This window comes from Equus caballus, chromosome 6 (assembly GCF_041296265.1).
Source record: "Equus caballus isolate H_3958 breed thoroughbred chromosome 6, TB-T2T, whole genome shotgun sequence".
Classification (NCBI taxonomy): Eukaryota; Metazoa; Chordata; class Mammalia; order Perissodactyla; family Equidae; genus Equus; species Equus caballus.
The window spans coordinates 35,115,578-35,252,628 of record NC_091689.1 but is presented as its reverse complement, the minus strand read 5'-3'; positions in this window follow the sequence as shown (position 1 = coordinate 35,252,628).

The following is a 137,051-nucleotide window of genomic DNA, read 5'->3' as shown; positions in this document are numbered from 1 at the left end:
GTGTGTGCGGAGGGTGTTTTTGGCATGTCTCCCGGGGTTTTCTGGCATCTAAGGGGCATGATTCCTTTTTATGCGTCAGGTGAGTTGGTTCTCAACTTCCTAAAGAGACGGAAGAAAGATGGTCTGTGGCTTGTCGCCCCTAGAGGGGTGGAGCCAATGCATTGTGCATTCCAAGTCTAGAGCAATGGAGGGCAAAACTGAGAGGAAAGGGGCCTTTCTGACATAGGTGTTTTCTGACACTCTCTCCACCAGTGGTCAACTGAGGTTGGTGAAAAGCGTATTGTCTCTCTCCTGCTAAACACATGGTTGCACAATCATTTGGGACTCAGCCCAGTTGCTTAAGGGGAAGATGTAGGCATTTTGTCTGAGCTGGGTTGGCAAGGTGGAATTGCGGCAGAAGCAGAAGTTCTAAAGCTGCGAGTTAAGGGCTGGGAAGAAATGCCGTTTGAGCTGCCTTTGTATGAGAAGTTCCCGGTCTGCTGTAACAGGACTGTGGAAAGCGAGTTGTTTGTCAGCTTCCTAAAGAGCTGGAGGCAAGACAGTTGATGGCTTGTCTCCCATTGAAGGATGGAGGCAGTGCTTTGTGCCTTCCACCTGCAGAGCAATGGAGGGCACGGCTGAGAGCAAAGGGGGCTTTCCACCATAGGTGCTTTCTGATCCCCTTCAGGGGTGGTGCCAGTGCCTTGTGCCTCCTGCCTCTAGAGGAATGGAGGGCACGGCCGAGAGTGAAGGGCCTTTCTGACATTCGTGCTTTCTGACACTCCCCCAACCATTGCTCAAAGGCGGTTTGTTCAAAGCCTATTGTCTGTCTCCTCCTCAGCATGTGGAACCACAATCATTCGGGCCTCGTCCCCATTGCTTAAGGGGAAGTTGTAGGCATTTCGTCTGAGCCGGGTTGACAAGGTGGAAATGTGGCACATGCAGATGTTCCAGATCAGTGAGCCAAGTGCTGGAAGAGACGGCATTCAGCTGCCTTTGTATGAGATGTTCCCTGGACGCTCTAAGAGCACTATGGAATGCGAGCTCTTTCTCAGCGTCCTAAAGAGCTGGACGCAAGAAGGTGTGTGGTTCGTCTGCCATTGAGGGGTGGAACCAGAGGCAGTGCATTGTGCCTTCCTCCTCTAGAGCAATTCAGGGCATGGCTGAGATCAAAGGGACCTTTCTGACATAGGTGCTTTCTGACACTCTCTCCACCAGTGCACAATCGTGATTGTAAAAAGCCTGTCTCTCTCCTCTTAAGCATGTGGAAGCACAGTCATCTGGGCCTCGTCCCCGTTGCTGAAGGGGAAGATGTAGGCATTTCGTCGCAGCCCGGATGGCAAGGTGGTAATGTGGCAATAACAGAAGTTCCAAATCGGCAAGTTAAGGGCTGAAAAGAAACGGCGTTTCAGCTGCTTTTGTATGAGATGTTCCCTGGGCTCTGTAAGATCACTGTTGAAAGCGAGTTCCTTCTCAGTTTCCTAAAGAGATGGAAGCAAGGTGGTCTGTGGCTTGTCGCCCCTTGAGGGGGGGAGCCAGTGCATTGTGCATTCCACGTCTAGAGCAATGGAGGGCACGGCTGAGAGCAAAGGGGTCTTTCTGACATAGCTGCTTTCCGACACTCTCTCCAGCAGTGCACAATGGTGGTTGGAAAAAGGCCTGCAGTCTATGGCCTCCTAAGCACGTGGACGCTCAATCATTTGGGACTCAGCCCAGTTGCTTCAGGGGAAGATGTAGGCATTTCGTCTGAGCCGGGTTGGCAAGGTGCAATTGTGGCAGAAGCAGAAGTTCTAAAGTGGCGAGTTAAGGGCTGGCAAGAAAGGCCGTTTTACCTGCATTTCTATGACAGTTTCCCCAGAGGCGGTTCCCGGGAGTCGAGCAGGTGTTTCCAGAATGCTCAGCAGGTGGTTCCAGTCTTTCACGGAAGTGGTCTGGGGCGTCCAGCACCTGGTTCTGGCACATCTGAGGGGCGGTTCCGGGATGAATGGCAGGTTATTCCGGAGTGTCGGCAAGTGGTTCTGGCGTAGCCGGCAGGTGATTTTGGTGTATCCAGCAGATGGTTCCAGCGAGTCGAGCAGGTGGTTCCAGCGTGCTCGTAAGGTGGTTCAGGCATGTCCGAAAGGTGGTTCCGGTTAGTCCGGGAGTTGGTTCCGGCGTGTCCGGCACGTTTTTCAGGCACGTCTGAGGGGTGGTTCCGGCATGCACGGCAGGTGATTCCAGAGTGTCCGCCAAGTGGTTCCCGCGTAGCCAGCAGGTAGCTCAGGCGGGTCCAGCAGGTGGTTCTGGGGAGTGGATCAGGTGGTCTGGCATGTTCGGCAGGTGCTTCTTGCGTCTCCTGCACGTGGTTCTGGTACGTATGAGAGGTGGTTCCTGCACGCCAGGCAGGTGATTTTGGAGTGTCCGGCAAGTGGTTCTGGCATAGCCGGCAGCTGATTTTGGCATGTCCGGCAGGTGGCTCCAGCGAGTCGAGCAGGTTGTTCCGGCATGCTCAGCAGGTGGTTCCGGCGGGTCCGGCAGGTGGTTCCGGTCTGTCCAGTAGGTGGTTCTGGCGTGTCCGGCACGTGCTTCCGGCACGTCTGAGAGGTGGTTCTGGCATGCCCGACAGGTGATCCCGGAGTGTCCGGCAAGTGGTTCTGGCATAGCCAGCAGGTCATTTTGGCGTGTCCGGCAGGTGATTTTGGCGTGTCCAGCAGGTGGTTCTGTGGAGTGGATCAGGAACTTCCGGCATTCTCGACAGGTGCTTCCGCCGTCTCCGGCATGTGGTTGTGGCACCTCTGAGAGGTGGTTCCAGCATGCCCGGCAGGTGATTCCGGAGTGTCTGACAAGTGGTTGTGGCGTAGCCGGCAGGTGATTTTGTCGTGACCGCCAGGAGGTTCTGTGGAGTGGATCAGGAACTTCCGGCATTCTCGGCAGGTGCTTCCGCCGTCTCCGGCATGTGGTTGTGGCACCTCTGAGAGGTGGCTCCAGCATGCCCGGCAGGTGATTCCGGAGTGTCCGACAAGTGGTTGTGGCGTAGCTGGCAGGTGATTTTGGCATCACCAGCAGGTGGTACTGTGGAGAGGCACAGGTGGTTCTGGCATGCTCAGCACGTGCTTCCGGCGTCTCCGGTATGTGGTTCTTGCACGTTTGAGAGGTGGTTCCGGCATGACCGGCATGTGATTCTGGAGTATGTGCCAAGTGGTTCTGGCGCAGCCGGCAGTTGATTTTGGCATGTGTGGCAGGTGGTTCTGGGGAGTGGATCAGGTGGTTCCGGGGTGCTCTGCAGGTGGTTCAGACAGGTCTGGCAGGTGTTTGCAGTCTGTCCATGACGTGGTTCCAGCATGCTCGGAAGGTGATTCTGGAGTGTCCACCAAGTGGTTTTGGCGTAGCCGTCACGTGATTTTGGCGTGTCAGGCAGGTGGTTCCGGCGTGTCCAGCAGGTGGTTACGGCGAGATCAGCAGGTGCTTCTGGTCTCTCCGGCACGTGGTTGTGGCATGTCTGGCAGGTGGTTCCGGCACGTCTGAGATGTGGTTCTGGCATGCGCGGCAGGTGATTCCGGAGTCTCTGGTATGTGGTTCTTGCACGTTTGAAGGTGGTTCTGGCATGCGCGGCAGGTGATTCCGGCGTCTCTGGTATGTGGTTCTTGCACGTTTGAAGGTGGTTCCGCCATGCCCGACAGGTGATTCCGGAGTGTCCGCCAAGTGTTTCTGGCGTCCCCGGCAGGTGATTTTGGCATGTCCGACAGGTGTTTCTTGCGAGTCGAGCAGGTGGCTCAGGCATGCTCAACTGGTGCTTCCGGCATCTCTGGCACGTGGTTCTGCTGTGTCTGAGAGCTGGTTCTGGCATGTCCGGCAGATGATTCCGGAGTGTCCACCAAGTGGTTCTGGTATACCTGGCAGGTGATTTTGGAGTGTCAGGAAGGTGGTTCCGGCTAGTTGAGCAGGTGGATCGGACGTGCTCTCCAGGGGGTTCAGGCGGGTCTGTCAGGTGGTTTCGGTCTGTTCGGGGTGTGGTTCCGGCATCTCAGGCACATGGTTCTGGCACGTCTGAGAGGTGGTTCCGGCCGGCCCGACAGGTGTTTCCGGAGTGTCCGCCAAGTGGTTCTGGCGTAGCTGGCAGGTGATGTTGGCGTGACCGGCAGGTGGTTCCAGCAAGCCCGGCAGGTTATTCCGGAGTGTCTGCCGAGTGGTTCTGGCGTAGCCGGCAGGTGATTTTGGCGTGTCCAGCAGGTGGTTCCGGCGAGCTCGGCAGGTGGTACAGGCGTGTCCGGAACATGGTTCTGGCACGTCTGAGAGATGGTTCCGGCATGCCCGGCAGGTGATTCCGGAGTGTCCTGGATGTGGTTCTGGCACCTCTGAGAGGTGGTTCCGGCATGCCCGAAAGGTGATTCCGGAGTGTCCGCCGAGTGGTTTTGGCATACCTGGCAGGTGAGTTTGGCGTGTCCGGTAGGTGGTTCTGGCGAGTCGAGCAGGTGGTTCAGGTGTGCTCGGTAGGTGCTTCCGGTGTCATTGGCTCGTGGTTCTGGCATGTCTGAGAGGTGGTTCCAGCATGCCCGGCAGGTGATTCCGGAGTGTTCGCCAGTGGTTCTGGCGTAGCCGGCAGGTGATTTTGCATGTTTGGCAGGTGGGACCGGTGATTCAAGCGGGTGGTTCCGGCAAGTGTTTCCTGTCTTTCCGGTCTGTCTGGCAGATGGTTCCGGGCTGTCCGGGACGTGCTTCTGGCACTTCTGAGAGGTTCTGCTGGCCTGCCCTGCAGGTGATTCTGGAGTGTCCGCCAAGTGGTTCTGGCGTAGCCGGCATATGATTTTGTCCTGTCAGGCAGGTGGTTCCGGCATGTCCAGCATGTGGTTCTTGGGAGTGGATCAGGTGGTTCCGGCATACCCGGCAGGTGATTTTGGCGTTTCAGGTAGGTGGTTCCGGCGAGTCGAGCAGGTGGTTACGGCATGCTCGGCAGGTGGTTCAGGCGGGTCTGGCAGGTGGTTTCGGTCTGTTCGGGTTGTGGTTCCGGCATCTCATGCACGTGGTTCTGGCACGTCTGAGAGGTGGTTCCGGCCGGCCCGACAGCTGTTTCCGGAGTGTCCGCCAAGTGGTTCTGGTGTACCTGGCAAGTGATGTTGGCGTGACCGGCAGGTGGTTCCAGCAAGCTGGCAGGTGATTCCGAAGTGTTCACCAACTGGTTGTGGCGTAGCCGGCAGGTGATTTTGGCGTGTCCGGCAAGTGGCTGTTGTGAGTCGAGCAGGTGGTTCCGGCGTGCTCAGCAGGTGCTTCCGGTGTCATTGGCATGTGGTTCTGGCATGTCTGAGAGGTGGTTCCGGCATGCCTGGCAGGTGATTCCGGAATGTTCGCCAAATGGTTCTGGCGTAGCCGGCAGGTGATTTTGCATGTCCCGCGGTGGTTCCAGCGACTTGAGCCGGTGCTTGCGGCGTGTCCGGCAGGTGGTTCTGGTCTGTCCTGGAGGTGGTTCCGGGTTGTCTGCCGAGTGGTTCTGGCGTAGCTGGCAGGTGATTTTGGAGTTCCCAGCAGGTGGTTTAGGGGAGTGGATCAGGAGGTTCCGGCATACTCGGCAGGTTGTTCCGGCGTGTCCGGCACATGGCTCTGGCACGTCTGAGAGCTGGTTACCGCATGACCGGCAGGTGATCCCGGAGAGTCCTCCAAGTGGTTCTGGCATACCCCGCAGGTGTTTCTGGTGTGTCCGGCAGGTGGCTCTGGTGAGTCGAGCAGGTGGTTCCGGTGTGCTCGACAGGTGGTTCAGGCAGGTCTGGCAGGTGTTTGCAGTCTGTCCATGACGTGGTTCAGGCATGCCCGCAAGGTGATTCTGGAGTGTCAACAAGTGGTTTTGGCGTAGCCGGCATATGATTTTGGCCTGTGAGGCAGGTGGTTCCGGCATGGTCAGCAGGTGGTTCCGGCGAGCTCGGCATGTGCTTCCGTTCTCTGCTGCACATGGTTGTGGCATGTCTGAGAGATGGTTCCGGCATGCCCGGCAGGTGATTCCGGAGTCTCCGGCATGTGGTTCTGGCACCTCTGAGAGGTGGTTCCGCCATGCCCGGCAGGTGATTCCAGAATGTCTGCCGAGTGGTTCTGGCGTACCCTGCAGGTGACTTTGGCGTGCCCAGCAGGTGGTTCTGGGGAGTGGATAAGGTGGTTCCGGCATACTCGGCAGGTGGTATCGGCGTGTCCGGAATATGGTTCTGGCAAGTCTGAGAGGTGGTTCCGGCATGCCCGACAGGTTATTCTGGAGTGTCCGCCAAGTGGTGCTGTTGTACCCGGCAGGTGATTTTGGCGTTCCGGCACGTGTTTCTTGCGAGTCGAGCAGGTGGCTCAGGCATGCGCAACAGGTGATTCCAGTGTGTCCGGCACGTGGTTCTGGTGTGTCTGAGAGCTGCTTCTGTCATGTCCGGCAGATGATTCCAGAGTGTCCACCAAGTGGTTCTCGCATACCCGGCAGGTGATTTTGGCGTGTCAGGTAGGTGGTTCCGGCGATTCGAGGAGGTGGTTCCAGGGTGCTCGGCAGGTGGTTCAGGCGGGTGTGGCAGGTGGTTTCGGTCTGTTTGGGGTGTGGTTCCGGCATCTCAGGCACATGGTTCTGGCTCTTCTGAGAGTTGTTTCCGGTCGGCCTGACAGGAGTTTCCGGAGTGTCCGCCAAGTGGTTCTGGCGTAGCTGGAAGGTGATGTTGGCGTGACCGGCAGGTGGTTCCAGCAAGCCTGGCAGATGCTTCCGAACTATTCACCAACTTGTTGTGGCGTAGCCGGCAGGTGATTTTGTCGTGTCCAGCAGGTGGTTCTGGGGAGTGGATCAGGTGGTTCCGGCATACTTGGAAGGTGGTACCGGCGTGTCCGGAACATGGTTCTGGCAAGTCTGAGACGTGGTTCCGGCATGCGAGACAGGTGATTACGAAGTGTCCACCAAGTGGTTCTGGCGTAGCTCGCAGGTGATGTTGGCGTGACCGGCAGGTGGTTCCAGCAAGCCCGGCAGGTGATTACGAAGTGTTCACCAACTGTTTGTGGCAAAGCCGGCAGGTGATTTTGGCGTGTCTGGCAGGTGGTTCTGCCGAGTCAAGCAGGTGGTTCCAGCGTGCTCGGCAGGTGCTTCCGGTGTTATTGGCATGTGGTTCTGGCATGTATGAGAGGTGGTTCTGGCATGCCTGGCAGGTGATTCCGGAGTGTTCGCCAAATGGTTCTGGCGTAGCTGACAGGTGATTTTGTATGTCCGGCAGTGGTTCCGGTGCGTCGAGCCTGTGGTTCCGGCGAGTCGGGCAGATGGTTCCGGTATGTCCGGCAGGTGGTCTGGGGTGTCCGGCACGAGGTTCTGGCACGTCTGAGAGGTTGTGTCGGCATGCCCTTCACGTGATTCCGGCTTGTCCGCCAAGTGGTTCTGGTCTAGCGGGCAAGTGATTTTGGCATGTCCGGCAGGTGGCACAGGTGAGTCAAGCAGGTGGTTCCGGCATGTGTTTCCTGTCTTTCCGGTCTGTCCGGCAGATGGTTCCGGGCTGTCCGGCACGTGGTTCTGGCACTTCTGAGAGGTTCTGCTGGCCTGCCCTGCAGGTGATTCTGGAGTGTCCGCCAAGTGGTTCTGGCGTAGCCGGCATATGATTTTGTCCTGTCAGGCAGGTGGTTCCGGCATGTCCAGCTTGTGGTTCTTGGGAGTTGATCAGGTGATTCCGGCATACTCGGCAGGTGGTACCGGCGTTTCCGGAACATGGTTCCGGCAATTCTGAGAGGTGGTTCCGGCATGCCCGACAGGTGATTCCGGAGTGTTCGCCAAGTGGTTCTGGCGTAGCCGGCAGGTGATTTTGCATGTCCAGCGTTGGTTCCGGAGAGTCAAGCCAGTGGTTCCGGTGTGTCCAGCATGTGGTTCCGGTCTGTCCTAGAGGTGGTTGCGGAGTGTCTGACGAGTGATTCTGGCATAGCCAGCAGGTGATTTTGGTGTGTCCGGCAGGTGGGACCAGTGAGTCAAGCAGGTGGTTCCGGCGAGTGTTTCCCGTGGTTCCGGTCTGTCAGGGAGATGGTTCTGGCCTGTCCGGCACGTGCTTCTGGCACTTCTGAGAGGTTGTGCTGGCATGCCCGGCAGGTGATTCTGGAGTGTCCGCCAAGTGGTTCTGGCGTAGCCGGCAGGTGATTTTGGCATGTCCGGCAGGTGGTTCTGTGGATTGCATCAGGAACTTCAGGCATTCTCGGCAGGTGCTTCCGCCGTGTCCGGCATGTGGTTGTGGCACCTCTGAGAGGTGGTTCCAGCATGCCCGGCAGGTGATTCCGGAGTGTCCGCCAAGTGGTTCAGGCGTAGCTGGCATGTGATGTTGGCGTGACCGGCAGGGTGTTCCAGCAGCCTGGCAGGTGATTCCGAAGTGTTCACCAACTGGTTGTGTGGTAGCCGGCAGGTGATTTTCACGTGTCCTGCAGGTGGCTCTGGTTATTCCGGAGTGTCTGCCAAGTGGTTCTGGCGTAGCTGGCAGGTGATGTTGGCGTGACCGGCAGGTGGTTCCAGCAAGCCCGGCAGGTGATTCCGAAGTGTTCACCAACTGGTTGTGGCATAGCCGGCAGGTGATTTTGGCGTGTCAGGCAGGTGGCTGTGGCGAGTCGAGCAGGTGGTTCCGGCATGCCCGGCAGGTGACTCCGGAGTGTTCGGCAAATGGTTCTGGCGTAGCCGGCAGGTGATTTTGCATGTCCCTCGGTTGTTCCGGTGAGTCGAGCCGGTGGTTCCGGCGTGTCCGGCAGGTGGTTCCGGTCTGTCCGGCAGGTGGTTCTGGTGTTTACGGCACGAGGTTCTGGCACGTCTGAGAGGTTGTGTCGGCATTCCCTTGACGTGATTTAAGCTTGTCCGCCAAGTGGTTCTGGTGTGGCCGGCAGGTGATTTTGGCATGTCCGGCAGGTGGGACCGGTGAGTCAAGCAGGTGGTTCCTGCGAGTGTTTCCAGTGGTTCTGGTCTGTCAGGCAGGTGGTTCCGGTCTGTCCGGGAGATGGTTCCGGCCTGTCCGGCACGTGCTTCTGCCACTTCTGAGAGGTTGTGCTTGCATGCCCGGCAAGTGATTCCGGAGTGTCTGCCAAGTGGTTCTGGCGTAGCCGGCAGGTGATTTTGGCGTGTCCGGCTCTTGGTTCTGGCGAGTCAAGCAGGTGGTGCTGGCGTGTCCGGCAGGTGGTTCCGGTCTGTCCTGGAGGTGGTTCCGGAGTGTCTGCCGAATGGTTCTGGCATAGCCAGCAGGTGTTTCTCGTGTGTCCGGCAGGTGGCTCTGGTGAGTCGAGCAGGTGATTCCGGCGTGCTCGTCAGGTGCTTCCGGTGCCATTGACATGTGCTTCTGGCATGTCTGAGAGGTGGTTGCGGCATGCCCGGCAGGTGATTCCGGAGTGATCGCCAAGTGGTTCTGGCATAGCCGGCCGGTGATTTTGCATGTCAGGCAGTGGTTCCGGCGAGTCGAGCCGGTGGATCCGGCGTGTCCGGCAGGTGGTTCCGATCTGTCCTGAAGGTGTTTCCGGAGTGTCTGCCGAGTGGTTCTGGCGTAGCCGGCATATGATTTTGGCCTGTCAGGCAGGTGGTTCCGGCATGTCCAGCATGTGGTTCTTGGGAGTGGATCAGGTGGTTCTGGCATACTCGGCAGGTGGTACCGGCGTGTCCGGAACATGGTTCTGGCAAGTCTGAGAGGTGGTTCCGGCATGCCCAACAGGTGATTCCGGAGTGTCCGGGATGTGGTTCAGGCACCTCTGAGAGGTGGTTCCAGCATGCCCGACAGGTGATTCCGGAGTGTCCGCCGAGTGGTTCTGGCGTACCTGGCAGGTGATTTTGGCGTGTCCGGCAGGTGTTTCTTGCGAGTCGAGCAGGTGGCTCAGGCATGCGCAGCAGGTGCTTCCAGCATGTCCGGCACGTGTTTCTGGTGTGTCTGAGAGCTGGTTCTGTCATGTCCGGCAGATGATTCCAGAGTGTCCACCAAGTGGTTCTCGCATACCCGGCAGGTGATTTTGGCGTGTCAGGTAGGTGGTTCCGGCGAGTCGAGGAGGTGGTTCCGGCATGCTCGGCAGGTGGTTCAGGCGGGTGTGGCAGGTGGTTTCGGTCTGTTCGGGGTGTGGTTCCGGCATCTCAGGCACATGGTTCTGGCTCGTCTGAGACTTGTTTCCGGTCGGCCTGACAGGAGTTTCCGGAGTGTCCGCCAAGTGGTTCTGGGGTAGCTGGAAGGTGATGTTGGCCTGACCGGCAGGTGGTTCCAGCAAGCCCGGCAGATGCTTCCGAACTGTTCACCAACTGGTTGTGGCGTAGCCGGCAGGTGATTTTGTCGTGGCCAGCAGGTGGTTCTGGGGAGTGGATCAGGTGGTTCCGGCATACTTGGCAGGTGGTACCGGCGTGTCCGGAACATGGTTCTGGCAAGTCTGAGACGTGGTTCCGGCATGCGAGACAGGTGATTCCGAAGTGTCCACCAAGTGGTTCTGGCATACCCGGCAGGTGATTTTGGTGTGTCAGGTAGTTGGTTCTGGCGAGTCGAGCAGGTGGTACTGGCGTGCTCGGCATGTCCTTCTGGTGTCATTGGCATGTGGTTCTGGCATGTATGAGAGGTGGTTCCGGCATGCCTGGCAGGTGATTCTGGAGTGTTCGTCAAGTGGTTCCGGTATACCCGGAAGGTGATTTTGGCGTGTCCGCCAGGTGGGACTTGTGAGTCAAGCAGGTGGTTCCTGCGAGTGTTTCCAGTGGTTCCGGTCTGTCTGGCAGGTGGTTCCGGTCTGTCCGGGAGATGGTTCCGGCCTGTCCGGCACGTGCTTCTGGCACTTCTGAGAGGTTGTGCTGGCATGCCCAGCAGGTGATTCTGGAGTGTCCGCCAAGTGGTTCTGGCGTAGCCAGCAGGTGATTTTGGCGTGTCCGGTAGGTAGTTCTGTGGAGTGGATCAGGAACTTCCGGCATTCTCAGCAGGTGCTTCCGGCGTCTCCGGCATGTGGTTGTGGCACCTCTGAGAGGTGGTTCCAGCATGCCCGGCAGGTGATTCCGCAGTGTCTGACAAGTGGTTGTGGCGTAGCCGGCTGGTGATTCTGGCGTGTCCGGCAGGTGGTTCTGGCGAGTCAAGCAGGTGGTCAGGGCGTGTCCGGCAGGTGGTTCCGGTCTGTCCTGGAGGTGGTTCCGGAGTGTCTGCCGAGTGGTTCTGGCGTAGCCGGCAGGTGATTTTGGCGTGTCCAGCAGGTGGTTCTGGGGAGTGGAGCAGGTGGTTCCGGCATACTCGGCAGGTGGTTCCGGCGTTTCCGGCACGTCTGAGCGGTGGTTCCGCCATGCCCGGCAGGTGATTCCGGAGTGTTCACCAAGTGGTTCTGGCGTAGCTGGCAGGGGATGTTGGCGTGAACGGCAGGTGGTTCCAGCGAGCCCGGCAGGTGATTCCCGAGTGTCTGCCGAGTGGTTCTGGCGTAGCCGGCAGTTGATTTTGGCGTGTCCAGTAGGTGGTTCTGGGGAGTGGATCAGCTGGTTCCGGCATACTCGGCAGGTGGTACCGGCGTGTCCAGAACATGGTTCTGGCAAGTCTGAGAGGTGGTTCCGGCATGCCCGACAGGTGATTCCGGAGTGTCCGCCACGTGATTCTGGCGTAGCCGGCAGGTGATTTTCCATGTCCGGCGGATGTTCCGGAGCGTCGAACCGGCGGTTCCGGCGTGTCAATCAGGTGGTTCCGGTCTTTCCGTCAGGTGGTCTTGGGTGTCCGGCACGAGGTTGTGGCACGTCTGACAGCTTGTGTCTGCATGCCCTTCATGGGATTCCGGCTTGTCCACAAAGTGGTTTAGGCGTAGCCGGCATATGATTTTGGCCTGTGAGGCAGGTGGTTCCGGCATGTCCAGCAGACGGTTCCGGCGAGCTCGGCAGGTGCTTCCGGTCTCTCCGGCACGTGGTTGTGGCACGTCTGAGAGATTGTTCCGGCATGCCCGGCAGGTGATTCCGGAGTGTCCGGCATTGGTTCTGGCACCTCTGAGAGGTGGTTCCCGCATGCCCGGCAGGTGATTCCGAAGTGTTCATCAAATGGTTGTGGCGTAGCCGGCAGGTGGTTCTAGCGTGCTCGGCAGGTGCTTCCGGTGTCATTGGCATGTGGTTCCGGCATGTCTGAGAGGTGGTTCCGCCATGCCCGGCAGGTGATTCCGGAGTGTTCGCCAAGTGGTTCTGGCGTAGCCGTCAGGTGATTTTGCATGTCCGGCAATGGTTCCGGCGAGTCGAGCCGGTGGTTGTGGCGTGTCCGGCAGGTGGTTCCGGTCTGTCCGGCAGGTGGTTCTGGGGTGTCCGGCACGAGGTTCTGGCACATCTGAGAGGTTGTGTCGGCATGCACTTTACGTGATTCCGGCTTGTCCGCCAAGTGGTTCTGGTGTAGCGGGCAGGTGATTTTGGCGTCTCCGGCAGGTGGGACCGGAGAGTCAAGCAGGTTGTTCCGGCGAGTGTTTCCTGTTTCCGGTCTGTCCGGGAGATGGTTCCGACCTGTCCGGCACGTGCTTCTGGCACTTCTGAGAGTTGGTTCCGGCATGCCCGGCAGGTGATCCCGGAGAGTCCTCCAAGTGGTTCTGGCGTACCCCGCAGGTGTTTCTGGTGTGTCTGGCAGGTGGCTCTGGTGAGTCGAGCAGGTGGTTCCGGCAGGTCCGGCAGGTGTTTGCCGTCTGTCCATGACGTGGTTCCGGCATGCCCGCAAGGTGATTCTGGAGTGTCCACCAAGTGGTTTTGGCGTAGCCAGCATATGATTTTGGCCTGTGAGGCAGGTGGTTCCGGCATGTCCAGCAGGTGGTTCCGGCGAGCTCGGCAGGTGCTTCCGGTCTCTCCGGCACATGGTTGTGGCACGTCTGAGAGATGGTTCCGGCATGCCCGGCAGGTGATTCCGGAGTCTCCGGCATATGGTTCTGGCACCTCTGAGAGGTGGTTCCGGAATGCCTGGCATGTGATTCCAGAGTGTCTGCCGAGTGGTTCTGCTGTAGCCGGCGGTTGATTTTGGCGTGTCCAGTAGGTGGTTCTGGGGAGTGGATCAGCTGGTTCCGGCATACTCGGCATGTGGTACCGGCGTGTCCAGAACATGGTTCTGGCAAGTCAGAGAGGTGGTTCCGGCATGCCCGACAGGTGATTCCGGAGTGTCCACCAAGTGTTTCTGGCGTACCCAGCAGGTGATTTTGTCATGTCCGACAGGTGTTTCTTGCGAGTCGAGCAGGTGGCTCAGGCATGCTCAGCTGGTGCTTCCGTCGTCTCTGGCACGTGGTTCTGGTGTGTCTGAGAGCTGGTTCTGGCATGTCCGGGAGATGATTCCGGAGTGTCCACCAAGTGGTTCTGGTATACCCGGCAGGTGATTTTGGCGTGTCAGCAAGGTGGTTCCGGCTAGTGGAGCAGGTGGATCAGGCGTGCTCGCCACGGGGTTCAGGCGGGTCTGGCAGCTGGTTTCAGTCTGTTCGGGGTGTGGTTCCGGGGTCTCAGGCACATGGTTCTGGCACGTCTGATAGGTGGTTCCGGCCGGCCCCACAGGTGTTTCTGGAGTGTCCGCCAAGTGGTTCTGGCGTCGCTGGCAGGTGATGTTGGCGTTACCGGCAGGTGGATGAAGCCAGCCCGGCAGGTGATTCCGAAGTGTTGACCAAATGGTTGTGGCGTAGCCGGCAGGTGATTATGGCGTGCCCAGCAGGTGGTTCCGGCGAGCTCGGCAGGTGGTACCGGCGTGTCCGGAACATGGTTCTGGCACGTCTGAGAGATGGTTCCGGCATGCCCGGTAGGTGGTTCCGGAGTGTCCGGCAGGTGGTTCCAGCCAGCCCGGAAGGTGATTCCGAAGTGTTCACCAAATGGTTGTGGCGTAGCCGGCAGGTGATTTTGGCGTGTCCAGGAGGTGGTTTTGGCAAGTCGAGCAGGTGGTTCTCGCGTGCTCGGCAGGTGCTTCCGGTGTCATTGGCATGTGGTTCTGGCATGTCTGAGAGGTGGTTCTGCCATGCCCGGCAGGTGATTCCGGACTGTCCAACAAGTGGTTGTGGCATAGCCGGCTGGTGATTCTGGCGTGTACGGCAGGTGGTTCTGGCGAGTCAAGCAGGTGGTCCCGGCGTGTGAGGCAGGTGGTTCCGGTCTGTCCTGGAGGTGGTTCCAGAGTGTCTGCCGAGTGGTTGTGGCGTAGCCGGCAGGTGATTTTGGCGTGTCCAGCAGGTGGTTCTGGGGAGTGGAGCAGGTAGTTCCGGCATACTCGGCAGGTGGTTCTGGCGTGTCCGGCACATGATTCTGGCACGTCTGACAGGAGGTTCCGGCATGCCCGACAGGTGATCCTGGAGAGTCCTCCAAGTGGTTCTGGCGTACCCCGCAGGTGTTTCTGGTGTGTCCGGCAGGTGACTCTGGTGAGTTGAGCAGGTGGTTCTGGCGTGCTCGGCATGTGGTTCCGGCAGGTCCGGCAGGTGTTTGCCGTCTGTCCATGACGTGGTTCCGGCATGCCCGCAAGGTGATTCTGGAGTGTCCGCCAAGCGGTTTTGGCGTAGCCGGCATATGATTTTGGCCTATGAGGCAGGTGGCTCCGGCGAGCTCGGCAGGTGATTCCAGAGTCTCTGGCATGTGGTTCTGGCCCCTCTGAGAGGTGGTTCCTCCATTGCCTGCAGGTGATTCCTGAGTCTCCGGCATGTGTTTCTGTCACCTCTGAGAGGTGGTTCCTGCATGCCCGGCAGGTGGTTGCGGAGTGTCTGCCGAGTGGTTCTGGCGTAGCTGGCAGGTGATTCTGGCGTGTCCAGCAGGTGGTTCTGGGGAGTGGATCAGGTGGTTCAGGCATACTCGGCAGGTGGTACCGGCGTGTTCGGAACATGTTTCTGGCAAGTCTGAGAGGTGGTTCCGGCCGGCCCGACAGGTGTTTCCGGAGTGTGCGCCAAGTGGTTCTGGCGTAGCTGGCAGGTGATGTTGGCGTGACCGGCAGGTGGTTCCAGTAAGCCCGGCAGGCGATTCCGGAGCGTCTGCCGAGTGGTTCTGGCGCAGCCGGCAGGTGATTTTGGCGTGTCAGGTATGTGGCTCCGGCGAGTCGAGCAGGTGGTTCTGGGGTGCTCGCCCGGTGGTCCGGACGGGTCTGGCAGGTGGTTTCGGTGTGTTCGGGGTTTGTTTCCGGCATTTCAGGCACATGGTTCTGGTATGTCTGAGAGGTGGTTCCGGCATGGGTGGCAGGTGATTCCGGACTTTCCCCCAGGTGGTTGTGGCATAGCCGGCAGTTGATTTTGGCCTGTCCGGCAGTAGGTTCCTGCGAGTCGAGCAGCTGGCTCCGGCGTGCTCGGCATTTGGTTCCGGCATGTCACGCAGGTGGTTCCAGTCTGTGCAGTAGGTGTTTCCATCGTGTCCGGCACGTGCTTCTGCCACTTCTGAGAGGTTGTGCTTGCATGCCCGGCAAGTGATTCCGGAGTGTCCGCCAAGTGGTTCTGGCGTAGCCGGCAGGTGATTTTGGCATGTCCGGCTCTTGGTTCTGGCGAGTCAAGCAGGTGGTGCTGGCGTGTCCGGCAGGTGGTTCCGGTCTGTCCTGGAGGTGGTTCCGGAGTGTCTGCCGAATGGTTCTGGCATAGCCAGCAGGTGTTTCTCGTGTGTCCGGCAGGTGGCTCTGGTGAGTCGAGCAGGTGATTCCGGCGTGCTCGTCAGGTGCTTCCGGTGCCATTGACATGTGCTTCTGGCATGTCTGAGAGGTGGTTGCGGCATGCCCGGCAGGTGATTCCGGAGTGATCGCCAAGTGGTTCTGGCGTAGCCGGCCGGTGATTTTGCATGTCAGGCAGTGGTTCCGGCGAGTCGAGCCGGTGGATCCGGCGTGTCCGGCAGGTGGTTCCGGTCTGTCCTGAAGGTGTTTCCGGAGTGTCTGCCGAGTGGTTCTGGCGTAGCCGGCATATGATTTTGGCCTGTCAGGCAGGTGGTTCCGGCATGTCCAGCATGTGGTTCTTGGGAGTGGATCAGGTGGTTCTGGCATACTCGGCAGGTGGTACCGGCGTGTCCGGAACATGGTTCTGGCAACTCTGAGAGGTGGTTCCGGCATGCCCAACAGGTGATTCCGGAGTGTCCGGGATGTGGTTCAGGCACCTCTGAGAGGTGGTTCCAGCATGCCCGACAGGTGATTCCGGAGTGTCCGCCGAGTGGTTCTGGCGTACCTGGCAGGTGATTTTGGCGTGTCCGGCAGGTGTTTCTTGCGAGTCGAGCAGGTGGCTCAGGCATGCGCAGCAGGTGCTTCCAGCATGTCCGGCACGTGTTTCTGGTGTGTCTGAGAGCTGGTTCTGTCATGTCCGGCAGATGATTCCAGAGTGTCCACCAAGTGGTTCTCGCATACCCGGCAGGTGATTTTGGCGTGTCAGGTAGGTGGTTCTGGCGAGTCGAGGAGGTGGTTCCGGCATCTCAGGCACATGGTTCTGGCTCGTCTGAGAGTTGTTTCCGGTCGGCCTGACAGGAGTTTCCGGAGTGTCCGCCAAGTGGTTCTGGGGTAGCTGGAAGGTGATGTTGGCGTGACCGGCAGGTGGTTCCAGCAAGCCCGGCAGATGCTTCCAAACTGTTCACCAACTGGTTGTGGCGTAGCCGGCAGGTGATTTTGTCGTGTCCAGCAGGTGGTTCTGGGGAGTGGATCAGGTGGTTCCGGCATACTTGGCAGGTGGTACCGGCGTGTCCGGAACATGGTTCCGGCAAGTCTGAGAGGTGGTTCCGGCATGCCCGACAGGTGATTCCGGAGTGTCCACCAAGTGGTTCTGGCGTACCCGGCAGGTGATTTTGGTGTGCCCGGCAGGTGGTTCTGACGAGTCAAGCAGGTGGTTCCGGTGTGCTTGGCATGTGCTTACAGTGTCATTGGCATGTGGTTCTGGCATGTCTGGGAGGTGGTTCCGGCATGCCTGACAGGTGATTCCGGAGTGTTCGCCAGGTGGTTCTGGCATAGCCGGCGGGTGATTTTGCATGTCCAGCGTTGGTTCCGGAGAGTCAAGCCAGTGGTTCCGGTGTGTCCAGCATGTGGTTCCGGTCTGTCCTAGAGGTGGTTGCGGAGTGTCTGACGAGTGGTTCTGGCATAGCCAGCAGGTGATTTTGTTGTGTCCGGCAGGTGGGACCAGTGAGTCAAGCAGGTGGTTCCGGCAAGTGTTTCCCGTGGTTCCGGTCTGTCAGGGAGATGGTTCCGCCCTGTCCGGCACGTGCTTCTGGCACTTCTGAGAGGCTGTGCTGGCATGCCCAGCAGGTGATTCTGGAGTGTCCGCCAAGTGGTTCTGGCATAGCCGGCAGGTGATTTTGGCATGTCCGGCAGGTGGTTCTGTGGATTGCATCAGGAACTTCAGGCATTCTCGGCAGGTGCTTCAGCCGTGTCCGGCATGTGGTTGTGGCAAGCTCGGCAGGTGGTTCAGTCAGGTTCGGTAGGTGTTTGCAGTCTGTCCATGACGTGGTTCTGGCATGCCCGCAAGGTGATTCTGGAGTGTCCACCAAGTGGTTAGGGCGTAGCCGACATATGATTTTGGCCTGTCACGCAGGTGGTTCCGGCATGTCCAACAGGTGGTTCCGGCGAGTTCGGCAGGTGCTTCCGTTCTCTCCGGCACGTGGTTGTGGCACGTTTGAGAGATGCTTCCAGCATGCCCAGCAGGTGATCCCGGAGTCTCCGGCATGTGGTTCTGGCACCTCTGAGAGGTGGTTCCGGCATGCCCAAAAGGTGATTCCGGAGTGTCCGCCGAGTGGTTCTGGCGTAGCCAGCAGGTGATTTTGGCGTGTCCGGCTGGTGGGTCTGGCGAGTCAAGCAGGTGGTGCCGGCGTGTCCGGCAGGTGGTTCCGGTCTGTCCTGGAGGTGGTTCCGGAATGTCTGCCAAGTGGTTCTGGCGTAGCCATCAGGTGTTTCTCCTGTGTCCGGCAGGTGGCTCTGGTGAGTAGAGCAGGTGGTTCCGGCGTGCTCGGCAGGTGCTTCTGGTGCCATTGACATGTGGTTCTGGCATGTCTGAGAGGTGGTTCCGGCATGCCCGGCATGTGATTCCGGAGTGATCGCCAAGTGGTTCTGGCGTAGCCGGCAGGTGATTTTGCATGTCCGGCAGTGGTTCCGGCGAGTCGAGCCGGTGGATCCGGCGTGTCCGGCAGGTGGTTCCCGTCTTTCATGGAGGTGTTTCCGGAGTGTCTGCCAAGTGGTTCTGGCATAGCCGGCAGGTGATTTTGGCGTGTCAGGTAGGTGGTTCCGGCGAGTCGACCAGGTGGTTCCAGCGTGCTCGGCAGGTGGTTCAGGCGGGTCTGGCAGATGGTTTCGGTCAGTTCGGGGTGTGGTTCCGGCATCTCAGGCTCATGGTTCTGGCACATCTGAGAGGTGGTTCCGGCATGCCCAGCAGGTGATCCCGGAGAGTCCTCCAAGTGGTTCTGGCGTACCCCGCAGGTGTTTCTGGTGTGTCCCGCAGGTGGCTCCGGTGAGCCGAGCAGGTGGTTCCGGTGTGCTCGGCAGGTGGTTCCGGCAGGTCCGGCAGGTGTTTGCCGTCTGTCCATGACGTGGTTCCGGCATGCCCTCAAGGTGATTCTTTAGTGTCCACCAAGTGGTTTTGGCGTAGCCGGCATATGATTTTGGCCTGTGAGGCAGGTGGTTCCGGCTTGTCCAGCAGGTGGTTCCAGCGAGCTCGGCAGGTGCTTCCGGTCTCTCCGGCATGTTGTTGTGGCACGTCTGAGAGATGGTTCCAGCATGCCTGGCAGGTGATTCCGGAGTGTCCGGCATGTGGTTCTGGCACCTCTGAGAGGTGGTTCCGGCATGCCCGGCCGGTGATTCTGGAGTGTCCGGCATGTGGTTCTTGCACCTCTGAGAGGTGGTTCCGGCATGCCCGGCAGGTGGTTCCTGAGTGTCTGCCGAGTGGTTCTGGCGTAGCCGGCAGGTGATTCTGGCGTGTCCAGCAGGTGGTTCTGGGGAGTGGATCAGGTGGTTCTGGCATACTCGGCAGGTGTTACCGGCGTGTCCGGAAAATGGTTCTGGCAAGTCTGAGAGGTGGTTCCGGCATGCCCGGCAGGTGATTCTGGAGTGTTCGCCAAGTGGTTCTGGCGTAGCCGGCGGGTGATTTTGCATGTCCGGCGGTGGTTCCGGCGAGACGACCTGGTGGTTCCGGCGTGTCCGGCAGGTGGTTCCGGTCTGTCCGGCAGGTGGTTCTGGCGTGTCCGGCACGAGGTTCTGGCACGTCTGAGAGGTGGTTCCGGCATGCCCGACAGGTGATTCCGGAGTGTCCGCCACGTGGTTCTGGCGTACCCGGCAGGTGATTTTGGCGTGTCTGGCAGGTGTTTCTTGCAAGTCGAGCATGTGGCTCAGGCATGCTCAGCAGGTGCTTCCGGTGTGTCCGGCACGTGGTTCTTGTGTGTCTGAGACCTGGTTCTGGCATGTCCGGCAGATGATTCCGGAGTGTCCAGCAAGTGGTTCTGGTATACCTGGCAGGTGATTTTGGCATGTCAGGAAGGTGGTTCAGGCTAGTTGAGCAGGTGGATCTGACGTGCTCGCCAGGGGGTTCAGGCGGGTCTGGCAGGTGGTTTCGGTCTGTTCGGGGTGTGGTTCCGGCATCTCAGGCACATGGTTCTGGCACGTCTGAGAGGTGGTTCCGGCCGGCCCGACAGGTGTTTCCGGAGTGTGCGCCAAGTGGTTCTGGCGTAGCTGGCAGGTGATGTTGGCGTGACCGGCAGGTGGTTCCAGCAAGCCCGGCAGGTGATTCCGGAGCGTCTGCCGAGTGGTTCTGGCGCAGCCGGCAGGTGATTTTGGCGTGTCAGGTATGTGGCTCCGGCGAGTCGAGCAGGTGGTTCTGGGGTGCTCGCCCGGTGGTCCGGACGGGTCTGGCAGGTGGTTTCGGTGTGTTCGGGGTTTGTTTCCGGCATTTCAGGCACATGGTGCTGGTATGTCTGAGAGGTGGTTCCGGCATGGGTGGCAGGTGATTCCGGACTTTCCCCCAGGTGGTTGTGGCATAGCCGGCAGTTGATTTTGGCCTGTCCGGCAGGTGGTTCCTGCGAGTCGAGCAGCTGGCTCCGGCGTGCTCGGCATTTGGTTCCGGCATGTCACGCAGGTGGTTCCGGTCTGTGCAGTAGGTGTTTCCGTCGTGTCCGGCACGTGCTTCCGGCACGTCTGAGACGTGGTTCCGGCATGCGCGGTAGGTGATTCCGGAGTTTCCGGTAAGTGGTTCTGGTGTACCCCGCAGTTGATTTTGGTGTGTCCGGCAGGTGGGTCCTGCGAGTCAAGCAGGTGCTTCCGGCGTGCTCGGCATGTGGTCCAGGCGTGTCCGGCAGGTGGTTCTAGTCTGTCCAGGACGTGGTTTCAGCATGTCCGGCATGCAGTTCTGGTACGTCTGAGAGGAGGTTCCTGCATGCCCGGCAGGTGATTCGGGACTGTCCGCCAGGTGGTTCTCGCATAGCCGGCAGTTATTTTGGTGTGTCCAGCAGGTGGTTCTGGCAAGTCGAGCAGGTGGTTCCGACGTGCTTGGCAGGTGGTTCAGGCGTATCTGGCAGGTGGTTTCAGTCTGCTCGGGGTGTGGTTCCGGCATCTCAGGCAAATGGTCTGGCACGTCTGAGAGGTGTTTCCGGCCGGTCTGACTGGTGTTTCCGGAGTTTCCGCCAAGTGGTTCTGGCATAGCTGGCAGGTGATGTTGGCGTGACCGGCAGGTGGTTCCAGCAAGCCCGGCAGGTGATTCCGAAGTGTTCACCAAGTGGTTGTGGCGCAGCCGGCATGTGATTTTGGCTTGTCCGCTAGGTGGTTCTGGCAAGTCGAGCAGGTGGTTCCGGCATGCTCTGCAGGTGCATCCGGTGTCATTGGCATGTGGGTCTGGCATGTCTGAGAGGTGGTTCCGGCATGCCCGGCAGGAGATTGCAGAGTGTTCTCCAAGTGGTTCTGGTGTAGCCAGCAGGTGATTTTGCATGTCCGGCGGTGGTTCCGGTGAGTCGAGCCGCTTGTTCTGGCGTGTCCATCAGGTGGTTCCGGTCTGTCCGGCAGGTGGTTCTGGGGTGTCCAGCACGAGGTTCTGGCACGTCTGAGAGGTTGTGCCATCATGCCCAAAACATTATTCCGGCTTGTACTCAAAGTGGTTCTTGTGTAGCGAGCAGGTGATTTTGGCGTGTCCGGCAGGTGGTTCTGGCGTGCTCAGCAGGTGGTTCCAGTCTGTGCAGTACATGTTTCCAGCTTGTCCGGCAAGTGGTTCTGGTACGTCTGAGAGGTGGTTCCGGCTAGTCTTGCAGGTGGTTCCGGTCTGTCCCGGAGGTGTTTCTGGCATGTCCGGAACGTGGTTCTGGCACGTCTGCGAGGCGCTTCGGGCATGCCTGGCAGGTGATTCCTGGGTGTCCTCCAAGTGCTTCTGGCATCCCCAGCAGGTTATTTTGGCATGTCCAGCAGGTCTTTCCTGCTTTTTGGGCTCGTGGCTCTGGCTTGTAAGACAGGTGTTGGTGGCATTTCTGGCCCCCGGTTCTGACATTCTCCGCAGGTGGTTTCACTGTTTCTGGCACCTGTTTGCGGCATATCCATCAGGTGTTTCCAATGTGTCTGGCATGTCGTTGTGCTGCGTTTGGAATCTGGTTCCGTCGTGTCTGTTGTGTGCAGCTGGCATGTTGAAGAGATGGTTCTGCAGTGTCAGAATTGTTGTTCCACTGTGTTCAGCAGGTGGTTACAGGTGGTTCTGGCATGCAACGTGGGTGCTTCTTGTGTACCTGTTGGGTCGTTTTGCCATGAATGTGTGGTTCTTTGAGTGTGTGCGGAGGGTGTTTTTGGCATGTCTCCCGGGGTTTTCTGGCATCTAAGGGGCATGATTCCTTTTTATGCGTCAGGTGAGTTGGTTCTCAACTTCCTAAAGAGACGGAAGAAAGATGGTCTGTGGCTTGTCGCCCCTAGAGGGGTGGAGCCAATGCATTGTGCATTCCAAGTCTAGAGCAATGGAGGGCAAAACTGAGAGGAAAGGGGCCTTTCTGACATAGGTGTTTTCTGACACTCTCTCCACCAGTGGTCAACTGAGGTTGGTGAAAAGCGTATTGTCTCTCTCCTGCTAAACACATGGTTGCACAATCATTTGAGACTCAGCCCAGTTGCTTAAGGGGAAGATGTAGGCATTTTGTCTGAGCTGGGTTGGCAAGGTGGAATTGCGGCAGAAGCAGAAGTTCTAAAGCTGCGAGTTAAGGGCTGGGAAGAAATGCCGTTTGAGCTGCCTTTGTATGAGAAGTTCCCGGTCTGCTGTAACAGGACTGTGGAAAGCGAGTTGTTTGTCAGCTTCCTAAAGAGCTGGAGGCAAGACAGTTGATGGCTTGTCTCCCATTGAAGGATGGAGGCAGTGCTTTGTGCCTTCCACCTGCAGAGCAATGGAGGGCACGGCTGAGAGCAAAGGGGGCTTTCCACCATAGGTGCTTTCTGATCCCCTTCAGGGGTGGTGCCAGTGCCTTGTGCCTCCTGCCTCTAGAGGAATGGAGGGCACGGCCGAGAGTGAAGGGCCTTTCTGACATTCGTGCTTTCTGACACTCCCCCAACCATTGCTCAAAGGCGGTTTGTTCAAAGCCTATTGTCTGTCTCCTCCTCAGCATGTGGAACCACAATCATTCGGGCCTCGTCCCCATTGCTTAAGGGGAAGTTGTAGGCATTTCGTCTGAGCCGGGTTGACAAGGTGGAAATGTGGCACATGCAGATGTTCCAGATCAGTGAGCCAAGTGCTGGAAGAGACAGCATTCAGCTGCCTTTGTATGAGATGTTCCCTGGACGCTCTAAGAGCACTATGGAATGCGAGCTCTTTCTCAGCGTCCTAAAGAGCTGGACGCAAGAAGGTGTGTGGTTCGTCTGCCATTGAGGGGTGGAACCAGAGGCAGTGCATTGTGCCTTCCTCCTCTAGAGCAATTCAGGGCATGGCTGAGATCAAAGGGACCTTTCTGACATAGGTGCTTTCTGACACTCTCTCCACCAGTGCACAATCGTGATTGTAAAAAGCCTGTCTCTCTCCTCTTAAGCATGTGGAAGCACAGTCATCTGGGCCTCGTCCCCGTTGCTGAAGGGGAAGATGTAGGCATTTCGTCACAGCCCGGATGGCAAGGTGGTAATGTGGCAATAACAGAAGTTCCAAATCGGCAAGTTAAGGGCTGAAAAGAAACGGCGTTTCAGCTGCTTTTGTATGAGATGTTCCCTGGGCTCTGTAAGATCACTGTTGAAAGCGAGTTCCTTCTCAGTTTCCTAAAGAGATGGAAGCAAGGTGGTCTGTGGCTTGTCGCCCCTTGAGGGGGGGAGCCAGTGCATTGTGCATTCCACGTCTAGAGCAATGGAGGGCACGGCTGAGAGCAAAGGGGTCTTTCTGACATAGCTGCTTTCCGACACTCTCTCCAGCAGTGCACAATGGTGGTTGGAAAAAGGCCTGCAGTCTATGGCCTCCTAAGCACGTGGACGCTCAATCATTTGGGACTCAGCCCAGTTGCTTCAGGGGAAGATGTAGGCATTTCGTCTGAGCCGGGTTGGCAAGGTGCAATTGTGGCAGAAGCAGAAGTTCTAAAGTGGCGAGTTAAGGGCTGGCAAGAAAGGCCGTTTTACCTGCATTTCTATGACAGTTTCCCCAGAGGCGGTTCCCGGGAGTCGAGCAGGTGTTTCCAGAATGCTCAGCAGGTGGTTCCAGTCTTTCACGGAAGTGGTCTGGGGCGTCCAGCACCTGGTTCTGGCACATCTGAGGGGCGGTTCCGGGATGAATGGCAGGTTATTCCGGAGTGTCGGCAAGTGGTTCTGGCGTAGCCGGCAGGTGATTTTGGTGTATCCAGCAGATGGTTCCAGCGAGTCGAGCAGGTGGTTCCAGCGTGCTCGTAAGGTGGTTCAGGCATGTCCGAAAGGTGGTTCCGGTTAGTCCGGGAGTTGGTTCCGGCGTGTCCGGCACGTTTTTCAGGCACGTCTGAGGGGTGGTTCCGGCATGCACGGCAGGTGATTCCAGAGTGTCCGCCAAGTGGTTCCCGCGTAGCCAGCAGGTAGCTCAGGCGGGTCCAGCAGGTGGTTCTGGGGAGTGGATCAGGTGGTCTGGCATGTTCGGCAGGTGCTTCTTGCGTCTCCTGCACGTGGTTCTGGTACGTATGAGAGGTGGTTCCTGCACGCCAGGCAGGTGATTTTGGAGTGTCCGGCAAGTGGTTCTGGCATAGCCGGCAGCTGATTTTGGCATGTCCGGCAGGTGGCTCCAGCGAGTCGAGCAGGTTGTTCCGGCATGCTCAGCAGGTGGTTCCGGCGGGTCCGGCAGGTGGTTCCGGTCTGTCCAGTAGGTGGTTCTGGCGTGTCCGGCACGTGCTTCCGGCACGTCTGAGAGGTGGTTCTGGCATGCCCGACAGGTGATCCCGGAGTGTCCGGCAAGTGGTTCTGGCATAGCCAGCAGGTCATTTTGGCGTGTCCGGCAGGTGATTTTGGCGTGTCCAGCAGGTGGTTCTGTGGAGTGGATCAGGAACTTCCGGCATTCTCGACAGGTGCTTCCGCCGTCTCCGGCATGTGGTTGTGGCACCTCTGAGAGGTGGTTCCAGCATGCCCGGCAGGTGATTCCGGAGTGTCTGACAAGTGGTTGTGGCGTAGCCGGCAGGTGATTTTGTCGTGACCGCCAGGAGGTTCTGTGGAGTGGATCAGGAACTTCCGGCATTCTCGGCAGGTGCTTCCGCCGTCTCCGGCATGTGGTTGTGGCACCTCTGAGAGGTGGCTCCAGCATGCCCGGCAGGTGATTCCGGAGTGTCCGACAAGTGGTTGTGGCGTAGCTGGCAGGTGATTTTGGCATCACCAGCAGGTGGTACTGTGGAGAGGCACAGGTGGTTCTGGCATGCTCAGCACGTGCTTCCGGCGTCTCCGGTATGTGGTTCTTGCACGTTTGAGAGGTGGTTCCGGCATGACCGGCATGTGATTCTGGAGTATGTGCCAAGTGGTTCTGGCGCAGCCGGCAGTTGATTTTGGCATGTGTGGCAGGTGGTTCTGGGGAGTGGATCAGGTGGTTCCGGGGTGCTCTGCAGGTGGTTCAGACAGGTCTGGCAGGTGTTTGCAGTCTGTCCATGACGTGGTTCCAGCATGCTCGGAAGGTGATTCTGGAGTGTCCACCAAGTGGTTTTGGCGTAGCCGTCACGTGATTTTGGCGTGTCAGGCAGGTGGTTCCGGCGTGTCCAGCAGGTGGTTACGGCGAGATCAGCAGGTGCTTCTGGTCTCTCCGGCACGTGGTTGTGGCATGTCTGGCAGGTGGTTCCGGCACGTCTGAGATGTGGTTCTGGCATGCGCGGCAGGTGATTCCGGCGTCTCTGGTATGTGGTTCTTGCACGTTTGAAGGTGGTTCCGCCATGCCCGACAGGTGATTCCGGAGTGTCCGCCAAGTGTTTCTGGCGTCCCCGGCAGGTGATTTTGGCATGTCCGACAGGTGTTTCTTGCGAGTCGAGCAGGTGGCTCAGGCATGCTCAACTGGTGCTTCCGGCATCTCTGGCACGTGGTTCTGCTGTGTCTGAGAGCTGGTTCTGGCATGTCCGGCAGATGATTCCGGAGTGTCCACCAAGTGGTTCTGGTATACCTGGCAGGTGATTTTGGAGTGTCAGGAAGGTGGTTCCGGCTAGTTGAGCAGGTGGATCGGACGTGCTCTCCAGGGGGTTCAGGCGGGTCTGTCAGGTGGTTTCGGTCTGTTCGGGGTGTGGTTCCGGCATCTCAGGCACATGGTTCTGGCACGTCTGAGAGGTGGTTCCGGCCGGCCCGACAGGTGTTTCCGGAGTGTCCGCCAAGTGGTTCTGGCGTAGCTGGCAGGTGATGTTGGCGTGACCGGCAGGTGGTTCCAGCAAGCCCGGCAGGTTATTCCGGAGTGTCTGCCGAGTGGTTCTGGCGTAGCCGGCAGGTGATTTTGGCGTGTCCAGCAGGTGGTTCCGGCGAGCTCGGCAGGTGGTACAGGCGTGTCCGGAACATGGTTCTGGCACGTCTGAGAGATGGTTCCGGCATGCCCGGCAGGTGATTCCGGAGTGTCCTGGATGTGGTTCTGGCACCTCTGAGAGGTGGTTCCGGCATGCCCGAAAGGTGATTCCGGAGTGTCCGCCGAGTGGTTTTGGCATACCTGGCAGGTGAGTTTGGCGTGTCCGGTAGGTGGTTCTGGCGAGTCGAGCAGGTGGTTCAGGTGTGCTCGGTAGGTGCTTCCGGTGTCATTGGCTCGTGGTTCTGGCATGTCTGAGAGGTGGTTCCAGCATGCCCGGCAGGTGATTCCGGAGTGTTCGCCAGTGGTTCTGGCGTAGCCGGCAGGTGATTTTGCATGTTTGGCAGGTGGGACCGGTGATTCAAGCGGGTGGTTCCGGCAAGTGTTTCCTGTCTTTCCGGTCTGTCTGGCAGATGGTTCCGGGCTGTCCGGGACGTGCTTCTGGCACTTCTGAGAGGTTCTGCTGGCCTGCCCTGCAGGTGATTCTGGAGTGTCCGCCAAGTGGTTCTGGCGTAGCCGGCATATGATTTTGTCCTGTCAGGCAGGTGGTTCCGGCATGTCCAGCATGTGGTTCTTGGGAGTGGATCAGGTGGTTCCGGCATACCCGGCAGGTGATTTTGGCGTTTCAGGTAGGTGGTTCCGGCGAGTCGAGCAGGTGGTTACGGCATGCTCGGCAGGTGGTTCAGGCGGGTCTGGCAGGTGGTTTCGGTCTGTTCGGGTTGTGGTTCCGGCATCTCATGCACGTGGTTCTGGCACGTCTGAGAGGTGGTTCCGGCCGGCCCGACAGCTGTTTCCGGAGTGTCCGCCAAGTGGTTCTGGTGTACCTGGCAAGTGATGTTGGCGTGACCGGCAGGTGGTTCCAGCAAGCTGGCAGGTGATTCCGAAGTGTTCACCAACTGGTTGTGGCGTAGCCGGCAGGTGATTTTGGCATGTCCGGCAAGTGGCTGTTGTGAGTCGAGCAGGTGGTTCCGGCGTGCTCAGCAGGTGCTTCCGGTGTCATTGGCATGTGGTTCTGGCATGTCTGAGAGGTGGTTCCGGCATGCCTGGCAGGTGATTCCGGAATGTTCGCCAAATGGTTCTGGCGTAGCCGGCAGGTGATTTTGCATGTCCCGCGGTGGTTCCAGCGACTTGAGCCGGTGCTTGCGGCGTGTCCGGCAGGTGGTTCCGGTCTGTCCTGGAGGTGGTTCCGGGTTGTCTGCCGAGTGGTTCTGGCGTAGCTGGCAGGTGATTTTGGAGTTCCCAGCAGGTGGTTTAGGGGAGTGGATCAGGAGGTTCCGGCATACTCGGCAGGTTGTTCCGGCGTGTCCGGCACATGGCTCTGGCACGTCTGAGAGCTGGTTACCGCATGACCGGCAGGTGATCCCGGAGAGTCCTCCAAGTGGTTCTGGCATACCCCGCAGGTGTTTCTGGTGTGTCCGGCAGGTGGCTCTGGTGAGTCGAGCAGGTGGTTCCGGTGTGCTCGACAGGTGGTTCAGGCAGGTCTGGCAGGTGTTTGCAGTCTGTCCATGACGTGGTTCAGGCATGCCCGCAAGGTGATTCTGGAGTGTCAACAAGTGGTTTTGGCGTAGCCGGCATATGATTTTGGCCTGTGAGGCAGGTGGTTCCGGCATGGTCAGCAGGTGGTTCCGGCGAGCTCGGCATGTGCTTCCGTTCTCTGCTGCACATGGTTGTGGCATGTCTGAGAGATGGTTCCGGCATGCCCGGCAGGTGATTCCGGAGTCTCCGGCATGTGGTTCTGGCACCTCTGAGAGGTGGTTCCGCCATGCCCGGCAGGTGATTCCAGAATGTCTGCCGAGTGGTTCTGGCGTACCCTGCAGGTGACTTTGGCGTGCCCAGCAGGTGGTTCTGGGGAGTGGATAAGGTGGTTCCGGCATACTCGGCAGGTGGTATCGGCGTGTCCGGAATATGGTTCTGGCAAGTCTGAGAGGTGGTTCCGGCATGCCCGACAGGTTATTCTGGAGTGTCCGCCAAGTGGTGCTGTTGTACCCGGCAGGTGATTTTGGCGTTCCGGCACGTGTTTCTTGCGAGTCGAGCAGGTGGCTCAGGCATGCGCAACAGGTGATTCCAGTGTGTCCGGCACGTGGTTCTGGTGTGTCTGAGAGCTGCTTCTGTCATGTCCGGCAGATGATTCCAGAGTGTCCACCAAGTGGTTCTCGCATACCCGGCAGGTGATTTTGGCGTGTCAGGTAGGTGGTTCCGGCGATTCGAGGAGGTGGTTCCAGGGTGCTTGGCAGGTGGTTCAGGCGGGTGTGGCAGGTGGTTTCGGTCTGTTTGGGGTGTGGTTCCGGCATCTCAGGCACATGGTTCTGGCTCTTCTGAGAGTTGTTTCCGGTCGGCCTGACAGGAGTTTCCGGAGTGTCCGCCAAGTGGTTCTGGCGTAGCTGGAAGGTGATGTTGGCGTGACCGGCAGGTGGTTCCAGCAAGCCTGGCAGATGCTTCCGAACTATTCACCAACTTGTTGTGGCGTAGCCGGCAGGTGATTTTGTCGTGTCCAGCAGGTGGTTCTGGGGAGTGGATCAGGTGGTTCCGGCATACTTGGAAGGTGGTACCGGCGTGTCCGGAACATGGTTCTGGCAAGTCTGAGACGTGGTTCCGGCATGCGAGACAGGTGATTACGAAGTGTCCACCAAGTGGTTCTGGCGTAGCTCGCAGGTGATGTTGGCGTGACCGGCAGGTGGTTCCAGCAAGCCCGGCAGGTGATTACGAAGTGTTCACCAACTGTTTGCGGCAAAGCCGGCAGGTGATTTTGGCGTGTCTGGCAGGTGGTTCTGCCGAGTCAAGCAGGTGGTTCCAGCGTGCTCGGCAGGTGCTTCCGGTGTTATTGGCATGTGGTTCTGGCATGTATGAGAGGTGGTTCTGGCATGCCTGGCAGGTGATTCCGGAGTGTTCGCCAAATGGTTCTGGCGTAGCTGACAGGTGATTTTGTATGTCCGGCAGTGGTTCCGGTGCGTCGAGCCTGTGGTTCCGGCGAGTCGGGCAGATGGTTCCGGTATGTCCGGCAGGTGGTCTGGGGTGTCCGGCACGAGGTTCTGGCACGTCTGAGAGGTTGTGTCGGCATGCCCTTCATGTGATTCTGGCTTGTCCGCCAAGTGGTTCTGGTCTAGCGGGCAAGTGATTTTGGCATGTCCGGCAGGTGGCACAGGTGAGTCAAGCAGGTGGTTCCGGCATGTGTTTCCTGTCTTTCCGGTCTGTCCGGCAGATGGTTCCGGGCTGTCCGGCACGTGGTTCTGGCACTTCTGAGAGGTTCTGCTGGCCTGCCCTGCAGGTGATTCTGGAGTGTCCGCCAAGTGGTTCTGGCGTAGCCGGCATATGATTTTGTCCTGTCAGGCAGGTGGTTCCGGCATGTCCAGCTTGTGGTTCTTGGGAGTTGATCAGGTGATTCCGGCATACTCGGCAGGTGGTACCGGCGTTTCCGGAACATGGTTCCGGCAATTCTGAGAGGTGGTTCCGGCATGCCCGACAGGTGATTCCGGAGTGTTCGCCAAGTGGTTCTGGCGTAGCCGGCAGGTGATTTTGCATGTCCAGCGTTGGTTCCGGAGAGTCAAGCCAGTGGTTCCGGTGTGTCCAGCATGTGGTTCCGGTCTGTCCTAGAGGTGGTTGCGGAGTGTCTGACGAGTGATTCTGGCATAGCCAGCAGGTGATTTTGGTGTGTCCGGCAGGTGGGACCAGTGAGTCAAGCAGGTGGTTCCGGCGAGTGTTTCCCGTGGTTCCGGTCTGTCAGGGAGATGGTTCTGGCCTGTCCGGCACGTGCTTCTGGCACTTCTGAGAGGTTGTGCTGGCATGCCCGGCAGGTGATTCTGGAGTGTCCGCCAAGTGGTTCTGGCGTAGCCGGCAGGTGATTTTGGCATGTCCGGCAGGTGGTTCTGTGGATTGCATCAGGAACTTCAGGCATTCTCGGCAGGTGCTTCCGCCGTGTCCGGCATGTGGTTGTGGCACCTCTGAGAGGTGGTTCCAGCATGCCCGGCAGGTGATTCCGGAGTGTCCGCCAAGTGGTTCAGGCGTAGCTGGCATGTGATGTTGGCGTGACCGGCAGGGTGTTCCAGCAGCCTGGCAGGTGATTCCGAAGTGTTCACCAACTGGTTGTGTGGTAGCCGGCAGGTGATTTTCACGTGTCCTGCAGGTGGCTCTGGTTATTCCGGAGTGTCTGCCAAGTGGTTCTGGCGTAGCTGGCAGGTGATGTTGGCGTGACCGGCAGGTGGTTCCAGCAAGCCCGGCAGGTGATTCCGAAGTGTTCACCAACTGGTTGTGGCATAGCCGGCAGGTGATTTTGGCGTGTCAGGCAGGTGGCTGTGGCGAGTCGAGCAGGTGGTTCCGGCATGCCCGGCAGGTGACTCCGGAGTGTTCGGCAAATGGTTCTGGCGTAGCCGGCAGGTGATTTTGCATGTCCCTCGGTTGTTCCGGTGAGTCGAGCCGGTGGTTCCGGCGTGTCCGGCAGGTGGTTCCGGTCTGTCCGGCAGGTGGTTCTGGTGTTTACGGCACGAGGTTCTGGCACGTCTGAGAGGTTGTGTCGGCATTCCCTTGACGTGATTTAAGCTTGTCCGCCAAGTGGTTCTGGTGTGGCCGGCAGGTGATTTTGGCATGTCCGGCAGGTGGGACCGGTGAGTCAAGCAGGTGGTTCCTGCGAGTGTTTCCATTGGTTCTGGTCTGTCAGGCAGGTGGTTCCGGTCTGTCCGGGAGATGGTTCCGGCCTGTCCGGCACGTGCTTCTGCCACTTCTGAGAGGTTGTGCTTGCATGCCCGGCAAGTGATTCCGGAGTGTCTGCCAAGTGGTTCTGGCGTAGCCGGCAGGTGATTTTGGCGTGTCCGGCTCTTGGTTCTGGCGAGTCAAGCAGGTGGTGCTGGCGTGTCCGGCAGGTGGTTCCGGTCTGTCCTGGAGGTGGTTCCGGAGTGTCTGCCGAATGGTTCTGGCATAGCCAGCAGGTGTTTCTCGTGTGTCCGGCAGGTGGCTCTGGTGAGTCGAGCAGGTGATTCCGGCGTGCTCGTCAGGTGCTTCCGGTGCCATTGACATGTGCTTCTGGCATGTCTGAGAGGTGGTTGCGGCATGCCCGGCAGGTGATTCCGGAGTGATCGCCAAGTGGTTCTGGCATAGCCGGCCGGTGATTTTGCATGTCAGGCAGTGGTTCCGGCGAGTCGAGCCGGTGGATCCGGCGTGTCCGGCAGGTGGTTCCGATCTGTCCTGAAGGTGTTTCCGGAGTGTCTGCCGAGTGGTTCTGGCGTAGCCGGCATATGATTTTGGCCTGTCAGGCAGGTGGTTCCGGCATGTCCAGCATGTGGTTCTTGGGAGTGGATCAGGTGGTTCTGGCATACTCGGCAGGTGGTACCGGCGTGTCCGGAACATGGTTCTGGCAAGTCTGAGAGGTGGTTCCGGCATGCCCAACAGGTGATTCCGGAGTGTCCGGGATGTGGTTCAGGCACCTCTGAGAGGTGGTTCCAGCATGCCCGACAGGTGATTCCGGAGTGTCCGCCGAGTGGTTCTGGCGTACCTGGCAGGTGATTTTGGCGTGTCCGGCAGGTGTTTCTTGCGAGTCGAGCAGGTGGCTCAGGCATGCGCAGCAGGTGCTTCCAGCATGTCCGGCACGTGTTTCTGGTGTGTCTGAGAGCTGGTTCTGTCATGTCCGGCAGATGATTCCAGAGTGTCCACCAAGTGGTTCTCGCATACCCGGCAGGTGATTTTGGCGTGTCAGGTAGGTGGTTCCGGCGAGTCGAGGAGGTGGTTCCGGCATGCTCGGCAGGTGGTTCAGGCGGGTGTGGCAGGTGGTTTCGGTCTGTTCGGGGTGTGGTTCCGGCATCTCAGGCACATGGTTCTGGCTCGTCTGAGACTTGTTTCCGGTCGGCCTGACAGGAGTTTCCGGAGTGTCCGCCAAGTGGTTCTGGGGTAGCTGGAAGGTGATGTTGGCCTGACCGGCAGGTGGTTCCAGCAAGCCCGGCAGATGCTTCCGAACTGTTCACCAACTGGTTGTGGCGTAGCCGGCAGGTGATTTTGTCGTGGCCAGCAGGTGGTTCTGGGGAGTGGATCAGGTGGTTCCGGCATACTTGGCAGGTGGTACCGGCGTGTCCGGAACATGGTTCTGGCAAGTCTGAGACGTGGTTCCGGCATGCGAGACAGGTGATTCCGAAGTGTCCACCAAGTGGTTCTGGCATACCCGGCAGGTGATTTTGGTGTGTCAGGTAGTTGGTTCTGGCGAGTCGAGCAGGTGGTACTGGCGTGCTCGGCATGTCCTTCTGGTGTCATTGGCATGTGGTTCTGGCATGTATGAGAGGTGGTTCCGGCATGCCTGGCAGGTGATTCTGGAGTGTTCGTCAAGTGGTTCCGGTATACCCGGAAGGTGATTTTGGCGTGTCCGCCAGGTGGGACTTGTGAGTCAAGCAGGTGGTTCCTGCGAGTGTTTCCAGTGGTTCCGGTCTGTCTGGCAGGTGGTTCCGGTCTGTCCGGGAGATGGTTCCGGCCTGTCCGGCACGTGCTTCTGGCACTTCTGAGAGGTTGTGCTGGCATGCCCAGCAGGTGATTCTGGAGTGTCCGCCAAGTGGTTCTGGCGTAGCCAGCAGGTGATTTTGGCGTGTCCGGTAGGTAGTTCTGTGGAGTGGATCAGGAACTTCCGGCATTCTCGGCAGGTGCTTCCGGCGTCTCCGGCATGTGGTTGTGGCACCTCTGAGAGGTGGTTCCAGCATGCCCGGCAGGTGATTCCGCAGTGTCTGACAAGTGGTTGTGGCGTAGCCGGCTGGTGATTCTGGCGTGTCCGGCAGGTGGTTCTGGCGAGTCAAGCAGGTGGTCAGGGCGTGTCCGGCAGGTGGTTCCGGTCTGTCCTGGAGGTGGTTCCGGAGTGTCTGCCGAGTGGTTCTGGCGTAGCCGGCAGGTGATTTTGGCGTGTCCAGCAGGTGGTTCTGGGGAGTGGAGCAGGTGGTTCCGGCATACTCGGCAGGTGGTTCCGGCGTTTCCGGCACGTCTGAGCGGTGGTTCCGCCATGCCCGGCAGGTGATTCCGGAGTGTTCGCCAAGTGGTTCTGGCGTAGCTGGCAGGGGATGTTGGCGTGAACGGCAGGTGGTTCCAGCGAGCCCGGCAGGTGATTCCCGAGTGTCTGCCGAGTGGTTCTGGCGTAGCCGGCAGTTGATTTTGGCGTGTCCAGTAGGTGGTTCTGGGGAGTGGATCAGCTGGTTCCGGCATACTCGGCAGGTGGTACCGGCGTGTCCAGAACATGGTTCTGGCAAGTCTGAGAGGTGGTTCCGGCATGCCCGACAGGTGATTCCGGAGTGTCCGCCACGTGATTCTGGCGTAGCCGGCAGGTGATTTTCCATGTCCGGCGGATGTTCCGGAGCGTCGAACCGGCGGTTCCGGCGTGTCAATCAGGTGGTTCCGGTCTTTCCGTCAGGTGGTCTTGGGTGTCCGGCACGAGGTTGTGGCACGTCTGACAGCTTGTGTCTGCATGCCCTTCATGGGATTCCGGCTTGTCCACAAAGTGGTTTAGGCGTAGCCGGCATATGATTTTGGCCTGTGAGGCAGGTGGTTCCAGCATGTCCAGCAGACGGTTCCGGCGAGCTCGGCAGGTGCGTCCGGTCTCTCCGGCACGTGGTTGTGGCACGTCTGAGAGATTGTTCCGGCATGCCCGGCAGGTGATTCCGGAGTGTCCGGCATTGGTTCTGGCACCTCTGAGAGGTGGTTCCCGCATGCCCGGCAGGTGATTCCGAAGTGTTCATCAAATGGTTGTGGCGTAGCCGGCAGGTGGTTCTAGCGTGCTCGGCAGGTGCTTCCGGTGTCATTGGCATGTGGTTCCGGCATGTCTGAGAGGTGGTTCTGCCATGCCCGGCAGGTGATTCCGGAGTGTTCGCCAAGTGGTTCTGGCGTAGCCGTCAGGTGATTTTGCATGTCCGGCAATGGTTCCGGCGAGTCGAGCCGGTGGTTGTGGCGTGTCCGGCAGGTGGTTCCGGTCTGTCCGGCAGGTGGTTCTGGGGTGTCCGGCACGAGGTTCTGGCACATCTGAGAGGTTGTGTCGGCATGCACTTTACGTGATTCCGGCTTGTCCGCCAAGTGGTTCTGGTGTAGCGGGCAGGTGATTTTGGCGTCTCCGGCAGGTGGGACCGGAGAGTCAAGCAGGTTGTTCCGGCGAGTGTTTCCTGTTTCCGGTCTGTCCGGGAGATGGTTCCGACCTGTCCGGCACGTGCTTCTGGCACTTCTGAGAGTTGGTTCCGGCATGCCCGGCAGGTGATCCCGGAGAGTCCTCCAAGTGGTTCTGGCGTACCCCGCAGGTGTTTCTGGTGTGTCCGGCAGGTGGCTCTGGTGAGACGAGCAGGTGGTTCCGGCAGGTCCGGCAGGTGTTTGCCGTCTGTCCATGACGTGGTTCCGGCATGCCCGCAAGGTGATTCTGGAGTGTCCACCAAGTGGTTTTGGCGTAGCCAGCATATGATTTTGGCCTGTGAGGCAGGTGGTTCCGGCATGTCCAGCAGGTGGTTCCGGCGAGCTCGGCAGGTGCTTCCGGTCTCTCCGGCACATGGTTGTGGCACGTCTGAGAGATGGTTCCGGCATGCCCGGCAGGTGATTCCGGAGTCTCCGGCATATGGTTCTGGCACCTCTGAGAGGTGGTTCCGGAATGCCTGGCATGTGATTCCAGAGTGTCTGCCGAGTGGTTCTGCTGTAGCCGGCGGTTGATTTTGGCGTGTCCAGTAGGTGGTTCTGGGGAGTGGATCAGCTGGTTCCGGCATACTCGGCATGTGGTACCGGCGTGTCCAGAACATGGTTCTGGCAAGTCAGAGAGGTGGTTCCGGCATGCCCGACAGGTGATTCCGGAGTGTCCACCAAGTGTTTCTGGCGTACCCAGCAGGTGATTTTGTCATGTCCGACAGGTGTTTCTTGCGAGTCGAGCAGGTGGCTCAGGCATGCTCAGCTGGTGCTTCCGTCGTCTCTGGCACGTGGTTCTGGTGTGTCTGAGAGCTGGTTCTGGCATGTCCGGGAGATGATTCCGGAGTGTCCACCAAGTGGTTCTGGTATACCCGGCAGGTGATTTTGGCGTGTCAGCAAGGTGGTTCCGGCTAGTGGAGCAGGTGGATCAGGCGTGCTCGCCACGGGGTTCAGGCGGGTCTGGCAGCTGGTTTCAGTCTGTTCGGGGTGTGGTTCCGGGGTCTCAGGCACATGGTTCTGGCACGTCTGATAGGTGGTTCCGGCCGGCCCCACAGGTGTTTCTGGAGTGTCCGCCAAGTGGTTCTGGCGTCGCTGGCAGGTGATGTTGGCGTTACCGGCAGGTGGATGAAGCCAGCCCGGCAGGTGATTCCGAAGTGTTGACCAAATGGTTGTGGCGTAGCCGGCAGGTGATTATGGCGTGCCCAGCAGGTGGTTCCGGCGAGCTCGGCAGGTGGTACCGGCGTGTCCGGAACATGGTTCTGGCACGTCTGAGAGATGGTTCCGGCATGCCCGGTAGGTGGTTCCGGAGTGTCCGGCAGGTGGTTCCAGCCAGCCCGGAAGGTGATTCCGAAGTGTTCACCAAATGGTTGTGGCGTAGCCGGCAGGTGATTTTGGCGTGTCCAGGAGGTGGTTTTGGCAAGTCGAGCAGGTGGTTCTCGCGTGCTCGGCAGGTGCTTCCGGTGTCATTGGCATGTGGTTCTGGCATGTCTGAGAGGTGGTTCTGCCATGCCCGGCAGGTGATTCCGGACTGTCCAACAAGTGGTTGTGGCATAGCCGGCTGGTGATTCTGGCGTGTACGGCAGGTGGTTCTGGCGAGTCAAGCAGGTGGTCCCGGCGTGTGAGGCAGGTGGTTCCGGTCTGTCCTGGAGGTGGTTCCAGAGTGTCTGCCGAGTGGTTGTGGCGTAGCCGGCAGGTGATTTTGGTGTGTCCAGCAGGTGGTTCTGGGGAGTGGAGCAGGTAGTTCCGGCATACTCGGCAGGTGGTTCTGGCGTGTCCGGCACATGATTCTGGCACGTCTGACAGGAGGTTCCGGCATGCCCGACAGGTGATCCTGGAGAGTCCTCCAAGTGGTTCTGGCGTACCCCGCAGGTGTTTCTGGTGTGTCCGGCAGGTGACTCTGGTGAGTTGAGCAGGTGGTTCTGGCGTGCTCGGCATGTGGTTCCGGCAGGTCCGGCAGGTGTTTGCCGTCTGTCCATGACGTGGTTCCGGCATGCCCGCAAGGTGATTCTGGAGTGTCCGCCAAGCGGTTTTGGCGTAGCCGGCATATGATTTTGGCCTATGAGGCAGGTGGCTCCGGCGAGCTCGGCAGGTGATTCCAGAGTCTCTGGCATGTGGTTCTGGCCCCTCTGAGAGGTGGTTCCTCCATTGCCTGCAGGTGATTCCTGAGTCTCCGGCATGTGTTTCTGTCACCTCTGAGAGGTGGTTCCTGCATGCCCGGCAGGTGGTTGCGGAGTGTCTGCCGAGTGGTTCTGGCGTAGCTGGCAGGTGATTCTGGCGTGTCCAGCAGGTGGTTCTGGGGAGTGGATCAGGTGGTTCAGGCATACTCGGCAGGTGGTACCGGCGTGTTCGGAACATGTTTCTGGCAAGTCTGAGAGGTGGTTCCGGCCGGCCCGACAGGTGTTTCCGGAGTGTGCGCCAAGTGGTTCTGGCGTAGCTGGCAGGTGATGTTGGCGTGACCGGCAGGTGGTTCCAGTAAGCCCGGCAGGCGATTCCGGAGCGTCTGCCGAGTGGTTCTGGCGCAGCCGGCAGGTGATTTTGGCGTGTCAGGTATGTGGCTCCGGCGAGTCGAGCAGGTGGTTCTGGGGTGCTCGCCCGGTGGTCCGGACGGGTCTGGCAGGTGGTTTCGGTGTGTTCGGGGTTTGTTTCCGGCATTTCAGGCACATGGTTCTGGTATGTCTGAGAGGTGGTTCCGGCATGGGTGGCAGGTGATTCCGGACTTTCCCCCAGGTGGTTGTGGCATAGCCGGCAGTTGATTTTGGCCTGTCCGGCAGTAGGTTCCTGCGAGTCGAGCAGCTGGCTCCGGCGTGCTCGGCATTTGGTTCCGGCATGTCACGCAGGTGGTTCCAGTCTGTGCAGTAGGTGTTTCCATCGTGTCCGGCACGTGCTTCTGCCACTTCTGAGAGGTTGTGCTTGCATGCCCGGCAAGTGATTCCGGAGTGTCCGCCAAGTGGTTCTGGCGTAGCCGGCAGGTGATTTTGGCGTGTCCGGCTCTTGGTTCTGGCGAGTCAAGCAGGTGGTGCTGGCGTGTCCGGCAGGTGGTTCCGGTCTGTCCTGGAGGTGGTTCCGGAGTGTCTGCCGAATGGTTCTGGCATAGCCAGCAGGTGTTTCTCGTGTGTCCGGCAGGTGGCTCTGGTGAGTCGAGCAGGTGATTCCGGCGTGCTCGTCAGGTGCTTCCGGTGCCATTGACATGTGCTTCTGGCATGTCTGAGAGGTGGTTGCGGCATGCCCGGCAGGTGATTCCGGAGTGATCGCCAAGTGGTTCTGGCGTAGCCGGCCGGTGATTTTGCATGTCAGGCAGTGGTTCCGGCGAGTCGAGCCGGTGGATCCGGCGTGTCCGGCAGGTGGTTCCGGTCTGTCCTGAAGGTGTTTCCGGAGTGTCTGCCGAGTGGTTCTGGCGTAGCCGGCATAAGATTTTGGCCTGTCAGGCAGGTGGTTCCGGCATGTCCAGCATGTGGTTCTTGGGAGTGGATCAGGTGGTTCTGGCATACTCGGCAGGTGGTACCGGCGTGTCCGGAACATGGTTCTGGCAAGTCTGAGAGGTGGTTCCGGCATGCCCAACAGGTGATTCCGGAGTGTCCGGGATGTGGTTCAGGCACCTCTGAGAGGTGGTTCCAGCATGCCCGACAGGTGATTCCGGAGTGTCCGCCGAGTGGTTCTGGCGTACCTGGCAGGTGATTTTGGCGTGTTCGGCAGGTGTTTCTTGCGAGTCGAGCAGGTGGCTCAGGCATGCGCAGCAGGTGCTTCCAGCATGTCCGGCACGTGTTTCTGGTGTGTCTGAGAGCTGGTTCTGTCATGTCCGGCAGATGATTCCAGAGTGTCCACCAAGTGGTTCTCGCATACCCGGCAGGTGATTTTGGCGTGTCAGGTAGGTGGTTCTGGCGAGTCGAGGAGGTGGTTCCGGCATCTCAGGCACATGGTTCTGGCTCGTCTGAGAGTTGTTTCCGGTCGGCCTGACAGGAGTTTCCGGAGTGTCCGCCAAGTGGTTCTGGGGTAGCTGGAAGGTGATGTTGGCGTGACCGGCAGGTGGTTCCAGCAAGCCCGGCAGATGCTTCCAAACTGTTCACCAACTGGTTGTGGCGTAGCCGGCAGGTGATTTTGTCGTGTCCAGCAGGTGGTTCTGGGGAGTGGATCAGGTGGTTCCGGCATACTTGGCAGGTGGTACCGGCGTGTCCGGAACATGGTTCCGGCAAGTCTGAGAGGTGGTTCCGGCATGCCCGACAGGTGATTCCGGAGTGTCCACCAAGTGGTTCTGGCGTACCCGGCAGGTGATTTTGGTGTGCCCGGCAGGTGGTTCTGACGAGTCAAGCAGGTGGTTCCGGTGTGCTTGGCATGTGCTTACAGTGTCATTGGCATGTGGTTCTGGCATGTCTGGGAGGTGGTTCCGGCATGCCTGACAGGTGATTCCGGAGTGTTCGCCAGGTGGTTCTGGCATAGCCGGCGGGTGATTTTGCATGTCCAGCGTTGGTTCCGGAGAGTCAAGCCAGTGGTTCCGGTGTGTCCAGCATGTGGTTCCGGTCTGTCCTAGAGGTGGTTGCGGAGTGTCTGACGAGTGGTTCTGGCATAGCCAGCAGGTGATTTTGTTGTGTCCGGCAGGTGGGACCAGTGAGTCAAGCAGGTGGTTCCGGCAAGTGTTTCCCGTGGTTCCGGTCTGTCAGGGAGATGGTTCCGCCCTGTCCGGCACGTGCTTCTGGCACTTCTGAGAGGCTGTGCTGGCATGCCCAGCAGGTGATTCTGGAGTGTCCGCCAAGTGGTTCTGGCATAGCCGGCAGGTGATTTTGGCATGTCCGGCAGGTGGTTCTGTGGATTGCATCAGGAACTTCAGGCATTCTCGGCAGGTGCTTCAGCCGTGTCCGGCATGTGGTTGTGGCAAGCTCGGCAGGTGGTTCAGTCAGGTTCGGTAGGTGTTTGCAGTCTGTCCATGACGTGGTTCTGGCATGCCCGCAAGGTGATTCTGGAGTGTCCACCAAGTGGTTAGGGCGTAGCCGACATATGATTTTGGCCTGTCACGCAGGTGGTTCCGGCATGTCCAACAGGTGGTTCCGGCGAGTTCGGCAGGTGCTTCCGTTCTCTCCGGCACGTGGTTGTGGCACGTTTGAGAGATGCTTCCGGCATGCCCAGCAGGTGATCCCGGAGTCTCCGGCATGTGGTTCTGGCACCTCTGAGAGGTGGTTCCGGCATGCCCAAAAGGTGATTCCGGAGTGTCCGCCGAGTGGTTCTGGCGTAGCCAGCAGGTGATTTTGGCGTGTCCGGCTGGTGGGTCTGGCGAGTCAAGCAGGTGGTGCCGGCGTGTCCGGCAGGTGGTTCCGGTCTGTCCTGGAGGTGGTTCCGGAATGTCTGCCAAGTGGTTCTGGCGTAGCCATCAGGTGTTTCTCCTGTGTCCGGCAGGTGGCTCTGGTGAGTAGAGCAGGTGGTTCCGGCGTGCTCGGCAGGTGCTTCTGGTGCCATTGACATGTGGTTCTGGCATGTCTGAGAGGTGGTTCCGGCATGCCCGGCATGTGATTCCGGAGTGATCGCCAAGTGGTTCTGGCGTAGCCGGCAGGTGATTTTGCATGTCCGGCAGTGGTTCCGGCGAGTCGAGCCGGTGGATCCGGCGTGTCCGGCAGGTGGTTCCCGTCTTTCATGGAGGTGTTTCCGGAGTGTCTGCCAAGTGGTTCTGGCATAGCCGGCAGGTGATTTTGGCGTGTCAGGTAGGTGGTTCCGGCGAGTCGACCAGGTGGTTCCAGCGTGCTCGGCAGGTGGTTCAGGCGGGTCTGGCAGATGGTTTCGGTCAGTTCGGGGTGTGGTTCCGGCATCTCAGGCTCATGGTTCTGGCACATCTGAGAGGTGGTTCCGGCATGCCCAGCAGGTGATCCCGGAGAGTCCTCCAAGTGGTTCTGGCGTACCCCGCAGGTGTTTCTGGTGTGTCCCGCAGGTGGCTCCGGTGAGCCGAGCAGGTGGTTCCGGTGTGCTCGGCAGGTGGTTCCGGCAGGTCCGGCAGGTGTTTGCCGTCTGTCCATGACGTGGTTCCGGCATGCCCTCAAGGTGATTCTTTAGTGTCCACCAAGTGGTTTTGGCGTAGCCGGCATATGATTTTGGCCTGTGAGGCAGGTGGTTCCGGCTTGTCCAGCAGGTGGTTCCAGCGAGCTCGGCAGGTGCTTCCGGTCTCTCCGGCATGTTGTTGTGGCACGTCTGAGAGATGGTTCCAGCATGCCTGGCAGGTGATTCCGGAGTGTCCGGCATGTGGTTCTGGCACCTCTGAGAGGTGGTTCCGGCATGCCCGGCCGGTGATTCTGGAGTGTCCGGCATGTGGTTCTTGCACCTCTGAGAGGTGGTTCCGGCATGCCCGGCAGGTGGTTCCTGAGTGTCTGCCGAGTGGTTCTGGCGTAGCCGGCAGGTGATTCTGGCGTGTCCAGCAGGTGGTTCTGGGGAGTGGATCAGGTGGTTCTGGCATACTCGGCAGGTGTTACCGGCGTGTCCGGAAAATGGTTCTGGCAAGTCTGAGAGGTGGTTCCGGCATGCCCGGCAGGTGATTCTGGAGTGTTCGCCAAGTGGTTCTGGCGTAGCCGGCGGGTGATTTTGCATGTCCGGCGGTGGTTCCGGCGAGACGACCTGGTGGTTCCGGCGTGTCCGGCAGGTGGTTCCGGTCTGTCCGGCAGGTGGTTCTGGCGTGTCCGGCACGAGGTTCTGGCACGTCTGAGAGGTGGTTCCGGCATGCCCGACAGGTGATTCCGGAGTGTCCGCCACGTGGTTCTGGCGTACCCGGCAGGTGATTTTGGCGTGTCTGGCAGGTGTTTCTTGCAAGTCGAGCATGTGGCTCAGGCATGCTCAGCAGGTGCTTCCGGTGTGTCCGGCACGTGGTTCTTGTGTGTCTGAGACCTGGTTCTGGCATGTCCGGCAGATGATTCCAGAGTGTCCAGCAAGTGGTTCTGGTATACCTGGCAGGTGATTTTGGCATGTCAGGAAGGTGGTTCAGGCTAGTTGAGCAGGTGGATCTGACGTGCTCGCCAGGGGGTTCAGGCGGGTCTGGCAGGTGGTTTCGGTCTGTTCGGGGTGTGGTTCCGGCATCTCAGGCACATGGTTCTGGCACGTCTGAGAGGTGGTTCCGGCCGGCCCGACAGGTGTTTCCGGAGTGTGCGCCAAGTGGTTCTGGCGTAGCTGGCAGGTGATGTTGGCGTGACCGGCAGGTGGTTCCAGCAAGCCCGGCAGGTGATTCCGGAGCGTCTGCCGAGTGGTTCTGGCGCAGCCGGCAGGTGATTTTGGCGTGTCAGGTATGTGGCTCCGGCGAGTCGAGCAGGTGGTTCTGGGGTGCTCGCCCGGTGGTCCGGACGGGTCTGGCAGGTGGTTTCGGTGTGTTCGGGGTTTGTTTCCGGCATTTCAGGCACATGGTGCTGGTATGTCTGAGAGGTGGTTCCGGCATGGGTGGCAGGTGATTCCGGACTTTCCCCCAGGTGGTTGTGGCATAGCCGGCAGTTGATTTTGGCCTGTCCGGCAGGTGGTTCCTGCGAGTCGAGCAGCTGGCTCCGGCGTGCTCGGCATTTGGTTCCGGCATGTCACGCAGGTGGTTCCGGTCTGTGCAGTAGGTGTTTCCGTCGTGTCCGGCACGTGCTTCCGGCACGTCTGAGACGTGGTTCCGGCATGCGCGGTAGGTGATTCCGGAGTTTCCGGTAAGTGGTTCTGGTGTACCCCGCAGTTGATTTTGGTGTGTCCGGCAGGTGGGTCCTGCGAGTCAAGCAGGTGCTTCCGGCGTGCTCGGCATGTGGTCCAGGCGTGTCCGGCAGGTGGTTCTAGTCTGTCCAGGACGTGGTTTCAGCATGTCCGGCATGCAGTTCTGGTACGTCTGAGAGGAGGTTCCTGCATGCCCGGCAGGTGATTCGGGACTGTCCGCCAGGTGGTTCTCGCATAGCCGGCAGTTATTTTGGTGTGTCCAGCAGGTGGTTCTGGCAAGTCGAGCAGGTGGTTCCGACGTGCTTGGCAGGTGGTTCAGGCGTATCTGGCAGGTGGTTTCAGTCTGCTCGGGGTGTGGTTCCGGCATCTCAGGCAAATGGTCTGGCACGTCTGAGAGGTGTTTCCGGCCGGTCTGACTGGTGTTTCCGGAGTTTCCGCCAAGTGGTTCTGGCATAGCTGGCAGGTGATGTTGGCGTGACCGGCAGGTGGTTCCAGCAAGCCCGGCAGGTGATTCCGAAGTGTTCACCAAGTGGTTGTGGCGCAGCCGGCATGTGATTTTGGCTTGTCCGCTAGGTGGTTCTGGCAAGTCGAGCAGGTGGTTCCGGCATGCTCTGCAGGTGCATCCGGTGTCATTGGCATGTGGGTCTGGCATGTCTGAGAGGTGGTTCCGGCATGCCCGGCAGGAGATTGCAGAGTGTTCTCCAAGTGGTTCTGGTGTAGCCAGCAGGTGATTTTGCATGTCCGGCGGTGGTTCCGGTGAGTCGAGCCGCTTGTTCTGGCGTGTCCATCAGGTGGTTCCGGTCTGTCCGGCAGGTGGTTCTGGGGTGTCCAGCACGAGGTTCTGGCACGTCTGAGAGGTTGTGCCATCATGCCCAAAACATTATTCCGGCTTGTACTCAAAGTGGTTCTTGTGTAGCGAGCAGGTGATTTTGGCGTGTCCGGCAGGTGGTTCTGGCGTGCTCAGCAGGTGGTTCCAGTCTGTGCAGTACATGTTTCCAGCTTGTCCGGCAAGTGGTTCTGGTACGTCTGAGAGGTGGTTCCGGCTAGTCTTGCAGGTGGTTCCGGTCTGTCCCGGAGGTGTTTCTGGCATGTCCGGAACGTGGTTCTGGCACGTCTGCGAGGCGCTTCGGGCATGCCTGGCAGGTGATTCCTGGGTGTCCTCCAAGTGCTTCTGGCATCCCCAGCAGGTTATTTTGGCATGTCCAGCAGGTCTTTCCTGCTTTTTGGGCTCGTGGCTCTGGCTTGTAAGACAGGTGTTGGTGGCATTTCTGGCCCCCGGTTCTGACATTCTCCGCAGGTGGTTTCACTGTTTCTGGCACCTGTTTGCGGCATATCCATCAGGTGTTTCCAATGTGTCTGGCATGTCGTTGTGCTGCGTTTGGAATCTGGTTCCGTCGTGTCTGTTGTGTGCAGCTGGCATGTTGAAGAGATGGTTCTGCAGTGTCAGAATTGTTGTTCCACTGTGTTCAGCAGGTGGTTACAGGTGGTTCTGGCATGCAACGTGGGTGCTTCTTGTGTACCTGTTGGGTCGTTTTGCCATGAATGTGTGGTTCTTTGAGTGTGTGCGGAGGGTGTTTTTGGCATGTCTCCCGGGGTTTTCTGGCATCTAAGGGGCATGATTCCTTTTTATGCGTCAGGTGAGTTGGTTCTCAACTTCCTAAAGAGACGGAAGAAAGATGGTCTGTGGCTTGTCGCCCCTAGAGGGGTGGAGCCAATGCATTGTGCATTCCAAGTCTAGAGCAATGGAGGGCAAAACTGAGAGGAAAGGGGCCTTTCTGACATAGGTGTTTTCTGACACTCTCTCCACCAGTGGTCAACTGAGGTTGGTGAAAAGCGTATTGTCTCTCTCCTGCTAAACACATGGTTGCACAATCATTTGGGACTCAGCCCAGTTGCTTAAGGGGAAGATGTAGGCATTTTGTCTGAGCTGGGTTGGCAAGGTGGAATTGCGGCAGAAGCAGAAGTTCTAAAGCTGCGAGTTAAGGGCTGGGAAGAAATGCCGTTTGAGCTGCCTTTGTATGAGAAGTTCCCGGTCTGCTGTAACAGGACTGTGGAAAGCGAGTTGTTTGTCAGCTTCCTAAAGAGCTGGAGGCAAGACAGTTGATGGCTTGTCTCCCATTGAAGGATGGAGGCAGTGCTTTGTGCCTTCCACCTGCAGAGCAATGGAGGGCACGGCTGAGAGCAAAGGGGGCTTTCCACCATAGGTGCTTTCTGATCCCCTTCAGGGGTGGTGCCAGTGCCTTGTGCCTCCTGCCTCTAGAGGAATGGAGGGCACGGCCGAGAGTGAAGGGCCTTTCTGACATTCGTGCTTTCTGACACTCCCCCAACCATTGCTCAAAGGCGGTTTGTTCAAAGCCTATTGTCTGTCTCCTCCTCAGCATGTGGAACCACAATCATTCGGGCCTCGTCCCCATTGCTTAAGGGGAAGTTGTAGGCATTTCGTCTGAGCCGGGTTGACAAGGTGGAAATGTGGCACATGCAGATGTTCCAGATCAGTGAGCCAAGTGCTGGAAGAGACGGCATTCAGCTGCCTTTGTATGAGATGTTCCCTGGACGCTCTAAGAGCACTATGGAATGCGAGCTCTTTCTCAGCGTCCTAAAGAGCTGGACGCAAGAAGGTGTGTGGTTCGTCTGCCATTGAGGGGTGGAACCAGAGGCAGTGCATTGTGCCTTCCTCCTCTAGAGCAATTCAGGGCATGGCTGAGATCAAAGGGACCTTTCTGACATAGGTGCTTTCTGACACTCTCTCCACCAGTGCACAATCGTGATTGTAAAAAGCCTGTCTCTCTCCTCTTAAGCATGTGGAAGCACAGTCATCTGGGCCTCGTCCCCGTTGCTGAAGGGGAAGATGTAGGCATTTCGTCGCAGCCCGGATGGCAAGGTGGTAATGTGGCAATAACAGAAGTTCCAAATCGGCAAGTTAAGGGCTGAAAAGAAACGGCGTTTCAGCTGCTTTTGTATGAGATGTTCCCTGGGCTCTGTAAGATCACTGTTGAAAGCGAGTTCCTTCTCAGTTTCCTAAAGAGATGGAAGCAAGGTGGTCTGTGGCTTGTCGCCCCTTGAGGGGGGGAGCCAGTGCATTGTGCATTCCACGTCTAGAGCAATGGAGGGCACGGCTGAGAGCAAAGGGGTCTTTCTGACATAGCTGCTTTCCGACACTCTCTCCAGCAGTGCACAATGGTGGTTGGAAAAAGGCCTGCAGTCTATGGCCTCCTAAGCACGTGGACGCTCAATCATTTGGGACTCAGCCCAGTTGCTTCAGGGGAAGATGTAGGCATTTCGTCTGAGCCGGGTTGGCAAGGTGCAATTGTGGCAGAAGCAGAAGTTCTAAAGTGGCGAGTTAAGGGCTGGCAAGAAAGGCCGTTTTACCTGCATTTCTATGACAGTTTCCCCAGAGGCGGTTCCCGGGAGTCGAGCAGGTGTTTCCAGAATGCTCAGCAGGTGGTTCCAGTCTTTCACGGAAGTGGTCTGGGGCGTCCAGCACCTGGTTCTGGCACATCTGAGGGGCGGTTCCGGGATGAATGGCAGGTTATTCCGGAGTGTCGGCAAGTGGTTCTGGCGTAGCCGGCAGGTGATTTTGGTGTATCCAGCAGATGGTTCCAGCGAGTCGAGCAGGTGGTTCCAGCGTGCTCGTAAGGTGGTTCAGGCATGTCCGAAAGGTGGTTCCGGTTAGTCCGGGAGTTGGTTCCGGCGTGTCCGGCACGTTTTTCAGGCACGTCTGAGGGGTGGTTCCCGCATGCACGGCAGGTGATTCCAGAGTGTCCGCCAAGTGGTTCCCGCGTAGCCAGCAGGTAGCTCAGGCGGGTCCAGCAGGTGGTTCTGGGGAGTGGATCAGGTGGTCTGGCATGTTCGGCAGGTGCTTCTTGCGTCTCCTGCACGTGGTTCTGGTACGTATGAGAGGTGGTTCCTGCACGCCAGGCAGGTGATTTTGGAGTGTCCGGCAAGTGGTTCTGGCATAGCCGGCAGCTGATTTTGGCATGTCCGGCAGGTGGCTCCAGCGAGTCGAGCAGGTTGTTCCGGCATGCTCAGCAGGTGGTTCCGGCGGGTCCGGCAGGTGGTTCCGGTCTGTCCAGTAGGTGGTTCTGGCGTGTCCGGCACGTGCTTCCGGCACGTCTGAGAGGTGGTTCTGGCATGCCCGACAGGTGATCCCGGAGTGTCCGGGATGTGGTTCAGGCACCTCTGAGAGGTGGTTCCAGCATGCCCGACAGGTGATTCCGGAGTGTCCGCCGAGTGGTTCTGGCGTACCTGGCAGGTGATTTTGGCGTGTCCGGCAGGTGTTTCTTGCGAGTCGAGCAGGTGGCTCAGGCATGCGCAGCAGGTGCTTCCAGCATGTCCGGCACGTGTTTCTGGTGTGTCTGAGAGCTGGTTCTGTCATGTCCGGCAGATGATTCCAGAGTGTCCACCAAGTGGTTCTCGCATACCCGGCAGGTGATTTTGGCGTGTCAGGTAGGTGGTTCCGGCGAGTCGAGGAGGTGGTTCCGGCATGCTCGGCAGGTGGTTCAGGCGGGTGTGGCAGGTGGTTTCGGTCTGTTCGGGGTGTGGTTCCGGCATCTCAGGCACATGGTTCTGGCTCGTCTGAGACTTGTTTCCGGTCGGCCTGACAGGAGTTTCCGGAGTGTCCGCCAAGTGGTTCTGGGGTAGCTGGAAGGTGATGTTGGCCTGACCGGCAGGTGGTTCCAGCAAGCCCGGCAGATGCTTCCGAACTGTTCACCAACTGGTTGTGGCGTAGCCGGCAGGTGATTTTGTCGTGGCCAGCAGGTGGTTCTGGGGAGTGGATCAGGTGGTTCCGGCATACTTGGCAGGTGGTACCGGCGTGTCCGGAACATGGTTCTGGCAAGTCTGAGACGTGGTTCCGGCATGCGAGACAGGTGATTCCGAAGTGTCCACCAAGTGGTTCTGGCATACCCGGCAGGTGATTTTGGTGTGTCAGGTAGTTGGTTCTGGCGAGTCGAGCAGGTGGTACTGGCGTGCTCGGCATGTCCTTCTGGTGTCATTGGCATGTGGTTCTGGCATGTATGAGAGGTGGTTCCGGCATGCCTGGCAGGTGATTCTGGAGTGTTCGTCAAGTGGTTCCGGTATACCCGGAAGGTGATTTTGGCGTGTCCGCCAGGTGGGACTTGTGAGTCAAGCAGGTGGTTCCTGCGAGTGTTTCCAGTGGTTCCGGTCTGTCTGGCAGGTGGTTCCGGTCTGTCCGGGAGATGGTTCCGGCCTGTCCGGCACGTGCTTCTGGCACTTCTGAGAGGTTGTGCTGGCATGCCCAGCAGGTGATTCTGGAGTGTCCGCCAAGTGGTTCTGGCGTAGCCAGCAGGTGATTTTGGCGTGTCCGGTAGGTAGTTCTGTGGAGTGGATCAGGAACTTCCGGCATTCTCGGCAGGTGCTTCCGGCGTCTCCGGCATGTGGTTGTGGCACCTCTGAGAGGTGGTTCCAGCATGCCCGGCAGGTGATTCCGCAGTGTCTGACAAGTGGTTGTGGCGTAGCCGGCTGGTGATTCTGGCGTGTCCGGCAGGTGGTTCTGGCGAGTCAAGCAGGTGGTCAGGGCGTGTCCGGCAGGTGGTTCCGGTCTGTCCTGGAGGTGGTTCCGGAGTGTCTGCCGAGTGGTTCTGGCGTAGCCGGCAGGTGATTTTGGCGTGTCCAGCAGGTGGTTCTGGGGAGTGGAGCAGGTGGTTCCGGCATACTCGGCAGGTGGTTCCGGCGTTTCCGGCACGTCTGAGCGGTGGTTCCGCCATGCCCGGCAGGTGATTCCGGAGTGTTCGCCAAGTGGTTCTGGCGTAGCTGGCAGGGGATGTTGGCGTGAACGGCAGGTGGTTCCAGCGAGCCCGGCAGGTGATTCCCGAGTGTCTGCCGAGTGGTTCTGGCGTAGCCGGCAGTTGATTTTGGCGTGTCCAGTAGGTGGTTCTGGGGAGTGGATCAGCTGGTTCCGGCATACTCGGCAGGTGGTACCGGCGTGTCCAGAACATGGTTCTGGCAAGTCTGAGAGGTGGTTCCGGCATGCCCGACAGGTGATTCCGGAGTGTCCGCCACGTGATTCTGGCGTAGCCGGCAGGTGATTTTCCATGTCCGGCGGATGTTCCGGAGCGTCGAACCGGCGGTTCCGGCGTGTCAATCAGGTGGTTCCGGTCTTTCCGTCAGGTGGTCTTGGGTGTCCGGCACGAGGTTGTGGCACGTCTGACAGCTTGTGTCTGCATGCCCTTCATGGGATTCCGGCTTGTCCACAAAGTGGTTTAGGCGTAGCCGGCATATGATTTTGGCCTGTGAGGCAGGTGGTTCCAGCATGTCCAGCAGACGGTTCCGGCGAGCTCGGCAGGTGCTTCCGGTCTCTCCGGCACGTGGTTGTGGCACGTCTGAGAGATTGTTCCGGCATGCCCGGCAGGTGATTCCGGAGTGTCCGGCATTGGTTCTGGCACCTCTGAGAGGTGGTTCCCGCATGCCCGGCAGGTGATTCCGAAGTGTTCATCAAATGGTTGTGGCGTAGCCGGCAGGTGGTTCTAGCGTGCTCGGCAGGTGCTTCCGGTGTCATTGGCATGTGGTTCCGGCATGTCTGAGAGGTGGTTCTGCCATGCCCGGCAGGTGATTCCGGAGTGTTCGCCAAGTGGTTCTGGCGTAGCCGTCAGGTGATTTTGCATGTCCGGCAATGGTTCCGGCGAGTCGAGCCGGTGGTTGTGGCGTGTCCGGCAGGTGGTTCCGGTCTGTCCGGCAGGTGGTTCTGGGGTGTCCGGCACGAGGTTCTGGCACATCTGAGAGGTTGTGTCGGCATGCACTTTACGTGATTCCGGCTTGTCCGCCAAGTGGTTCTGGTGTAGCGGGCAGGTGATTTTGGCGTCTCCGGCAGGTGGGACCGGAGAGTCAAGCAGGTTGTTCCGGCGAGTGTTTCCTGTTTCCGGTCTGTCCGGGAGATGGTTCCGACCTGTCCGGCACGTGCTTCTGGCACTTCTGAGAGTTGGTTCCGGCATGCCCGGCAGGTGATCCCGGAGAGTCCTCCAAGTGGTTCTGGCGTACCCCGCAGGTGTTTCTGGTGTGTCCGGCAGGTGGCTCTGGTGAGACGAGCAGGTGGTTCCGGCAGGTCCGGCAGGTGTTTGCCGTCTGTCCATGACGTGGTTCCGGCATGCCCGCAAGGTGATTCTGGAGTGTCCACCAAGTGGTTTTGGCGTAGCCAGCATATGATTTTGGCCTGTGAGGCAGGTGGTTCCGGCATGTCCAGCAGGTGGTTCCGGCGAGCTCGGCAGGTGCTTCCGGTCTCTCCGGCACATGGTTGTGGCACGTCTGAGAGATGGTTCCGGCATGCCCGGCAGGTGATTCCGGAGTCTCCGGCATATGGTTCTGGCACCTCTGAGAGGTGGTTCCGGAATGCCTGGCATGTGATTCCAGAGTGTCTGCCGAGTGGTTCTGCTGTAGCCGGCGGTTGATTTTGGCGTGTCCAGTAGGTGGTTCTGGGGAGTGGATCAGCTGGTTCCGGCATACTCGGCATGTGGTACCGGCGTGTCCAGAACATGGTTCTGGCAAGTCAGAGAGGTGGTTCCGGCATGCCCGACAGGTGATTCCGGAGTGTCCACCAAGTGTTTCTGGCGTACCCAGCAGGTGATTTTGTCATGTCCGACAGGTGTTTCTTGCGAGTCGAGCAGGTGGCTCAGGCATGCTCAGCTGGTGCTTCCGTCGTCTCTGGCACGTGGTTCTGGTGTGTCTGAGAGCTGGTTCTGGCATGTCCGGGAGATGATTCCGGAGTGTCCACCAAGTGGTTCTGGTATACCCGGCAGGTGATTTTGGCGTGTCAGCAAGGTGGTTCCGGCTAGTGGAGCAGGTGGATCAGGCGTGCTCGCCACGGGGTTCAGGCGGGTCTGGCAGCTGGTTTCAGTCTGTTCGGGGTGTGGTTCCGGGGTCTCAGGCACATGGTTCTGGCACGTCTGATAGGTGGTTCCGGCCGGCCCCACAGGTGTTTCTGGAGTGTCCGCCAAGTGGTTCTGGCGTCGCTGGCAGGTGATGTTGGCGTTACCGGCAGGTGGATGAAGCCAGCCCGGCAGGTGATTCCGAAGTGTTGACCAAATGGTTGTGGCGTAGCCGGCAGGTGATTATGGCGTGCCCAGCAGGTGGTTCCGGCGAGCTCGGCAGGTGGTACCGGCGTGTCCGGAACATGGTTCTGGCACGTCTGAGAGATGGTTCCGGCATGCCCGGTAGGTGGTTCCGGAGTGTCCGGCAGGTGGTTCCAGCCAGCCCGGAAGGTGATTCCGAAGTGTTCACCAAATGGTTGTGGCGTAGCCGGCAGGTGATTTTGGCGTGTCCAGGAGGTGGTTTTGGCAAGTCGAGCAGGTGGTTCTGGCGTGCTCGGCAGGTGCTTCCGGTGTCATTGGCATGTGGTTCTGGCATGTCTGAGAGGTGGTTCTGCCATGCCCGGCAGGTGATTCCGGACTGTCCAACAAGTGGTTGTGGCATAGCCGGCTGGTGATTCTGGCGTGTACGGCAGGTGGTTCTGGCGAGTCAAGCAGGTGGTCCCGGCGTGTGAGGCAGGTGGTTCCGGTCTGTCCTGGAGGTGGTTCCAGAGTGTCTGCCGAGTGGTTGTGGCGTAGCCGGCAGGTGATTTTGGCGTGTCCAGCAGGTGGTTCTGGGGAGTGGAGCAGGTAGTTCCGGCATACTCGGCAGGTGGTTCTGGCGTGTCCGGCACATGATTCTGGCACGTCTGACAGGAGGTTCCGGCATGCCCGACAGGTGATCCTGGAGAGTCCTCCAAGTGGTTCTGGCGTACCCCGCAGGTGTTTCTGGTGTGTCCGGCAGGTGACTCTGGTGAGTTGAGCAGGTGGTTCTGGCGTGCTCGGCATGTGGTTCCGGCAGGTCCGGCAGGTGTTTGCCGTCTGTCCATGACGTGGTTCCGGCATGCCCGCAAGGTGATTCTGGAGTGTCCGCCAAGCGGTTTTGGCGTAGCCGGCATATGATTTTGGCCTATGAGGCAGGTGGCTCCGGCGAGCTCGGCAGGTGATTCCAGAGTCTCTGGCATGTGGTTCTGGCCCCTCTGAGAGGTGGTTCCTCCATTGCCTGCAGGTGATTCCTGAGTCTCCGGCATGTGTTTCTGTCACCTCTGAGAGGTGGTTCCTGCATGCCCGGCAGGTGGTTGCGGAGTGTCTGCCGAGTGGTTCTGGCGTAGCTGGCAGGTGATTCTGGCGTGTCCAGCAGGTGGTTCTGGGGAGTGGATCAGGTGGTTCAGGCATACTCGGCAGGTGGTACCGGCGTGTTCGGAACATGTTTCTGGCAAGTCTGAGAGGTGGTTCCGGCCGGCCCGACAGGTGTTTCCGGAGTGTGCGCCAAGTGGTTCTGGCGTAGCTGGCAGGTGATGTTGGCGTGACCGGCAGGTGGTTCCAGTAAGCCCGGCAGGCGATTCCGGAGCGTCTGCCGAGTGGTTCTGGCGCAGCCGGCAGGTGATTTTGGCGTGTCAGGTATGTGGCTCCGGCGAGTCGAGCAGGTGGTTCTGGGGTGCTCGCCCGGTGGTCCGGACGGGTCTGGCAGGTGGTTTCGGTGTGTTCGGGGTTTGTTTCCGGCATTTCAGGCACATGGTTCTGGTATGTCTGAGAGGTGGTTCCGGCATGGGTGGCAGGTGATTCCGGACTTTCCCCCAGGTGGTTGTGGCATAGCCGGCAGTTGATTTTGGCCTGTCCGGCAGTAGGTTCCTGCGAGTCGAGCAGCTGGCTCCGGCGTGCTCGGCATTTGGTTCCGGCATGTCACGCAGGTGGTTCCAGTCTGTGCAGTAGGTGTTTCCATCGTGTCCGGCACGTGCTTCTGCCACTTCTGAGAGGTTGTGCTTGCATGCCCGGCAAGTGATTCCGGAGTGTCCGCCAAGTGGTTCTGGCGTAGCCGGCAGGTGATTTTGGCGTGTCCGGCTCTTGGTTCTGGCGAGTCAAGCAGGTGGTGCTGGCGTGTCCGGCAGGTGGTTCCGGTCTGTCCTGGAGGTGGTTCCGGAGTGTCTGCCGAATGGTTCTGGCATAGCCAGCAGGTGTTTCTCGTGTGTCCGGCAGGTGGCTCTGGTGAGTCGAGCAGGTGATTCCGGCGTGCTCGTCAGGTGCTTCCGGTGCCATTGACATGTGCTTCTGGCATGTCTGAGAGGTGGTTGCGGCATGCCCGGCAGGTGATTCCGGAGTGATCGCCAAGTGGTTCTGGCGTAGCCGGCCGGTGATTTTGCATGTCAGGCAGTGGTTCCGGCGAGTCGAGCCGGTGGATCCGGCGTGTCCGGCAGGTGGTTCCGGTCTGTCCTGAAGGTGTTTCCGGAGTGTCTGCCGAGTGGTTCTGGCGTAGCCGGCATAAGATTTTGGCCTGTCAGGCAGGTGGTTCCGGCATGTCCAGCATGTGGTTCTTGGGAGTGGATCAGGTGGTTCTGGCATACTCGGCAGGTGGTACCGGCGTGTCCGGAACATGGTTCTGGCAAGTCTGAGAGGTGGTTCCGGCATGCCCAACAGGTGATTCCGGAGTGTCCGGGATGTGGTTCAGGCACCTCTGAGAGGTGGTTCCAGCATGCCCGACAGGTGATTCCGGAGTGTCCGCCGAGTGGTTCTGGCGTACCTGGCAGGTGATTTTGGCGTGTTCGGCAGGTGTTTCTTGCGAGTCGAGCAGGTGGCTCAGGCATGCGCAGCAGGTGCTTCCAGCATGTCCGGCACGTGTTTCTGGTGTGTCTGAGAGCTGGTTCTGTCATGTCCGGCAGATGATTCCAGAGTGTCCACCAAGTGGTTCTCGCATACCCGGCAGGTGATTTTGGCGTGTCAGGTAGGTGGTTCTGGCGAGTCGAGGAGGTGGTTCCGGCATCTCAGGCACATGGTTCTGGCTCGTCTGAGAGTTGTTTCCGGTCGGCCTGACAGGAGTTTCCGGAGTGTCCGCCAAGTGGTTCTGGGGTAGCTGGAAGGTGATGTTGGCGTGACCGGCAGGTGGTTCCAGCAAGCCCGGCAGATGCTTCCAAACTGTTCACCAACTGGTTGTGGCGTAGCCGGCAGGTGATTTTGTCGTGTCCAGCAGGTGGTTCTGGGGAGTGGATCAGGTGGTTCCGGCATACTTGGCAGGTGGTACCGGCGTGTCCGGAACATGGTTCCGGCAAGTCTGAGAGGTGGTTCCGGCATGCCCGACAGGTGATTCCGGAGTGTCCACCAAGTGGTTCTGGCGTACCCGGCAGGTGATTTTGGTGTGCCCGGCAGGTGGTTCTGACGAGTCAAGCAGGTGGTTCCGGTGTGCTTGGCATGTGCTTACAGTGTCATTGGCATGTGGTTCTGGCATGTCTGGGAGGTGGTTCCGGCATGCCTGACAGGTGATTCCGGAGTGTTCGCCAGGTGGTTCTGGCATAGCCGGCGGGTGATTTTGCATGTCCAGCGTTGGTTCCGGAGAGTCAAGCCAGTGGTTCCGGTGTGTCCAGCATGTGGTTCCGGTCTGTCCTAGAGGTGGTTGCGGAGTGTCTGACGAGTGGTTCTGGCATAGCCAGCAGGTGATTTTGTTGTGTCCGGCAGGTGGGACCAGTGAGTCAAGCAGGTGGTTCCGGCAAGTGTTTCCCGTGGTTCCGGTCTGTCAGGGAGATGGTTCCGCCCTGTCCGGCACGTGCTTCTGGCACTTCTGAGAGGCTGTGCTGGCATGCCCAGCAGGTGATTCTGGAGTGTCCGCCAAGTGGTTCTGGCATAGCCGGCAGGTGATTTTGGCATGTCCGGCAGGTGGTTCTGTGGATTGCATCAGGAACTTCAGGCATTCTCGGCAGGTGCTTCAGCCGTGTCCGGCATGTGGTTGTGGCAAGCTCGGCAGGTGGTTCAGTCAGGTTCGGTAGGTGTTTGCAGTCTGTCCATGACGTGGTTCTGGCATGCCCGCAAGGTGATTCTGGAGTGTCCACCAAGTGGTTAGGGCGTAGCCGACATATGATTTTGGCCTGTCACGCAGGTGGTTCCGGCATGTCCAACAGGTGGTTCCGGCGAGTTCGGCAGGTGCTTCCGTTCTCTCCGGCACGTGGTTGTGGCACGTTTGAGAGATGCTTCCGGCATGCCCAGCAGGTGATCCCGGAGTCTCCGGCATGTGGTTCTGGCACCTCTGAGAGGTGGTTCCGGCATGCCCAAAAGGTGATTCCGGAGTGTCCGCCGAGTGGTTCTGGCGTAGCCAGCAGGTGATTTTGGCGTGTCCGGCTGGTGGGTCTGGCGAGTCAAGCAGGTGGTGCCGGCGTGTCCGGCAGGTGGTTCCGGTCTGTCCTGGAGGTGGTTCCGGAATGTCTGCCAAGTGGTTCTGGCGTAGCCATCAGGTGTTTCTCCTGTGTCCGGCAGGTGGCTCTGGTGAGTAGAGCAGGTGGTTCCGGCGTGCTCGGCAGGTGCTTCTGGTGCCATTGACATGTGGTTCTGGCATGTCTGAGAGGTGGTTCCGGCATGCCCGGCATGTGATTCCGGAGTGATCGCCAAGTGGTTCTGGCGTAGCCGGCAGGTGATTTTGCATGTCCGGCAGTGGTTCCGGCGAGTCGAGCCGGTGGATCCGGCGTGTCCGGCAGGTGGTTCCCGTCTTTCATGGAGGTGTTTCCGGAGTGTCTGCCAAGTGGTTCTGGCATAGCCGGCAGGTGATTTTGGCGTGTCAGGTAGGTGGTTCCGGCGAGTCGACCAGGTGGTTCCAGCGTGCTCGGCAGGTGGTTCAGGCGGGTCTGGCAGATGGTTTCGGTCAGTTCGGGGTGTGGTTCCGGCATCTCAGGCTCATGGTTCTGGCACATCTGAGAGGTGGTTCCGGCATGCCCAGCAGGTGATCCCGGAGAGTCCTCCAAGTGGTTCTGGCGTACCCCGCAGGTGTTTCTGGTGTGTCCCGCAGGTGGCTCCGGTGAGCCGAGCAGGTGGTTCCGGTGTGCTCGGCAGGTGGTTCCGGCAGGTCCGGCAGGTGTTTGCCGTCTGTCCATGACGTGGTTCCGGCATGCCCTCAAGGTGATTCTTTAGTGTCCACCAAGTGGTTTTGGCGTAGCCGGCATATGATTTTGGCCTGTGAGGCAGGTGGTTCCGGCTTGTCCAGCAGGTGGTTCCAGCGAGCTCGGCAGGTGCTTCCGGTCTCTCCGGCATGTTGTTGTGGCACGTCTGAGAGATGGTTCCAGCATGCCTGGCAGGTGATTCCGGAGTGTCCGGCATGTGGTTCTGGCACCTCTGAGAGGTGGTTCCGGCATGCCCGGCCGGTGATTCTGGAGTGTCCGGCATGTGGTTCTTGCACCTCTGAGAGGTGGTTCCGGCATGCCCGGCAGGTGGTTCCTGAGTGTCTGCCGAGTGGTTCTGGCGTAGCCGGCAGGTGATTCTGGCGTGTCCAGCAGGTGGTTCTGGGGAGTGGATCAGGTGGTTCTGGCATACTCGGCAGGTGTTACCGGCGTGTCCGGAAAATGGTTCTGGCAAGTCTGAGAGGTGGTTCCGGCATGCCCGGCAGGTGATTCTGGAGTGTTCGCCAAGTGGTTCTGGCGTAGCCGGCGGGTGATTTTGCATGTCCGGCGGTGGTTCCGGCGAGACGACCTGGTGGTTCCGGCGTGTCCGGCAGGTGGTTCCGGTCTGTCCGGCAGGTGGTTCTGGCGTGTCCGGCACGAGGTTCTGGCACGTCTGAGAGGTGGTTCCGGCATGCCCGACAGGTGATTCCGGAGTGTCCGCCACGTGGTTCTGGCGTACCCGGCAGGTGATTTTGGCGTGTCTGGCAGGTGTTTCTTGCAAGTCGAGCATGTGGCTCAGGCATGCTCAGCAGGTGCTTCCGGTGTGTCCGGCACGTGGTTCTTGTGTGTCTGAGACCTGGTTCTGGCATGTCCGGCAGATGATTCCAGAGTGTCCAGCAAGTGGTTCTGGTATACCTGGCAGGTGATTTTGGCATGTCAGGAAGGTGGTTCAGGCTAGTTGAGCAGGTGGATCTGACGTGCTCGCCAGGGGGTTCAGGCGGGTCTGGCAGGTGGTTTCGGTCTGTTCGGGGTGTGGTTCCGGCATCTCAGGCACATGGTTCTGGCACGTCTGAGAGGTGGTTCCGGCCGGCCCGACAGGTGTTTCCGGAGTGTGCGCCAAGTGGTTCTGGCGTAGCTGGCAGGTGATGTTGGCGTGACCGGCAGGTGGTTCCAGCAAGCCCGGCAGGTGATTCCGGAGCGTCTGCCGAGTGGTTCTGGCGCAGCCGGCAGGTGATTTTGGCGTGTCAGGTATGTGGCTCCGGCGAGTCGAGCAGGTGGTTCTGGGGTGCTCGCCCGGTGGTCCGGACGGGTCTGGCAGGTGGTTTCGGTGTGTTCGGGGTTTGTTTCCGGCATTTCAGGCACATGGTGCTGGTATGTCTGAGAGGTGGTTCCGGCATGGGTGGCAGGTGATTCCGGACTTTCCCCCAGGTGGTTGTGGCATAGCCGGCAGTTGATTTTGGCCTGTCCGGCAGGTGGTTCCTGCGAGTCGAGCAGCTGGCTCCGGCGTGCTCGGCATTTGGTTCCGGCATGTCACGCAGGTGGTTCCGGTCTGTGCAGTAGGTGTTTCCGTCGTGTCCGGCACGTGCTTCCGGCACGTCTGAGACGTGGTTCCGGCATGCGCGGTAGGTGATTCCGGAGTTTCCAGTAAGTGGTTCTGGTGTACCCCGCAGTTGATTTTGGTGTGTCCGGCAGGTGGGTCCTGCGAGTCAAGCAGGTGCTTCCGGCGTGCTCGGCATGTGGTCCAGGCGTGTCCGGCAGGTGGTTCTAGTCTGTCCAGGACGTGGTTTCAGCATGTCCGGCATGCAGTTCTGGTACGTCTGAGAGGAGGTTCCTGCATGCCCGGCAGGTGATTCGGGACTGTCCGCCAGGTGGTTCTCGCATAGCCGGCAGTTATTTTGGTGTGTCCAGCAGGTGGTTCTGGCAAGTCGAGCAGGTGGTTCCGACGTGCTTGGCAGGTGGTTCAGGCGTATCTGGCAGGTGGTTTCAGTCTGCTCGGGGTGTGGTTCCGGCATCTCAGGCAAATGGTCTGGCACGTCTGAGAGGTGTTTCCGGCCGGTCTGACTGGTGTTTCCGGAGTTTCCGCCAAGTGGTTCTGGCATAGCTGGCAGGTGATGTTGGCGTGACCGGCAGGTGGTTCCAGCAAGCCCGGCAGGTGATTCCGAAGTGTTCACCAAGTGGTTGTGGCGCAGCCGGCATGTGATTTTGGCTTGTCCGCTAGGTGGTTCTGGCAAGTCGAGCAGGTGGTTCCGGCATGCTCTGCAGGTGCATCCGGTGTCATTGGCATGTGGGTCTGGCATGTCTGAGAGGTGGTTCCGGCATGCCCGGCAGGAGATTGCAGAGTGTTCTCCAAGTGGTTCTGGTGTAGCCAGCAGGTGATTTTGCATGTCCGGCGGTGGTTCCGGTGAGTCGAGCCGCTTGTTCTGGCGTGTCCATCAGGTGGTTCCGGTCTGTCCGGCAGGTGGTTCTGGGGTGTCCAGCACGAGGTTCTGGCACGTCTGAGAGGTTGTGCCATCATGCCCAAAACATTATTCCGGCTTGTACTCAAAGTGGTTCTTGTGTAGCGAGCAGGTGATTTTGGCGTGTCCGGCAGGTGGTTCTGGCGTGCTCAGCAGGTGGTTCCAGTCTGTGCAGTACATGTTTCCAGCTTGTCCGGCAAGTGGTTCTGGTACGTCTGAGAGGTGGTTCCGGCTAGTCTTGCAGGTGGTTCCGGTCTGTCCCGGAGGTGTTTCTGGCATGTCCGGAACGTGGTTCTGGCACGTCTGCGAGGCGCTTCGGGCATGCCTGGCAGGTGATTCCTGGGTGTCCTCCAAGTGCTTCTGGCATCCCCAGCAGGTTATTTTGGCATGTCCAGCAGGTCTTTCCTGCTTTTTGGGCTCGTGGCTCTGGCTTGTAAGACAGGTGTTGGTGGCATTTCTGGCCCCCGGTTCTGACATTCTCCGCAGGTGGTTTCACTGTTTCTGGCACCTGTTTGCGGCATATCCATCAGGTGTTTCCAATGTGTCTGGCATGTCGTTGTGCTGCGTTTGGAATCTGGTTCCGTCGTGTCTGTTGTGTGCAGCTGGCATGTTGAAGAGATGGTTCTGCAGTGTCAGAATTGTTGTTCCACTGTGTTCAGCAGGTGGTTACAGGTGGTTCTGGCATGCAACGTGGGTGCTTCTTGTGTACCTGTTGGGTCGTTTTGCCATGAATGTGTGGTTCTTTGAGTGTGTGCGGAGGGTGTTTTTGGCATGTCTCCCGGGGTTTTCTGGCATCTAAGGGGCATGATTCCTTTTTATGCGTCAGGTGAGTTGGTTCTCAACTTCCTAAAGAGACGGAAGAAAGATGGTCTGTGGCTTGTCGCCCCTAGAGGGGTGGAGCCAATGCATTGTGCATTCCAAGTCTAGAGCAATGGAGGGCAAAACTGAGAGGAAAGGGGCCTTTCTGACATAGGTGTTTTCTGACACTCTCTCCACCAGTGGTCAACTGAGGTTGGTGAAAAGCGTATTGTCTCTCTCCTGCTAAACACATGGTTGCACAATCATTTGGGACTCAGCCCAGTTGCTTAAGGGGAAGATGTAGGCATTTTGTCTGAGCTGGGTTGGCAAGGTGGAATTGCGGCAGAAGCAGAAGTTCTAAAGCTGCGAGTTAAGGGCTGGGAAGAAATGCCGTTTGAGCTGCCTTTGTATGAGAAGTTCCCGGTCTGCTGTAACAGGACTGTGGAAAGCGAGTTGTTTGTCAGCTTCCTAAAGAGCTGGAGGCAAGACAGTTGATGGCTTGTCTCCCATTGAAGGATGGAGGCAGTGCTTTGTGCCTTCCACCTGCAGAGCAATGGAGGGCACGGCTGAGAGCAAAGGGGGCTTTCCACCATAGGTGCTTTCTGATCCCCTTCAGGGGTGGTGCCAGTGCCTTGTGCCTCCTGCCTCTAGAGGAATGGAGGGCACGGCCGAGAGTGAAGGGCCTTTCTGACATTCGTGCTTTCTGACACTCCCCCAACCATTGCTCAAAGGCGGTTTGTTCAAAGCCTATTGTCTGTCTCCTCCTCAGCATGTGGAACCACAATCATTCGGGCCTCGTCCCCATTGCTTAAGGGGAAGTTGTAGGCATTTCGTCTGAGCCGGGTTGACAAGGTGGAAATGTGGCACATGCAGATGTTCCAGATCAGTGAGCCAAGTGCTGGAAGAGACGGCATTCAGCTGCCTTTGTATGAGATGTTCCCTGGACGCTCTAAGAGCACTATGGAATGCGAGCTCTTTCTCAGCGTCCTAAAGAGCTGGACGCAAGAAGGTGTGTGGTTCGTCTGCCATTGAGGGGTGGAACCAGAGGCAGTGCATTGTGCCTTCCTCCTCTAGAGCAATTCAGGGCATGGCTGAGATCAAAGGGACCTTTCTGACATAGGTGCTTTCTGACACTCTCTCCACCAGTGCACAATCGTGATTGTAAAAAGCCTGTCTCTCTCCTCTTAAGCATGTGGAAGCACAGTCATCTGGGCCTCGTCCCCGTTGCTGAAGGGGAAGATGTAGGCATTTCGTCGCAGCCCGGATGGCAAGGTGGTAATGTGGCAATAACAGAAGTTCCAAATCGGCAAGTTAAGGGCTGAAAAGAAACGGCGTTTCAGCTGCTTTTGTATGAGATGTTCCCTGGGCTCTGTAAGATCACTGTTGAAAGCGAGTTCCTTCTCAGTTTCCTAAAGAGATGGAAGCAAGGTGGTCTGTGGCTTGTCGCCCCTTGAGGGGGGGAGCCAGTGCATTGTGCATTCCACGTCTAGAGCAATGGAGGGCACGGCTGAGAGCAAAGGGGTCTTTCTGACATAGCTGCTTTCCGACACTCTCTCCAGCAGTGCACAATGGTGGTTGGAAAAAGGCCTGCAGTCTATGGCCTCCTAAGCACGTGGACGCTCAATCATTTGGGACTCAGCCCAGTTGCTTCAGGGGAAGATGTAGGCATTTCGTCTGAGCCGGGTTGGCAAGGTGCAATTGTGGCAGAAGCAGAAGTTCTAAAGTGGCGAGTTAAGGGCTGGCAAGAAAGGCCGTTTTACCTGCATTTCTATGACAGTTTCCCCAGAGGCGGTTCCCGGGAGTCGAGCAGGTGTTTCCAGAATGCTCAGCAGGTGGTTCCAGTCTTTCACGGAAGTGGTCTGGGGCGTCCAGCACCTGGTTCTGGCACATCTGAGGGGCGGTTCCGGGATGAATGGCAGGTTATTCCGGAGTGTCGGCAAGTGGTTCTGGCGTAGCCGGCAGGTGATTTTGGTGTATCCAGCAGATGGTTCCAGCGAGTCGAGCAGGTGGTTCCAGCGTGCTCGTAAGGTGGTTCAGGCATGTCCGAAAGGTGGTTCCGGTTAGTCCGGGAGTTGGTTCCGGCGTGTCCGGCACGTTTTTCAGGCACGTCTGAGGGGTGGTTCCCGCATGCACGGCAGGTGATTCCAGAGTGTCCGCCAAGTGGTTCCCGCGTAGCCAGCAGGTAGCTCAGGCGGGTCCAGCAGGTGGTTCTGGGGAGTGGATCAGGTGGTCTGGCATGTTCGGCAGGTGCTTCTTGCGTCTCCTGCACGTGGTTCTGGTACGTATGAGAGGTGGTTCCTGCACGCCAGGCAGGTGATTTTGGAGTGTCCGGCAAGTGGTTCTGGCATAGCCGGCAGCTGATTTTGGCATGTCCGGCAGGTGGCTCCAGCGAGTCGAGCAGGTTGTTCCGGCATGCTCAGCAGGTGGTTCCGGCGGGTCCGGCAGGTGGTTCCGGTCTGTCCAGTAGGTGGTTCTGGCGTGTCCGGCACGTGCTTCCGGCACGTCTGAGAGGTGGTTCTGGCATGCCCGACAGGTGATCCCGGAGTGTCCGGCAAGTGGTTCTGGCATAGCCAGCAGGTCATTTTGGCGTGTCCGGCAGGTGATTTTGGCGTGTCCAGCAGGTGGTTCTGTGGAGTGGATCAGGAACTTCCGGCATTCTCGACAGGTGCTTCCGCCGTCTCCGGCATGTGGTTGTGGCACCTCTGAGAGGTGGTTCCAGCATGCCCGGCAGGTGATTCCGGAGTGTCTGACAAGTGGTTGTGGCGTAGCCGGCAGGTGATTTTGTCGTGACCGCCAGGAGGTTCTGTGGAGTGGATCAGGAACTTCCGGCATTCTCGGCAGGTGCTTCCGCCGTCTCCGGCATGTGGTTGTGGCACCTCTGAGAGGTGGCTCCAGCATGCCCGGCAGGTGATTCCGGAGTGTCCGACAAGTGGTTGTGGCGTAGCTGGCAGGTGATTTTGGCATCACCAGCAGGTGGTACTGTGGAGAGGCACAGGTGGTTCTGGCATGCTCAGCACGTGCTTCCGGCGTCTCCGGTATGTGGTTCTTGCACGTTTGAGAGGTGGTTCCGGCATGACCGGCATGTGATTCTGGAGTATGTGCCAAGTGGTTCTGGCGCAGCCGGCAGTTGATTTTGGCATGTGTGGCAGGTGGTTCTGGGGAGTGGATCAGGTGGTTCCGGGGTGCTCTGCAGGTGGTTCAGACAGGTCTGGCAGGTGTTTGCAGTCTGTCCATGACGTGGTTCCAGCATGCTCGGAAGGTGATTCTGGAGTGTCCACCAAGTGGTTTTGGCGTAGCCGTCACGTGATTTTGGCGTGTCAGGCAGGTGGTTCCGGCGTGTCCAGCAGGTGGTTACGGCGAGATCAGCAGGTGCTTCTGGTCTCTCCGGCACGTGGTTGTGGCATGTCTGGCAGGTGGTTCCGGCACGTCTGAGATGTGGTTCTGGCATGCGCGGCAGGTGATTCCGGAGTCTCTGGTATGTGGTTCTTGCACGTTTGAAGGTGGTTCTGGCATGCGCGGCAGGTGATTCCGGCGTCTCTGGTATGTGGTTCTTGCACGTTTGAAGGTGGTTCCGCCATGCCCGACAGGTGATTCCGGAGTGTCCGCCAAGTGTTTCTGGCGTCCCCGGCAGGTGATTTTGGCATGTCCGACAGGTGTTTCTTGCGAGTCGAGCAGGTGGCTCAGGCATGCTCAACTGGTGCTTCCGGCATCTCTGGCACGTGGTTCTGCTGTGTCTGAGAGCTGGTTCTGGCATGTCCGGCAGATGATTCCGGAGTGTCCACCAAGTGGTTCTGGTATACCTGGCAGGTGATTTTGGAGTGTCAGGAAGGTGGTTCCGGCTAGTTGAGCAGGTGGATCGGACGTGCTCTCCAGGGGGTTCAGGCGGGTCTGTCAGGTGGTTTCGGTCTGTTCGGGGTGTGGTTCCGGCATCTCAGGCACATGGTTCTGGCACGTCTGAGAGGTGGTTCCGGCCGGCCCGACAGGTGTTTCCGGAGTGTCCGCCAAGTGGTTCTGGCGTAGCTGGCAGGTGATGTTGGCGTGACCGGCAGGTGGTTCCAGCAAGCCCGGCAGGTTATTCCGGAGTGTCTGCCGAGTGGTTCTGGCGTAGCCGGCAGGTGATTTTGGCGTGTCCAGCAGGTGGTTCCGGCGAGCTCGGCAGGTGGTACAGGCGTGTCCGGAACATGGTTCTGGCACGTCTGAGAGATGGTTCCGGCATGCCCGGCAGGTGATTCCGGAGTGTCCTGGATGTGGTTCTGGCACCTCTGAGAGGTGGTTCCGGCATGCCCGAAAGGTGATTCCGGAGTGTCCGCCGAGTGGTTTTGGCATACCTGGCAGGTGAGTTTGGCGTGTCCGGTAGGTGGTTCTGGCGAGTCGAGCAGGTGGTTCAGGTGTGCTCGGTAGGTGCCTCCGGTGTCATTGGCTCGTGGTTCTGGCATGTCTGAGAGGTGGTTCCAGCATGCCCGGCAGGTGATTCCGGAGTGTTCGCCAGTGGTTCTGGCGTAGCCGGCAGGTGATTTTGCATGTTTGGCAGGTGGGACCGGTGATTCAAGCGGGTGGTTCCGGCAAGTGTTTCCTGTCTTTCCGGTCTGTCTGGCAGATGGTTCCGGGCTGTCCGGGACGTGCTTCTGGCACTTCTGAGAGGTTCTGCTGGCCTGCCCTGCAGGTGATTCTGGAGTGTCCGCCAAGTGGTTCTGGCGTAGCCGGCATATGATTTTGTCCTGTCAGGCAGGTGGTTCCGGCATGTCCAGCATGTGGTTCTTGGGAGTGGATCAGGTGGTTCCGGCATACCCGGCAGGTGATTTTGGCGTTTCAGGTAGGTGGTTCCGGCGAGTCGAGCAGGTGGTTACGGCATGCTCGGCAGGTGGTTCAGGCGGGTCTGGCAGGTGGTTTCGGTCTGTTCGGGTTGTGGTTCCGGCATCTCATGCACGTGGTTCTGGCACGTCTGAGAGGTGGTTCCGGCCGGCCCGACAGCTGTTTCCGGAGTGTCCGCCAAGTGGTTCTGGCGTCGCTGGCAGGTGATGTTGGCGTTACCGGCAGGTGGATGAAGCCAACCCGGCAGGTGATTCCGAAGTGTTGACCAAATGGTTGTGGCGTAGCCGGCAGGTGATTATGGCGTGCCCAGCAGGTGGTTCCGGCGAGCTCGGCAGGTGGTACCGGCGTGTCCGGAACATGGTTCTGGCACGTCTGAGAGATGGTTCCGGCATGCCCGGTAGGTGGTTCCGGAGTGTCCGGCAGGTGGTTCCAGCCAGCCCGGAAGGTGATTCCGAAGTGTTCACCAAATGGTTGTGGCGTAGCCGGCAGGTGATTTTGGCGTGTCCAGGAGGTGGTTTTGGCAAGTCGAGCAGGTGGTTCTGGCGTGCTCGGCAGGTGCTTCCGGTGTCATTGGCATGTGGTTCTGGCATGTCTGAGAGGTGGTTCTGCCATGCCCGGCAGGTGATTCCGGACTGTCCAACAAGTGGTTGTGGCATAGCCGGCTGGTGATTCTGGCGTGTACGGCAGGTGGTTCTGGCGAGTCAAGCAGGTGGTCCCGGCGTGTGAGGCAGGTGGTTCCGGTCTGTCCTGGAGGTGGTTCCAGAGTGTCTGCCGAGTGGTTGTGGCGTAGCCGGCAGGTGATTTTGGCGTGTCCAGCAGGTGGTTCTGGGGAGTGGAGCAGGTAGTTCCGGCATACTCGGCAGGTGGTTCTGGCGTGTCCGGCACATGATTCTGGCACGTCTGACAGGAGGTTCCGGCATGCCCGACAGGTGATCCTGGAGAGTCCTCCAAGTGGTTCTGGCGTACCCCGCAGGTGTTTCTGGTGTGTCCGGCAGGTGACTCTGGTGAGTTGAGCAGGTGGTTCTGGCGTGCTCGGCATGTGGTTCCGGCAGGTCCGGCAGGTGTTTGCCGTCTGTCCATGACGTGGTTCCGGCATGCCCGCAAGGTGATTCTGGAGTGTCCGCCAAGCGGTTTTGGCGTAGCCGGCATATGATTTTGGCCTATGAGGCAGGTGGCTCCGGCGAGCTCGGCAGGTGATTCCAGAGTCTCTGGCATGTGGTTCTGGCCCCTCTGAGAGGTGGTTCCTCCATTGCCTGCAGGTGATTCCTGAGTCTCCGGCATGTGTTTCTGTCACCTCTGAGAGGTGGTTCCTGCATGCCCGGCAGGTGGTTGCGGAGTGTCTGCCGAGTGGTTCTGGCGTAGCTGGCAGGTGATTCTGGCGTGTCCAGCAGGTGGTTCTGGGGAGTGGATCAGGTGGTTCAGGCATACTCGGCAGGTGGTACCGGCGTGTTCGGAACATGTTTCTGGCAAGTCTGAGAGGTGGTTCCGGCCGGCCCGACAGGTGTTTCCGGAGTGTGCGCCAAGTGGTTCTGGCGTAGCTGGCAGGTGATGTTGGCGTGACCGGCAGGTGGTTCCAGTAAGCCCGGCAGGCGATTCCGGAGCGTCTGCCGAGTGGTTCTGGCGCAGCCGGCAGGTGATTTTGGCGTGTCAGGTATGTGGCTCCGGCGAGTCGAGCAGGTGGTTCTGGGGTGCTCGCCCGGTGGTCCGGACGGGTCTGGCAGGTGGTTTCGGTGTGTTCGGGGTTTGTTTCCGGCATTTCAGGCACATGGTTCTGGTATGTCTGAGAGGTGGTTCCGGCATGGGTGGCAGGTGATTCCGGACTTTCCCCCAGGTGGTTGTGGCATAGCCGGCAGTTGATTTTGGCCTGTCCGGCAGTAGGTTCCTGCGAGTCGAGCAGCTGGCTCCGGCGTGCTCGGCATTTGGTTCCGGCATGTCACGCAGGTGGTTCCAGTCTGTGCAGTAGGTGTTTCCATCGTGTCCGGCACGTGCTTCTGCCACTTCTGAGAGGTTGTGCTTGCATGCCCGGCAAGTGATTCCGGAGTGTCCGCCAAGTGGTTCTGGCGTAGCCGGCAGGTGATTTTGGCGTGTCCGGCTCTTGGTTCTGGCGAGTCAAGCAGGTGGTGCTGGCGTGTCCGGCAGGTGGTTCCGGTCTGTCCTGGAGGTGGTTCCGGAGTGTCTGCCGAATGGTTCTGGCATAGCCAGCAGGTGTTTCTCGTGTGTCCGGCAGGTGGCTCTGGTGAGTCGAGCAGGTGATTCCGGCGTGCTCGTCAGGTGCTTCCGGTGCCATTGACATGTGCTTCTGGCATGTCTGAGAGGTGGTTGCGGCATGCCCGGCAGGTGATTCCGGAGTGATCGCCAAGTGGTTCTGGCGTAGCCGGCCGGTGATTTTGCATGTCAGGCAGTGGTTCCGGCGAGTCGAGCCGGTGGATCCGGCGTGTCCGGCAGGTGGTTCCGGTCTGTCCTGAAGGTGTTTCCGGAGTGTCTGCCGAGTGGTTCTGGCGTAGCCGGCATATGATTTTGGCCTGTCAGACAGGTGGTTCCAGCATGTCCAGCATGTGGTTCTTGGGAGTGGATCAGGTGGTTCTGGCATACTCGGCAGGTGGTACCGGCGTGTCCGGAACATGGTTCTGGCAAGTCTGAGAGGTGGTTCCGGCATGCCCAACAGGTGATTCCGGAGTGTCCGGGATGTGGTTCAGGCACCTCTGAGAGGTGGTTCCAGCATGCCCGACAGGTGATTCCGGAGTGTCCGCCGAGTGGTTCTGGCGTACCTGGCAGGTGATTTTGGCGTGTCCGGCAGGTGTTTCTTGCGAGTCGAGCAGGTGGCTCAGGCATGCGCAGCAGGTGCTTCCAGCATGTCCGGCACGTGTTTCTGGTGTGTCTGAGAGCTGGTTCTGTCATGTCCGGCAGATGATTCCAGAGTGTCCACCAAGTGGTTCTCGCATACCCGGCAGGTGATTTTGGCGTGTCAGGTAGGTGGTTCTGGCGAGTCGAGGAGGTGGTTCCGGCATCTCAGGCACATGGTTCTGGCTCGTCTGAGAGTTGTTTCCGGTCGGCCTGACAGGAGTTTCCGGAGTGTCCGCCAAGTGGTTCTGGGGTAGCTGGAAGGTGATGTTGGCGTGACCGGCAGGTGGTTCCAGCAAGCCCGGCAGATGCTTCCAAACTGTTCACCAACTGGTTGTGGCGTAGCCGGCAGGTGATTTTGTCGTGTCCAGCAGGTGGTTCTGGGGAGTGGATCAGGTGGTTCCGGCATACTTGGCAGGTGGTACCGGCGTGTCCGGAACATGGTTCCGGCAAGTCTGAGAGGTGGTTCCGGCATGCCCGACAGGTGATTCCGGAGTGTCCACCAAGTGGTTCTGGCGTACCCGGCAGGTGATTTTGGTGTGCCCGGCAGGTGGTTCTGACGAGTCAAGCAGGTGGTTCCGGTGTGCTTGGCATGTGCTTACAGTGTCATTGGCATGTGGTTCTGGCATGTCTGGGAGGTGGTTCCGGCATGCCTGACAGGTGATTCCGGAGTGTTCGCCAGGTGGTTCTGGCATAGCCGGCGGGTGATTTTGCATGTCCAGCGTTGGTTCCGGAGAGTCAAGCCAGTGGTTCCGGTGTGTCCAGCATGTGGTTCCGGTCTGTCCTAGAGGTGGTTGCGGAGTGTCTGACGAGTGGTTCTGGCATAGCCAGCAGGTGATTTTGTTGTGTCCGGCAGGTGGGACCAGTGAGTCAAGCAGGTGGTTCCGGCAAGTGTTTCCCGTGGTTCCGGTCTGTCAGGGAGATGGTTCCGCCCTGTCCGGCACGTGCTTCTGGCACTTCTGAGAGGCTGTGCTGGCATGCCCAGCAGGTGATTCTGGAGTGTCCGCCAAGTGGTTCTGGCATAGCCGGCAGGTGATTTTGGCATGTCCGGCAGGTGGTTCTGTGGATTGCATCAGGAACTTCAGGCATTCTCGGCAGGTGCTTCAGCCGTGTCCGGCATGTGGTTGTGGCAAGCTCGGCAGGTGGTTCAGTCAGGTTCGGTAGGTGTTTGCAGTCTGTCCATGACGTGGTTCTGGCATGCCCGCAAGGTGATTCTGGAGTGTCCACCAAGTGGTTAGGGCGTAGCCGACATATGATTTTGGCCTGTCACGCAGGTGGTTCCGGCATGTCCAACAGGTGGTTCCGGCGAGTTCGGCAGGTGCTTCCGTTCTCTCCGGCACGTGGTTGTGGCACGTTTGAGAGATGCTTCCGGCATGCCCAGCAGGTGATCCCGGAGTCTCCGGCATGTGGTTCTGGCACCTCTGAGAGGTGGTTCCGGCATGCCCAAAAGGTGATTCCGGAGTGTCCGCCGAGTGGTTCTGGCGTAGCCAGCAGGTGATTTTGGCGTGTCCGGCTGGTGGGTCTGGCGAGTCAAGCAGGTGGTGCCGGCGTGTCCGGCAGGTGGTTCCGGTCTGTCCTGGAGGTGGTTCCGGAATGTCTGCCAAGTGGTTCTGGCGTAGCCATCAGGTGTTTCTCCTGTGTCCGGCAGGTGGCTCTGGTGAGTAGAGCAGGTGGTTCCGGCGTGCTCGGCAGGTGCTTCTGGTGCCATTGACATGTGGTTCTGGCATGTCTGAGAGGTGGTTCCGGCATGCCCGGCATGTGATTCCGGAGTGATCGCCAAGTGGTTCTGGCGTAGCCGGCAGGTGATTTTGCATGTCCGGCAGTGGTTCCGGCGAGTCGAGCCGGTGGATCCGGCGTGTCCGGCAGGTGGTTCCCGTCTTTCATGGAGGTGTTTCCGGAGTGTCTGCCAAGTGGTTCTGGCATAGCCGGCAGGTGATTTTGGCGTGTCAGGTAGGTGGTTCCGGCGAGTCGACCAGGTGGTTCCAGCGTGCTCGGCAGGTGGTTCAGGCGGGTCTGGCAGATGGTTTCGGTCAGTTCGGGGTGTGGTTCCGGCATCTCAGGCTCATGGTTCTGGCACATCTGAGAGGTGGTTCCGGCATGCCCAGCAGGTGATCCCGGAGAGTCCTCCAAGTGGTTCTGGCGTACCCCGCAGGTGTTTCTGGTGTGTCCCGCAGGTGGCTCCGGTGAGCTGAGCAGGTGGTTCCGGTGTGCTCGGCAGGTGGTTCCGGCAGGTCCGGCAGGTGTTTGCCGTCTGTCCATGACGTGGTTCCGGCATGCCCTCAAGGTGATTCTTTAGTGTCCACCAAGTGGTTTTGGCGTAGCCGGCATATGATTTTGGCCTGTGAGGCAGGTGGTTCCGGCTTGTCCAGCAGGTGGTTCCAGCGAGCTCGGCAGGTGCTTCCGGTCTCTCCGGCATGTTGTTGTGGCACGTCTGAGAGATGGTTCCAGCATGCCTGGCAGGTGATTCCGGAGTGTCCGGCATGTGGTTCTGGCACCTCTGAGAGGTGGTTCCGGCATGCCCGGCCGGTGATTCTGGAGTGTCCGGCATGTGGTTCTTGCACCTCTGAGAGGTGGTTCCGGCATGCCCGGCAGGTGGTTCCTGAGTGTCTGCCGAGTGGTTCTGGCGTAGCCGGCAGGTGATTCTGGCGTGTCCAGCAGGTGGTTCTGGGGAGTGGATCAGGTGGTTCTGGCATACTCGGCAGGTGTTACCGGCGTGTCCGGAAAATGGTTCTGGCAAGTCTGAGAGGTGGTTCCGGCATGCCCGGCAGGTGATTCTGGAGTGTTCGCCAAGTGGTTCTGGCGTAGCCGGCGGGTGATTTTGCATGTCCGGCGGTGGTTCCGGCGAGACGACCTGGTGGTTCCGGCGTGTCCGGCAGGTGGTTCCGGTCTGTCCGGCAGGTGGTTCTGGCGTGTCCGGCACGAGGTTCTGGCACGTCTGAGAGGTGGTTCCGGCATGCCCGACAGGTGATTCCGGAGTGTCCGCCACGTGGTTCTGGCGTACCCGGCAGGTGATTTTGGCGTGTCTGGCAGGTGTTTCTTGCAAGTCGAGCATGTGGCTCAGGCATGCTCAGCAGGTGCTTCCGGTGTGTCCGGCACGTGGTTCTTGTGTGTCTGAGACCTGGTTCTGGCATGTCCGGCAGATGATTCCAGAGTGTCCAGCAAGTGGTTCTGGTATACCTGGCAGGTGATTTTGGCATGTCAGGAAGGTGGTTCAGGCTAGTTGAGCAGGTGGATCTGACGTGCTCGCCAGGGGGTTCAGGCGGGTCTGGCAGGTGGTTTCGGTCTGTTCGGGGTGTGGTTCCGGCATCTCAGGCACATGGTTCTGGCACGTCTGAGAGGTGGTTCCGGCCGGCCCGACAGGTGTTTCCGGAGTGTGCGCCAAGTGGTTCTGGCGTAGCTGGCAGGTGATGTTGGCGTGACCGGCAGGTGGTTCCAGCAAGCCCGGCAGGTGATTCCGGAGCGTCTGCCGAGTGGTTCTGGCGCAGCCGGCAGGTGATTTTGGCGTGTCAGGTATGTGGCTCCGGCGAGTCGAGCAGGTGGTTCTGGGGTGCTCGCCCGGTGGTCCGGACGGGTCTGGCAGGTGGTTTCGGTGTGTTCGGGGTTTGTTTCCGGCATTTCAGGCACATGGTGCTGGTATGTCTGAGAGGTGGTTCCGGCATGGGTGGCAGGTGATTCCGGACTTTCCCCCAGGTGGTTGTGGCATAGCCGGCAGTTGATTTTGGCCTGTCCGGCAGGTGGTTCCTGCGAGTCGAGCAGCTGGCTCCGGCGTGCTCGGCATTTGGTTCCGGCATGTCACGCAGGTGGTTCCGGTCTGTGCAGTAGGTGTTTCCGTCGTGTCCGGCACGTGCTTCCGGCACGTCTGAGACGTGGTTCCGGCATGCGCGGTAGGTGATTCCGGAGTTTCCGGTAAGTGGTTCTGGTGTACCCCGCAGTTGATTTTGGTGTGTCCGGCAGGTGGGTCCTGCGAGTCAAGCAGGTGCTTCCGGCGTGCTCGGCATGTGGTCCAGGCGTGTCCGGCAGGTGGTTCTAGTCTGTCCAGGACGTGGTTTCAGCATGTCCGGCATGCAGTTCTGGTACGTCTGAGAGGAGGTTCCTGCATGCCCGGCAGGTGATTCGGGACTGTCCGCCAGGTGGTTCTCGCATAGCCGGCAGTTATTTTGGTGTGTCCAGCAGGTGGTTCTGGCAAGTCGAGCAGGTGGTTCCGACGTGCTTGGCAGGTGGTTCAGGCGTATCTGGCAGGTGGTTTCAGTCTGCTCGGGGTGTGGTTCCGGCATCTCAGGCAAATGGTCTGGCACGTCTGAGAGGTGTTTCCGGCCGGTCTGACTGGTGTTTCCGGAGTTTCCGCCAAGTGGTTCTGGCATAGCTGGCAGGTGATGTTGGCGTGACCGGCAGGTGGTTCCAGCAAGCCCGGCAGGTGATTCCGAAGTGTTCACCAAGTGGTTGTGGCGCAGCCGGCATGTGATTTTGGCTTGTCCGCTAGGTGGTTCTGGCAAGTCGAGCAGGTGGTTCCGGCATGCTCTGCAGGTGCATCCGGTGTCATTGGCATGTGGGTCTGGCATGTCTGAGAGGTGGTTCCGGCATGCCCGGCAGGAGATTGCAGAGTGTTCTCCAAGTGGTTCTGGTGTAGCCAGCAGGTGATTTTGCATGTCCGGCGGTGGTTCCGGTGAGTCGAGCCGCTTGTTCTGGCGTGTCCATCAGGTGGTTCCGGTCTGTCCGGCAGGTGGTTCTGGGGTGTCCAGCACGAGGTTCTGGCACGTCTGAGAGGTTGTGCCATCATGCCCAAAACATTATTCCGGCTTGTACTCAAAGTGGTTCTTGTGTAGCGAGCAGGTGATTTTGGCGTGTCCGGCAGGTGGTTCTGGCGTGCTCAGCAGGTGGTTCCAGTCTGTGCAGTACATGTTTCCAGCTTGTCCGGCAAGTGGTTCTGGTACGTCTGAGAGGTGGTTCCGGCTAGTCTTGCAGGTGGTTCCGGTCTGTCCCGGAGGTGTTTCTGGCATGTCCGGAACGTGGTTCTGGCACGTCTGCGAGGCGCTTCGGGCATGCCTGGCAGGTGATTCCTGGGTGTCCTCCAAGTGCTTCTGGCATCCCCAGCAGGTTATTTTGGCATGTCCAGCAGGTCTTTCCTGCTTTTTGGGCTCGTGGCTCTGGCTTGTAAGACAGGTGTTGGTGGCATTTCTGGCCCCCGGTTCTGACATTCTCCGCAGGTGGTTTCACTGTTTCTGGCACCTGTTTGCGGCATATCCATCAGGTGTTTCCAATGTGTCTGGCATGTCGTTGTGCTGCGTTTGGAATCTGGTTCCGTCGTGTCTGTTGTGTGCAGCTGGCATGTTGAAGAGATGGTTCTGCAGTGTCAGAATTGTTGTTCCACTGTGTTCAGCAGGTGGTTACAGGTGGTTCTGGCATGCAACGTGGGTGCTTCTTGTGTACCTGTTGGGTCGTTTTGCCATGAATGTGTGGTTCTTTGAGTGTGTGCGGAGGGTGTTTTTGGCATGTCTCCCGGGGTTTTCTGGCATCTAAGGGGCATGATTCCTTTTTATGCGTCAGGTGAGTTGGTTCTCAACTTCCTAAAGAGACGGAAGAAAGATGGTCTGTGGCTTGTCGCCCCTAGAGGGGTGGAGCCAATGCATTGTGCATTCCAAGTCTAGAGCAATGGAGGGCAAAACTGAGAGGAAAGGGGCCTTTCTGACATAGGTGTTTTCTGACACTCTCTCCACCAGTGGTCAACTGAGGTTGGTGAAAAGCGTATTGTCTCTCTCCTGCTAAACACATGGTTGCACAATCATTTGGGACTCAGCCCAGTTGCTTAAGGGGAAGATGTAGGCATTTTGTCTGAGCTGGGTTGGCAAGGTGGAATTGCGGCAGAAGCAGAAGTTCTAAAGCTGCGAGTTAAGGGCTGGGAAGAAATGCCGTTTGAGCTGCCTTTGTATGAGAAGTTCCCGGTCTGCTGTAACAGGACTGTGGAAAGCGAGTTGTTTGTCAGCTTCCTAAAGAGCTGGAGGCAAGACAGTTGATGGCTTGTCTCCCATTGAAGGATGGAGGCAGTGCTTTGTGCCTTCCACCTGCAGAGCAATGGAGGGCACGGCTGAGAGCAAAGGGGGCTTTCCACCATAGGTGCTTTCTGATCCCCTTCAGGGGTGGTGCCAGTGCCTTGTGCCTCCTGCCTCTAGAGGAATGGAGGGCACGGCCGAGAGTGAAGGGCCTTTCTGACATTCGTGCTTTCTGACACTCCCCCAACCATTGCTCAAAGGCGGTTTGTTCAAAGCCTATTGTCTGTCTCCTCCTCAGCATGTGGAACCACAATCATTCGGGCCTCGTCCCCATTGCTTAAGGGGAAGTTGTAGGCATTTCGTCTGAGCCGGGTTGACAAGGTGGAAATGTGGCACATGCAGATGTTCCAGATCAGTGAGCCAAGTGCTGGAAGAGACGGCATTCAGCTGCCTTTGTATGAGATGTTCCCTGGACGCTCTAAGAGCACTATGGAATGCGAGCTCTTTCTCAGCGTCCTAAAGAGCTGGACGCAAGAAGGTGTGTGGTTCGTCTGCCATTGAGGGGTGGAACCAGAGGCAGTGCATTGTGCCTTCCTCCTCTAGAGCAATTCAGGGCATGGCTGAGATCAAAGGGACCTTTCTGACATAGGTGCTTTCTGACACTCTCTCCACCAGTGCACAATCGTGATTGTAAAAAGCCTGTCTCTCTCCTCTTAAGCATGTGGAAGCACAGTCATCTGGGCCTCGTCCCCGTTGCTGAAGGGGAAGATGTAGGCATTTCGTCGCAGCCCGGATGGCAAGGTGGTAATGTGGCAATAACAGAAGTTCCAAATCGGCAAGTTAAGGGCTGAAAAGAAACGGCGTTTCAGCTGCTTTTGTATGAGATGTTCCCTGGGCTCTGTAAGATCACTGTTGAAAGCGAGTTCCTTCTCAGTTTCCTAAAGAGATGGAAGCAAGGTGGTCTGTGGCTTGTCGCCCCTTGAGGGGGGGAGCCAGTGCATTGTGCATTCCACGTCTAGAGCAATGGAGGGCACGGCTGAGAGCAAAGGGGTCTTTCTGACATAGCTGCTTTCCGACACTCTCTCCAGCAGTGCACAATGGTGGTTGGAAAAAGGCCTGCAGTCTATGGCCTCCTAAGCACGTGGACGCTCAATCATTTGGGACTCAGCCCAGTTGCTTCAGGGGAAGATGTAGGCATTTCGTCTGAGCCGGGTTGGCAAGGTGCAATTGTGGCAGAAGCAGAAGTTCTAAAGTGGCGAGTTAAGGGCTGGCAAGAAAGGCCGTTTTACCTGCATTTCTATGACAGTTTCCCCAGAGGCGGTTCCCGGGAGTCGAGCAGGTGTTTCCAGAATGCTCAGCAGGTGGTTCCAGTCTTTCACGGAAGTGGTCTGGGGCGTCCAGCACCTGGTTCTGGCACATCTGAGGGGCGGTTCCGGGATGAATGGCAGGTTATTCCGGAGTGTCGGCAAGTGGTTCTGGCGTAGCCGGCAGGTGATTTTGGTGTATCCAGCAGATGGTTCCAGCGAGTCGAGCAGGTGGTTCCAGCGTGCTCGTAAGGTGGTTCAGGCATGTCCGAAAGGTGGTTCCGGTTAGTCCGGGAGTTGGTTCCGGCGTGTCCGGCACGTTTTTCAGGCACGTCTGAGGGGTGGTTCCCGCATGCACGGCAGGTGATTCCAGAGTGTCCGCCAAGTGGTTCCCGCGTAGCCAGCAGGTAGCTCAGGCGGGTCCAGCAGGTGGTTCTGGGGAGTGGATCAGGTGGTCTGGCATGTTCGGCAGGTGCTTCTTGCGTCTCCTGCACGTGGTTCTGGTACGTATGAGAGGTGGTTCCTGCACGCCAGGCAGGTGATTTTGGAGTGTCCGGCAAGTGGTTCTGGCATAGCCGGCAGCTGATTTTGGCATGTCCGGCAGGTGGCTCCAGCGAGTCGAGCAGGTTGTTCCGGCATGCTCAGCAGGTGGTTCCGGCGGGTCCGGCAGGTGGTTCCGGTCTGTCCAGTAGGTGGTTCTGGCGTGTCCGGCACGTGCTTCCGGCACGTCTGAGAGGTGGTTCTGGCATGCCCGACAGGTGATCCCGGAGTGTCCGGCAAGTGGTTCTGGCATAGCCAGCAGGTCATTTTGGCGTGTCCGGCAGGTGATTTTGGCGTGTCCAGCAGGTGGTTCTGTGGAGTGGATCAGGAACTTCCGGCATTCTCGACAGGTGCTTCCGCCGTCTCCGGCATGTGGTTGTGGCACCTCTGAGAGGTGGTTCCAGCATGCCCGGCAGGTGATTCCGGAGTGTCTGACAAGTGGTTGTGGCGTAGCCGGCAGGTGATTTTGTCGTGACCGCCAGGAGGTTCTGTGGAGTGGATCAGGAACTTCCGGCATTCTCGGCAGGTGCTTCCGCCGTCTCCGGCATGTGGTTGTGGCACCTCTGAGAGGTGGCTCCAGCATGCCCGGCAGGTGATTCCGGAGTGTCCGACAAGTGGTTGTGGCGTAGCTGGCAGGTGATTTTGGCATCACCAGCAGGTGGTACTGTGGAGAGGCACAGGTGGTTCTGGCATGCTCAGCACGTGCTTCCGGCGTCTCCGGTATGTGGTTCTTGCACGTTTGAGAGGTGGTTCCGGCATGACCGGCATGTGATTCTGGAGTATGTGCCAAGTGGTTCTGGCGCAGCCGGCAGTTGATTTTGGCATGTGTGGCAGGTGGTTCTGGGGAGTGGATCAGGTGGTTCCGGGGTGCTCTGCAGGTGGTTCAGACAGGTCTGGCAGGTGTTTGCAGTCTGTCCATGACGTGGTTCCAGCATGCTCGGAAGGTGATTCTGGAGTGTCCACCAAGTGGTTTTGGCGTAGCCGTCACGTGATTTTGGCGTGTCAGGCAGGTGGTTCCGGCGTGTCCAGCAGGTGGTTACGGCGAGATCAGCAGGTGCTTCTGGTCTCTCCGGCACGTGGTTGTGGCATGTCTGGCAGGTGGTTCCGGCACGTCTGAGATGTGGTTCTGGCATGCGCGGCAGGTGATTCCGGAGTCTCTGGTATGTGGTTCTTGCACGTTTGAAGGTGGTTCTGGCATGCGCGGCAGGTGATTCCGGCGTCTCTGGTATGTGGTTCTTGCACGTTTGAAGGTGGTTCCGCCATGCCCGACAGGTGATTCCGGAGTGTCCGCCAAGTGTTTCTGGCGTCCCCGGCAGGTGATTTTGGCATGTCCGACAGGTGTTTCTTGCGAGTCGAGCAGGTGGCTCAGGCATGCTCAACTGGTGCTTCCGGCATCTCTGGCACGTGGTTCTGCTGTGTCTGAGAGCTGGTTCTGGCATGTCCGGCAGATGATTCCGGAGTGTCCACCAAGTGGTTCTGGTATACCTGGCAGGTGATTTTGGAGTGTCAGGAAGGTGGTTCCGGCTAGTTGAGCAGGTGGATCGGACGTGCTCTCCAGGGGGTTCAGGCGGGTCTGTCAGGTGGTTTCGGTCTGTTCGGGGTGTGGTTCCGGCATCTCAGGCACATGGTTCTGGCACGTCTGAGAGGTGGTTCCGGCCGGCCCGACAGGTGTTTCCGGAGTGTCCGCCAAGTGGTTCTGGCGTAGCTGGCAGGTGATGTTGGCGTGACCGGCAGGTGGTTCCAGCAAGCCCGGCAGGTTATTCCGGAGTGTCTGCCGAGTGGTTCTGGCGTAGCCGGCAGGTGATTTTGGCGTGTCCAGCAGGTGGTTCCGGCGAGCTCGGCAGGTGGTACAGGCGTGTCCGGAACATGGTTCTGGCACGTCTGAGAGATGGTTCCGGCATGCCCGGCAGGTGATTCCGGAGTGTCCTGGATGTGGTTCTGGCACCTCTGAGAGGTGGTTCCGGCATGCCCGAAAGGTGATTCCGGAGTGTCCGCCGAGTGGTTTTGGCATACCTGGCAGGTGAGTTTGGCGTGTCCGGTAGGTGGTTCTGGCGAGTCGAGCAGGTGGTTCAGGTGTGCTCGGTAGGTGCTTCCGGTGTCATTGGCTCGTGGTTCTGGCATGTCTGAGAGGTGGTTCCAGCATGCCCGGCAGGTGATTCCGGAGTGTTCGCCAGTGGTTCTGGCGTAGCCGGCAGGTGATTTTGCATGTTTGGCAGGTGGGACCGGTGATTCAAGCGGGTGGTTCCGGCAAGTGTTTCCTGTCTTTCCGGTCTGTCTGGCAGATGGTTCCGGGCTGTCCGGGACGTGCTTCTGGCACTTCTGAGAGGTTCTGCTGGCCTGCCCTGCAGGTGATTCTGGAGTGTCCGCCAAGTGGTTCTGGCGTAGCCGGCATATGATTTTGTCCTGTCAGGCAGGTGGTTCCGGCATGTCCAGCATGTGGTTCTTGGGAGTGGATCAGGTGGTTCCGGCATACCCGGCAGGTGATTTTGGCGTTTCAGGTAGGTGGTTCCGGCGAGTCGAGCAGGTGGTTACGGCATGCTCGGCAGGTGGTTCAGGCGGGTCTGGCAGGTGGTTTCGGTCTGTTCGGGTTGTGGTTCCGGCATCTCATGCACGTGGTTCTGGCACGTCTGAGAGGTGGTTCCGGCCGGCCCGACAGCTGTTTCCGGAGTGTCCGCCAAGTGGTTCTGGTGTACCTGGCAAGTGATGTTGGCGTGACCGGCAGGTGGTTCCAGCAAGCTGGCAGGTGATTCCGAAGTGTTCACCAACTGGTTGTGGCGTAGCCGGCAGGTGATTTTGGCGTGTCCGGCAAGTGGCTGTTGTGAGTCGAGCAGGTGGTTCCGGCGTGCTCAGCAGGTGCTTCCGGTGTCATTGGCATGTGGTTCTGGCATGTCTGAGAGGTGGTTCCGGCATGCCTGGCAGGTGATTCCGGAATGTTCGCCAAATGGTTCTGGCGTAGCCGGCAGGTGATTTTGCATGTCCCGCGGTGGTTCCAGCGACTTGAGCCGGTGCTTGCGGCGTGTCCGGCAGGTGGTTCTGGTCTGTCCTGGAGGTGGTTCCGGGTTGTCTGCCGAGTGGTTCTGGCGTAGCTGGCAGGTGATTTTGGAGTTCCCAGCAGGTGGTTTAGGGGAGTGGATCAGGAGGTTCCGGCATACTCGGCAGGTTGTTCCGGCGTGTCCGGCACATGGCTCTGGCACGTCTGAGAGCTGGTTACCGCATGACCGGCAGGTGATCCCGGAGAGTCCTCCAAGTGGTTCTGGCATACCCCGCAGGTGTTTCTGGTGTGTCCGGCAGGTGGCTCTGGTGAGTCGAGCAGGTGGTTCCGGTGTGCTCGACAGGTGGTTCAGGCAGGTCTGGCAGGTGTTTGCAGTCTGTCCATGACGTGGTTCAGGCATGCCCGCAAGGTGATTCTGGAGTGTCAACAAGTGGTTTTGGCGTAGCCGGCATATGATTTTGGCCTGTGAGGCAGGTGGTTCCGGCATGGTCAGCAGGTGGTTCCGGCGAGCTCGGCATGTGCTTCCGTTCTCTGCTGCACATGGTTGTGGCATGTCTGAGAGATGGTTCCGGCATGCCCGGCAGGTGATTCCGGAGTCTCCGGCATGTGGTTCTGGCACCTCTGAGAGGTGGTTCCGCCATGCCCGGCAGGTGATTCCAGAATGTCTGCCGAGTGGTTCTGGCGTACCCTGCAGGTGACTTTGGCGTGCCCAGCAGGTGGTTCTGGGGAGTGGATAAGGTGGTTCCGGCATACTCGGCAGGTGGTATCGGCGTGTCCGGAATATGGTTCTGGCAAGTCTGAGAGGTGGTTCCGGCATGCCCGACAGGTTATTCTGGAGTGTCCGCCAAGTGGTGCTGTTGTACCCGGCAGGTGATTTTGGCGTTCCGGCACGTGTTTCTTGCGAGTCGAGCAGGTGGCTCAGGCATGCGCAACAGGTGATTCCAGTGTGTCCGGCACGTGGTTCTGGTGTGTCTGAGAGCTGCTTCTGTCATGTCCGGCAGATGATTCCAGAGTGTCCACCAAGTGGTTCTCGCATACCCGGCAGGTGATTTTGGCGTGTCAGGTAGGTGGTTCCGGCGATTCGAGGAGGTGGTTCCAGGGTGCTCGGCAGGTGGTTCAGGCGGGTGTGGCAGGTGGTTTCGGTCTGTTTGGGGTGTGGTTCCGGCATCTCAGGCACATGGTTCTGGCTCGTCTGAGAGTTGTTTCCGGTCGGCCTGACAGGAGTTTCCGGAGTGTCCGCCAAGTGGTTCTGGCGTAGCTGGAAGGTGATGTTGGCGTGACCGGCAGGTGGTTCCAGCAAGCCTGGCAGATGCTTCCGAACTATTCACCAACTTGTTGTGGCGTAGCCGGCAGGTGATTTTGTCGTGTCCAGCAGGTGGTTCTGGGGAGTGGATCAGGTGGTTCCGGCATACTTGGAAGGTGGTACCGGCGTGTCCGGAACATGGTTCTGGCAAGTCTGAGACGTGGTTCCGGCATGCGAGACAGGTGATTACGAAGTGTCCACCAAGTGGTTCTGGCGTAGCTCGCAGGTGATGTTGGCGTGACCGGCAGGTGGTTCCAGCAAGCCCGGCAGGTGATTACGAAGTGTTCACCAACTGTTTGCGGCAAAGCCGGCAGGTGATTTTGGCGTGTCTGGCAGGTGGTTCTGCCGAGTCAAGCAGGTGGTTCCAGCGTGCTCGGCAGGTGCTTCCGGTGTTATTGGCATGTGGTTCTGGCATGTATGAGAGGTGGTTCTGGCATGCCTGGCAGGTGATTCCGGAGTGTTCGCCAAATGGTTCTGGCGTAGCTGACAGGTGATTTTGTATGTCCGGCAGTGGTTCCGGTGCGTCGAGCCTGTGGTTCCGGCGAGTCGGGCAGATGGTTCCGGTATGTCCGGCAGGTGGTCTGGGGTGTCCGGCACGAGGTTCTGGCACGTCTGAGAGGTTGTGTCGGCATGCCCTTCACGTGATTCCGGCTTGTCCGCCAAGTGGTTCTGGTCTAGCGGGCAAGTGATTTTGGCATGTCCGGCAGGTGGCACAGGTGAGTCAAGCAGGTGGTTCCGGCATGTGTTTCCTGTCTTTCCGGTCTGTCCGGCAGATGGTTCCGGGCTGTCCGGCACGTGGTTCTGGCACTTCTGAGAGGTTCTGCTGGCCTGCCCTGCAGGTGATTCTGGAGTGTCCGCCAAGTGGTTCTGGCGTAGCCGGCATATGATTTTGTCCTGTCAGGCAGGTGGTTCCGGCATGTCCAGCTTGTGGTTCTTGGGAGTTGATCAGGTGATTCCGGCATACTCGGCAGGTGGTACCGGCGTTTCCGGAACATGGTTCCGGCAATTCTGAGAGGTGGTTCCGGCATGCCCGACAGGTGATTCCGGAGTGTTCGCCAAGTGGTTCTGGCGTAGCCGGCAGGTGATTTTGCATGTCCAGCGTTGGTTCCGGAGAGTCAAGCCAGTGGTTCCGGTGTGTCCAGCATGTGGTTCCGGTCTGTCCTAGAGGTGGTTGCGGAGTGTCTGACGAGTGATTCTGGCATAGCCAGCAGGTGATTTTGGTGTGTCCGGCAGGTGGGACCAGTGAGTCAAGCAGGTGGTTCCGGCGAGTGTTTCCCGTGGTTCCGGTCTGTCAGGGAGATGGTTCTGGCCTGTCCGGCACGTGCTTCTGGCACTTCTGAGAGGTTGTGCTGGCATGCCCGGCAGGTGATTCTGGAGTGTCCGCCAAGTGGTTCTGGCGTAGCCGGCAGGTGATTTTGGCATGTCCGGCAGGTGGTTCTGTGGATTGCATCAGGAACTTCAGGCATTCTCGGCAGGTGCTTCCGCCGTGTCCGGCATGTGGTTGTGGCACCTCTGAGAGGTGGTTCCAGCATGCCCGGCAGGTGATTCCGGAGTGTCCGCCAAGTGGTTCAGGCGTAGCTGGCATGTGATGTTGGCGTGACCGGCAGGGTGTTCCAGCAGCCTGGCAGGTGATTCCGAAGTGTTCACCAACTGGTTGTGTGGTAGCCGGCAGGTGATTTTCACGTGTCCTGCAGGTGGCTCTGGTTATTCCGGAGTGTCTGCCAAGTGGTTCTGGCGTAGCTGGCAGGTGATGTTGGCGTGACCGGCAGGTGGTTCCAGCAAGCCCGGCAGGTGATTCCGAAGTGTTCACCAACTGGTTGTGGCATAGCCGGCAGGTGATTTTGGCGTGTCAGGCAGGTGGCTGTGGCGAGTCGAGCAGGTGGTTCCGGCATGCCCGGCAGGTGACTCCGGAGTGTTCGGCAAATGGTTCTGGCGTAGCCGGCAGGTGATTTTGCATGTCCCTCGGTTGTTCCGGTGAGTCGAGCCGGTGGTTCCGGCGTGTCCGGCAGGTGGTTCCGGTCTGTCCGGCAGGTGGTTCTGGTGTTTACGGCACGAGGTTCTGGCACGTCTGAGAGGTTGTGTCGGCATTCCCTTGACGTGATTTAAGCTTGTCCGCCAAGTGGTTCTGGTGTGGCCGGCAGGTGATTTTGGCATGTCCGGCAGGTGGGACCGGTGAGTCAAGCAGGTGGTTCCTGCGAGTGTTTCCAGTGGTTCTGGTCTGTCAGGCAGGTGGTTCCGGTCTGTCCGGGAGATGGTTCCGGCCTGTCCGGCACGTGCTTCTGCCACTTCTGAGAGGTTGTGCTTGCATGCCCGGCAAGTGATTCCGGAGTGTCTGCCAAGTGGTTCTGGCGTAGCCGGCAGGTGATTTTGGCGTGTCCGGCTCTTGGTTCTGGCGAGTCAAGCAGGTGGTGCTGGCGTGTCCGGCAGGTGGTTCCGGTCTGTCCTGGAGGTGGTTCCGGAGTGTCTGCCGAATGGTTCTGGCATAGCCAGCAGGTGTTTCTCGTGTGTCTGGCAGGTGGCTCTGGTGAGTCGAGCAGGTGATTCCGGCGTGCTCGTCAGGTGCTTCCGGTGCCATTGACATGTGCTTCTGGCATGTCTGAGAGGTGGTTGCGGCATGCCCGGCAGGTGATTCCGGAGTGATCGCCAATTGGTTCTGGCATAGTCGGCCGGTGATTTTGCATGTCAGGCAGTGGTTCCGGCGAGTCGAGCCGGTGGATCCGGCGTGTCCGGCAGGTGGTTCCGATCTGTCCTGAAGGTGTTTCCGGAGTGTCTGCCGAGTGGTTCTGGCGTAGCCGGCATATGATTTTGGCCTGTCAGGCAGGTGGTTCCGGCATGTCCAGCATGTGGTTCTTGGGAGTGGATCAGGTGGTTCTGGCATACTCGGCAGGTGGTACCGGCGTGTCCGGAACATGGTTCTGGCAAGTCTGAGAGGTGGTTCCGGCATGCCCAACAGGTGATTCCGGAGTGTCCGGGATGTGGTTCAGGCACCTCTGAGAGGTGGTTCCAGCATGCCCGACAGGTGATTCCGGAGTGTCCGCCGAGTGGTTCTGGCGTACCTGGCAGGTGATTTTGGCGTGTCCGGCAGGTGTTTCTTGCGAGTCGAGCAGGTGGCTCAGGCATGCGCAGCAGGTGCTTCCAGCATGTCCGGCACGTGTTTCTGGTGTGTCTGAGAGCTGGTTCTGTCATGTCCGGCAGATGATTCCAGAGTGTCCACCAAGTGGTTCTCGCATACCCGGCAGGTGATTTTGGCGTGTCAGGTAGGTGGTTCCGGCGAGTCGAGGAGGTGGTTCCGGCATGCTCGGCAGGTGGTTCAGGCGGGTGTGGCAGGTGGTTTCGGTCTGTTCGGGGTGTGGTTCCGGCATCTCAGGCACATGGTTCTGGCTCGTCTGAGACTTGTTTCCGGTCGGCCTGACAGGAGTTTCCGGAGTGTCCGCCAAGTGGTTCTGGGGTAGCTGGAAGGTGATGTTGGCCTGACCGGCAGGTGGTTCCAGCAAGCCCGGCAGATGCTTCCGAACTGTTCACCAACTGGTTGTGGCGTAGCCGGCAGGTGATTTTGTCGTGGCCAGCAGGTGGTTCTGGGGAGTGGATCAGGTGGTTCCGGCATACTTGGCAGGTGGTACCGGCGTGTCCGGAACATGGTTCTGGCAAGTCTGAGACGTGGTTCCGGCATGCGAGACAGGTGATTCCGAAGTGTCCACCAAGTGGTTCTGGCATACCCGGCAGGTGATTTTGGTGTGTCAGGTAGTTGGTTCTGGCGAGTCGAGCAGGTGGTACTGGCGTGCTCGGCATGTCCTTCTGGTGTCATTGGCATGTGGTTCTGGCATGTATGAGAGGTGGTTCCGGCATGCCTGGCAGGTGATTCTGGAGTGTTCGTCAAGTGGTTCCGGTATACCCGGAAGGTGATTTTGGCGTGTCCGCCAGGTGGGACTTGTGAGTCAAGCAGGTGGTTCCTGCGAGTGTTTCCAGTGGTTCCGGTCTGTCTGGCAGGTGGTTCCGGTCTGTCTGGGAGATGGTTCCGGCCTGTCCGGCACGTGCTTCTGGCACTTCTGAGAGGTTGTGCTGGCATGCCCAGCAGGTGATTCTGGAGTGTCCGCCAAGTGGTTCTGGCGTAGCCAGCAGGTGATTTTGGCGTGTCCGGTAGGTAGTTCTGTGGAGTGGATCAGGAACTTCCGGCATTCTCGGCAGGTGCTTCCGGCGTCTCCGGCATGTGGTTGTGGCACCTCTGAGAGGTGGTTCCAGCATGCCCGGCAGGTGATTCCGCAGTGTCTGACAAGTGGTTGTGGCGTAGCCGGCTGGTGATTCTGGCGTGTCCGGCAGGTGGTTCTGGCGAGTCAAGCAGGTGGTCAGGGCGTGTCCGGCAGGTGGTTCCGGTCTGTCCTGGAGGTGGTTCCGGAGTGTCTGCCGAGTGGTTCTGGCGTAGCCGGCAGGTGATTTTGGCGTGTCCAGCAGGTGGTTCTGGGGAGTGGAGCAGGTGGTTCCGGCATACTCGGCAGGTGGTTCCGGCGTTTCCGGCACGTCTGAGCGGTGGTTCCGCCATGCCCGGCAGGTGATTCCGGAGTGTTCGCCAAGTGGTTCTGGCGTAGCTGGCAGGGGATGTTGGCGTGAACGGCAGGTGGTTCCAGCGAGCCCGGCAGGTGATTCCCGAGTGTCTGCCGAGTGGTTCTGGCGTAGCCGGCAGTTGATTTTGGCGTGTCCAGTAGGTGGTTCTGGGGAGTGGATCAGCTGGTTCCGGCATACTCGGCAGGTGGTACCGGCGTGTCCAGAACATGGTTCTGGCAAGTCTGAGAGGTGGTTCCGGCATGCCCGACAGGTGATTCCGGAGTGTCCGCCACGTGATTCTGGCGTAGCCGGCAGGTGATTTTCCATGTCCGGCGGATGTTCCGGAGCGTCGAACCGGCGGTTCCGGCGTGTCAATCAGGTGGTTCCGGTCTTTCCGTCAGGTGGTCTTGGGTGTCCGGCACGAGGTTGTGGCACGTCTGACAGCTTGTGTCTGCATGCCCTTCATGGGATTCCGGCTTGTCCACAAAGTGGTTTAGGCGTAGCCGGCATATGATTTTGGCCTGTGAGGCAGGTGGTTCCGGCATGTCCAGCAGACGGTTCCGGCGAGCTCGGCAGGTGCTTCCGGTCTCTCCGGCACGTGGTTGTGGCACGTCTGAGAGATTGTTCCGGCATGCCCGGCAGGTGATTCCGGAGTGTCCGGCATTGGTTCTGGCACCTCTGAGAGGTGGTTCCCGCATGCCCGGCAGGTGATTCCGAAGTGTTCATCAAATGGTTGTGGCGTAGCCGGCAGGTGGTTCTAGCGTGCTCGGCAGGTGCTTCCGGTGTCATTGGCATGTGGTTCCGGCATGTCTGAGAGGTGGTTCCGCCATGCCCGGCAGGTGATTCCGGAGTGTTCGCCAAGTGGTTCTGGCGTAGCCGTCAGGTGATTTTGCATGTCCGGCAATGGTTCCGGCGAGTCGAGCCGGTGGTTGTGGCGTGTCCGGCAGGTGGTTCCGGTCTGTCCGGCAGGTGGTTCTGGGGTGTCCGGCACGAGGTTCTGGCACATCTGAGAGGTTGTGTCGGCATGCACTTTACGTGATTCCGGCTTGTCCGCCAAGTGGTTCTGGTGTAGCGGGCAGGTGATTTTGGCGTCTCCGGCAGGTGGGACCGGAGAGTCAAGCAGGTTGTTCCGGCGAGTGTTTCCTGTTTCCGGTCTGTCCGGGAGATGGTTCCGACCTGTCCGGCACGTGCTTCTGGCACTTCTGAGAGTTGGTTCCGGCATGCCCGGCAGGTGATCCCGGAGAGTCCTCCAAGTGGTTCTGGCGTACCCCGCAGGTGTTTCTGGTGTGTCCGGCAGGTGGCTCTGGTGAGTCGAGCAGGTGGTTCCGGCAGGTCCGGCAGGTGTTTGCCGTCTGTCCATGACGTGGTTCCGGCATGCCCGCAAGGTGATTCTGGAGTGTCCACCAAGTGGTTTTGGCGTAGCCAGCATATGATTTTGGCCTGTGAGGCAGGTGGTTCCGGCATGTCCAGCAGGTGGTTCCGGCGAGCTCGGCAGGTGCTTCCGGTCTCTCCGGCACATGGTTGTGGCACGTCTGAGAGATGGTTCCGGCATGCCCGGCAGGTGATTCCGGAGTCTCCGGCATATGGTTCTGGCACCTCTGAGAGGTGGTTCCGGAATGCCTGGCATGTGATTCCAGAGTGTCTGCCGAGTGGTTCTGCTGTAGCCGGCGGTTGATTTTGGCGTGTCCAGTAGGTGGTTCTGGGGAGTGGATCAGCTGGTTCCGGCATACTCGGCATGTGGTACCGGCGTGTCCAGAACATGGTTCTGGCAAGTCAGAGAGGTGGTTCCGGCATGCCCGACAGGTGATTCCGGAGTGTCCACCAAGTGTTTCTGGCGTACCCAGCAGGTGATTTTGTCATGTCCGACAGGTGTTTCTTGCGAGTCGAGCAGGTGGCTCAGGCATGCTCAGCTGGTGCTTCCGTCGTCTCTGGCACGTGGTTCTGGTGTGTCTGAGAGCTGGTTCTGGCATGTCCGGGAGATGATTCCGGAGTGTCCACCAAGTGGTTCTGGTATACCCGGCAGGTGATTTTGGCGTGTCAGCAAGGTGGTTCCGGCTAGTGGAGCAGGTGGATCAGGCGTGCTCGCCACGGGGTTCAGGCGGGTCTGGCAGCTGGTTTCAGTCTGTTCGGGGTGTGGTTCCGGGGTCTCAGGCACATGGTTCTGGCACGTCTGATAGGTGGTTCCGGCCGGCCCCACAGGTGTTTCTGGAGTGTCCGCCAAGTGGTTCTGGCGTCGCTGGCAGGTGATGTTGGCGTTACCGGCAGGTGGATGAAGCCAGCCCGGCAGGTGATTCCGAAGTGTTGACCAAATGGTTGTGGCGTAGCCGGCAGGTGATTATGGCGTGCCCAGCAGGTGGTTCCGGCGAGCTCGGCAGGTGGTACCGGCGTGTCCGGAACATGGTTCTGGCACGTCTGAGAGATGGTTCCGGCATGCCCGGTAGGTGGTTCCGGAGTGTCCGGCAGGTGGTTCCAGCCAGCCCGGAAGGTGATTCCGAAGTGTTCACCAAATGGTTGTGGCGTAGCCGGCAGGTGATTTTGGCGTGTCCAGGAGGTGGTTTTGGCAAGTCGAGCAGGTGGTTCTCGCGTGCTCGGCAGGTGCTTCCGGTGTCATTGGCATGTGGTTCTGGCATGTCTGAGAGGTGGTTCTGCCATGCCCGGCAGGTGATTCCGGACTGTCCAACAAGTGGTTGTGGCATAGCCGGCTGGTGATTCTGGCGTGTCCGGCAGTTGGTTCTGGCGAGTCAAGCAGGTGGTCCCGGCGTGTGCGGCAGGTGGTTCCGGTCTGTCCTGGAGGTGGTTCCAGAGTGTCTGCCGAGTGGTTGTGGCGTAGCCGGCAGGTGATTTTGGCGTGTCCAGCAGGTGGTTCTGGGGAGTGGAGCAGGTAGTTCCGGCATACTCGGCAGGTGGTTCTGGCGTGTCCGGCACATGATTCTGGCACGTCTGACAGGAGGTTCCGGCATGCCCGACAGGTGATCCTGGAGAGTCCTCCAAGTGGTTCTGGCGTACCCCGCAGGTGTTTCTGGTGTGTCCGGCAGGTGACTCTGGTGAGTTGAGCAGGTGGTTCTGGCGTGCTCGGCATGTGGTTCCGGCAGGTCCGGCAGGTGTTTGCCGTCTGTCCATGACGTGGTTCCGGCATGCCCGCAAGGTGATTCTGGAGTGTCCGCCAAGCGGTTTTGGCGTAGCCGGCATATGATTTTGGCCTATGAGGCAGGTGGTTCCGGCGAGCTCGGCAGGTGATTCCAGAGTCTCTGGCATGTGGTTCTGGCCCCTCTGAGAGGTGGTTCCTCCATTGCCTGCAGGTGATTCCTGAGTCTCCGGCATGTGTTTCTGTCACCTCTGAGAGGTGGTTCCTGCATGCCCGGCAGGTGGTTGCGGAGTGTCTGCCGAGTGGTTCTGGCGTAGCTGGCAGGTGATTCTGGCGTGTCCAGCAGGTGGTTCTGGGGAGTGGATCAGGTGGTTCAGGCATACTCGGCAGGTGGTACCGGCGTGTTCGGAACATGTTTCTGGCAAGTCTGAGAGGTGGTTCCGGCATGCCCGGCAGGTGATTCCGGAGTGTTCGCCAAGTGGTTCTGGCGTAGCCGGCAGGTGATTTTGCATGTCCGGCGGTGGTTCCGGCGAGTCGAGCAGGTCGTTCCGGCGTTTCCGGCAGGTGGTTCAGGCGTGTCCGGCACGAGGTTCTGACACGTCAGAGAGCTGGTTCCGGCATGCCCGACAGGTGATTCCGGAGTGTCCGCCACGTGGTTGTGGCGTTCCCGGCAGGTGATTTTGGCATTTCTGGCAGGTGTTTCTTGCAAGTCGAGCATGTGGCTCAGGCATGCTCAGCAGGTGCTTCCGGCCTGTCTGGCACGTGCTTCTGGCACTTCTGAGAGGTTGTGCTGGCCTGCCCTGCAGGTGATTCTAGAGTGTCTGCCAAGTGGTTCTGGCATAGCTGGCAGGTGATTTTGGCGTGTCCGGCAGCTGGTACTGGGGATTGGATCAGGAACTTCCAGCATTCTCGGCAGGTGCTTCCGCCGTCTCCGGCATGTGGTTGTGGCACCTCTGAGAGGTGGTTCCAGCATGCCCGGCAGGTGATTCCGGAGTGTCCGGCATGTGGTTCTGGTGTAGCGGGCAGGTGATTTTGGCGTCTCCTGCAGGTGGGACCGGTGAGTCAAGCAGGTGGTTCCGGCGAGTGTTTCCTGTGTTTCCGGTCTGTCCGGGAGATGGTTCCGGCCTGTCCGGCACGTGCTTCTGGCCCTTTTGAGAGGTTGTGCTGGCATGCCCGGCAGGTGATTCTGGAGTGTCCGCCAAGTGGTTCTGGCGTAGCCAGCAGGTGATTTTGGCATGTCTGGCTGGTGGTTCTGGGGAGTGGATCAGGAACTTCCGGCATTCTCAGCAGGTGCTTCCGGCGTCTCCGGCATGTGGTTGTGGCACCTCTGAGAGGTGGTTCCAGCATGCTCGGGAGGTGATTCCGCAGTGTCTGACAAGTGGTTGTGGTGTAGCCGGCTGGTGATTCTGGCGTGTCCGGCAGGTGGTTCTGGCGAGTCAAGCAGGTGGTCAGGGCGTGTCCGGCAGGTGGTTCCGGTCTGTCCTGGAGGTGGTTGCGGAGTGTCTGCCGAGTGGTTCTGGCGTAGCCGGCAGGTGATTTTGGCGTGTCCAGCAGGTGGTTCTGGGGAGTGGAGCAGGTGGTTCCGGCATACTCGGCAGGTGGTTCCGGCGTTTCCGGCACGTCTGAGCGGTGGTTCCGCCATGCCCGGCAGGTGATTCCGGAGTGTTCGCCAAGTGGTTCTGGCGTAGCTGGCAGGGGATGTTGGCGTGAACGGCAGGTGGTTCCAGCGAGCCCGGCAGGTGATTCCCGAGTGTCTGCCGAGTGGTTCTGGCGTAGCCGGCAGTTGATTTTGGCGTGTCCAGTAGGTGGTTCTGGGGAGTGGATCAGCTGGTTCCGGCATACTCGGCAGGTGGTACCGGCGTGTCCAGAACATGGTTCTGGCAAGTCTGAGAGGTGGTTCCGGCATGCCCGACAGGTGATTCCGGAGTGTCCGCCACGTGATTCTGGCGTAGCCGGCAGGTGATTTTCCATGTCCGGCGGATGTTCCGGAGCGTCGAACCGGCGGTTCCGGCGTGTCAATCAGGTGGTTCCGGTCTTTCCGTCAGGTGGTCTTGGGTGTCCGGCACGAGGTTGTGGCACGTCTGACAGCTTGTGTCTGCATGCCCTTCATGGGATTCCGGCTTGTCCACAAAGTGGTTTAGGCGTAGCCGGCATATGATTTTGGCCTGTGAGGCAGGTGGTTCCGGCATGTCCAGCAGACGGTTCCGGCGAGCTCGGCAGGTGCTTCCGGTCTCTCCGGCACGTGGTTGTGGCACGTCTGAGAGATTGTTCCGGCATGCCCGGCAGGTGATTCCGGAGTGTCCGGCATTGGTTCTGGCACCTCTGAGAGGTGGTTCCCGCATGCCCGGCAGGTGATTCCGAAGTGTTCATCAAATGGTTGTGGCGTAGCCGGCAGGTGGTTCTAGCGTGCTCGGCAGGTGCTTCCGGTGTCATTGGCATGTGGTTCCGGCATGTCTGAGAGGTGGTTCCGCCATGCCCGGCAGGTGATTCCGGAGTGTTCGCCAAGTGGTTCTGGCGTAGCCGTCAGGTGATTTTGCATGTCCGGCAATGGTTCCGGCGAGTCGAGCCGGTGGTTGTGGCGTGTCCGGCAGGTGGTTCCGGTCTGTCCGGCAGGTGGTTCTGGGGTGTCCGGCACGAGGTTCTGGCACATCTGAGAGGTTGTGTCGGCATGCACTTTACGTGATTCCGGCTTGTCCGCCAAGTGGTTCTGGTGTAGCGGGCAGGTGATTTTGGCGTCTCCGGCAGGTGGGACCGGAGAGTCAAGCAGGTTGTTCCGGCGAGTGTTTCCTGTTTCCGGTCTGTCCGGGAGATGGTTCCGACCTGTCCGGCACGTGCTTCTGGCACTTCTGAGAGTTGGTTCCGGCATGCCCGGCAGGTGATCCCGGAGAGTCCTCCAAGTGGTTCTGGCGTACCCCGCAGGTGTTTCTGGTGTGTCCGGCAGGTGGCTCTGGTGAGTCGAGCAGGTGGTTCCGGCAGGTCCGGCAGGTGTTTGCCGTCTGTCCATGACGTGGTTCCGGCATGCCCGCAAGGTGATTCTGGAGTGTCCACCAAGTGGTTTTGGCGTAGCCAGCATATGATTTTGGCCTGTGAGGCAGGTGGTTCCGGCATGTCCAGCAGGTGGTTCCGGCGAGCTCGGCAGGTGCTTCCGGTCTCTCCGGCACATGGTTGTGGCACGTCTGAGAGATGGTTCCGGCATGCCCGGCAGGTGATTCCGGAGTCTCCGGCATATGGTTCTGGCACCTCTGAGAGGTGGTTCCGGAATGCCTGGCATGTGATTCCAGAGTGTCTGCCGAGTGGTTCTGCTGTAGCCGGCGGTTGATTTTGGCGTGTCCAGTAGGTGGTTCTGGGGAGTGGATCAGCTGGTTCCGGCATACTCGGCATGTGGTACCGGCGTGTCCAGAACATGGTTCTGGCAAGTCAGAGAGGTGGTTCCGGCATGCCCGACAGGTGATTCCGGAGTGTCCACCAAGTGTTTCTGGCGTACCCAGCAGGTGATTTTGTCATGTCCGACAGGTGTTTCTTGCGAGTCGAGCAGGTGGCTCAGGCATGCTCAGCTGGTGCTTCCGTCGTCTCTGGCACGTGGTTCTGGTGTGTCTGAGAGCTGGTTCTGGCATGTCCGGGAGATGATTCCGGAGTGTCCACCAAGTGGTTCTGGTATACCCGGCAGGTGATTTTGGCGTGTCAGCAAGGTGGTTCCGGCTAGTGGAGCAGGTGGATCAGGCGTGCTCGCCACGGGGTTCAGGCGGGTCTGGCAGCTGGTTTCAGTCTGTTCGGGGTGTGGTTCCGGGGTCTCAGGCACATGGTTCTGGCACGTCTGATAGGTGGTTCCGGCCGGCCCCACAGGTGTTTCTGGAGTGTCCGCCAAGTGGTTCTGGCGTCGCTGGCAGGTGATGTTGGCGTTACCGGCAGGTGGATGAAGCCAGCCCGGCAGGTGATTCCGAAGTGTTGACCAAATGGTTGTGGCGTAGCCGGCAGGTGATTATGGCGTGCCCAGCAGGTGGTTCCGGCGAGCTCGGCAGGTGGTACCGGCGTGTCCGGAACATGGTTCTGGCACGTCTGAGAGATGGTTCCGGCATGCCCGGTAGGTGGTTCCGGAGTGTCCGGCAGGTGGTTCCAGCCAGCCCGGAAGGTGATTCCGAAGTGTTCACCAAATGGTTGTGGCGTAGCCGGCAGGTGATTTTGGCGTGTCCAGGAGGTGGTTTTGGCAAGTCGAGCAGGTGGTTCTCGCGTGCTCGGCAGGTGCTTCCGGTGTCATTGGCATGTGGTTCTGGCATGTCTGAGAGGTGGTTCTGCCATGCCCGGCAGGTGATTCCGGACTGTTCAACAAGTGGTTGTGGCATAGCCGGCTGGTGATTCTGGCGTGTCCGGCAGTTGGTTCTGGCGAGTCAAGCAGGTGGTCCCGGCGTGTGCGGCAGGTGGTTCCGGTCTGTCCTGGAGGTGGTTCCAGAGTGTCTGCCGAGTGGTTGTGGCGTAGCCGGCAGGTGATTTTGGCGTGTCCAGCAGGTGGTTCTGGGGAGTGGAGCAGGTAGTTCCGGCATACTCGGCAGGTGGTTCTGGCGTGTCCGGCACATGATTCTGGCACGTCTGACAGGAGGTTCCGGCATGCCCGACAGGTGATCCTGGAGAGTCCTCCAAGTGGTTCTGGCGTACCCCGCAGGTGTTTCTGGTGTGTCCGGCAGGTGACTCTGGTGAGTTGAGCAGGTGGTTCTGGCGTGCTCGGCATGTGGTTCCGGCAGGTCCGGCAGGTGTTTGCCGTCTGTCCATGACGTGGTTCCGGCATGCCCGCAAGGTGATTCTGGAGTGTCCGCCAAGCGGTTTTGGCGTAGCCGGCATATGATTTTGGCCTATGAGGCAGGTGGTTCCGGCGAGCTCGGCAGGTGATTCCAGAGTCTCTGGCATGTGGTTCTGGCCCCTCTGAGAGGTGGTTCCTCCATTGCCTGCAGGTGATTCCTGAGTCTCCGGCATGTGTTTCTGTCACCTCTGAGAGGTGGTTCCTGCATGCCCGGCAGGTGGTTGCGGAGTGTCTGCCGAGTGGTTCTGGCGTAGCTGGCAGGTGATTCTGGCGTGTCCAGCAGGTGGTTCTGGGGAGTGGATCAGGTGGTTCAGGCATACTCGGCAGGTGGTACCGGCGTGTTCGGAACATGTTTCTGGCAAGTCTGAGAGGTGGTTCCGGCATGCCCGGCAGGTGATTCCGGAGTGTTCGCCAAGTGGTTCTGGCGTAGCCGGCAGGTGATTTTGCATGTCCGGCGGTGGTTCCGGCGAGTCAAGCAGGTCGTTCCGGCGTTTCTGGCAGGTGGTTCAGGCGTGTCCGGCACGAGGTTCTGACACGTCAGAGAGCTGGTTCCGGCATGCCCGACAGGTGATTCCGGAGTGTCCGCCACGTGGTTGTGGCGTTCCCGGCAGGTGATTTTGGCATTTCTGGCAGGTGTTTCTTGCAAGTCGAGCATGTGGCTCAGGCATGCTCAGCAGGTGCTTCCGGCCTGTCTGGCACGTGCTTCTGGCACTTCTGAGAGGTTGTGCTGGCCTGCCCTGCAGGTGATTCTAGAGTGTCTGCCAAGTGGTTCTGGCATAGCTGGCAGGTGATTTTGGCGTGTCCGGCAGCTGGTACTGGGGATTGGATCAGGAACTTCCAGCATTCTCGGCAGGTGCTTCCGCCGTCTCCGGCATGTGGTTGTGGCACCTCTGAGAGGTGGTTCCAGCATGCCCGGCAGGTGATTCCGGAGTGTCCGGCATGTGGTTCTGGTGTAGCGGGCAGGTGATTTTGGCGTCTCCTGCAGGTGGGACCGGTGAGTCAAGCAGGTGGTTCCGGCGAGTGTTTCCTGTGTTTCCGGTCTGTCCGGGAGATGGTTCCGGCCTGTCCGGCACGTGCTTCTGGCCCTTTTGAGAGGTTGTGCTGGCATGCCCGGCAGGTGATTCTGGAGTGTCCGCCAAGTGGTTCTGGCGTAGCCAGCAGGTGATTTTGGCATGTCTGGCTGGTGGTTCTGGGGAGTGGATCAGGAACTTCCGGCATTCTCAGCAGGTGCTTCCGGCGTCTCCGGCATGTGGTTGTGGCACCTCTGAGAGGTGGTTCCAGCATGCTCGGGAGGTGATTCCGCAGTGTCTGACAAGTGGTTGTGGTGTAGCCGGCTGGTGATTCTGGCGTGTCCGGCAGGTGGTTCTGGCGAGTCAAGCAGGTGGTCAGGGCGTGTCCGGCAGGTGGTTCCGGTCTGTCCTGGAGGTGGTTGCGGAGTGTCTGCCGAGTGGTTCTGGCGTAGCCGGCAGGTGATTTTGGCGTGTCCAGTAGGTGGTTCTGGGGAGTGGATCAGCTGGTTCCGGCATACTCGGCAGGTGGTACCGGCGTGTCCAGAACATGGTTCTGGCAAGTCTGAGAGGTGGTTCCGGCATGCCCGACAGGTGATTCCGGAGTGTCCGCCACGTGATTCTGGCGTAGCCGGCAGGTGATTTTCCATGTCCGGCGGATGTTCCGGAGCGTCGAACCGGCGGTTCCGGCGTGTCAATCAGGTGGTTCCGGTCTTTCCGTCAGGTGGTCTTGGGTGTCCGGCACGAGGTTGTGGCACGTCTGACAGCTTGTGTCTGCATGCCCTTCATGGGATTCCGGCTTGTCCACAAAGCGGTTTAGGCGTAGCCGGCATATGATTTTGGCCTGTGAGGCAGGTGGTTCCGGCATGTCCAGCAGACGGTTCCGGCGAGCTCGGCAGGTGCTTCCGGTCTCTCCGGCACGTGGTTGTGGCACGTCTGAGAGATTGTTCCGGCATGCCCGGCAGGTGATTCCGGAGTGTCCGGCATTGGTTCTGGCACCTCTGAGAGGTGGTTCCCACATGCCCTGCAGGTGATTCCGGAGTGTCTTCCGAGTGGTTCTGGCGTATCCGGCAGGTGATTTTGGCGTCTGCAGCAGGTGTTTCCGGGGAGTGGAGCAGGTGGTTCCGCCATACTCAGCAGGTGGTACCGGCATATCCGGAACATGGTTCTGGCACCTCTGTGAGGTGGTTCCGCCATGCCCGGCAGGTGATTCCGGAGTCTCCGGCATATGGTTCTGGCACCTCTGAGAGGTGGTTCCGGAATGCCTGGCATGTGATTCCGGAGTTTCTGCCAAGTGGTTCTGGCGTAGCCGGCAGGTGATTCTGGCGTGTCCAGCAGGTGGTTCTTGGGAGTGGATCAGGTGGTTCCGGCATACTCGGCAGGTGGTACCGGCGTGTCCTGAACATGGTTCTGGCAAGTCTGATAGGTGGTTCCGGCATGCCCAGCAGGTGATTCCGGAGTGTCCGCCAAGTGTTTCTGGTGTACCCGGCAGGTGATTTTGTCATGTCCGACAGGTGTTTCTTGCGAGTCGAGCAGGTGGCTCAGGCATGCTCAGCTAGTGCTTCCGGCGTCTCTGGCACGTGGTTCTGGTGTGTCTGAGAGCTGGTTCTGGCATGTCCGGCACATGATTCCGGAGTGTCCACCAAGTGGTTCTGGTATACCCGGCAGGTGATTTTGGCGTGTCAGGAAGGTGGTCCCGGCTAGTGGAGCAGGTGGATCAGGCGTTTTCGGCAGGAGGTTCAGGCGGGTCTGGTAGGTGGTTTCGGTCTGTTTGGGGTGTGGATCCGGCATCTCAGGCACATGGTTCTGGCTCGTCTGAGAGGTGGTTCCGGCATGCCCGGCAGGTGCTTCCCGAGTGTCTGCCGAGTGGTTCTGGCGTAGCCGGCAGGTGATTCTGGCGTGTCCAGCAGGTGGTTCTGGGGTGTGGATCAGGTGGTTCCGGCATACTCGGCAGGTGGTACCGGCGTGTCTGGAACATGGTTCTGGCAAGCCTGATAGGTGGTTCCGGCATGCCCGGCAGCTGATTCGGGAGTGTTCGCCAAGTGGTTCTGGCGTAGCCGGCGGGTGATTTTGAATGTCCGGCGGTGGTTCCTGTGAGTCAACCCGGTGGTTCCGGCGTGTCCGGCAGGTGCTTCCCGTCTGTCCTGCAGGTGCTTCTGGTGTGTCCGGCACGAGGTTCTGGCACGTCTGAGAGGTGGTTCCGGCATGCCGACAGGTGATTCCGGAGTGTCCACCACGTGGTTCTGGCGTACCCGGCAGGTGATTTTGGCGTGTCTGGCAGGTGTTTCTTGCAAGTTGAGCATGTGGCTCAGGCATGCTCAGCAGGGGCTTCCGGCGTGTCCGGCACATGTTTCTGGTGTGTCTGAGAGCTGGTTCTGGCATGTCCGGCAGATGATTCCGGAGTGTCCACCAAGTGGTTCTGGCATACCCTGCAGGTGATTTTGGCGTGTGAGGTAGGTGGTTCCGGCGAGTCGAGTAGGTGTTTCCGGCGTGCTCTTCAGGTGGTTCAGGCGGGCCTGGCAGGTGGTTTCGGTGTGTTCGGGGTGTGGTTCCGGCATCTCAGGCACATGGTTCTGGCACGTCTGAGAGGTGGTTCCGGCCGGCCCGACAGGTGTTTCCATGGTGTCCGCCAAGTGGTTCTGACATAGCTGGCAGGTGATGTTGGCGTGACCGGCAGGTGGTTCCAGCCATCCCGGCAGGTGATTCCGAAGTGTTGACCAAATGGTTGTGGCGTAGCCGGCAGGTGATTTTGGCGTGTCCAGCAGGTGGTTTTGGTGAGTCGAGCATGTGGTTCTGGCGTGCTCGGCAGGTGCTTCCGGTGTCATTCGCATGCTGTTCCGGCATGTCTGAGAGGTGGTTCTGCCATGCCCGGCAGGTGATTCCGGAGTGTTCGCCAAGTGGTTCTGGCATAGCCGGCAGGTGATTTTGCATGTCCGGCAATGGTTCTGGCGAGTCGAGCCGGTGGTTCCGGCATGTCCGGCAGGTGGTTCCGGTCTGTCCAGCAGGTGGTTCTGGGGTGTCCGGCACGAGGTTCTGGCACGTCTGAGAGGTTGTGTTGGCATGCACTTCACGTGATTCCGGCTTGTCCGCCAAGTGGTTCTGGTGTAGCAGGCTGGTGATTTTGGAGTCTCCGGCAGGTGGGACCGGTGAGTCAAGCAGGTGGTTCCGGCGAGTGTTTCCTGTGTTTGCGGTCTGTCCGGGAGATGGTTCTGGCCTGTGCGGCACGTGCTTCAGGCACTTCTGAGAGGTTGTGCTGGCATGCCCGGCAGGTGATTCTGGAGTGTCCGCCAAGTGGTTCTGGCATAGCCGGCAGGTGATTTTGCATGTCCGGCGGTGGTTCCGGCGAGTCGAGCTGGTGGTTCCAGCGTGTCCGAGAGGTGGTTCCGGTGTGTCTGGCAGGTGGTTCTGTGGAGTGGATCATGAACTTCCGGCATTCTCGGCAGGTGCTTCCGCCGTCTCCGGCATGTGGTTGTGGCACCTCTGAGAGGTGGTTCCAGCATGCCCGGCAGGTGATTCCGGAGTGTCCGACAAGTGGTTGTGGCGTAGCCAGCTGGTGATTTTGGTGTGTCCGGCAGGTGGTTCTGGAGAGTCAAGCAGGTGGTCCCGGCGTGTGCGGCAGGTGGTTCCGGTCTATCCCGGAGATGTTCCGGATTGTCTGCCGAGTGGTTCTGGCATAGCCGGCTGGTGTTTTTGGCATGTCCGGCAGGTGGTTCTGGAGAGTCAAGCCGGTGGTCCCGGCGTGTCTGGTAGGTGGTCTGCTATGTCCTGGAGGTGGTTGCGGAGTGCTCTGCAGGTCCTTCCGGTATCATTGGCATGTGGTTCTGGCATGTCTGAGAGGTGCTTCTGGCATGCCCGACAGGTGATTCCGGAGTGTCCGCCAAGTGGTTCTGGCGGCACTGACAGGTGATGTGGGCGTGACCGGCAGGTGGTTCCAGCCAGCCCGGCAGGTGATTCCGAAGTGTTCAACTGGTTGTGACGTAGCCGGCAAGTGATTTTGGCGTGTCTGGCAGTTGGGACCAGTGAGTCAAGCAGGTTGTTCCGGCGAGTGTTTCCTGTGGTTCTGGTCTGTCAGCGAGATGGTTCCGGCCTGGCCGGCACGTGCTTCTGGCACTTCTGAGAGGTTGTGCTTGCCTGCCCTGCAGGTGATTCTGGAGTGTCCGCCAAGTGGTTCTGGCGTAGGCGGCAGGTGATTTTGGCGTGTCCGGCAGGTGGTTCTGTGGAGTGCATCAGGAACTTCCGGCATTCTCGGCAGGTGTTTCCGCCGTCTCCGGCATGTGGTTGTGGCACCTCTGAGAGGTGGTTCCAGCATGCCCGGCAGGTGATTCCGAAGTGTTCAACTGGTTGTGGCGTAGCCAGCATTTGATTTTGGCATGTCCGGCAGGTGGTTCTGGGGAGTCGTGCAGGTGGTTCCGGCATACCCGGCAAGTGATTCCAGAGTGTTCGCCAAATGGTTCTGGTGTAGCCGGCAGGTGATTTTGCATGTCCCGCGGTGGTTCCGGGGAGTCGAGCCAGTGCTTCCAGCGTGTCCGGCACGTGATTCTGGTGTGTCTGAGAGCTGGTTCTGGCATTTCCAGCAGATGATTCCAGAGTCTCCACCAAGTTGTTCTGGCATACCCGGCAGGTGATTTTGGCGTGTCAGGTAGGTGGTTCTGGCGAGTCGAACAGGTGGTTCCGGCGTGCTCGGCAGGTCCTTCCAGTGTCATTGGCATGTGGTTCTGGCATGTCTGAGAGGTGGTTGCGGCATGCCCGGCAGGTGATTCCGGAGTGATCGCCAAGTGGTTCTGGCGTAGCCGGCAGGTGATTTTGCATGTCCGGCGGTGGTTCCGGTGAGTCGAGCCGGTGGTTCCGGCGTGTCCGGCAGGTGGTTCCGGTGTGTCCCGCAGCTGGTTCTGGGGTGTCCAGCACGAGGTTCTGGCACGTCTGAGAAGTTGTGTCGGCATGCACTTCACGTGATTCCGGCTTGTCCGCCAAGAGGTTCTGGTGTAGCGGGCAGGTAATTTTGGCGTATCCGGCAGGTGGGACGGGTGAGTCAAGCAGGTTGCACCGGCGAGTGTTTCCTGTGGTTCCGGTCTGTCCGGGAGATGGTTCCGGCCTGTCCGGCACGTGCTTCTGGCACTTCTGAGAGGTTGTGCTGGCATGCCCGGCAGGTGATTCTGGAGTGTCCGCCAAGTGGTCCTGGCGTAGCCGGCACGTGATTTTGGCGTGTCCGGCAGGCGGGTCTGTGGAGTGGAGCAGGTGGTTCTGGCATAGTCGGCAGGTGGTACCGGCGTGTCCTGAACATGTTTCTGGCAAGTCTGAGAGGTGGTTCCGGCATGCCCGACAGGTTATTCCGGAGTGTCCGGGATGTGGTTCTGGCACCTCTGAGAGGTGGTTCCTGCATGCCCGGCAGGTGATTCTGGAGTGTCTGACAAGTTGTTGTGGCGTAGCCGCCTGGTGATTTTGGTGTTTCCGGCAGGTGGTTCTGGCGAATCAAGCAGGTGGTCCCGGCGTGTCCGTCAGGTGGTTCCGGTCTGTCCTGGAGGTGGTTCAGGAGTGTCTGCCGAGTGGTTCTGGCGTTGCCGGCAGGTGATTTTGGCGTGTCCAGCAGGTGGTTCTGGGGAGTGGATCAGGTGGTTCTGGCATACTCGGCAGGTGGTTCCGGCGTGTCAGGCACATTGTTCTGGCACGTCTGAGAGGTGGTTCCGGCATGCCCGACAGGAGATTCCGGAGTGTCCGGCAAGTGGTTCTGGCGTACCTGGAAGGTGATTTTGGTGTGTCCGGCAGGTGTTTCTTGCGAGTCGAGCAGGTGGCTCAGGCATGCTCAGCAGGTTCTTCCGGTGTGTCCGACACGTGATTCTGGTGTGTCTGAGAGATGGTTCTGGCATGTCCGGCAGATGATTCCGGAGTGTCCAACAAGTGGTTCTGGTATACCTGGCAGGTGATTTTGGTGTGTCAGGTGGTGGTTCCGGCGAGTCGAGGAGGTGGTTCCGGCGTGCTTGGCAGGTGGTTCAGGCAGGGCTGGCAGGTGGTTTTGGTCTGTTCGGGGTGTGGTTCTGGCATCTCAGGCACATGGTTCTGGCTCGTCTGAGAGGTGGTTCCGGCCGGCCCGTCAGGTGTTTCCGGAGTGTCCGCCAAGTGGTTCTGGCGTAGCCGGCAGGTGATTTTGGCGTGTCCGGCAGGTGGTTCTGGGGAGTGGATCAGTAACCTCCGGCATTCTCGGCAGGTGCTTCCGCCGTCTCCGGCATGTGTTTGTGGCACCTCTGTGATGTGGTTCCAGCATGCCCGGCAGGTGATTCCGGAGTGTCTGACAAGTGGTTGTGGTGTAGCCAGCTGGTGATTCTGGCATGTCCGGCAAGTGGTTCCGGTCTGTCCTGGAGGTGGTTCTGGAGTGTCTGCTGAGTGGTTCTGGCATAGCCAGCAGATGATTTTGGCGTGTCCAGCAGGTGGTTCTGGGGAGTGGAGCATGCGGTTATGGCATCTCCGGCAGGTGGTTCCGGCGTGCTCAGCACGTGGTTCCAGTCTGTGCAGTACATGTTTCCAGCTTGTCCGGCAAGTGGTTCTGGTACGTCTGAGAGGTGGTTCCAGCTTGTTGGGAAGGTGGTTACGGTCTGTCCCGGAGGTGTTTCTGACATTTCCGGAATGTGGTTCTGGCACGTCTGCGATGTGCTTCAGGCATGCCTGGCAGGTGATTCCTGGGTGTCCACCAAGTGGTTCTGGAATCACCAGCAGGTTATTTTGGCTTGTCCAGCAGGTCTTTCTTGCTTTTAGGGCTCGTGGCTCTGGCTTGTAAGACAGGTGTTGGTGGCATTTCTGGCCCACAGTTCAGACATACTCCACAGGTGGTTTCACTGTTTCTGGCACCTGTTTGCGGCATATACATCAGGTGTTTCAAATGTGTGTGGCATGTTGTTGTGCTGCGTTTGGAATCTGGTTCTGTCGTGCCTGTTGTGTGCAGCTGGCATGTTGAAGAGATGGTTCTGAACTGTCAGAATTGTTGATGCACTGTGTTCAGCAGGTGGTTACAGGTGGTTCTGGCATGCAACGTGGGTGCTTCTGGTGTGCCTGTTGGGTCATTCTGGCATGAATGTGTGGTTCTTTGAGAGTGTGCGGAAGGTGTTTTTGGCATGTCTCCTGGGGTTTTCTGGCATCTAAGGGGCATGATTAGTTTTTATGCGTCAGGAGAGTTGGTTCTCAACTTCCTAAAAAGATGGAATAAATATGGTCTGCGGCTTGCCGCCCCTTGAGGGGTGGAGCCAATGCATTGTGCATTCTGCGTCTAGAGCAATGAAGGGCACGGCTGAGAGCAAAGGGGTCTTTCTGACATAGGTGCATTCTGACACTCTCTGACCCAGTGCACAATGGCGGTTTGTAAAAAGCCTATTGTCTGCTCCTGCTAAGCATGTGGAAGCACAATCATGTAGCCTTCGCCCCCATTGCTTATGCGGAAGATGTAGGCATTTTGTCTGAGCCGGGTTGGCATGGTGGAACGGTGGCAGAAGCAGAAGTCCTAAAGCAGCCAGCTAAGCACTGGGAAGAAATATCATTTGAGCTGCCTCGGTATGAGAGTTTCCTCGTATGCTGTAACAGCACTGTGGAAAGCGAGTTCTTTCCCAGCTTCCTAAAGAGCTGGAGGCAAGACAGTTTATGGCTTGTCTCCCATTGAAGGATGGAGGCAGTGCTTTGTGCCTTCCACCTCTACAGCAATGGAGGGCGCGGCTGAGAATAAAGGGGTCTTTCTGCCATTGGTGCTTTCTGACACTCTCCCAACCGTTGCACTTCGTGGTTAGTTAAAAGCCTATTGTCTCTCTCCTCCTCAGCATTTGGAACCACAATCCTATGGGCCTCATCCCCATTGCTCAAGGGGAAGATGTAGGCATTTCGTCTGAGCCGGGTTGGCAAGGTGGAAACGTGCAGGATGCAGACGTCCCAGACTGGCGAGTGAAGTGCTGAAAAGAAACAGCGTTCAGCCTCCTGTGTATGAGATGTTCCCAGGACGCTGTAAGAGCACTGTGGAAAGGGAGTTTTTTCTCCACTTCCTAAAGAGCTGGAAGCAGGCCAAGATGTGGTTTGTCTCCCATTGAGGGGTGGATCCAGAACCAGTGCCTTGTGCCTTCCACCTCGAGAGCAATGGAGGGCATGGCTGAGAGCAAAGGGGCCTTTCTGACATAGCTGCTTTCCGACGCTCTCTAAGCAGGGTAAAATGGTGGTTGGAAAAAGGCATGCAGTTTATCGCCTCGTAAGCATGTGGATGCTCAATCATTTGGGAATCAGCACAGTTGCTTCATGGGAAGATGTAGGCATTTCGTCTGAGCCGGGTTGGCAAGGTGGAAATGCGGCAGAAGCAGATGTTGCAGATTGGTGAGTTAAGGGCTGAAAAGACACGGTGTTCAGCTGCCTTTGTATGAGACGTTCCCAGGACGCTGTAAGAGCACTGTGGAATGCGAGTGCTTTCCCAGCTTCCTAAAGAGCTGGAAGCAGGACAGTTGATGGCTTGTCTCCAATTGAAGGATGGAGGCAGTGCTTTGTGCCTTCCACCTCTAGAGCAATGGAGGGCACGGCTGAGAGCAAAGGGCCCTTTCTGACATAGGTGCATTCTGACACTCTCTGACCCAGTGCACAATGGCGGTTTGTAAAAAGCCTATTGTCCGCTCCTGCTAAGCATGCGGAAGCACAGTCATCTGGGCCTCGACCCCGTTGCTGAAGGGGAAGATGTAGACATTTCGTCTGAGCCGGGTTGGCAAGGTGGAAATGTGGGAGGAGCTGAAGTTCCAAATCTGCGAGTTAAGCGCTGAAAAGATATGGCATAGCAGCTGCCTTTGTATGAGATGTTGCCAGGACACAGAAAGAGCACTGTTGAAAGCGATTTCTTTCTCAGCTTCCTAAAGAGATGGAAGGAAGATGGTCTGTTGCTTGTCGCCCCTTGAGGGGGGGGAGCCAGTGCATTGTCCATTCCACGTCTAGAGCAATGAAGTGCACGGCTTAGAGCAAAGGGGTCTTTCTGACATAGCTGCTTTCCGACACTCTCTCCAGCAGTGCACAATGGTGGCTGGAAAAAGGCGTGCAGTCTATCGCCTCCTAAGCACGTGGACGCTCAATTATTTTGGACTCAGCCCAGTTGCTTCAGGGGAAGATGTAGGCATTTCGTCTGAGCCGGGTTAGCAAGGTGGAATTGCGGCAGAAGCAGGAGTCCTAAAGCTCGAGTTAAGGGCTGGGAAGAAATGCCATTTGAGCTGCCTTTGTATGAGAATTTCCCTGGTCAGCTGTAACAGGACTGAGAAAAGCGAGTTGTTTGCCAGCTTCCTAAAGAGCTGGAGGCAAGACAGTTCATGGCCTGTCTCCAATTAAAGGATGGTGGCAGTGCTTTGTGCCTTCCACCTCTAGAGCAATGGAGGGCACGGCTGAGAGCAAAGGGCCCTTTCTGACATAGGTGCATTCCGACACTCTCTGACCCAGTGCACAATGGCGGTTTGTAAAATGCCAATTGTCTGCTCCTGCTAAGCATGTGGAAGCACAATCATGTGGGCTTCGCCTCCGTTGCTCAAGGGGAAGATGTAGGCATTTCGTCTGAGCCGGTTGTCCAGGTGGAAACGTGCAGGATGCAGATGTCACAGACTGGCGCGTGAAGTGCTGAAAAGAAACGGCGTTCAGCCTCATTTGTATGAGATGTTCCCAGGACGCTGAAAGAGCACTGTGGAAAGGGAGTTTTTTCTCCACTTCCTAAAGAGCTGGAAGCAGGACAAGATGTGGTTTGTCTCCCATTGAGGGGTGGATCCAGAACCAGTGTCTTGTGCCTTCCACCTCGAGAGCAATGGAGGGCATGGCTGAGAGCAAAGGGGCCTTTCTGACATAGCTGCTTTCAGACGCTCTCTAAGCATTGTAAAATGGTGGTTGGAAAAAGGCATGCAGTTTATCGCCTACTAAGCATGTGGATGCTCAATCATTTGGGAATCAGCACAGTTGCTTCAGGGGAAGATGTAGGCATTTCGTCTGAGCCGGGTTGGCAAGGTGGACCTGCGGCTGAATCAGAAGTCCAAAAGCGGCTAGTTAAGCCCTGGGAAGAAATGGCATTTGAGCTGCCTCGGTATGAGAGTTTCCTCGTATGCTGTAACAGCACTGTGGAAAGCGAGTTCTTTCCCAGCTTCCTAAAGAGCTGGAGGCAAGACACCTGATGGCTTGTCTCCCATTGAAGGATGGAGGCAGTGCTTTGTGCCTTCCACCTCTAGAGCAATGGAGGGCACGGCTGAGAGCAAAGGGCCCTTTCTGACATAGGTGCATTCTGACACTCTCTGACCCAGTGCACAAAGGCGGTTGTAAAAAGCCTATTGTCTGCTCCTGCTAAGCATGCAGAAGCACAGTCATGTGGGCCTCGTCCCCGTTGCTGAAGGGGAAGATGTAGACATTTCCTCTAGCCGGGTTGGCAAGGTGGAAATGTGGCAGGAGCAGAAGTTCCAAATCTGCGAGTTAAGCGCTGAATAGAAATGGCATAGCAGCTGCCTTTGTATGAGATGTTTCCAGGACACAGAAAGAGCACTGTGTAAAGCGAGTTCTTTCTCAGCTTCCTAAAGAGATGGAAGGAAGATGGTCTGTGGCTTGTCGCCCCTTGGGGGGGGAGCCAGGGCATTGTGCATTACACGTCTAGAGCAATGAAGGGCACGGCTGAGAGCAAAGGGGTCTTTCTGACTTAGCTGCTTTCCGACACTCTCTCCAGCACTGCACAAAGGTGGTTGGAAAAAGGCGTGCAGTCTATCGCCTCCTAAGCACGTGGACGCTCAATCATTTGGGACTCAGCCCAGGTGCTTCAGGGGAAGATGTAGGCATTTCGTCTGAGCCGGGTTGGCAAGGTGGAATTGCGGCAGAAGCAGGAGTCCTAAAGCTGCGAGTTAAGGGCTGGGAAGAAATGCCATTTGAGCTGCCTTTGTATGAGAAGTTCCCCGGTCTGCTGTAACAGGACTGTGGAAAGCGAGTTGTTTGTCAGCTTCCTAAAGAGCTGGAGGCAAGACAGTTGATGGCTTGTCTCCAATTGAAGGATGGAGGCAGTGCTTTGTGCCTTCCAACTCTAGGGCAATGGAGGGGACGGCGGAGATCAAAGGGCCCTTTCTGACATAGGGGCATTCTGACACTCTCTGACCCAGTGCACAAAGGCGGTTTGTAAAAAGCCTATTGTCTGCTCCTGCTAAGCATGTGGAAGCACAATCATGTGGGCTTCGCCCCCGTTGCTTAAGGGGAAGACGTAGGCATTTCGTCTGAGCCGGTTTGGCATGGTGGAACTGTGGCAGAAGCAGAAGTCCTAAAGCGGCCACTTAAGCCCTGGGAAGAAATGGCATTTGAGCTACCTCAGTATGAGAGTTTCCTCGTATGCTGTAACAGCACTGTGGAAAGCGAGTTCTTTCTCAGCTTCCTAAAGAGCTGGAGGCAAGACAGTTTATGGCTTGTCTCCCATTGAAGGATGGGGGCAGTGCTTTGTGCCTTCCACCTCTGGAGCACTGGAGGGCGCGGCTGAGAGTAAAGGGGTCTTTCTGCCATTGGTGCTTTCTGACACTCTCCCCACCATGGCACCTCGTGATTAGTTAAGAGCCTATCGTGTCTCTCCTCCTCAGCATGTGGAAGCACAATCATATGGGCCTGATCCCCATTGCTCAAGGGGAAGTTGTAGGCATTTCGTCTGTGCCGGGTTGGCAAGGTGGAAACATGCAGGATGCAGATGTCCCAGACTGGCGAGTGAAGCGCTGAAAAGAAACGGCGTTCAGCCTCCTTTGTATGAGATGTTCCCAGGACGCTGAAAGAGCACTGTGGAAAGGGAGTTTTTTCTCCACTTCCTAAAGAGCTGGAAGCAGGACAAGATGTGGTTTGTCTCCCATTGAGGGGTGGATCCAGAACCAGTGCCTTGTGACTTCCACCTCGAGAGCAATGGAGGGCATGGCTGAGAGCAAAGGGGCCTTTCTGACATAGCCGCTTTCCGACGCTCTCTAAGCAGTGTAAAATGGTGGTTGGAAAAAGGCATGCAGTTTATCGCCTCATAAGCATGTGGATGCTCAATCATTTGGGAATCAGCACAGTCACTTCAGGGGAAAATGTAGGCATTTCGTCTGAGCCGGGTTGGAAAGGTGGAAATGCGGCAGAAGCAGATGTTGCAGATTGGTGAGTTAAGAGCTGAAATGACACGGTGTTCAGCTGCCTTTGTATGAGACGCTCCCAGGACGCTGTAAGAGCACTGTGGAATGCGAGTGCTTTCCCAGCTTCCTAACGAGCTGGAAGCAGGACAGTTGATGGCTTGTCTCCAATTGAAGGATGGAGGCAGTGCTTTGTGCCTTCCACCTCTAGAGCCATGGAGGGCACGGCTGAGAGCAAAGGGCCCTTTCTGACATAGGTGCATTCTGACCCTCTCTGACCCAGTGCACAAAGGCGGTTTGTAAAAAGCCTATTGTCTGCTCCTGCTAAGCATGCGGAAGCACAGTCATCTGGGGCTCGTCCCCGTGGCTGAAGGGGAAGATGTAGACATTTCGTCTGAGCCGGGTTGTCAAGGTGGAAATGTGGCAGGAGCAGAAGTCCCAAATCTGCGAGTTAAGCGCTGAAAAGAAATGGCATATCAGCTGCCTTTGTATGAGATGTTGCCAGGACACAAAAAGAGCTCTGTTGAAAGCGAGTTCTTGCTCAGCTTCCTAAAGAGATGGAAGGAAGATGGTCTGTGGCTTGTCGCCCCTTGAGGGGGGGAGCCAGTGCATTGTGCATTCCACGTCTAGAGCCATGAAGGGCACGGCTGACAGCAAAGGGGTCTTTCTGACATAGCTGCTTTCCGACACTCTCTCCAGCAGTGCACAATGGTGGTTGGAAAATGGCGTGCAGTCTATCGCCTCCTAAGCACGTGGACGCTCAATCATTTGGGACTCAGCCCAGTTGCTTCAGGGGAAGATGTAGGCATTTCGTCTGAGCCGGGTTGGCAAGGTGGAATTGCGGCAGAAGCAGGAGTCCTAAAGCTGCGAGTTAAGGGCTGGGAAGAAATGCCATTTGAGCTGCCTTTGTATGAGAAGTTCCCCGGTCTGCTGTAACAGGACTGTGGAAAGCGAGTTGTTTGTCAGCTTCCTAAAGAGCTGGAGGCAAGACAGTTGATGGCTTGTCTCCAATTGAAGGATGGAGGCAGTGCTTTGTGCCTTCCACCTCTAGAGCAATGGACGGCACGGCTGAGAGCAAAGGGCCCTTTCTGACATAGGTGCATTCTGACACTCTCTGACACAGAGCACAAAGGCGGTTTGTAAAAAGCCTATTGTCTGCTCCTGCTAAGCATGTGGAAGCACAGTCATGTGGGCTTCGCCCCCGTTGCTTCAGGGGAAGATGTAGGCATTTCGTCTGAGCCGGGTTGGCAAGGCGGAACTGTGGCAGAAGCAGAAGTCCTAAAGCGGCCAGTTAAGCACTGGGAAGAAATGGCATTTGAGCTGCCTCGGTATGAGAGTTTCCTCGTATGCTGTAACAGCGCTGTGGAAAGCGAGTTCTATTTCAGCTTCCTAAAGAGCTGGAGGCAAGACAGTTTATGGCTTGTCTCCCATTGAAGGATGGAGGCAGTGCTTTGGGCCTTCCACCTCTACAGCAATGGAGGGCGCGACTGAGAGTAAAGGGGTCTTTCTGCCATTGGTGATTTCTGACACTCTCCCAACCATTGCACTTCGTGGTTATTCAAAAGCCTATCGTCTCTCTCCTCCTCAGTATGTGGAACCACAATCATATGGGCCTCATCCCCATTGCTCAAGGGGAAGATGTAGGCATTTCGTCTGAGCCGGGTTGGCAAGGTGGAAACATGCAGGATGCAGACGACCCAGACTGGCGAGTGAAGTGCTGAAAAGAAACGGCGTTCAGCCTCCTTTGTATGAGATGTTCCCAGGACGCTTAAAGAGCACTGTGGAAAGGGAGATTTTTCTCCACTTCCTAAAGAGCTGGAAGCAGGACAAGAGGTGGTTTCGCTCCCATTCAGGGGTGGATCCAGAACCAGTGCCTTGTGCCTTCCAGCTCGAGAGCAATGGAGGGCATGGCTGAGAGCAAAGGGGCCTTTCTGACATAGCTGCTTTCCGACGCTCTCTAAGCAGTGTAAAATGGTGGTTGGAAAAAGGCATGCAGTTTATCGCCTCGTAAGCATGTGGATGCTCAATCATTTGGGAATCAGCACAGTTGCTTCATGGGAAGATGTAGGGATTTCGTCTGAGCCGGGTTGGCAAGGTGGAAATGTGGCAGAAGCAGATGTTGCAGATTGGTGAGTTAAGGGCTGAAAAGACACGGTGTTCAGCTGCCTTTGTATGAGACGTTCCTAGGACGCTGTAAGAGCACTGTGGAATGCGAGTGCTATCCCAGCTTCCTAAAGAGCTGGAAGCAGGACAGTTGATGGCTTGTCTCCAATTGAAGGATGGAGGCAGTGCTTTGTGCCTTCCACCTCTAGAGCAATGGAGGGCACGGCTGAGAGCAAAGGGCCCTTTCTGACATAGGTGCATTCTGACACTCTCTGACCCAGTGCACAATGGCGGTTTGTAAAAAGCCTATTGTCTGCTCCTGCTAAGCATGCGGAAGCACAGTCATCTGGGCCTCGTCCCCATTGCTGAAGGGGAAGATGTAGACATTTCCTCTAGCCGGGTTGGCAAGGTGGAAATGTGGCAGGAGAGGAAGTTCCAAATCTGCGAGTTAAGCGCTGAAAAGATATGGCATAGCAGCTCCCTTTGTATGAGATGTTGCCAGGACACAGAAAGAGCACTGTTGAAAGTGATTTCTTTCTCAGCTTCCTAAAGAAATGGAAGGAAGATGGTCTGTGGCTTGTCGCCCCTTGAGGGGGGGGAGCCAGTGCATTGTGCATTCCACGTCTAGAGCAATGAAGTGCACGGCTGAAAGCAAAGGGGTCTTTCTGACATAGCTGCTTTCCGACACTCTCTCCAGCAGTGCACAAAGGTGGTTGGAAAAAGGCGTGCAGTCTATCGCCTCCTAAGCACGTGGACGCTCAATCATTTGGGACTCAGCCCAGGTGCTTCAGGGGAAGATGTAGGCATTTCGTCTGAGCCGGGTTGGCAAGGTGGAATTGCGGCAGAAGCAGGAGTCCTAAAGCTGCGAGTTCAGGGCTGGGAAGAAATGCCATTTGAGCTGCCTTTGTATGAGAAGTTCCCCGGTCTGCTGTAACAGGACTGTGGAAAGCGAGTTGTTTGTCAGCTTCCTAAAGGGCTGGAGGCAAGACAGTTGATGGCTTGTCTCCAATTGAAGGATGGAGGCAGTGCTTTGTGCCTTCCAACTCTAGGGCAATGGAGGGGACGGCGGAGATCAAAGGGCCCTTTCTGACATAGGGGCATTCTGACACTCTCTGACCCAGTGCACAAAGGCGGTTTGTAAAAAGCCTATTGTCTGCTCCTGCTAAGCATGTGGAAGCACAGTCATGTGGGCTTCGCCCCCGTTGCTTCAGGGGAAGATGTAGGCATTTCGTCTGAGCCGGGTTGGCAAGGCGGAACTGTGGCAGAAGCAGAAGTCCTAAAGCGGCCAGTTAAGCACTGGGAAGAAATGGTATTTGAGCTGCCTCGGTATGAGAGTTTCCTCGTATGCTGTAACAGCGCTGTGGAAAGCGAGTTCTATTTCAGCTTCCTAAAGAGCTGGAGGCAAGACAGTTTATGGCTTGTCTCCCATTGAAGGATGGAGGCAGTGCTTTGGGCCTTCCACCTCTACAGCAATGGAGGGCGCGACTGAGAGTAAAGGGGTCTTTCTGCCATTGGTGATTTCTGACACTCTCCCAACCATTGCACTTCGTGGTTATTCAAAAGCCTATCGTCTCTCTCCTCCTCAGTATGTGGAACCACAATCATATGGGCCTCATCCCCATTGCTCAAGGGGAAGATGTAGGCATTTCGTCTGAGTCGGGTTGGCAAGGTGGAAACATGCAGGATGCAGACGACCCAGACTGGCGAGTGAAGTGCTGAAAAGAAACGGCGTTCAGCCTCCTTTGTATGAGATGTTCCCAGGACGCTTAAAGAGCACTGTGGAAAGGGAGATTTTTCTCCACTTCCTAAAGAGCTGGAAGCAGGACAAGAGGTGGTTTCGCTCCCATTCAGGGGTGGATCCAGAACCAGTGCCTTGTGCCTTCCAGCTCGAGAGCAATGGAGGGCATGGCTGAGAGCAAAGGGGCCTTTCTGACATAGCTGCTTTCCGACGCTCTCTAAGCAGTGTAAAATGGTGGTTGGAAAAAGGCATGCAGTTTATCGCCTCGTAAGCATGTGGATGCTCAATCATTTGGGAATCAGCACAGTTGCTTCATGGGAAGATGTAGGGATTTCGTCTGAGCCGGGTTGGCAAGGTGGAAATGTGGCAGAAGCAGATGTTGCAGATTGGTGAGTTAAGGGCTGAAAAGACACGGTGTTCAGCTGCCTTTGTATGAGACGTTCCTAGGACGCTGTAAGAGCACTGTGGAATGCGAGTGCTATCCCAGCTTCCTAAAGAGCTGGAAGCAGGACAGTTGATGGCTTGTCTCCAATTGAAGGATGGAGGCAGTGCTTTGTGCCTTCCACCTCTAGAGCAATGGAGGGCACGGCTGAGAGCAAAGGGCCCTTTCTGACATAGGTGCATTCTGACACTCTCTGACCCAGTGCACAATGGCGGTTTGTAAAAAGCCTATTGTCTGCTCCTGCTAAGCATGCGGAAGCACAGTCATCTGGGCCTCGTCCCCATTGCTGAAGGGGAAGATGTAGACATTTCCTCTAGCCGGGTTGGCAAGGTGGAAATGTGGCAGGAGAGGAAGTTCCAAATCTGCGAGTTAAGCGCTGAAAAGATATGGCATAGCAGCTCCCTTTGTATGAGATGTTGCCAGGACACAGAAAGAGCACTGTTGAAAGTGATTTCTTTCTCAGCTTCCTAAAGAAATGGAAGGAAGATGGTCTGTGGCTTGTCGCCCCTTGAGGGGGGGGAGCCAGTGCATTGTGCATTCCACGTCTAGAGCAATGAAGTGCACGGCTGAAAGCAAAGGGGTCTTTCTGACATAGCTGCTTTCCGACACTCTCTCCAGCAGTGCACAAAGGTGGTTGGAAAAAGGCGTGCAGTCTATCGCCTCCTAAGCACGTGGACGCTCAATCATTTGGGACTCAGCCCAGGTGCTTCAGGGGAAGATGTAGGCATTTCGTCTGAGCCGGGTTGGCAAGGTGGAATTGCGGCAGAAGCAGGAGTCCTAAAGCTGCGAGTTAAGGGCTGGGAAGAAATGCCATTTGAGCTGCCTTTGTATGAGAAGTTCCCCGGTCTGCTGTAACAGGACTGTGGAAAGCGAGTTGTTTGTCAGCTTCCTAAAGGGCTGGAGGCAAGACAGTTGATGGCTTGTCTCCAATTGAAGGATGGAGGCAGTGCTTTGTGCCTTCCAACTCTAGGGCAATGGAGGGGACGGCGGAGATCAAAGGGCCCTTTCTGACATAGGGGCATTCTGACACTCTCTGACCCAGTGCACAAAGGCGGTTTGTAAAAAGCCTATTGTCTGCTCCTGCTAAGCATGTGGAAGCACAATCATGTGGGCTTCGCCCCCGTTGCTTAAGGGGAAGATGTAGGCATTTCGTCTGAGCCGGTTTGGCATGGTGGAACTGTGTCAGAAGCAGAAGTCCTAAAGCGGCCACTTAAGCCCTGGGAAGAAATGGCATTTAAGCTACCTCAGTATGAGAGTTTCCTCGTATGCTGTAACAGCACTGTGGAAAGCGAGTTCTTTCTCAGCTTCCTAAAGAGCTGGAGGCAAGACAGTTTATGGCTTGTCTCCCATTGAAGGATGGAGGCAGTGCTTTTTGCCTTCCACCTCTACAGCAATGGAGGGCGCGGCTGAGAGTAAAGGGGTCTTTCTGCCATTGGTGCTTTCTGACACTCTCCCAACCATTGCACTTCGTGGTTAGTTAAAAGCCTATCGTGTCTCTACTCCTCAGCATGTGGAACCACAATCATATGGGCCTCATCCCCATTGCTCAAGGGGAAGATGTAGGCATTTCGTCTGAGTCGGGTTGGCCAGGTGGAATCGTGCAGGATGCAGATGTCCCAGACTAGGGGGTGAAGTGCTGAAAAGAAACGGCGTTCAGCCTCCTTTGTATGAGATGTTCCCAGGACGCTGAAAGAGCACTGTGGAAAGGGAGTTTTTTCTCCACTTGCTAAAGAGCTGGAAGCAGGACAAGATGTGGTCTGTCTCCCATTGAGGGGTGGATCCAGAACCAGTGCCTTGTGCCTTCCACCTCGAGAGCAATGGAGGGCATGTCTGAGAGCAATGGGGCCTTTCTGACATAGCTGCTTTCCGACGCTCTCTAAGCCGTGTAAAATGGTGGTTGGAAAAAGGCATGCAGTTTATCGCCTCCTAAGCATGTGGATGCTCAATCATTTGGGAATCAGCACAGTTGCTTCAGGGGAAGATGTAGGCATTTCGTCTGAGCCGGGTTGGCAAGGAGGAAATGCGGCAGAAGCAGATGTTGCAGATTGGTGAGTTAAGGGCTGAAAACACACGGTGTTCAGCTGCCTTTGTATGAGACGTTCCCAGGACGCTGTAAGAGCTCTGTGGAATGCGAGTGCTTTCCCAGCTTCCTAAAGAGCTGGAAGCAGGACAGTTGATGGCTTGGCTCCAATTGAAGGATGGAGGCAGTGCTTTGTGCCTTCTATCTCTAGAGCAATGGAGGGCACGGCTGAGAGCAAAGGGCCCTTTCTGACATACGTGCATTCTGACACTCTCTGACCTAGTGCACAAAGGCGGTTGTAAAAAGCCTATTGTCTGCTCCTGCTAAGCATGCGGAAGCACAGTCATCTGGGCCTCGTCCCCGTTGCTGAAGGGGAACATGTAGACATTTCGTCTGAGCCGGGTGGGCAAGGTGGAAATGTGGCAGGAGCAGAAGTTCCAAATCTGCGAGTTAAGCGCTGAATAGAAATGGCATAGCAGCTGCCTTTGTATGAGATGTTTCCAGGACACAGAAAGAGCACTGTGTAAAGCGAGTTCTTTCTCAGCTTCCTAAAGAGATGGAAGGAAGATGGTCTGTGGCTTGTCGCCCCTTGGGGGTGGAGCCAGGGCATTGAGCATTACACGTCTAGAGCAATGAAGGGCACGGCTGAGAGCAAAGGGGTCTTTCTGACATAGCTGCTTTCCGACACTCTCTCCAGCAGTGCACAAAGGTGGTTGGAAAAAGGCGTGCAGTCTATCGCCTCCTAAGCACGTGGACGCTCAATCATTTTGGACTCAGCCCAGTTGCTTCAAGGGAAGATGTAGGCATTTCGTCTGAGCCGGGTTAGCAAGGTGGAATTGCGGCAGAAGCAGGAGTCCTAAAGCTCGAGTTAAGGGCTGGGAAGAAATGCCATTTGAGCTGCCTTTGTATGAGAATTTCCCCGGTCAGCTGTAACAGGACTGAGAAAAGCGAGTTGTTTGTCAGCTTCCTAAAGAGCTGGAGGCAAGACAGTTCATGGCCTGTCTCCAATTAAAGGATGGTGGCAGTGCTTTGTGCCTTCCACCTCTAGAGCAATGGAGGGCACGGCTGAGAGCAAAGGGCCCTTTCTGGCATAGGTGCATTCCGACACTCTCTGACCCAGTGCACAATGGCGGTTTGTAAAATGCCTATTGTCTGCTCCTGCTAAGCATGTGGAAGCACAATCATGTGGGCTTCGCCTCCGTTGCTCAAGGGGAAGATGTAGGCATTTCGTCTGAGCCGGTTGTCCAGGTGGAAACGTGCAGGATGCAGATGTCAAAGACTGGCGCGTGAAGTGCTGAAAAGAAACGGCGTTCAGCCTCCTTTGTATGAGATGTTCCCAGGACGCTGAAAGAGCACTGTGGAAAGGGAGTTTTTTCTCCACTTCCTAAAGAGCTGGAAGCAGGACAAGATGTGGTTTGTCTCCCATTGAGGGGTGGATCCAGAACCAGTGCCTTGTGCCTTCCACCTCGAGAGCAATGGAGGGCATGGCTGAGAGCAAAGGGGCCTTTCTGACATAGCTGCTTTCCGACGCTCTCTAAGCAGTGTAAAATGGTGGTTGGAAAAAGGCATGCAGTTTATCGCCTACTAAGCATGTGGATGCTCAATCATTTGGGAATCAGCACAGTTGCTTCAGGGGAAGATGTAGGCATTTCATCTGAGCCGGGTTGGCAAGGTGGACCTGCGGCTGAATCAGAAGTCCAAAAGCGGCCAGTTAAGCCCTGGGAAGAAATGGCATTTGAGCTGCCTCGGTATGAGAGTTTCCTCGTATGATGTAACAGCACTGTGGAAAGCGAGTTCTTTCTCAGCTTCCTAAAGAGCTGGAGGCAAGACAGTTTATGGCTTGTCTCCCATTGAAGGATGGAGGCAGTGCTTTGTGCCTTCCACCTCTACAGCAATGGAGAGTGCGGCTGAGAGTAAAGGGGTGTTTCTGCCATTGGTGCTTTCTGACACTCTCCCAACCATTGCACTTCGTGGTTAGTTAAAAGCCTATCGTGTCTCTCCTCCTCAGCATGTGGAACCACAATCATATGGGCCTCATCCCCATTGCTCAAGGGGAAGATGTAGGCATTTCGTCTGAGCCGGGTTGGCAAGGTGGAAACGTGCAGGATGCAGATGTCCCAGACTGGCGAGTGAAGTGCTGAAAAGGAACGGAGTTCAGCCTCCTTTGTATGAGATGTTCCCTGGACGCTGAAAGAGCACGGTGGAAAGGGAGTTTTTTCTCAAATTCCTAAAGAGCTCGAAGCAGGACAAGATGTCGTTTGTCTCGCAGTGTGGGGTGGATCCAGAACCAGTGACTTCTGCCTTCCAACTCGAGAGCAAAGGAGGGCATGGCTGAGAGCAAAGGGGCCTTTCTGACATAGCTGCTTTCCGACGCTCTCTAAGCAGTGTAAAATGTTGGTTGGAAAAAGGCATGCAGTTTATCTCCTCCTAAGCATGTGGATGCTCAATCATTTGGGAATCAGCACAGTTGCTTCAGGGGAAGATGTAGGCATTTCGTCTGAGCCGGGTTGGGAAGTTGGAGATGCGGCAGAAGCAGATGTTGCAGATTGGTGAGTTAAGGACAGAAAAGACACGGTGTTCAGCTGCCTTTGTATGAGACGTTCCCAGGACGCTGTAAGAGCACTGTGGAATGCAAGTGCTTTGCCAGCTTCCTAAAGAGCTGGAAGCAGGACAGTTGATGGCTTGTCTCCAATTGAAGGATGGAGGCAGTGCTTTGTGCCTTCCACCTCTAGAGCAATGGAGGTCACGGCTGAGAGCAAAGGGCCCTTTCTGACATAGGTGCATTCTGACACTCTCTGACCCAGTGCACAATGGCGGTTTGTAAAAATCCAATTGTCTGCTACTGCTAAGCATGCGGAAGCACAGTCATCTGGGCCTCGTCCTCGTTGCTGAAGGGGAAGATGTAGAAATTTCGTCTGAGCCGGGTTAGCGAGGTGGAAATGTGGCGGGAGCAGAAGTTCCAAATCTGCGAGTTAAGCGCTGAAAAGAAATGGCATAGCAGCTGCCTTTGTATGAGATGTTGCCAGGACACAGAAAGAGCACTGTTGAAAGCGAGTTCTTTCTCAGCTTCCTAAAGAGACGGAAGGAAGATGGTCAGTGGCTTGTCACGCCTTGGGGGGGGAGTCAGTGCATTGTGCATTCCACGTCTAGAGCAATGAAGGGCACGGCTGAGAGCAAAGGGGTCTTTCTGACATAGCTGCTTTCCGACACTCTCTCCAGCAGTGCACAATGGTGGTTGGAAAAAGCGTGCAGTCTATCGCCTCCTAAGCACGTGGACGCTCAATCATTTGGGACTCAGCCCAGGTGCTTCAGGGGAAGATGTAGGCATTTCGTCTGAGCCGGGTTGGCAAGGTGGAATTGCGGCAGAAGCAGGAGTCCTAAAGCTGCGAGTTCAGGGCTGGGAAGAAATGCCATTTGAGCTGCCTTTGTATGAGAAGTTCCCCGGTCTGCTGTAACAGGACTGTGGAAAGCGAGTTGTTTGTCAGCTTCCTAAAGAGCTGGAGGCAAGACAGTTGATGGCTTGTCTCCAATTGAAGGATGGAGGCAGTGCTTTGTGCCTTCCAACTCTAGGGCAATGGAGGGGACGGCGGAGATCAAAGGGCCCTTTCTGACATAGGGGCATTCTGACACTCTCTGACCCAGTGCACAAAGGCGGTTTGTAAAAAGCCTATTGTCTGCTCCTGCTAAGCATGTGGAAGCACAATCATGTGGGCTTCGCCCCCGTTGCTTAAGGGGAAGATGTAGGCATATCGTCTGAGCCGGTTTGGCATGGTGGAACTGTGGCAGAAGCAGAAGTCCTAAAGCGGCCACTTAAGCCCTGGGAAGAAATGGCATTTGAGCTACCTCAGTATGAGAGTTTCCTCATATGCTGTAACAGCACTGTGGAAAGCGAGTTCTTTCTCAGCTTCCTAAAGAGCTGGAGGCAAGACAGTTTATGGCTTGTCTCCCATTGAGGGATGGAGGCAGTGCTTTGTGCCTTCCACCTCTACAGCACTGGAGGGCGCGGCTGAGAGTAAAGGGGTCTTTCTGCCATTGGTGCTTTCTGACACTCTCCCAACCATTGCACTTCGTGGTTAGTCAAAAGCCTATCGTGTCTCTACTCCTCAGCATGTGGAACCACAATCATATGGGCCTCATCCCCATTGCTCAAGGGGAAGATGTAGGCATTTCGTCTGAGTCGGGTTGGCCAGGTGGAATCGTGCAGGATGCAGATGTCCCAGACTAGGGGGTGAAGTGCTGAATAGAAACGGCGTTCAGCCTCCTTTGTATGAGATGTTCCCAGGACGCTTAAAGAGCACTGTGGAAAGGGAGATTTTTCTCCACTTCCTAAAGAGCTGGAAGCAGGACAAGAGGTGGTTTCGCTCCCATTGAGGGGTGGATCCAGAACCAGTGCCTTGTGCCTTCCAGCTCGAGAGCAATGGAGGGCATGGCTGAGAGCAAAGGGGCCTTTCTGACATAGCTGCTTTCCGACGCTCTCTAAGCAGTGTAAAATGGTGGTTGGAAAAAGGCATGCAGTTTATCGCCTCGTAAGCATGTGGATGCTCAATCATTTGGGAATCAGCACAGTTGCTTCATGGGAAGATGTAGGGATTTCGTCTGAGCCGGGTTGGCAAGGTGGAAATGTGGCAGAAGCAGATGTTGCAGATTGGTGAGTTAAGGGCTGAAAAGACACGGTGTTCAGCTGCCTTTGTATGAGACGTTCCCAGGACACTGTAAGAGCACTGTGGAATGCGAGTGCTTTCCCAGCTTCCTAAAGAGCTGGAAGCAGGACAGTTGATGGCTTGTCTCCAATTGAAGGATGGAGGCAGTGCTTTGTGCCTTCCACCTCTAGAGCAATGGAGGGCACGGCTGAGAGCAAAGGGCCCTTTCTGACATAGGTGCATTCTGACACTCTCTGACCCAGTGCACAATGGCGGTTTGTAAAAAGCCTATTGTCTGCTCCTGCTAAGCATGCGGAAGCACAGTCATCTGGGCCTCGTCCCCATTGCTGAAGGGGAAGATGTAGACATTTCCTCTAGCCGGGTTGGCAAGGTGGAAATGTGGTAGGAGAGGAAGTTCCAAATCTGCGAGTTAAGCGCTGAAAAGATATGGCATAGCAGCTCCCTTTGTATGAGATGTTGCCAGGACACAGAAAGAGCACTGTTGAAAGTGATTTCTTTCTCAGCTTCCCAAAGAGATGGAAGGAAGATGGTCTGTGGCTTGTCGCCCCTTGAGGGGGGGGAGCCAGTGCATTGTGCATTCCACGTCTAGAGCAATGAAGTGCACGGCTGAAAGCAAAGGGGTCTTTCTGACATAGCTGCTTTCCGACACTCTCTCCAGCACTGCACAATGGTGGCTGGAAAAAGGCGTGCAGTCTATCGCCTCCTAAGCACGTGGACGCTCAATTATTTTGGACTCAGCCCAGTTGCTTCAGGGGAAGATGTAGGCATTCCGTCTGAGCCGGGTTGGCAAGGTGGAATTGCGGCAGAAGCAGGAGTCCTAAAGCTGCGAGTTAAGGGCTGGGAAGAAATGCCATTTGAGCTGCCTTTGTATGAGAAGTTCCCCGGTCTGCTGTAACAGGACTGAGAAAAGCGAGTTGTTTGTCAGCTTCCTAAAGAGCTGGAGGCAAGACAGTTCATGGCCTGTCTCCAATTAAAGGATGGTGGCAGTGCTTTGCGCCTTCCACCTCTAGAGCAATGGAGGGCACGGCTGAGAGCAAAGGGCCCTTTCTGACATAGGTGCATTCTGACACTCTCTGACCCAGTGCACAAAGGCGGTTTTTAAAAAGCCTATTGTCTGCTCCTGCTAAGCATGTGGAAGCACAATCATGTGGGCTTTGCCTCTGTTGCTCAAGGGGAAGATGTAGGCATTTCGTCTGAGCCGGTTGTCCAGGTGGAAACGTGCAGGATGCAGATGTCACAGACTGGCGCGTGAAGTGCTGAAAAGAAACGGCGTTCAGCCTCCTTTGTATGAGATGTTCCCAGGACGCTGAAAGAGCACTGTGGAAAGGGAGTTTTTTCTCCACTTCCTAAAGAGCTGGAAGCAGGACAAGATGTGGTTTGTCTCCCCTTGAGGGGTGGATCCAGAACCAGTGCCTTGTGCCTTCCACCTCGAGAGCAATGGAGGGCATGGCTGAGAGCAAAGGGGCCTTTCTGACATAGCTGCTTTCCGACGCTCTCTAAGCCGTGTAAAATGGTGGTTGGAAAAAGGCATGCAGTTTATCGCCTTCTAAGCATGTGGATGCTCAATCATTTGGGAATCAGCACAGTTGCTTCAGGGGAAGATGTAGGCATTTCGTCTGAGCCGGGTTGGCAAGGTGGAAATGCGGCAGAAGCAGATGTTTCAGATTGGTGAGTTAAGGGCTGAAAACACACGGTGTTCAGCTGCCTTTGTATGAGACGTTCCCAGGACGCTGTAAGAGCACTGTGGAATGCGAGTGCTTTCCCAGGTTCCTAAAGAGCTGGAAGCAGGACAGTTGATGGCTTGTCTCCAATTGAAGGATGGAGGCAGTGCTTTGTGCCTTCTATCTCTAGAGCAATGGAGGGCACGGCTGAGAGCAAAGGGCCCTTTCTGACATAGGTGCATTCTGACGCTCTCTGACCCAGTGCACAAAGGCGGTTGTAAAAAGCCTATTGTCTGCTCCTGCTAAGCATGCGGAAGCACAGTCATCTGGGCCTCGTCCCCGTTGCTGAAGGGGAACATGTAGACATTTCGTCTGAGCAGGGATGGCAAGGTGGAAATGTGGCAGGAGCAGAAGTTCCAAATCTGCGAGTTAAGCGCTGAATAGAAATGGCATAGCAGCTGCCTTTGTATGAGATGTTTCCAGGACACAGAAAGAGCACTGTGTAAAGCGAGTTCTTTCTCAGCTTCCTAAAGAGATGGAAGGAAGATGGTCTGTGGCTTGTCGCCCCTTGGGGGGGGAGCCAGGGCATTGTGCATTACACGCCTAGAGCAATGAAGGGCACGGCTGAGAGCAAAGGGGTCTTTCTGACTTAGCTGCTTTCCGACACTCTCTCCAGCAGTGCACAAAGTTGGTTGGAAAAAGGCGTGCAGTCTATCGCCTCCTAAGCACGTGGACGCTCAATCATTTGGGACTCAGCCCAGGTGCTTCAGGGGAAGATGTAGGCATTTCATCTGAGCCGGGTTGGCAAGGTGGAATTGCGGCAGAAGCAGGAGTCCTAAAGCTGCGAGTTAAGGGCTGGGAATAAATGCCATTTGAGCTGCCTTTGTATGAGAAGTTCCCCGGTCTGCTGTAACAGGACTGTGGAAAGCGAGTTGTTTGTCAGCTTCCAAAAGAGCTGGAGGCAAGACAGTTGATGGCTAGTCTCCAATTGAAGGATGGAGGCAGTGCTTTGTGCCTTCCAACTCTAGGGCAATGGAGGGGACTGCGGAGATCAAAGGGCCCTTTCTGACATAGGGGCATTCTGACACTCTCTGACCCAGTGCACAAAGGCGGTTTGTAAAAAGCCTATTGTCTGCTCCTGCTAAGCATGTGGAAGCACAATCATGTGGGCTTCGCCCCCGTTGCTTAAGGGGAAGATGTAGGCATTTCTTCTGAGCCGGTTTGGCATGGTGGAACTGTGGCAGAAGCAGAAGTCCTAAAGCGGCCACTTAAGCCCTGGGAAGAAATGGCATTTGAGCTACCTCAGTATGAGAGTTTCCTCGTATGCTGTAACAGCACTGTGGAAAGCGAGTTCTTTCTCAGCTTCCTAAAGAGCTGGAGGCAAGACAGTTTATGGCTTGTCTCCCATTGAAGGATGGAGGCAGTGCTTTGTGCCTTCCACCTCTGGAGCAATGGAGGGTGCGGCTGAGAGCAAAGGGGTCTTTCTGCCATTGGTGCTTTCTGACACTCTCCCCACCATGGCACCTCGTGATTAGTTAAGAGCCTATCGTGTCTCTCCTCCTCAGCATGTGGAAGCACAATCATATGGGCCTGATCCCCATTGCTCAAGGGGAAGATGTAGGCATTTCGTCTGAGCCGGTTGGCCAGGTGGAAACGTGCAGGATGCAGATGTCACAGACTGGCGCATGAAGTGCTGAAAAAAAACGGCGTTCAGCCTCCTTTGTATGAGATGTTCCCAGGACGCTGAAAGAGCACTGTGGAAAGGGAGTTTTTTCTCCACTTCCTAAAGAGCGGGAAGCAGGACAAGATGTGGTTTGTCTCCCCTTGAGGGGTGGATCCAGAACCAGTGCCTTGTGCCTTCCACCTCGAGAGCAATGGAGGGCATGGCTGAGAGCAAAGGGGCCTTTCTGACATAGCTGCTTTCCGACGCTCTCTAAGCCGTGTAAAATGGTGGTTGGAAAAAGGCATGCAGTTTATCGCCTTCTAAGCATGTGGATGCTCAATCATTTGGGAATCAGCACAGTTGCTTCAGGGGAAGATGTAGGCATTTCGTCTGAGCCGGGTTGGCAAGGTGGAAATGCGGCAGAAGCAGATGTTTCAGATTGGTGAGTTAAGGGCTGAAAACACACGGTGTTCAGCTGCCTTTGTATGAGACGTTCCCAGGACGCTGTAAGAGCACTGTGGAATGCGAGTGCTTTCCCAGCTTCCTAAAGAGCTGGAAGCAGGACAGTTGATGGCTTGGCTCCAATTGAAGGATGGAGGCAGTGCTTTGTGCATTCTATCTCTAGAGCAATGGAGGGCACGGATGAGAGCAAAGGGCCCTTTCTGACATACGTGCATTCTGACACTCTCTGACCCAGTGCACAAAGGCGGTTGTAAAAAGCCTATTGTCTGCTCCTGCTAAGCATGCGGAAGCACAGTCATCTGGGCCTCGTCCCCGTTGCTGAAGGGGAAGATGTAGACATTTCGTCTGAGCCGGGTGGGCAAGGTGGAAATGTGGCAGGAGCAGAAGTTCCAAATCTGCGAGTTAAGCGCTGAATAGAAATGGCATAGCAGCTGCCTTTGTATGAGATGTTTCCAGGACACAGAAAGAGCACTGTGTAAAGCGAGTTCTTTCTCAGCTTCCTAAAGAGATGGAAGGAAGATGGTCTGTGGCTTGTCGCCCCTTGGGGGTGGAGCCAGGGCATTGTGCATTACACGTCTAGAGCAATGAAGGGCACGGCTGAGAGCAAAGGGGTCTTTCTGACTTAGCTGCTTTCCGACATTCTCTCCAGCAGTGCACAAAGGTGGTTGGAAAAAGGCGTGCAGTCTATCGCCTCCTAAGCACGTGGACGCTCAATCATTTGGGACTCAGCCCAGGTGCTTCAGGGGAAGATGTAGGCATTTCGTCTGAGCCGGGTTGGCAAGGTGGAATTGCGGCAGAAGCAGGAGTCCTAAAGCTGCGAGTTAAGGGCTGGGAAGAAATGCCATTTGAGCTGCCTTTGTATGAGAAGTTCCCCGGTCTGCTGTAACAGGACTGTGGAAAGCGAGTTGTTTGTCAGCTTCCTAAAGAGCTGGAGGCAAGACAGTTGATGGCTTGTCTCCAATTGAAGGATGGAGGCAGTGCTTTGTGCCTTCTACCTCTAGAGCAATGGAGGGCACGGCTGAGAGCAAAGGGCCCTTTCTGACATAGGTGCATTCTGACACTCTCTGACCCAGTGCACAAAGGCGGTTTTTAAAAAGCCTATTGTCTGCTCCTGCTAAGCATGTGGAAGCACAATCATGTGGGCTTCGCCCCCGTTGCTTAAGGGGAAGATGTAGGCATTTCTTCTGAGCCGGTTTGGCATGGTGGAACTGTGGCAGAAGCAGAAGTCCTAAAGCGGCCACTTAAGCCCTGGGAAGAAATGGCATTTGAGCTACCTCAGTATGAGAGTTTCCTCGTATGCTGTAACAGCACTGTGGAAAGCGAGTTCTTTCTCAGCTTCCTAAAGAGCTGGAGGCAAGACAGTTTATGGCTTGTCTCCCATTGAAGGATGGAGGCAGTGCTTTGTGCCTTCCACCTCTGGAGCACTGGAGGGCGCGGCTGAGAGTAAAGGGGTCTTTCTGCCATTGGTGCTTTCTGACACTCTCCCCACCATGGCACCTCGTGATTAGTTAAGAGCCTATCGTGTCTCTCCTCCTCAGCATGTGGAAGCACAATCATATGGGCCTGATCCCCATTGCTCAAGGGGAAGTTGTAGGCATTTCGTCTGTGCCGGGTTGGCAAGGTGGAAACATGCAGGATGCAGATGTCCCAGACTGGCGAGTGAAGCGCTGAAAAGAAACGGCGTTCAGCCTCCTTTGTATGAGATGTTCCCAGGACGCTGAAAGAGCACTGTGGAAAGGGAGTTTTTTCTCCACTTCCTAAAGAGCTGGAAGCAGGACAAGATGTGGTTTGTCTCCCCTTGAGGGGTGGATCCAGAACCAGTGCCTTGTGCCTTCCACCTCGAGAGCAATGGAGGGCATGGCTGAGAGCAAAGGGGCCTTTCTGACATAGCTGCTTTCCGACGCTCTCTAAGCAGTGTAAAATGGTGGTTGGAAAAAGGCATGCAGTTTATCGCCTCATAAGCATGTGGATGCTCAATCATTTGGGAATCAGCACAGTCACTTCAGGGGAAAATGTAGGCATTTCGTCTGAGCCGGGTTGGAAAGGTGGAAATGCGGCAGAAGCAGATGTTGCAGATTGGTGAGTTAAGAGCTGAAATGACACGGTGTTCAGCTGCCTTTGTATGAGACGCTCCCAGGACGCTGTAAGAGCACTGTGGAATGCGAGTGCTTTCCCAGCTTCCTAACGAGCTGGAAGCAGGACAGTTGATGGCTTGTCTCCAATTGAAGGATGGAGGCAGTGCTTTGTGCCTTCCACCTCTAGAGCCATGGAGGGCACGGCTGAGAGCAAAGGGCCCTTTCTGACATAGGTGCATTCTGACCCTCTCTGACCCAGTGCACAAAGGCGGTTTGTAAAAAGCCTATGACCTGCTCCTGCTAAGCATGCGGAAGCACAGTCATCTGGGGCTCGTCCCCGTGGCTGAAGGGGAAGATGTAGACATTTCGTCTGAGCCGGGTTGTCAAGGTGGAAATGTGGCAGGAGCAGAAGTCCCAAATCTGCGAGTTAAGCGCTGAAAAGAAATGGCATATCAGCTGCCTTTGTATGAGATGTTGCCAGGACACAAAAAGAGCTCTGTTGAAAGCGAGTTCTTGCTCAGCTTCCTAAAGAGATGGAAGGAAGATGGTCTGTGGCTTGTCGCCCCTTGAGGGGGGGAGCCAGTGCATTGTGCATTCCACGTCTAGAGCCATGAAGGGCACGGCTGACAGCAAAGGGGTCTTTCTGACATAGCTGCTTTCCGACACTCTCTCCAGCAGTGCACAATGGTGGTTGGAAAATGGCGTGCAGTCTATCGCCTCCTAAGCACGTGGACGCTCAATCATTTGGGACTCAGCCCAGTTGCTTCAGGGGAAGATGTAGGCATTTCGTCTGAGCCGGGTTGGCAAGGTGGAATTGCGGCAGAAGCAGGAGTCCTAAAGCTGCGAGTTAAGGGCTGGGAAGAAATGCCATTTGAGCTGCCTTTGTATGAGAAGTTCCCCGGTCTGCTGTAACAGGACTGTGGAAAGCGAGTTGTTTGTCAGCTTCCTAAAGAGCTGGAGGCAAGACAGTTGATGGCTTGTCTCCAATTGAAGGATGGAGGCAGTGCTTTGTGCCTTCCACCTCTAGAGCAATGGACGGCACGGCTGAGAGCAAAGGGCCCTTTCTGACATAGGTGCATTCTGACACTCTCTGACACAGAGCACAAAGGCGGTTTGTAAAAAGCCTATTGTCTGCTCCTGCTAAGCATGTGGAAGCACAGTCATGTGGGCTTCGCCCCCGTTGCTTCAGGGGAAGATGTAGGCATTTCGTCTGAGCCGGGTTGGCAAGGCGGAACTGTGGCAGAAGCAGAAGTCCTAAAGCGGCCAGTTAAGCACTGGGAAGAAATGGCATTTGAGCTGCCTCGGTATGAGAGTTTCCTCGTATGCTGTAACAGCGCTGTGGAAAGCGAGTTCTATTTCAGCTTCCTAAAGAGCTGGAGGCAAGACAGTTTATGGCTTGTCTCCCATTGAAGGATGGAGGCAGTGCTTTGGGCCTTCCACCTCTACAGCAATGGAGGGCGCGACTGAGAGTAAAGGGGTCTTTCTGCCATTGGTGATTTCTGACACTCTCCCAACCATTGCACTTCGTGGTTATTCAAAAGCCTATCGTCTCTCTCCTCCTCAGTATGTGGAACCACAATCATATGGGCCTCATCCCCATTGCTCAAGGGGAAGATGTAGGCATTTCGTCTGAGCCGGGTTGGCAAGGTGGAAACATGCAGGATGCAGACGACCCAGACTGGCGAGTGAAGTGCTGAAAAGAAACGGCGTTCAGCCTCCTTTGTATGAGATGTTCCCAGGACGCTTAAAGAGCACTGTGGAAAGGGAGATTTTTCTCCACTTCCTAAAGAGCTGGAAGCAGGACAAGAGGTGGTTTCGCTCCCATTCAGGGGTGGATCCAGAACCAGTGCCTTGTGCCTTCCAGCTCGAGAGCAATGGAGGGCATGGCTGAGAGCAAAGGGGCCTTTCTGACATAGCTGCTTTCCGACGCTCTCTAAGCAGTGTAAAATGGTGGTTGGAAAAAGGCATGCAGTTTATCGCCTCGTAAGCATGTGGATGCTCAATCATTTGGGAATCAGCACAGTTGCTTCATGGGAAGATGTAGGGATTTCGTCTGAGCCGGGTTGGCAAGGTGGAAATGTGGCAGAAGCAGATGTTGCAGATTGGTGAGTTAAGGGCTGAAAAGACACGGTGTTCAGCTGCCTTTGTATGAGACGTTCCTAGGACGCTGTAAGAGCACTGTGGAATGCGAGTGCTATCCCAGCTTCCTAAAGAGCTGGAAGCAGGACAGTTGATGGCTTGTCTCCAATTGAAGGATGGAGGCAGTGCTTTGTGCCTTCCACCTCTAGAGCAATGGAGGGCACGGCTGAGAGCAAAGGGCCCTTTCTGACATAGGTGCATTCTGACACTCTCTGACCCAGTGCACAATGGCGGTTTGTAAAAATCCAATTGTCTGCTCCTGCTAAGCATGCGGAAGCACAGTCATCTGGGCCTCGTCCCCATTGCTGAAGGGGAAGATGTAGACATTTCCTCTAGCCGGGTTGGCAAGGTGGAAATGTGGCAGGAGAGGAAGTTCCAAATCTGCGAGTTAAGCGCTGAAAAGATATGGCATAGCAGCTCCCTTTGTATGAGATGTTGCCAGGACACAGAAAGAGCACTGTTGAAAGTGATTTCTTTCTCAGCTTCCTAAAGAAATGGAAGGAAGATGGTCTGTGGCTTGTCGCCCCTTGAGGGGGGGGAGCCAGTGCATTGTGCATTCCACGTCTAGAGCAATGAAGTGCACGGCTGAAAGCAAAGGGGTCTTTCTGACATAGCTGCTTTCCGACACTCTCTCCAGCAGTGCACAAAGGTGGTTGGAAAAAGGCGTGCAGTCTATCGCCTCCTAAGCACGTGGACGCTCAATCATTTGGGACTCAGCCCAGGTGCTTCAGGGGAAGATGTAGGCATTTCGTCTGAGCCGGGTTGGCAAGGTGGAATTGCGGCAGAAGCAGGAGTCCTAAAGCTGCGAGTTAAGGGCTGGGAAGAAATGCCATTTGAGCTGCCTTTGTATGAGAAGTTCCCCGGTCTGCTGTAACAGGACTGTGGAAAGCGAGTTGTTTGTCAGCTTCCTAAAGGGCTGGAGGCAAGACAGTTGATGGCTTGTCTCCAATTGAAGGATGGAGGCAGTGCTTTGTGCCTTCCAACTCTAGGGCAATGGAGGGGACGGCGGAGATCAAAGGGCCCTTTCTGACATAGGGGCATTCTGACACTCTCTGACCCAGTGCACAAAGGCGGTTTGTAAAAAGCCTATTGTCTGCTCCTGCTAAGCATGTGGAAGCACAATCATGTGGGCTTCGCCCCCGTTGCTTAAGGGGAAGATGTAGGCATTTCGTCTGAGCCGGTTTGGCATGGTGGAACTGTGTCAGAAGCAGAAGTCCTAAAGCGGCCACTTAAGCCCTGGGAAGAAATGGCATTTAAGCTACCTCAGTATGAGAGTTTCCTCGTATGCTGTAACAGCACTGTGGAAAGCGAGTTCTTTCTCAGCTTCCTAAAGAGCTGGAGGCAAGACAGTTTATGGCTTGTCTCCCATTGAAGGATGGAGGCAGTGCTTTTTGCCTTCCACCTCTACAGCAATGGAGGGCGCGGCTGAGAGTAAAGGGGTCTTTCTGCCATTGGTGCTTTCTGACACTCTCCCAACCATTGCACTTCGTGGTTAGTTAAAAGCCTATCGTGTCTCTACTCCTCAGCATGTGGAACCACAATCATATGGGCCTCATCCCCATTGCTCAAGGGGAAGATGTAGGCATTTCGTCTGAGTCGGGTTGGCCAGGTGGAATCGTGCAGGATGCAGATGTCCCAGACTAGGGGGTGAAGTGCTGAAAAGAAACGGCGTTCAGCCTCCTTTGTATGAGATGTTCCCAGGACGCTGAAAGAGCACTGTGGAAAGGGAGTTTTTTCTCCACTTGCTAAAGAGCTGGAAGCAGGACAAGATGTGGTCTGTCTCCCATTGAGGGGTGGATCCAGAACCAGTGCCTTGTGCCTTCCACCTCGAGAGCAATGGAGGGCATGTCTGAGAGCAATGGGGCCTTTCTGACATAGCTGCTTTCCGACGCTCTCTAAGCCGTGTAAAATGGTGGTTGGAAAAAGGCATGCAGTTTATCGCCTCCTAAGCATGTGGATGCTCAATCATTTGGGAATCAGCACAGTTGCTTCAGGGGAAGATGTAGGCATTTCGTCTGAGCCGGGTTGGCAAGGAGGAAATGCGGCAGAAGCAGATGTTGCAGATTGGTGAGTTAAGGGCTGAAAACACACGGTGTTCAGCTGCCTTTGTATGAGACGTTCCCAGGACGCTGTAAGAGCTCTGTGGAATGCGAGTGCTTTCCCAGCTTCCTAAAGAGCTGGAAGCAGGACAGTTGATGGCTTGGCTCCAATTGAAGGATGGAGGCAGTGCTTTGTGCCTTCTATCTCTAGAGCAATGGAGGGCACGGCTGAGAGAAAAGGGCCCTTTCTGACATAGGTGCATTCTGACACTCTCTGACCTAGTGCACAAAGGCGGTTGTAAAAAGCCTATTGTCTGCTCCTGCTAAGCATGCGGAAGCACAGTCATCTGGGCCTCGTCCCCGTTGCTGAAGGGGAACATGTAGACATTTCGTCTGAGCCGGGTGGGCAAGGTGGAAATGTGGCAGGAGCAGAAGTTCCAAATCTGCGAGTTAAGCGCTGAATAGAAATGGCATAGCAGCTGCCTTTGTATGAGATGTTTCCAGGACACAGAAAGAGCACTGTGTAAAGCGAGTTCTTTCTCAGCTTCCTAAAGAGATGGAAGGAAGATGGTCTGTGGCTTGTCGCCCCTTGGGGGTGGAGCCAGGGCATTGTGCATTACACGTCTAGAGCAATGAAGGGCACGGCTGAGAGCAAAGGGGTCTTTCTGACTTAGCTGCTTTCCGACACTCTCTCCAGCAGTGCACAAAGGTGGTTGGAAAAAGGCGTGCAGTCTATCACCTCCTAAGCACGTGGACGCTCAATCATTTTGGACTCAGCCCAGTTGCTTCAAGGGAAGATGTAGGCATTTCGTCTGAGCCGGGTTAGCAAGGTGGAATTGCGGCAGAAGCAGGAGTCCTAAAGCTCGAGTTAAGGGCTGGGAAGAAATGCCATTTGAGCTGCCTTTGTATGAGAATTTCCCCGGTCAGCTGTAACAGGACTGAGAAAAGCGAGTTGTTTGTCAGCTTCCTAAAGAGCTGGAGGCAAGACAGTTCATGGCCTGTCTCCAATTAAAGGATGGTGGCAGTGCTTTGTGCCTTCCACCTCTAGAGCAATGGAGGGCACGGCTGAGAGCAAAGGGCCCTTTCTGGCATAGGTGCATTCCGACACTCTCTGACCCAGTGCACAATGGCGGTTTGTAAAATGCCTATTGTCTGCTCCTGCTAAGCATGTGGAAGCACAATCATGTGGGCTTCGCCTCCGTTGCTCAAGGGGAAGATGTAGGCATTTCGTCTGAGCCGGTTGTCCAGGTGGAAACGTGCAGGATGCAGATGTCAAAGACTGGCGCGTGAAGTGCTGAAAAGAAACGGCGTTCAGCCTCCTTTGTATGAGATGTTCCCAGGACGCTGAAAGAGCACTGTGGAAAGGGAGTTTTTTCTCCACTTCCTAAAGAGCTGGAAGCAGGACAAGATGTGGTTTGTCTCCCATTGAGGGGTGGATCCAGAACCAGTGCCTTGTGCCTTCCACCTCGAGAGCAATGGAGGGCATGGCTGAGAGCAAAGGGGCCTTTCTGACATAGCTGCTTTCCGACGCTCTCTAAGCAGTGTAAAATGGTGGTTGGAAAAAGGCATGCAGTTTATCGCCTACTAAGCATGTGGATGCTCAATCATTTGGGAATCAGCACAGTTGCTTCAGGGGAAGATGTAGGCATTTCATCTGAGCCGGGTTGGCAAGGTGGACCTGCGGCTGAATCAGAAGTCCAAAAGCGGCCAGTTAAGCCCTGGGAAGAAATGGCATTTGAGCTGCCTCGGTATGAGAGTTTCCTCGTATGATGTAACAGCACTGTGGAAAGCGAGTTCTTTCTCAGCTTCCTAAAGAGCTGGAGGCAAGACAGTTTATGGCTTGTCTCCCATTGAAGGATGGAGGCAGTGCTTTGTGCCTTCCACCTCTACAGCAATGGAGAGTGCGGCTGAGAGTAAAGGGGTGTTTCTGCCATTGGTGCTTTCTGACACTCTCCCAACCATTGCACTTCGTGGTTAGTTAAAAGCCTATCGTGTCTCTCCTCCTCAGCATGTGGAACCACAATCATATGGGCCTCATCCCCATTGCTCAAGGGGAAGTTGTAGGCATTTCGTCTGTGCCGGGTTGGCAAGGTGGAAACATGCAGGATGCAGATGTCCCAGACTGGCGTGTGAAGCGCTGAAAAGAAACGGCGTTCAGCCTCCTTTGTATGAGATGTTCCCAGGACGCTGAAAGAGCACTGTGGAAAGGGAGTTTTTTCTCCACTTGCTAAAGAGCTGGAAGCAGGACAAGATGTGGTCTGTCTCCCATTGAGGGGTGGATCCAGAACCAGTGCCTTGTGCCTTCCACCTCGAGAGCAATGGAGGGCATGTCTGAGAGCAATGGGGCCTTTCTGACATAGCTGCTTTCCGACGCTCTCTAAGCCGTGTAAAATGGTGGTTGGAAAAAGGCATGCAGTTTATCGCCTCCTAAGCATGTGGATGCTCAATCATTTGGGAATCAGCACAGTTGCTTCAGGGGAAGATGTAGGCATTTCGTCTGAGCCGGGTTGGCAAGGAGGAAATGCGGCAGAAGCAGATGTTGCAGATTGGTGAGTTAAGGGCTGAAAACACACGGTGTTCAGCTGCCTTTGTATGAGACGTTCCCAGGACGCTGTAAGAGCTCTGTGGAATGCGAGTGCTTTCCCAGCTTCCTAAAGAGCTGGAAGCAGGACAGTTGATGGCTTGGCTCCAATTGAAGGATGGAGGCAGTGCTTTGTGCCTTCTATCTCTAGAGCAATGGAGGGCACGGCTGAGAGAAAAGGGCCCTTTCTGACATAGGTGCATTCTGACACTCTCTGACCTAGTGCACAAAGGCGGTTGTAAAAAGCCTATTGTCTGCTCCTGCTAAGCATGCGGAAGCACAGTCATCTGGGCCTCGTCCCCGTTGCTGAAGGGGAACATGTAGACATTTCGTCTGAGCCGGGTGGGCAAGGTGGAAATGTGGCAGGAGCAGAAGTTCCAAATCTGCGAGTTAAGCGCTGAATAGAAATGGCATAGCAGCTGCCTTTGTATGAGATGTTTCCAGGACACAGAAAGAGCACTGTGTAAAGCGAGTTCTTTCTCAGCTTCCTAAAGAGATGGAAGGAAGATGGTCTGTGGCTTGTCGCCCCTTGGGGGTGGAGCCAGGGCATTGTGCATTACACGTCTAGAGCAATGAAGGGCACGGCTGAGAGCAAAGGGGTCTTTCTGACTTAGCTGCTTTCCGACACTCTCTCCAGCAGTGCACAAAGGTGGTTGGAAAAAGGCGTGCAGTCTATCACCTCCTAAGCACGTGGACGCTCAATCATTTTGGACTCAGCCCAGTTGCTTCAAGGGAAGATGTAGGCATTTCGTCTGAGCCGGGTTAGCAAGGTGGAATTGCGGCAGAAGCAGGAGTCCTAAAGCTCGAGTTAAGGGCTGGGAAGAAATGCCATTTGAGCTGCCTTTGTATGAGAATTTCCCCGGTCAGCTGTAACAGGACTGAGAAAAGCGAGTTGTTTGTCAGCTTCCTAAAGAGCTGGAGGCAAGACAGTTCATGGCCTGTCTCCAATTAAAGGATGGTGGCAGTGCTTTGTGCCTTCCACCTCTAGAGCAATGGAGGGCACGGCTGAGAGCAAAGGGCCCTTTCTGGCATAGGTGCATTCCGACACTCTCTGACCCAGTGCACAATGGCGGTTTGTAAAATGCCTATTGTCTGCTCCTGCTAAGCATGTGGAAGCACAATCATGTGGGCTTCGCCTCCGTTGCTCAAGGGGAAGATGTAGGCATTTCGTCTGAGCCGGTTGTCCAGGTGGAAACGTGCAGGATGCAGATGTCAAAGACTGGCGCGTGAAGTGCTGAAAAGAAACGGCGTTCAGCCTCCTTTGTATGAGATGTTCCCAGGACGCTGAAAGAGCACTGTGGAAAGGGAGTTTTTTCTCCACTTCCTAAAGAGCTGGAAGCAGGACAAGATGTGGTTTGTCTCCCATTGAGGGGTGGATCCAGAACCAGTGCCTTGTGCCTTCCACCTCGAGAGCAATGGAGGGCATGGCTGAGAGCAAAGGGGCCTTTCTGACATAGCTGCTTTCCGACGCTCTCTAAGCAGTGTAAAATGGTGGTTGGAAAAAGGCATGCAGTTTATCGCCTACTAAGCATGTGGATGCTCAATCATTTGGGAATCAGCACAGTTGCTTCAGGGGAAGATGTAGGCATTTCATCTGAGCCGGGTTGGCAAGGTGGACCTGCGGCTGAATCAGAAGTCCAAAAGCGGCCAGTTAAGCCCTGGGAAGAAATGGCATTTGAGCTGCCTCGGTATGAGAGTTTCCTCGTATGATGTAACAGCACTGTGGAAAGCGAGTTCTTTCTCAGCTTCCTAAAGAGCTGGAGGCAAGACAGTTTATGGCTTGTCTCCCATTGAAGGATGGAGGCAGTGCTTTGTGCCTTCCACCTCTACAGCAATGGAGAGTGCGGCTGAGAGTAAAGGGGTGTTTCTGCCATTGGTGCTTTCTGACACTCTCCCAACCATTGCACTTCGTGGTTAGTTAAAAGCCTATCGTGTCTCTCCTCCTCAGCATGTGGAACCACAATCATATGGGCCTCATCCCCATTGCTCAAGGGGAAGATGTAGGCATTTCGTCTGAGCCGGGTTGGCAAGGTGGAAACGTGCAGGATGCAGATGTCCCAGACTGGCGAGTGAAGTGCTGAAAAGGAACGGAGTTCAGCCTCCTTTGTATGAGATGTTCCCAGGACGCTGAAAGAGCACGGTGGAAAGGGAGTTTTTTCTCAAATTCCTAAAGAGCTCGAAGCAGGACAAGATGTCGTTTGTCTCGCAGTGTGGGGTGGATCCAGAACCAGTGACTTCTGCCTTCCAACTCGAGAGCAAAGGAGGGCATGGCTGAGAGCAAAGGGGCCTTTCTGACATAGCTGCTTTCCGACGCTCTCTAAGCAGTGTAAAATGTTGGTTGGAAAAAGGCATGCAGTTTATCTCCTCCTAAGCATGTGGATGCTCAATCATTTGGGAATCAGCACAGTTGCTTCAGGGGAAGATGTAGGCATTTCGTCTGAGCCGGGTTGGGAAGTTGGAGATGCGGCAGAAGCAGATGTTGCAGATTGGTGAGTTAAGGACAGAAAAGACACGGTGTTCAGCTGCCTTTGTATGAGACGTTCCCAGGACGCTGTAAGAGCACTGTGGAATGCAAGTGCTTTGCCAGCTTCCTAAAGAGCTGGAAGCAGGACAGTTGATGGCTTGTCTCCAATTGAAGGATGGAGGCAGTGCTTTGTGCCTTCCACCTCTAGAGCAATGGAGGTCACGGCTGAGAGCAAAGGGCCCTTTCTGACATAGGTGCATTCTGACACTCTCTGACCCAGTGCACAATGGCGGTTTGTAAAAATCCAATTGTCTGCTACTGCTAAGCATGCGGAAGCACAGTCATCTGGGCCTCGTCCTCGTTGCTGAAGGGGAAGATGTAGAAATTTCGTCTGAGCCGGGTTAGCGAGGTGGAAATGTGGCGGGAGCAGAAGTTCCAAATCTGCGAGTTAAGCGCTGAAAAGAAATGGCATAGCAGCTGCCTTTGTATGAGATGTTGCCAGGACACAGAAAGAGCACTGTTGAAAGCGAGTTCTTTCTCAGCTTCCTAAAGAGACGGAAGGAAGATGGTCAGTGGCTTGTCACGCCTTGGGGGGGGAGTCAGTGCATTGTGCATTCCACGTCTAGAGCAATGAAGGGCACGGCTGAGAGCAAAGGGGTCTTTCTGACATAGCTGCTTTCCGACACTCTCTCCAGCAGTGCACAATGGTGGTTGGAAAAAGCGTGCAGTCTATCGCCTCCTAAGCACGTGGACGCTCAATCATTTGGGACTCAGCCCAGGTGCTTCAGGGGAAGATGTAGGCATTTCGTCTGAGCCGGGTTGGCAAGGTGGAATTGTGGCAGAAGCAGGAGTCCTAAAGCTGCGAGTTCAGGGCTGGGAAGAAATGCCATTTGAGCTGCCTTTGTATGAGAAGTTCCCCGGTCTGCTGTAACAGGACTGTGGAAAGCGAGTTGTTTGTCAGCTTCCTAAAGAGCTGGAGGCAAGACAGTTGATGGCTTGTCTCCAATTGAAGGATGGAGGCAGTGCTTTGTGCCTTCTACCTCTAGAGCAATGGAGGGCACGGCTGAGAGCAAAGGGCCCTTTCTGACATAGGTGCATTCTGACACTCTCTGACCCAGTGCACAAAGGCGGTTTTTAAAAAGCCTATTGTCTGCTCCTGCTAAGCATGTGGAAGCACAATCATGTGGGCTTCGCCCCCGTTGCTTAAGGGGAAGATGTAGGCATTTCTTCTGAGCCGGTTTGGCATGGTGGAACTGTGGCAGAAGCAGAAGTCCTAAAGCGGCCACTTAAGCCCTGGGAAGAAATGGCATTTGAGCTACCTCAGTATGAGAGTTTCCTCGTATGCTGTAACAGCACTGTGGAAAGCGAGTTCTTTCTCAGCTTCCTAAAGAGCTGGAGGCAAGACAGTTTATGGCTTGTCTCCCATTGAAGGATGGAGGCAGTGCTTTGTGCCTTCCACCTCTGGAGCACTGGAGGGCGCGGCTGAGAGTAAAGGGGTCTTTCTGCCATTGGTGCTTTCTGACACTCTCCCCACCATGGCACCTCGTGATTAGTTAAGAGCCTATCGTGTCTCTCCTCCTCAGCATGTGGAAGCACAATCATATGGGCCTGATCCCCATTGCTCAAGGGGAAGTTGTAGGCATTTCGTCTGTGCCAGGTTGGCAAGGTGGAAACATGCAGGATGCAGATGTCCCAGACTGGCGTGTGAAGCGCTGAAAAGAAACGGCGTTCAGCCTCCTTTGTATGAGATGTTCCCAGGACGCTGAAAGAGCACTGTGGAAAGGGAGTTTTTTCTCCACTTCCTAAAGAGCTGGAAGCAGGACAAGATGTGGTTTGTCTCCCATTGAGGGGTGGATCCAGAACCAGTGCCTTGTGCCTTCCACCTCGAGAGCAATGGAGGGCATGGCTGAGAGCAAAGGGGCCTTTCTGACATAGCTGCTTTCCGACGCTCTCTAAGCAGTGTAAAATGGTGGTTGGAAAAAGGCATGCAGTTTATCGCCTCATAAGCATGTGGATGCTCAATCATTTGGGAATCAGCACAGTCACTTCAGGGGAAAATGTAGGCATTTCGTCTGAGCCGGGTTGGAAAGGTGGAAATGCGGCAGAAGCAGATGTTGCAGATTGGTGAGTTAAGAGCTGAAATGACACGGTGTTCAGCTGCCTTTGTATGAGACGCTCCCAGGACGCTGTAAGAGCACTGTGGAATGCGAGTGCTTTCCCAGCTTCCTAACGAGCTGGAAGCAGGACAGTTGATGGCTTGTCTCCAATTGAAGGATGGAGGCAGTGCTTTGTGCCTTCCACCTCTAGAGCCATGGAGGTCACGGCTGAGAGCAAAGGGCCCTTTCTGACATAGGTGCATTCTGACCCTCTCTGACCCAGTGCACAAAGGCGGTTTGTAAAAAGCCTATGACCTGCTCCTGCTAAGCATGCGGAAGCACAGTCATCTGGGGCTTGTCCCCGTGGCTGAAGGGGAAGATGTAGACATTTCGTCTGAGCCGGGTTGTCAAGGTGGAAATGTGGCAGGAGCAGAAGTCCCAAATCTGCGAGTTAAGCGCTGAAAAGAAATGGCATATCAGCTGCCTTTGTATGAGATGTTGCCAGGACACAAAAAGAGCTCTGTTGAAAGCGAGTTCTTGCTCAGCTTCCTAAAGAGATGGAAGGAAGATGGTCTGTGGCTTGTCGCCCCTTGGTCGTGGAGCCAGGGCATTGTGCATTACACGTCTAGAGCAATGAAGGGCACGGCTGAGAGCAAAGGGGTCTTTCTGACTTAGCTGCTTTCCGACACTCTCTCCAGCAGTGCACAAAGGTGGTTGGAAAAAGGCGTGCAGTCTATCACCTCCTAAGCACGTGGACGCTCAATCATTTTGGACTCAGCCCAGTTGCTTCAAGGGAAGATGTAGGCATTTCGTCTGAGCCGGGTTAGCAAGGTGGAATTGCGGCAGAAGCAGGAGTCCTAAAGCTCGAGTTAAGGGCTGGGGAGAAATGCCATTTGAGCTGCCTTTGTATGAGAATTTCCCCGGTCAGCTGTAACAGGACTGAGAAAAGCGAGTTGTTTGTCAGCTTCCTAAAGAGCTGGAGGCAAGACAGTTCATGGCCTGTCTCCAATTAAAGGATGGTGGCAGTGCTTTGTGCCTTCCACCTCTAGAGCAATGGAGGGCACGGCTGAGAGCAAAGGGCCCTTTCTGGCATAGGTGCATTCCGACACTCTCTGACCCAGTGCACAATGGCGGTTTGTAAAATGCCTATTGTCTGCTCCTGCTAAGCATGTGGAAGCACAATCATGTGGGCTTCGCCTCCGTTGCTCAAGGGGAAGATGTAGGCATTTCGTCTGAGCCGGTTGTCCAGGTGGAAACGTGCAGGATGCAGATGTCAAAGACTGGCGCGTGAAGTGCTGAAAAGAAACGGCGTTCAGCCTCCTTTGTATGAGATGTTCCCAGGACGCTGAAAGAGCACTGTGGAAAGGGAGTTTTTTCTCCACTTCCTAAAGAGCTGGAAGCAGGACAAGATGTGGTTTGTCTCCCATTGAGGGGTGGATCCAGAACCAGTGCCTTGTGCCTTCCACCTCGAGAGCAATGGAGGGCATGGCTGAGAGCAAAGGGGCCTTTCTGACATAGCTGCTTTCCGACGCTCTCTAAGCAGTGTAAAATGGTGGTTGGAAAAAGGCATGCAGTTTATCGCCTACTAAGCATGTGGATGCTCAATCATTTGGGAATCAGCACAGTTGCTTCAGGGGAAGATGTAGGCATTTCATCTGAGCCGGGTTGGCAAGGTGGACCTGCGGCTGAATCAGAAGTCCAAAAGCGGCCAGTTAAGCCCTGGGAAGAAATGGCATTTGAGCTGCCTCGGTATGAGAGTTTCCTCGTATGATGTAACAGCACTGTGGAAAGCGAGTTCTTTCTCAGCTTCCTAAAGAGCTGGAGGCAAGACAGTTTATGGCTTGTCTCCCATTGAAGGATGGAGGCAGTGCTTTGTGCCTTCCACCTCTACAGCAATGGAGAGTGCGGCTGAGAGTAAAGGGGTGTTTCTGCCATTGGTGCTTTCTGACACTCTCCCAACCATTGCACTTCGTGGTTAGTTAAAAGCCTATCGTGTCTCTCCTCCTCAGCATGTGGAACCACAATCATATGGGCCTCATCCCCATTGCTCAAGGGGAAGATGTAGGCATTTCGTCTGAGCCGGGTTGGCAAGGTGGAAACGTGCAGGATGCAGATGTCCCAGACTGGCGAGTGAAGTGCTGAAAAGGAACGGAGTTCAGCCTCCTTTGTATGAGATGTTCCCAGGACGCTGAAAGAGCACGGTGGAAAGGGAGTTTTTTCTCAAATTCCTAAAGAGCTCGAAGCAGGACAAGATGTCGTTTGTCTCGCAGTGTGGGGTGGATCCAGAACCAGTGACTTCTGCCTTCCAACTCGAGAGCAAAGGAGGGCATGGCTGAGAGCAAAGGGGCCTTTCTGACATAGCTGCTTTCCGACGCTCTCTAAGCAGTGTAAAATGTTGGTTGGAAAAAGGCATGCAGTTTATCTCCTCCTAAGCATGTGGATGCTCAATCATTTGGGAATCAGCACAGTTGCTTCAGGGGAAGATGTAGGCATTTCGTCTGAGCCGGGTTGGGAAGTTGGAGATGCGGCAGAAGCAGATGTTGCAGATTGGTGAGTTAAGGACAGAAAAGACACGGTGTTCAGCTGCCTTTGTATGAGACGTTCCCAGGACGCTGTAAGAGCACTGTGGAATGCAAGTGCTTTGCCAGCTTCCTAAAGAGCTGGAAGCAGGACAGTTGATGGCTTGTCTCCAATTGAAGGATGGAGGCAGTGCTTTGTGCCTTCCACCTCTAGAGCAATGGAGGTCACGGCTGAGAGCAAAGGGCCCTTTCTGACATAGGTGCATTCTGACACTCTCTGACCCAGTGCACAATGGCGGTTTGTAAAAATCCAATTGTCTGCTACTGCTAAGCATGCGGAAGCACAGTCATCTGGGCCTCGTCCTCGTTGCTGAAGGGGAAGATGTAGAAATTTCGTCTGAGCCGGGTTAGCGAGGTGGAAATGTGGCGGGAGCAGAAGTTCCAAATCTGCGAGTTAAGCGCTGAAAAGAAATGGCATAGCAGCTGCCTTTGTATGAGATGTTGCCAGGACACAGAAAGAGCACTGTTGAAAGCGAGTTCTTTCTCAGCTTCCTAAAGAGACGGAAGGAAGATGGTCAGTGGCTTGTCACGCCTTGGGGGGGGAGTCAGTGCATTGTGCATTCCACGTCTAGAGCAATGAAGGGCACGGCTGAGAGCAAAGGGGTCTTTCTGACATAGCTGCTTTCCGACACTCTCTCCAGCAGTGCACAATGGTGGTTGGAAAAAGCATGCAGTCTATCGCCTCCTAAGCACGTGGACGCTCAATCATTTGGGACTCAGCCCAGGTGCTTCAGGGGAAGATGTAGGCATTTCGTCTGAGCCGGGTTGGCAAGGTGGAATTGTGGCAGAAGCAGGAGTCCTAAAGCTGCGAGTTCAGGGCTGGGAAGAAATGCCATTTGAGCTGCCTTTGTATGAGAAGTTCCCCGGTCTGCTGTAACAGGACTGTGGAAAGCGAGTTGTTTGTCAGCTTCCTAAAGAGCTGGAGGCAAGACAGTTGATGGCTTGTCTCCAATTGAAGGATGGAGGCAGTGCTTTGTGCCTTCTACCTCTAGAGCAATGGAGGGCACGGCTGAGAGCAAAGGGCCCTTTCTGACATAGGTGCATTCTGACACTCTCTGACCCAGTGCACAAAGGCGGTTTTTAAAAAGCCTATTGTCTGCTCCTGCTAAGCATGTGGAAGCACAATCATGTGGGCTTCGCCCCCGTTGCTTAAGGGGAAGATGTAGGCATTTCTTCTGAGCCGGTTTGGCATGGTGGAACTGTGGCAGAAGCAGAAGTCCTAAAGCGGCCACTTAAGCCCTGGGAAGAAATGGCATTTGAGCTACCTCAGTATGAGAGTTTCCTCGTATGCTGTAACAGCACTGTGGAAAGCGAGTTCTTTCTCAGCTTCCTAAAGAGCTGGAGGCAAGACAGTTTATGGCTTGTCTCCCATTGAAGGATGGAGGCAGTGCTTTGTGCCTTCCACCTCTGGAGCACTGGAGGGCGCGGCTGAGAGTAAAGGGGTCTTTCTGCCATTGGTGCTTTCTGACACTCTCCCCACCATGGCACCTCGTGATTAGTTAAGAGCCTATCGTGTCTCTCCTCCTCAGCATGTGGAAGCACAATCATATGGGCCTGATCCCCATTGCTCAAGGGGAAGTTGTAGGCATTTCGTCTGTGCCGGGTTGGCAAGGTGGAAACATGCAGGATGCAGATGTCCCAGACTGGCGTGTGAAGCGCTGAAAAGAAACGGCGTTCAGCCTCCTTTGTATGAGATGTTCCCAGGACGCTGAAAGAGCACTGTGGAAAGGGAGTTTTTTCTCCACTTCCTAAAGAGCTGGAAGCAGGACAAGATGTGGTTTGTCTCCCATTGAGGGGTGGATCCAGAACCAGTGCCTTGTGCCTTCCACCTCGAGAGCAATGGAGGGCATGGCTGAGAGCAAAGGGGCCTTTCTGACATAGCTGCTTTCCGACGCTCTCTAAGCAGTGTAAAATGGTGGTTGGAAAAAGGCATGCAGTTTATCGCCTCATAAGCATGTGGATGCTCAATCATTTGGGAATCAGCACAGTCACTTCAGGGGAAAATGTAGGCATTTCGTCTGAGCCGGGTTGGAAAGGTGGAAATGCGGCAGAAGCAGATGTTGCAGATTGGTGAGTTAAGAGCTGAAATGACACGGTGTTCAGCTGCCTTTGTATGAGACGCACCCAGGACGCTGTAAGAGCACTGTGGAATGCGAGTGCTTTCCCAGCTTCCTAACGAGCTGGAAGCAGGACAGTTGATGGCTTGTCTCCAATTGAAGGATGGAGGCAGTGCTTTGTGCCTTCCACCTCTAGAGCCATGGAGGGCACGGCTGAGAGCAAAGGGCCCTTTCTGACATAGGTGCATTCTGACCCTCTCTGACCCAGTGCACAAAGGCGGTTTGTAAAAAGCCTATGACCTGCTCCTGCTAAGCATGCGGAAGCACAGTCATCTGGGGCTCGTCCCCGTGGCTGAAGGGGAAGATGTAGACATTTCGTCTGAGCCGGGTTGTCAAGGTGGAAATGTGGCAGGAGCAGAAGTCCCAAATCTGCGAGTTAAGCGCTGAAAAGAAATGGCATATCAGCTGCCTTTGTATGAGATGTTGCCAGGACACAAAAAGAGCTCTGTTGAAAGCGAGTTCTTGCTCAGCTTCCTAAAGAGATGGAAGGAAGATGGTCTGTGGCTTGTCGCCCCTTGAGGGGGGGAGCCAGTGCATTGTGCATTCCACGTCTAGAGCCATGAAGGGCACGGCTGACAGCAAAGGGGTCTTTCTGACATAGCTGCTTTCCGACACTCTCTCCAGCAGTGCACAATGGTGGTTGGAAAATGGCGTGCAGTCTATCGCCTCCTAAGCACGTGGACGCTCAATCATTTGGGACTCAGCCCAGTTGCTTCAGGGGAAGATGTAGGCATTTCGTCTGAGCCGGGTTGGCAAGGTGGAATTGCGGCAGAAGCAGGAGTCCTAAAGCTGCGAGTTAAGGGCTGGGAAGAAATGCCATTTGAGCTGCCTTTGTATGAGAAGTTCCCCGGTCTGCTGTAACAGGACTGTGGAAAGCGAGTTGTTTGTCAGCTTCCTAAAGAGCTGGAGGCAAGACAGTTGATGGCTTGTCTCCAATTGAAGGATGGAGGCAGTGCTTTGTGCCTTCCACCTCTAGAGCAATGGACGGCACGGCTGAGAGCAAAGGGCCCTTTCTGACATAGGTGCATTCTGACACTCTCTGACACAGAGCACAAAGGCGGTTTGTAAAAAGCCTATTGTCTGCTCCTGCTAAGCATGTGGAAGCACAGTCATGTGGGCTTCGCCCCCGTTGCTTCAGGGGAAGATGTAGGCATTTCGTCTGAGCCGGGTTGGCAAGGCGGAACTGTGGCAGAAGCAGAAGTCCTAAAGCGGCCAGTTAAGCACTGGGAAGAAATGGCATTTGAGCTGCCTCGGTATGAGAGTTTCCTCGTATGCTGTAACAGCGCTGTGGAAAGCGAGTTCTATTTCAGCTTCCTAAAGAGCTGG